Source organism: Oreochromis niloticus, linkage group LG15 (assembly GCF_001858045.2).
Source record: "Oreochromis niloticus isolate F11D_XX linkage group LG15, O_niloticus_UMD_NMBU, whole genome shotgun sequence".
Taxonomy (NCBI): Eukaryota; Metazoa; Chordata; class Actinopteri; order Cichliformes; family Cichlidae; genus Oreochromis; species Oreochromis niloticus.
The window spans coordinates 258,036-402,214 of record NC_031980.2 but is presented as its reverse complement, the minus strand read 5'-3'; the positions used below and the strand labels follow the sequence as shown (position 1 = coordinate 402,214).

The window sequence follows — 144,179 nt, the reverse complement described above, 5'->3', positions numbered from 1 at the left end:
TCCTTTTTCTCCATAGCTGCTTTCTATCTAACATCAACACACAGTCAAACTCTGATGGATGCATTGGAAAGTAACTTGTAGCATCTTGCCCAAGGATATCTGCTTGGCCGTTGAAGCTCCGTTTGTGACACCTGTTCATCACAGTCTCTTATCTTCCTCACATCTGCTGTGGCTGCCAAACTTCCGTCCACTTTTGGAGAAAAACTCAGATTTCCCTGTCCCGTTTCTGGACCTTCCTCATTGCCATTGCCAGCTTTTTATGCTACACTGCTAAGCTCAAAGTTAGTTAGCAGTAAGGGAGTTTTCTGCAAAATGACTCAGATGTTTCTGATGTTTCAGCAGTAGTTGTCCAAAGCTTCAGCAGTCATGCAACAAGTTGAAACTGAATTTTTAAAGCTGGCACTTATCTGGTAGCATGTTCCAACACAAAATAAGTCAACTGTTTGAGACTTACTGGCTCTTGAATGGGGATATTTGCACCTTCAACTTACTCTTTAAAAAAGAATCCATCAGTGGCATGCTTTGATTCATGTACTTTGCATCTGTGTATAGATTTGCATACATGCACCCAGCAAGACCATAAACACACATTCTCATTGATATAGCTTTATTCTCTTGTACATTATATATATATTTATATATATCATACTAAAATAAACACAAGTTAAAAAAATGAACAAAGAAACTGTACAAAAAAATGTATATATACTACATCTTAATTACAGAACAGTCTACTGTCCAAAAAAGGCACTAAATTCTGAAATGGGCAATACAGTAACTTTGAAAGCAACTAGATTTGAGATTGATACAACAGCATTCAGTCCTCTTTTTCTGAGCTATACTGGGATGAAGTGGATGGTGCTGCACTAGGGGACACAGAAGGACACATATGCATGTTGACCCTGACAACCATGAGAGAGGACACCCCGTCAAAGCAAGCACTACCACTGAGTATGCATGACAGCGAGTGGGGAAGTGCCCGTGTCGAGTTGGGTTCCAGTTTTCTTCTGGAGGAAAAAAAAAAAAAAGGAAAAACAGCACAATCTACTTTGTGAGCACCTGAGGGTTCTTCCATCCACCCCATGAACTTTTCTGTCAAGCTTCAATACTAGCGGATTAAAACTTGTACTTGCTAATTGGGCCACGAGATGCCGTGGCCCAATGCATTGGAAAGTAACTAGTCAAAGGCAGTTCATTTAAAAGTGTCTCATAGTGGGAATAATCTCTGAATGCATGCCTTACTTTTCTTCTTCCCACCCACAATCACCCAAGACTAATTTCACCAGTTCTTTGTAGGGGAACATCACACCAAACTCCCCCCCAAAAATCTTTAGAAGGAAAAAAAAAAAAAGTTTTTGTTTCAAGTAGTTTAATTATTTTAAGTAGTTTAATGAGACACGCGCTCAGTTCACGAATGAATGCTTCGATCTGTCCGAGTCAAAAACAGGCACACAGGTTACACGCTTGTGCTCTTGTTCAAATCAGAAACTGGAGATTTTATCAGGGAGTTTGGTGTGGTGTTATTTACCAAAGAGACTGGAACATATTGGGGCTTTAGTTTAGAATGACATGAAGCAGCTCGACTGGAATTTCTCTTCTTTCCCCATCATATACTGGAAATTGGACTTTTGGTTAAAAGTTACATTTCAAGTTTAGTTAACATCAATACTTAGTTAATTTTAGTTAATACTAATTTTCATTAAGGTGCATCATGGTTTATTTTTTATAAAGTAGCTTACTATATCCAATACAAACGGGGAGACTGCTGTTCAGTCAAATAAGGGATGAACAAAACAATCAAATAATAAGAATTAAAAAAAGAGAAAAATAATTAGGAAAAAAGCACGATTCATTTCCAAAACATTATTTGTTTTTGTACAATACCATAAAAAAATGAGTATAAATACATACTGTTTTTAGCTTTGAGCTTTTTCAGGTCCCAGTTGAGAGTCACTGTATTGCAGCTTTGAACTTACTGAAGCAGGACAATTAAATAAAGCTTTACTAGACTACAGCTGAGGACTGGAAGTTAGTGTACAAGCAGGAACCAGACATTAACCGCAGTATTAAACCTGTGAACTTATTTGGTGCATGATCACCAACAGCCAAATCAAACTATCACAAACTTGAGGATTGGCATTAAATTTCTGGGAGACTGTTTTGTTTAATCCCGCTTCGTAGAATATTCTTTTCTTTCTCCAAAACCATCGCTAAGGCAGGGACTAGTCTGACTTCGTGGGAAATGTAATTAAAAATTTTTCGTTATGACTCTATGGAGCTAATGCTAGAAGCTAGCTTAACTTAGCTTAGCAGAAAGTCAGGCTTTTTCCAAAAGGGAAAAAAGGTGCACTTGGTTGACGTTTTGTACTGATTAAACACATAAAACATGGCAAAACCTTTTTTAAAAAAATACAAAAATTCTTCTATGTTTTAAGCTAACAGTCAATGCTAACGCTAGTTTTCAGTTTAGCATCCGACCCCCCCCTTGGGCCTCTGACCCCCTGAATGGGCCACTGAATGACAAAATGAAAGACCCCCTTTTACGACTTACTGAACGACCCATTGACCCACCAACTGAACTGAATTTGGTGGTGAAAAATGTTTCTTATGTTAATTTAAGAGCTGTTAAAACTGACCGGTCAATTTTGACCGGGAACACTAAAGTAAGGGGGTGGGGGGGTCAACACAACCGCAGGGTTAAAAGATCCACAAGTAGCCACAGAGAAAAGCCGCAATAAATGTCACACGTTCAAGAATAAGCTTTAGACATTTGGTCTGTCCCCGTTAGACAACGCTGGCCTTAATGCTTCTGTCCTGTGGCTAAGCTGAGCAAAGCTAGCTTCTAGCGCTACTTCGTGCTAGGACATATCTGGCATACAGAAATAACTTCTTTAAAAAATAATACAGAAAATAAACAGTCGAGTCCCACAGCAATGAACAGGAACAACCCACCTCACAACATAGTGATATTCAATAAGAGATGGTTTTGGAGATCCTTCCATCAGGGCAAAGAAGAAAAATCACCTCTTTAGTAGTCGGTGACTCTGATTCCCTTTGAGATGCAAGTTTTTCTCCGAGGCTACAGAGATGAAAGAAGCCTCAAACATGTTTCTGATATTTGTAACCATTTTCACTGTGGAGTTGATCTAATTTGATCTCTCTGATATTAGAAAAAGCACATTACTATTATAAGGAGGCAGCGTCACAGAAGTAGTAAAAAGCTTCAGGGTTTTTTATCATTGTATGCCTGGCTGCTAATACCTACCTTTACTGACACAGGCCTGCTGTAGTGTCAAGCCTATACTGAGTCAAGAAATAAACCTGCGTAGGCCAAAGGAGTTGGTATAAATAACTTTGGATGGACTTTAACACTGTTTTCAGATCAGTATTAGCTTAGCGTCTCTCTTTTCCTTTGGCATGGATGACGTTTCAAACAAAGCATAACTCGTCTTATTAGATAGCTTACAAAGTTTGCTCGATTATCACATTGACCTTAACTTGATCCTCATAGTCTTTAGTACTTAACAATAGTGTCACAGGGAGCAGAAATGACAAAGTCCAGTTGCTGTTTGACCTAGAACCAGAGGAAGAGCAAGTAAGGAACCTCGAATCACTGCTGCTGCTGCTGGATATAAACCTTGATACCGTTTGCCATTATCAGTGTGTGCAGTGATTCACAGTCCCCATCCCTGTTTTATGAAAACCTGCTTGTACTGCAAAAAACAACGTCTGTCTGCATGAACGTAAGGCTACTACAGAAAGTTCAGATACGTTTCTATCCAACCTAGCAGCTCTACTGCAAGGAAACCAAAAGCCATTTATTCTACTGAGGAATGGACAGAGGACAAAAGTGCCGGCGCAGCTCTGATATCATTTTTGCTGACTTCCTTGTGGCCAGAGAGGCAGAAGAGGAAGATCTCTTCGTCCATTTTTCCCGAGATGTTAGGCCAGAGGTTGCTCTTCTGATGAATTGCACAATGATGAGGTGAATCTGAGGGTCAGGTAAGTAGGTAGATAGGTAGCACACCATGAGGTGAGTGAGACTGAGAACCATAAGAACCATATACATATATATGTATATACATATATATGTATAAAACATGTATATAATATATATACAGTACACATTACTTTTCTGAGGTTGACGTTGAGGTGAGATAGACTGAGGATCGGCTCAGACGACCAGGCTGGAGAGGGAAGTAGAAGGGGAGCAAGGACGAGGTAAGGAAAGAAGAGGTATCCTGTACTGAGGGGGAAGAGAGAGTTCACACTCCCGGACAAGAGCCGCCGTTTAGAGGGGTTTGCGGGAGCCGCCTTTTCTTCTGTGGATCATTTCCACAGAGATCACGGGGCCTACAGTCACCCATTTCTGCCAGCTGTGTCAATATATGGAGTAAGGTGGGGTTGGGGGTAATTACTGTTTACAAGGATTACTCGGAGGAGGGGAGAGGAAGGGGGAGGCCAGGAGAGAAGGAAGAGTTGGTAAGGGGCTGGCTGAGGAGCAGATGCTGAAGCTTTACTAAGTAGCAATACTTTGGTCTCTTTTCAGTCCCCCAACTCCATCTTTTGCACTCCCCCTTCTCTCGTCCCCCCTCCTCCGTCCCAGGTCCTGTGCGGTTCATTCGTCCTCCAGGGACTCCGTCTTGATGTCGTTGGGCCCCCCTCCGGTTCTGGACAGGGCCAGGATGGTGTGGTTGACTGCAGCCATCTCCACAGCCAGAGAGATGGGGTCCTGGTGCTCGCTGTGCGCTGCGCTGTCGTCCTGAGAGAGGGAGGAGCATTTGGGAGGAACATCAAGGACAAAGGTCATGATAGGAAACAGAATGTCTACCTCAGAGGTAAGGAAAGAAAACCTGTGATTTTGACATGTTAAAGGAAGTCATTTAAAAAGACAAATAAAAGTATGTAAGTTAGTAAGTAAAGCATGTAATGTGATACTTCTACCACAAGGTGACAGTAGTGGCTCTCTACGGAAAGCCTGGTGTTTTTGCTTGAGGTGTCTATCCCCAGTTAGGAGGTAATGTTCATCTCTGCAGCCTCAAACTGACTACAGAGAGTCTAGAGTCTCCACACAGTCACACTAACAGCAACACGCTGCACTCACAGCTTTGCTAATTTGAATTAGAGGCAAAGCAAACAGGTGTGCACAAAACTGAACTATGACAGAAACTGCATGCATTTGACCCCATGTCTCCCTTGACACTCCCCCTCAGCAACTACAGCACTAATTCACAGCTCACTAAGCCCCAGCTTTCATTTTAGTGGACAGAAACCCTTCATTTCCTAATAACTGTGACACTTCAGCTTTGTCAGCCACACCCCACCCAGGGACCACCCAGGTCCTGTGCTACCCTTTGCACGTCATCATCACGTGCAGGTGCAGCTGCGTACTGTTAAACCACACCTGCTCTGTGGGCTCCTCTTTCATGCTAGGGCTGTTGCTTCTTTAGCTTGGCCCCTGCTGAGGAGTCGATCCAAGACGAAGAGTTTGTGCATGAGCAAAGTGAAACAGAGCAATACTGCAGCTGCTGTCTGAGCTTCTCATGCTGCTGTTTTAAGCTTTCCCCTTTGTGGTGAACTCGTCCAAGCCCACTGTTCAACCAATCAGCTACTGATGCACAGCGTCGCCCCTGTCGGGCTAAATACGCCGCTTTTGTTTGGAAGGACTTCATGCAATCATGTCTGTGCTGGTACCCATGATTCTTCACTCTCTGAAGCCAAATGCCCGTCCAAATGGACACAAAGCCAGTGCAGTGAACTGTGCTGAACTGAGAGCTGGATTCAAATTCACGGTTTGTTTAATGTGGTTAATCACACGCAGGGGGGATCGTCTACAACACCTCATCCTTCTGTCACTCAGTAACGTGCTGATCCAGAGAAAATCCCCACATTAATATCACCGTCAGCTTCATTCATTTAATGATTCTGCTGTGTGTATTATGTGAAAACAATTAGGCTAAATACAATAATCAATCAATACTAATTGATCCATAATGTCCTCAGTCATTTCAAACTGGCCTTGAAATGTAGTTCATGTTTCTTGGTCTAACCTGTCACTGTGATTTCAGAGTGGTTTGTGATTTGGACCGCGGCTGTTGTACATTAAAGGTTTAACTGTAAAAAATGAATATTTTAAAGCTTCAACAATAAACGTTCATCTTTGGCTTGAGAAGAGCCCGAAAATCAGTGGCATCGAGCATGTCATCAACTTTTCAGTGACATGCAGTCTGATTACTATATTCATCAGAAATGTGAGAGAGCACTGTGGAGATGGAGGGACCTCTCTAACCTCAGTCTGATGCAACTGTGGCTCTGCTTTGGCCTCATTTACAGCTGTGCTGTAGCGCTGTACTGCACACGCACACACGCACGCACACACGCACGCACACACACACGCACGCACACACACACACACACACACACACACACACACGGGAAACTCATGACAAAGTCTGATGATTCGCTCCTCAATCAAAATCCAATCCACTAATCTATGGTAACAAACATGAGCGTCTCAGCATGTTGCTGTGTGTGGGATACCTGTGTGGGCGAGGTGGGCTCCAGGCGATAAAGGCCAAAAGGTCGGCTGAGAGGTCTTTTGTCAAAATAGGGGAGGTCACAGGCCTGGAGGCATTTCAACAAAGAGTTACTGCGTTAGCTAGCAGGTCATCTGAAGTCTGAGAAGCACTGTAAAATCTGCACAATGACTTCTTCTCTTCCACTGTTACAGCGGTGCTTCACAGGAGGAACACATTCACACTACCGGTCAAACGTCTTAGAACTCCCCGACTTTTTCAGCCTTTTATTGTGAAAATCCTGCAGTTTAATGTCTCACTGCACTCTGACAGATAAGCGATTTGAGTTAAAGAAATCATGGAATCAGTTTATAGACCAAAGTGTATTCTAACCTTTGACTCATCAGAGTAGCACCTTTGGCAGGTATAACAGCTGAACACAGCCGTGTCATTCTGTCTACAACAGAAATCAAATATTCTCCCATATCTGTGGCAGAAGTTCCCATAAATGTGGACCTTGTAGGTTGCTTTGCTTTCACTCTTCTGTCCAGTTCAAACCAGCTCTATGGCGTTTAAGTCTGGAGACTGTGCTGGGCACTCCATGTTTCCAAGCTCACCATCTCCTCCTTTTTCCTGAGGTAGTTCTGGCACAGCTTGGACTTATGTGTGGGTCATCATCTAGCTGTTGGATGAACCCCTGACAGACTAGGTCCATGCCAAAGGGTACTGCATGGTGCTGCAGGATGCTGTGGTAGCTGTTTTGGTTCAGGGAGCCTCTCACTCTGTACAAGTCACCGACTCTGGATCAGCAAACAGCCCCAGACCATCACACTTCCTCCATGTTTGACAGTTGATGCCACTCACTGTGGAACCAAGCCTCTTTGTCTTATTCTGACGTCTTACCGATGGCTTTCTTGCTGCAGCTCGTCCTGTCAAACCTGCAGCTCGAAGTCTTCCCCTCACAGCTGAAACTGAGCCTTTCTATTACGCTGTGCCTGAAGCTGTTGTCCTGTGAGCCGCCTATCACACAGGCTGTTAGCTCTCAGACACTTGTCCTCTGACTCAGGTGTGTCTTTGGCTCTGCAGACCTCTTCCTGTCACAGTTAGTTTCTGAGTGACTCACTCACACTGTGACTTTCCTACAGAGAAATGGCAAAGACAGACCTACATTTCTATGATGGTCTGTCTCTTCCATGGTTAATTCCCCTTTTCTGTAGCAACACTCTACTTTCTGCAGTACAACACTGTTCAGCTGATGCTGCCGAGGGTCTGGTACCACGGTGTGCTCCAACACTGCAGACAGAGGGGGCTGGAAGTGATCCAGAAAAGTTGGAGCAGCTGTAGGATGTTTCAGTTCTGGGTAACTTTGTTTTAAACCTCAGGTGTTTCACCATTTACCTTTGTACCATTTCAAGCTGTTCACTGGACTAAATGACTTGAACTGCAATAAATTACTGGAAAAATTGGGCTGTTCCAAAACGCTGGACCACTACTTTATATTTTGAAATGTAACCTTTTTGCTTGAGATTTGCATGTTGAGCAATCATAAGTAAGCTGGTGTGTTCAATCCAGACAAAGCAGACATGTTTCCATTGGTAACAGGACAAAACGAGGGCAAGAACATTTGCTCACTGATGCGTTTCAAGTTTCAATCATGTACAACAGAGAACTTGAAGTGCTTTGTATATTCAGGGTGCACTGCAAGCTGCCTGTTGGGATTATTAACACTAACGAGACAGAGCCCAATTAGACAGTACGGTCAACAGAGCTGAAATGAGCAGCACGTAAAAAAAAAAGAAGATCACAGCTCAGTAACAAGAGCAGCTCGGAGCTTCAAAAATAAAACCAACGTGCTTGTTGTTGACAATAAAATGGATCAATTATGAAAACAAAGCTGGAAGACAGAAAGATGCTCAGCCTTTTCTCAGTACGATCACATGCTCATTCTCGCTCTACCTGCTCCGAGAAGTCGTTCCCGTCGATGTCGTCGCTGTTGGAGTGTCCCCCTGGACTCTGGACGTCTATCCCATGGCTCTCCAGGATTGTGGCTTCTTGGAGAAAGAGGATGGCTCGTTAGACTTATGATGCATCACTGACAACACTACAAAACATGAGAGAGCAGTGACTCCAACCCAGCGATACAATGAGAGGTTGTACAGAAGCCCCGATACATTTGAAAGAAACGATACTCCAAAGTAAAAAAAACCTGTCTGAAAGTAGTAAGTAAATGGTTTCAGGAAGAAACCATCACCAGGCTGCTATAAGGATGCAGTAAACAGCTGGAAGAAGTAATACTGCAAATATTTGGCTGAAACAACTTAATAGTTGAATTATTATTTTGCTAAAAGTATCATGTAAGTGTTTACATGTGTTGAAAGTAGATAACTGAAACAAAACTGAAAGATAAATGATGCATATTGTGTACATATGAAGGCCCAAATACAAAGTTTTAACAGATAACAAGTGGCTGACAAATATAAAAGAGCGACAGATCGAATTCACCGTTACACTGTTGAACAGCTGCCGTCACGCTAAGAAGGAAACACTTCTAAGTCCAAGGTTTTACGTATAAGGTCATAATAAAAATGGTCATTAGAAGATCTTAAACTCAGACAACCACAGAACTACACACTAAGCCCCAAAGCAGAAGCAGCGTGTGAGTCCAGCCTTACTGCCTCCATCGTAATGAGGACGGTAAGAAGCAGCCAGGTGCTGATCAACAGCAGGTGTGAGCCCATCTATAAAAGCACAAGTGTCGGCAGTTTGCAAGTCTGGAGCATTCAGGTGACACAATGCCAATCAGGAAAGAAGCAACTGCTGCTGCCCATCATCAGTCTGACAGCTAAAGCTCGGCCCACACTGGGTCACACAGCGACCCCAGCGACGCCAGCGAATCTAGCCAATGACAGAAGGAGTGAGGAAATAAAGTCAAGCTGCAGTGACCAAAGTCCAGACTTTATTGGAGCAGTGCATAAACCCCAAACAACCGAACAAAAGCAGGTGGCTCACCCAGAGCTTCGCTGAAGAAACCGTACAACTAAAATACTGCATCACTGATTAAAATGCTTCTGACAAAATGTTAAAAAGCTCAAACATCTGAAAGAATAAATAAACGCATTGATAAAAAATGTTTCTACTGCCGGCATATTTAAAGAACCCGAGTTTGGTTGGAGCAGTTTGATCTGAACATCCTCCGAGCCTACAGCTGTCCTCCTTACTGCCGGCCTCCTGCAGAGGTCATGGCAGACACCTGGTGAGCTGGGAGGAACACGGTAACACACATTTCATTAACTAAATTAAACAGAGCTACATTACCAATGTTGGCACGTCTCTTGATCTCTTTGCGACGATTGGCAAACCAGTTGTAAACTTTCAGAGAAGTGACCCTCTCCAGATCAGACAGCTTCTTCCCTGGAGGAAAAACAAACACAGCGTCACCATATCTGAATCCTTTTTTTGGGATAAGGAAGCCGATTCTGACAGAAGAATACTCCAAGTGTGGCCACGTTTGGATATGACTTGTCTTGATGTTGTCATTTTATGCTTTAAGACATTTGTGTCAAACGTTGTCATAATTATCTTATGAATTACGTCTCAAAACGAGCGTCGGGACATCACCCCGTCCTTAAGTCCAAGTGACTGTTTGTGTCAATCTGAGCACAGATTTCACACATGATGCATTTTACAGCCAAGCTGCTTCAATATCTGCACAATGCAGACGCAGCTCTGTAGCCAGCAAACGAAGCCATCACTCATTACAGGTAACAAAATGCGTGTAGCTTTGTACACCTGCTGGTTTACCTGGTTTCTGAATAACAGCATTGCAGGCGTTTGCTATCTCCTCCCTTTTGGCCTCATCTGGATACTGGTTGTCGTTGAAGTAGCTATAAATAGCACAAGAGTCACAGTGATTAAATTAATTTCACAAGGACGATGTCAACAAACTGGAGCGGCTGCTGTTTGCCGTGTACGCGGTGCAGCCGAGTGCGTGCGAGGCTTTGCTGGCTGCACCGTTTCTTTGACTCCTTGAGGAAATAAGAGCGATGTTATGAAGCGCTCCTACCATCTATCATCTCTCCACACTTCCTCTGGACCTCACCTCTCCATCACAGCCAGGCACTCTTTTCTCCAAGTGAAGCGGCTTCCCCGACGCAAGCGGAAGGTTCCGGGGGCGGTGGTGAGGGGGGGCGGGGTTTGCCTCCACTCCATTTCCTCCAGAGGTAATGGAGCTGGTCGCATGTTCAGAGTGGCACCTGCAGCAGGAGGATTACTCAGTTACAACCGACAGCGTGTCAAGTCTGCAGGTGTCGCTGTGGTTTGGAAGCACAAGTGACAGAAAGACAGAACAGCAGCGCAGAGATGGTGATGGCGTGAGGATCGTGGTCGCTCTGGCAGCCAGAGCCCAGAGTCCTTCGTGCAAAACGTGTCTTGTGTTAATCTCACAAGTTATGCTGACACCAAACTCGCGTCACATCAGCTCAGGTAACGACCGCAGCAGAAAGGAAACCGAGTGAGAAAGCTCTCTCGTAAACCTCGCGACACTACACTCAAAGCTCGGACACTTAACAAGGCCGAACCGGATCATCTGGCTGGTGCCAGTTTATCAGAAAGCCGTGAGTGAGGAGTCAATTTTCTCTGCAGCAGCGATGGAGGTGCGTGTGTGGGGGGTGCTGGGCTCGGCCGGGCTCAGTCTGGCCATAAATAGCTTGGAGCAGTTTCCAGAGCTGACGGTGTTGGCGGGGCTCCACCGAGGAACATGCTGCAGAGAACAAGGCGTGGGACGTCTGCTGCCTAGCTATAGGGCGATACAGCAAACGCACGCCTGTACACGCTGGATCTGAAGGAAGCGTCGAGCCTCTCGTTTTGCCTGTTAACCCTTTACGGTGTGGATTCAGGATGACTGTGCACACAGCAGCAAACCAAAAGTTACTTGATAACAACAAATGGGTTTTTTTGTCACAAAGATGACCTCCCTGAAGGTCAAGAGCTCGAGGAAACTGATAAATTTTAAATCTGCAGAAAATTTGGAAACATTCTTGGTGTAGTAGTGTGATGTAGCGGCTCAGACTGTTCCTGGGCTCCTGTTTAGTCTTACTGGCCCACACAAATGTTGATTATTTTAATCATGTATCTTAGGGCTGGGCTATATCATACCGTTCACGGTAATACCGGTATAATGTTGGGCAACGATAGGAAAATGAAATATCGCGATAGAATATGGGTAAAACGCGCATGCGCAGTGCCTTTGTTTACATATGCACATGGCAGCGACGGAGAATGAGAAGAGCGAAAGTGGATCGTTGAATGAAACGGATGAACCAGAATTGGTTTGTAAAAATGCTGCAACCTCAGTGGTGTGGAACTGGTTTAGCTTTCGTCCGTCAGATAGCGGGCCGTCGTTATTACCGTGTTGTTTGGAAAATACGGCGCACTTAAAATCAATCCTTTGATTTTTCTGAAAATCGACAGTGTCCCTTATAATCCCGTGTGCCTTATGTATGAATTCTGGTTGTGTTTACTGACCTCGAAACGATTTTATGTACACCGCGCTTGAAAATCTGTCAAATGTTTTAGTGTGACTTTGCTAAGCTACGAAGCCGCACTGCTTGATGGATTGTCGGAGCATTGTGGCTACCGTAGGCAGGAGCCTCGCGGAGTGATACGTACTGTGCTTCAACATAATATTACTGTACTGTGTGTGTATAAGCTTTTTTTAAGTTTTGTGGACATTATACATGGTTATGCTGAGGATATGTCGGCCAGTTTCCACTGGAAATGCCTTTTGGTTAAACTGTCAGCGAGGAAATTGCACTGTTACATTTTTATATAACTTTAATGCACATAAAAAACAGCTGCTTGTTTAAGTAAATGGCCTGTATTTATATAGCGCTTTACTACTACAACACACACCAGCTGACTGCTCTATATTTTACAAAGGAGTATATCAAAGTCTAATAAAGGTCACTGAAAAAGATCTAGCCTGGATAAAGTGAAGCAAACAGAGCAAACTCACTACAGCTGTGAAAGATAACACATGGCAAACTAAATGTTGAAGACTTCAGTAAATATGTGAAAAATTCAAATAAAGTAAAAAGTTAGAACTTTGCCTCTAAATACATTTCTAGCTTTGTACGCAGGACATGTTGCTACTACCATTATTGTTCTGCTGACAGCCACATTTCTCTAAAATGAACATCACTGGTTCTTACATTTCTTTATCTAACACAATAAAGTCACATCTTTAACTGCTGCTAAGCTCTAAGTGAGCAGATTCCATAATATAGTGATGAAAACACTATAATATGGAAGAACTGACAGATAGTCATCAGTTAGGATGACACAGGAAACCTTCCTGCCTCTCGTACTGCAGTGGTACTTCTATCTTACTTTAACTTCATAATTAAAGGAACTGTGTCGCACAGAGAAGCACTTGAGTGAGATTATTGGGGCAGACGCTGTAACTGATACTACACAGCTACAAATTACTCAAGTTGGACGCAGATTTTTTACTTTCCTGGCTGATCGCCGGGTCACTTCCTGTAGTCCCTTCTTGTTGGAGCTCTTCTTCCAGTTTTCTTAGAGCACCTCCGAGTTCCACATTCAATGGCAAGTTTTCAAACTGTTTTTGTTAACATTTAACATTTCTGCAAATACCACAAGATGTTCGCTACTTTATTATCACAGCAACATTTAACAGTGGAGGCAGTGAGTTTTATTCCTACGGTGCTGCTTTTCTTTGCCTCCACGCTGAGCTCAGTGAGGCAAACTCTGCTGCTATCTTTACATCTTTGCTGTTGGGACCGACTCATGAAATAAGCTTTGAAGAAAACAATTAACTGGGACATATGTTGGGAGACATTTGTGCACATAAATACACATACCTTCTGTCCCCATTAGCACTGGCAACAACTGTGTGGGAACTGAGGCTAATTTGTAGCTTCGCTTAAAGCCACGAGGCCAAATACGAAACAGTTTTTTCAACACTTTAAACGAGGGCTGTCAAACGTAAATGAGCTGAGGGCCACTGCTGGCACTGTCGTCTCATGTGAGGGCCACTCTGGTGTTCACGTAGAAGAAAACAGTGTTTGTGTTTTTAAACTTCAAATATTGTAAAACAAACAAACGTGAACACAGATTTGAACTAACTGAAGCCTTTCACTGAACGACCAAATAAACCCACGTGGCAGCATTTCTACTCCCACTGTGTGCGTATATGCAGACAGAAGTGTACACAGTAGTAAGCCAGTAAGGGTGATGTGGGCCACAAGTGGCCCCCAGGCCGCGAGTTTGAGACCCCTGTTTTCAGTAAAGAGATTTGTTGTTGTTTGATGTGTGGTTTTTAAGTTTTAAGAAGGAAAGGTGCACCTCGAGGCTCTTAGAGATCTCCTACCAAGATTAACGCTATGGCTTCATCATCAACAGAAAAGTTTGGCCCCTCCCACCTTGTCCACCAATCAAAGCCAAATGCAGACCTCAGACTAGAGTGGTGGTGAACCGATCTCCGGTGCAATGACCTCGTCTTCATGAAGAAGTGAAACTATGTTTCTGAACAGCTTGTAACAATGTAGCGATGTCACGTGAAGGCGACGATGGGGCATCCACACTGATGCGGAGCTCACTACGAGGTTTCTTTTTCTTCTTCCATCTTCATTCCGTTTTTCCTCTCTGCTGCCTTCTGAGTGAAGGATGCTCAGGTCAAAACAATTATTTATTCATTTCCTAGTCGGCTGCTCCTCCCCGATTCTCATCAACTTAGGCTGTGTTTGTGCTGACTGTACTCTACTCTGCTCTCCTCATTTTCTTACTTCAGTGGAGGTGAAACAGCCTTTCCGTTTGCTTTGATCCTTCATAACTGCTGCAGAAATGACAAATTAACAAGAGAGTGCGTGCTGCTAAGCAACAGCCGCAGTCAAATGTGCTATTCGTGTACGTGTGCATCGCTAAGACGGCCGTTTTCGAGATTCGGTTGGCGCAAAAGATTCAAAACATGTGAAAAGCAGATCTTATACGGAAGCGAGATAGTCTCCGATTTACTTCCACTGAGCGACACACATGAACTGCAGGGTCACCCCTTCCCCCACTATCACGTACTCTCAACTGCCAACTGTCGAATAAGGGCAAAGCGCCAAAACATATTGTGCCAGTTAATCAAGCCAGATGTACCTGGTGTGGTTTTCTCCAGCGTGTACCAGCGGTAGAAAGCCCTCTTCTTCTGCTCGCTCAGGTCGGAGCCGTGCTGCAGCAGCCAATGGGAGATCCTGCTCTGACTGATGCCTGGAAAGCAGCCAGACATCAAATTACAACACAGTGGTTTTTGCACAGAGCAAAAAGTGTAGACAAGCACTGGAAGAGTTCAACAGACACAGAGGAGAATAGAAAAAGGACCACACAGCGTTTCCTCTCACACAAGTTCAGAATTTCCGTCTTCCTCCATCACTTATCAAACGCTGCTGGACGCTGGATCTGGGAGTTAGAGTTTGAGCTGTATGACTTTTTAAATGCCAGGGTTTCTGGCCTGATTTTGCAGCACCTGTTTGGTTATTGAGTAATGCAGTAATGTTAGTTAAATTCCTTTGTCTGAGTTTAATAAATACCTGCAGAAAAACACAAAAACAACAAACCCACAATGTGTGCAACGGCAGAGGTGTGTTCTTCTACAGGTCAGCTGTAATACAGGAACCACACTAACTCCTCCAAAGGCTCTTGGTGCGGTTCCTAATGAACTTTTTATTTGTGGTGTGAACGTGATACGACCTCGATCTGACCCAACTACAGGCGTACGAAATTTAAGTTACTTCCCGTAGTCGTGTATCCTTTACATTTTGGGATGCCAAAGGGTGCAAAGTTCTGCAGAGGCAGCAGCCATGAAATGAATGTAAAATTCTCCATGTTCTCCACCAGTCCAGAACACCTTCCTCCTATATTCACTTTGTTTCTCAGGTACATCTGGCCAATAAGAGGACTAAACATTCTCACATGTTGATAAGTTCACAAACATTTTCCTGTGTAAGGGGAAACCAAACCATGGGTGTGAAACGGGCCTTAGATATTGAGAATATTTGAGATATTAACCCCCTCACTCTCCTTACAGCTGCAGCTAAACAGCTGTGTGCAGGCTCAGTATCCACGAGCTTCTGATGCTGCGGTCAGACTCCAGCAAGGACTGCTGAACAAGATGCTGGAGACAGAGTTCATGTGGAGGATGAGAGGAAGCGTATCATACTGCTATCAAACTACTTTCAAAGAAGAAACCTACGAACAGACTCACTTCATAATGAATTCCAGGAAGCGTGCACATAACACCCCGCCAATCTGTGAGAAACAGCACGACGTGTAAAAGTGATCTTGTGTTGTTTTGTGTGAGAAGACGCAGACACACAAAAAAGGTCCACTGACAGAGATGTGTGAAATCAGGCGCTTTGTCAGTGTTTAGGGGGCAGCCCAAGTTAACGATAACGCAGCAGGCGGACATGTCTTCAGGGTCAGGACACAAGCTTTTCACAATAACACAAAGCTCCTCAAACGTCAATGTCAAAAGTGAGGAGGAGCGAACGTGGCACGGCAACAGAAAACGGGTGACGTGGCTGAGCGTGTCAGTTTGTCAGTTACTAACCGGTAACTTGCGCCACCACTGCCTGAGAGATCCTCCTGTTCCCCAGGAAGGCTTTGATCTCCTCTTTCACCAGACTGCTGTCCCTCCTGCAAACAGAGCACACAGTGATAGCGCTTCATAACCTGCAGCTCGACACAAGGCAGAAATGCAAAGAAAACAGCTTCATTATTATACATTTGGGAAGCTGGGGCAACGTCTGGCTGCTAGACGGCTATAAAAATATATGAAGTGAATTACAGCTTTCATTGTTGTGCCATTCACGTGGAATTACACAGGCAAGCTGCTGCATAATTACCCAGCTTAAAAGGGGAAATGCATACATGTTTAATGCTTTTGTCACCAATTCTGTGCTCATTTAGAACAAGCCATTCGTCTGGTTTTCTGCACAATAACACATTCATGATGATTCAATCTGTGTTTCTTTATTGCACCTAGTCACGGCCAACCTATGAAACCGCAGCTCCTCTTTGGTCTGGCCCGCACGTCGACAGCACTATCGCTGTACTGTGGCTTTCCCCTCTTCTTCTTTTATGGCTCCCACGTAATCAGCATTGCATTTCAGATGAACATGAAGGCAGTGGCTCTAAGAGCTGAGCTGCAATCCAGTAATCTATGTTTTCAAAATGCATTTAAAAGGGCATGTTTCCGCTATCTGACTTCACAGCAGCGGGAAAATAAATAAATATATATATAAAGCATGCAGAGACTCGCAGGAACGCAGGATGTGTAGTCACACAGTGTACCCACCCTGCTTTCTGGCATCAAGCCCATTCCCCTCCCATACATACATATATACACACAGACACACGGTATGTCTCAGCTTCATTCCCGTCTAGTACAGACTGAACACTTGTCAGATGTCTAAATCTAAAAGTGCATTCAGGTTTTTTTCCCCTTCTCTCTACATGACAGGGTTTCCAGCAGGCTCCCACCCCCACCCCACCCCCACCCAACAAACCATACAATCACAGCAGCATTTGAACCAGCCGCTATCCCAGGCTCACACAGTCAAAATGGTCCTAAGCACTCTGTTTGGCATATTTGTGAAATGAAAATGCGTCACGACTCTTTGACATCCAGCATCAATATCATCCACACCAGCCTCTCACGGCGCGGGCTAAAATTAGAGCCTGAAGAAAAAAAAAATGCTGCTTGTATCGACACCAGTGAATCAATGTAGCACGAGCTGCTGTACAAGCTACAAGACTGAGGATGAGGGGGGAAGAGAGGAGGGGGATGTTTTGGGTGCCAACTCAAAGGCCAAACTCCTGCAGAGAAGCAAGTGTGCACTTTGAAAGTGAGAAAAATGGGGAAGGGCACCATGGGACCGTGGACAGGCTGAGACCTCGTGTCACGCCCCCGCAGCCCTGCCGAGCGAGAAGCTGGAGAGCCCTGCAGCAGATGAGGGCTTTTGAACGCTACTTAACTTCTCGGTCATTCTAAAGAGGACGTGTAATCTAATGCAGAGGCAGCGTGAATGAGCAGCGAGCCGGTCGGTGCGGCGCTGACGATGGGCCTATTCTTACTCGTACAGTTCACACAGGGCAGCTGAAGGCAGCAGGACAGCACAGCAGTAGGAGGAGACAGCTCATGTGTGAAGTGCTTAGAGGAGGAAGAGACGAGGCGGCTAACACGCGCACTTTAATAGATTATGAACACTGTACCTGTCAATGTAACGGGCCTGAAAAACTACCGAGCCTCTGCTCTCAAAAGCTAATCAAACTGAAATGCAGTTTACAGGAGATCAGCTTGAACTAGAGCGGTTTTCTGACGATACCGTCCCGACAAAAATGCCGGCTCGGGTTGCTCTGAAGCCTCACAGGATGCACATCTTTGTGGGCGACGCAGGGAACAAGCCAAAAATCTCATCCATCACGTGCTCTGCTCCTAAGGAGAGACCAGAATGCTGCCGTCTCTTTGGATGTTAATTAATGCCCGCTCAATTGCCAACAAGTCTTATATCTTAAATGACTTGTTCTGTACGGAGAAGCTTGATTTTATGTTTATCTCTGAGACGTGGCAGCGTGAGAATGAAGTCTCACATCTTTTAGAGCTTTGTCCCGCTGACTGTTCATTTCTCTGTGCACCTCGGATATCTGGATGAGGAGGTGGAACCGCTTTAATTTTTAAAAAGACATTTTTATGCCAGATGATCTCCTCGAGCTGTTACAACTCTTTTGAGATGATTATGATAAAAATTGGACGAGAACAGCCCAGATACGGCATTTTAATTTATCGTCCACCTGGGTCTGCTGCATCTTTTCTGTCAGACCTACAAGAATTTTTAACTTCCACGATTAAACTGGGCAAGGTCATCATTGTTGGTGACTTCAACATTCATGCAGAGGACTCATCAAACACTACCACTAAGGAGTTCCTGAGCATTATGGACTCTTTCAATTTTGTTCAGCATGTATCAGGTCCTACTCACACAGCTGGGCATACTCTGGACTTGGTCTTCACCTGTGGTGTTTCCCTTGACCACATGAACTTAAATGAAGTTGCTTTTAGCAACCATAAGTCAGTCTTTTTTAATGTATCTGTCAACTCAGAGTCTCTTCCCCAAAGTTTTATTAGGCGCAGGCGCTTTATTGATGACTCTGTCAATTTAAAGTTTTCTTCTCTTTTTAATTTTAAACCTCCTTCTGATGATGTTGACATCCTTATTAATTCTTTTAATGAACACTGTCTTGCCATTCTTAATCAGGTTGCTCCTTTGAAAACTAGTCATTGCACTGTTAGTTGCTGGACACCATGGTTAAATAATCAAACCCGTGGTCTTCGACGCTCCTGTCGAAAAGCAGAGCGTCTCTGGAAGTCCACTGGGCTGGTTGCCCATCGGGAACGCTTCAAAGAACTTCTTCACTTATATAACGAGTCAGTCAAAGAGGCCAGATCCTCTTACTTCAATAATCTCATAAATCGTCATAAAAATAACCCAAGAATTCTATTTGATACCATCAACAGTATTGTTTCTCCTCCAACTCAGCATGCTGTGTTACTTTCTGATGAAGACTTCAGCACTTTCCTCAATTACTTTGTAAATAAGGTGATGGACTTGAGATCCAAAATCTCCTCAAGTGCCTCCCCTTATGAAGATGCCATTTGTTGTCCCGGGTCATTTACTTCTTTTTCTCCAATCACACTCAATGATTTAATTGCAGTAATAGGTAAAATGAAATCCTCATCATGCTCCTTAGATATATTACCTCCCTCTGTCCTGTCTGGGACTCTCACCAGCATTGGTCCCACACTTCTATCCATCATCAACAATTCACTGAGGCAAGGCTGTGCTCCGTCCTATTTTAAACATGCTGAGGTAACCCCTCTGGTAAAAAAACAGAATCTAGATCTTACCTCCCCTAGTAGTTATCGTCCTATTTCAAGATTGCCATTTATAAGTAAATTACTAGAAAAAACTGTAGAAAATCAGTTCAGGTCCTACTATGCCAATTGCAGATTTTTGACCCTTTTCAGTCTGGCTTTCAAAAGCAGCACTCTACAGAGACCGCTCTCTTAAGGGTCCATAATGATCTACTAATGGCATCTGATGCAGGAAATTGTTCCGTGATCATTTTGCTAGATCTTAGCGCAGCCTTCGATACCATCGACCACAAAATCCTACTCAACAGGCTGAAGGTTCTGGCTGGTATATCTGGCACCGCCTTAGACTGGTTTTCTTCCTACTTATCAGACAGGACCTTTTCTGTTAGGACTGATAGGTTCTCCTCTAACACTGCTGCCCTAACCTGCGGGGTTCCACAGGGTTCAGTTTTGGGTCCATTGTTATTTTCTTTTTATATGCTTCCTTTAGCTGGCATTATTCAGTCTTTTAGTGACCTGTCTTATCATTTCTATGCCGATGACATTCAGCTATATAAGTCCTTTAAGCCTCATCAGCTGGATAGGCTGTCCACCCTAGTCCAGTGTTTAACTCAAATCTCTGATTGGCTTTCCAACAATTACCTTGTTTTAAACATGAACAAGACAGAGACCATGATCATAGCTCCTCCTGATCTATATTCTAAAATCAGTCAGGTTCTTGCCCCTTTCTGTTCTTCTGCTAAGCCAAATATTCGAAATCTTGGAGTAATATTTGACTCTTCTTTGGGCCTTGACTCACACGTAAAGTCTCTGTCTCGTTCCTGTTTCTTTCATTTAAGGAATATTTATACTGCAACATATGGTCTCCTTAGCTGAACTGGAAAAAACTGTCCATGCATTTGTGTCATCGCGTTTAGATTATTGTAATTCCCTGTTTACCAGCTTGGATAAATCATCTCTTTCTCGCCTCCAAGCTATACAAAACGCAGCAGCCAGACTACTAACTCGCTCTAGCGAGCGAGCTCACATCACTCCTATTTTATGTTCTTTACATTGGCTCCCAATAGATTTTAGAATTCGTTTTAAAATTATTGTTTTAACGTACAGAGCACTAAATGGCCAAGCCCCAGATTATTTATCCAAGCTTCTCACAAAATACACTGCTGCTCGCCGTCTCCGCTCACAGACTCAGAGTTTGTTGGTTGCTCCCAGAACACGTCTGAAGACGAAAGGGGGCGGAGCCTTTCAGTCTGTGGCACCAAGGCTGTGGAACAGTCTACCTCTACAACTACGTTTGGTTGACTCTGGAATCCTTTAAAAAGCAGTTAAAAACTTTACTGTTTAAACCAGCTTTCTGTTGACCAATGCTTTTTACATTTTTAATTTACATTTAAACTCTATATTGTGTATATTGTGCATTTCGCTATTTATTGTACTGTTTATTTTAATCTTTGTGTGCAGCGCTTTGTGACTACCCGTCTATGAAAAGCGCTTAATAAATAAACTTTACTTACTTACTTAACTTTATCCGGTATTAAAACCCGATCTCTTTAGTCCGCCATCTTCATAGTAAGAATCTGAGAACAGATCTGCATTTGTGTCGCAGCTGAACTGCAGACGGGCGCGCTGCTGCAGCAAAACATTTCCTCAAGTCAGATGTCAAAGTGACGGGAGCTGGAAAGGCAAGTTTCACGACAGCAGAGCAAATGCCCGAGTCAGGGAGGTCATTTAGACGGGACTAAACTGCAAAGTTTATGTTTTCTTTCACGGTCTGCGTTAACCCCGGCAGGCTAGGCTGCATGAAGACAAGCACAGCACTCTCATATTCAAGCTGGGGAAACAGGTTATATGCACTTGGAATTACAAATGCAGAGATGGGTTGGCTCTTTCTCCCTGGTATCTTTTTTCAAGCTTATAGCAAAAGTAAAAAGTACAAATATGACTGGCTCCTGTTTCCCAGGGAACCCTTTGAAATTCTGGGGATTATCGAGGAGGACGACAACTTTGGTGTATGTGATGCAGCTAAAACATTTCCACTTCCTCTGTGCTGGAACGAACAGCGCTGCCAGATAATGTAGGGCACATGCAGCAGTCGTGATGACGCAGCTGCTGCTGCTTTCACTGTGTGTGTGTGTGTGTGTGTGTGTGTGTGTGTGTGTGTGTGTGTTCGGGTCCCCGAACAGATCTGGAGTACGTCGGCAGGTGGTTGTGCGTCTGTCAGTCTGTCAGTGACAGATTTTGTCAACAGGGCGACGTCACGGATACGTGAAGAGCTCCAGAAATAGAAGAGCCCGCGGTGCCCGGCGCCCGTCACAGCCCCGTCCAACACTCTTCTTAGTACATGTGTAACAGTCTATATGCTGCATCTCTGTGTGACGAGCGTATAGCGTCCAGAATTCGTCCAAGGACTACTGGTCTGCAGTTGTGCTGTTACAGTGGTGCATGCTCATATTGAACATGACTGAATATGAAAACGTAATCCCTGTAAGCAGAACACTCAGCCTTCAGACTAAACCACCTTTGACTCAGTGAGATCAGATACAACAGCTCCGGTGCACGAGACAGATCGTGCAGCATGAAGAATCATTAGAGTGTTACGGATGCTCCCTGCAAACAGAAACGGCTTTTGCATTAAATACGAGAGAACGAGGCCAGCGCAACTTTTTTTTTTTTTTAAATATCACATTTTTGTTTTGTTTTTTTCTCCATTTTCGAGCTCTAATGTCTTTGAGAGCATTTCTCTGGTTTGAGACGTTTCATAGTATTGCTGTGTTACAGATTTCAGCCTCCTTCCCACAGGCCGTCAGGTACGCTGCTGCTGTCTGTACCATCCATTTTTCAGACGATTGTGTCAAACTTTAGCTTCGCTTTTGAAATTCCAGGTTCCTGAAATCATATCAGATATTTGGCCTAAAAACATTTCTAGATAACGCTGCTCGCAAATGCTTCAGACTTCACCATAAAAACATTTTGTATGAACAAACTGTAAAATAAGAGTAGATGTAGATGTAGTAGATGAGATGGATGAGACACATGAACTGCTGTCTTTGCCCTCTCCGCCTCCATTTTTCTAAAATTACCTCCAAGTGAAGGTAAATTTGTGTAACAAGAGATTTTTTTTAAGAACATTTTTAATTCTGGTAACTCATATTTGAAATCTTTGAACATGAATCCTTTTCCTAGAAAGCAAGAAGCACATGGAAACCCATGTGTACAAGGCTTTTCGTGTGTGCAGTTTCCAGTGCGTAGACACAGCCAGACTTGACAGCTTTAACCCTTTAAGGCCTATCGAAGCACGCACGCTCCGTTTTGCACAACTATTTTTAAATGCCAGTACAATTGCAACCACATAAGCTAGCGCGATATTTCTTTTGCATCTGAAACATGAGGAGTTAGTTGCATTCAGCCTGTCCCAGGCCGCGGTTTTTATGGCTTTGCAAAAATTGCGTAAAAAGTGCCGGCAACAACAAAAACATAATATTCCAGAAACGCGCTTTGCCGATCCAATCAGCTGTTCCCGGCACTTTAACGTCAGCGCAAACCATTGCATGTCCACCATGTTTGACTTTTTGCCTTTCTGTATAGTTTCTGGGATTCTTAGAACTTAAACTGCAAATCGTTTATTTTGATGATGTTTTTTTTGCAAATTGTGCACAATAATGTTTACTTTTGTTTTTCCTTGTTCTGTTTCTCCTTGGTGTATCTAAAAATGAAACTATGAAGACGCTCAAAATAAATTTCCTGTGGTTGGAAACTATTTTGTGCAACTTTTTTGCATTTACAGTTTTGAGGGATCTACCTGTGAAATTACTGTAATTGGAAATATGTGTAAAAAACAAAAACGATTTTACATTATTTGGCAGTTTATTGAACTTTTTAGCAATTTATGTAGTTACTGTGAACTTACCTAACCCTAATGCATACATATATTACAATTTGGGATATAACAGTTGTTGATGTAGTTGATGTAAAGCAACTTGACATGGTCCCAGAAATGGCACTACAGCATGTAAAAATATAAAGATAAGCTCTGGCAGACTTGGGTCTATGGTGGGCTTTAAAGGGTTTGTGTTTGACTATATGTAACCCACAGCCTGGGTTTTTATTTTTAACCATAAAGGAGAAAAGGCTCTGCACCTCACTGGCCTTCTATCTTTATCAATAAAAAAATCATTTGATTTATTTCCCTGCTAACATCAGAGCCGAGGCAGAAGAAAAGTCTGTTTATGCGTCAGCGAGATTCCATAAAAACGACCCCGGTGAGGAGCGCAGACCGAGGAGGGAACGATGCAAGGACACAGGGAGCACCGGTCCTGGCAGTGAATGCCTCGTCTCAATATACTTCTACTTTCCTTCACTGTGAAATCCAGCCCGAAGCAACTTTTTTCTCCCTGTCATTTCATCCTTTCAGTGACAGCGAACAGCAATGAGCAACCAACCGACACAGTGTAAAAGAGACGCTTTCACACACATGCGACCTTAAAAAAAGAACGCCATCTTCAACACCTCCAGGTCAGTTATTACTTTAGTAAAGAAGATAAACAGATGATGAACTGACTTGGTCACTGACAAATATAGAGCTCAATACAAAAATAGAGTTGAAGACAAACTAAGAAACACACTAGTGTGCACAATCAGGTGTGTGTGAAAATGACTGCCAAGACCACAAACTCAACTCTCAGACTTTCCTTACCGGCACGAGACTGCCGAAGAGGTTTTTGGAGTCCATGCTTACAGCCGTTTAGTACCTGGGCACCATCCCAGACAAACTCGCGACTTTAGATGAATACCGCCTTAAAGCGCCGCTGGCAGAAAGGCTGCAACACAAACTGGAGAAATTGACCCTGAAAATGACGACATTTGTATGTCACACGTCACTGGATGAGCCCATTACTGTGTAACCGTGCCGTTTTGCCTGTTTTACCCTCTTATTTGTGCCATTACAGACAGCCCTCCCACACCTGTGGGCCAAACGAGGCACAGCTCCCCACTGTGGGAAGTTACCTCCATCTATCTATTTTCTAAGTGAAACCAAGGTTTTTTTAAAGAGTGTATAACGTGTGTTATAGTGGAGTGTGGACACCTCAGAGTAACTGTTATGTTTAGGTGTCTCAGGAATCAACAGCACCTTGCTACCACAAGTTGTTAAAATAAGCTTTTGATTGTGAAATTCAACTTTTTGTTAGCTGTATGTTAGATCCATGCCGTAGAGCCCCCAGATTCCCCTCAAGTGGGCATGATCATCACAATATGATATAAGAGGTACAGAATGTTAAAGGGGAAAAGCCCTCAAGCTTTATGGACAGGACAGTCGTCTCCATGGTGCTTTTGTTGTCTTCCTGACCATTCAAACAGCTTTACACTACAAGCCACAATCACACAGGGCTCTATTCTATACACTTACACACTCTCTCCATCTCAAGTCCACACCTACGGCCAATTTTAGAATTACCAATTAACTCTGGGCTGCAGGAGGAAACCAGAGCAGCCACACATGCACAGGGAGAACATGCAGACTCTCCACAGGAAGGACCCGGGCAGCTTTGAACCCACTGCTTAACTGCTGTGTGTTCACTCAAATGAGCTTTGTACAAATAAACAAGCTAAACAGATTCTTAAAGCTTTGGTCAGCTGTGGATGGCGCCACGCTGGACTGAGAGGTGTGTCGATGATTATTTCAGACTAGCCGTTTGAAGTTTCACCATCTTAGCAGCGACTCACTAGCAGTAAATCCCACAGTATTATTCCCCGTCACCATCTTTCACAGCTTACTGAGCTCAGCAGCCTGGTAATACTACATACGGCCCTCTGGTGACGTTTTTGTGCAGTGCACTAGAACGCATTATTCTTCCCAGTTCTACAAACACACTCGACAAAGTTTCTCTGCTCATACTCACCTCATCAGCTCCTCCACCTTATCATCGATATCCAGATCTTCCTCTGTAGATTCAAACCCGAACGCTCGTGTCGCTGCAGCGCTGTTCACCGGATATCGTGGCGGAGACAGTTTTCCGTTGGGGGTGGCAGCTAGACTGTCGCGGCCGTTCTGTGTCAGGGCCACCAGCGAGACCGGGGACGGCAGGATGGCAGAGGGTGGTGGCGGCCCTGGAGGCGGGGACGTGTCGTAGCTGTTGCTGGGAGACAGCGAGAGTCCCCCGGCGCTGTTGAACTGCGTCTGCGTGGCTGTGGAGATTTTGGAGGTCGTTGAAGAGGTGGCAGCGGTTGCGTGATCGGCGGCTCCGCCCTCACCGCCACTGTTGATGGCGCCACCGTTGCATGACGCTGAAGAGGTGGTGGTTGCCGAGGCAGTGTTGTTATTGTTGAATGATGTGGTAGTAGTAGTATTAGAGGCAGAGTTGTTGGTGCAGCTGTTGGCCCCGCCTACGCCGTAGGAGGACGAGGAGGAGGAGGAGGAAGAGGTGCGGCGGCCAAATTTGTCCCCGTGCTCCCGGTCCAGCCGGTCCAGAGTGTCGAGCGCATGCAGAATCTCCTGCTTGGTCATGCCGGTGCGACGCAGCCGCTGCAGCAGATCTATCTGCTCAATAGTGAAGCGCGGCTCCTCGCTGAACTCAGACATCCTGCTGCTGCTGCTGAGATGAGACACAATACAGACAGGCTGAGAAACACAGAGGAACACAAGGCGAGGAAAGGAAACAGGAAATGCAGACGGGGCAAGTTGAGGAAAGTAGGAAGGAATCCTTAGGAAAGTAAGTGAAGAAGGAAAGGAAGGAGGAGAGGAAAGGAGGAGCAAGTCAGGCAGTGGAGGGGATGGTGAAGTGACAGAGGAAATGGGAGGATTAAGTAGCAAAGAGTGAAAAGGAACGCAGTCGCAGATGGGGAGAAAACATGAGAATGATGGGGAAGGAGGATAAAGGTAGCGGAGGAGAGTTAGAGGGATAAAGTAAGCATAAAACGGGTGGGAAGGGAGGGGAATAAAAAAACTGCAGGAAGAAAATATAAAGAGGCAGCGGAGAAGTAAAGGAAGATAAGCGCGAGAGACAGAAGTGTGAAAGAAAAAGAGGCGAGGGGAGGGGCAGGGCATAAAAATCAGCTATTTTTGGGAAGCAGCAGGCAACACGCGCAGAGTGCCAGAGTCACCTTGACAGCTGATGCTATCTTAACATTCTGTCTGTCGTTCTTTAAGAGCCACAATACATCCCCGGCTCTGCGCACCACCCACGCTGTATGTTTTTCATGAGCAATTTGCTGTGCTCAAAATCAATGCAACTGGAATCAGACTGCGGCAGATTTTCCATCTTCTGTGCCAACCCGACCTGTGCCGATATGATAAACGGTTTAAAAGGGGTCACTGGCATTTTTCTACATCTGTCTTTCTCCAAACTGTGCGGAGGACAGAGGGGAGGGGGGAGGAAACATAAATGACTTCTGACTGCATTTGAAGTTATCATAAAGGACAACTAATGGGGGGAGACTGGCACGTAAACCATTACCAGGATTTCAGACACATGCAGTAAAGGGTCACTTTGAGTCTGAGCACATTATTTCTGAGGCGCTGACAGGTGAACATTAACTAGTCCTTGGTGTTTAGAAGGTGAGCTGCTAATGCTGTAAATCATTACCAAGCAGAGTCAAAATCTGTCACACCCCAGAAAGACGGGCTGCACACAACAGAAGACCGCTGAATTTGGATTAGTGAGTTTAAACATGCAAGTGAAAGCAAAATGTGTGCTGCAAACAAACCAACAAACAAGAACATTTGAATTCATGCCCACTGTGACCAAGTGGGCAAGTTACCCATTCACCCAGAAGCCAGAGTTCACCCTGCACGTAAGTAAAGCAGTTAAAGATGGAGCTGGCTTTTAACGCAAACTTCCCTTTGTCTGCATTCCTATCGGGCTTGGATATCCCCTGATAACAGCCCAGCTAAGTTCACGAACTCAGAGATTGAGTGTTTGTCATGCCAACAGCAAAACTACAGTAAAATAAAAACACAGCCACGGTGTCCGTGCCGTTAAACACGGGTTAGACGCATCAGATGCTCCTAACCAAAGTCTAGTTTGTTTGACAGCGCAGCTTTTTAAACGCTTCCAGTCTTAAAGCGCTTCGCCCCGCAGTTGGCGGTATCTCTTCTCCCTCCATGTGTTTTTGTTTTGCTGGCCCGCAGTGAGAGCACAGATCCGTCGCGCCTTTCAGCGCTGCAGGCGAAGCGCTGTTGATGCCAGCTTTCACGCCCTTTGCCCGAAAGCTAACGTTAGCGAGCGCTCCGTGCGGCACACGGACAAACCGCCCCGATTTAACGTCAAAATTACCCAGCACGGCGAGCCCTCCGTAACACTCGAGGATTGCACTCGTTTTCTTCACTGCCCCCCGAGGCTGAATCCCCACTGACAACAGCCCCCCTGGCATCGCGGAGGGCGATTAGCCATCTGAGGTGGGCTACGCTGGTCGCCGTGGGCTCGTGCGATGATTAGCATACAACGCTAGCCGTGCCAACGCCGATACTAGCTGACGTTAGCCGCCGTCGCTGGCTAGCGAGCGTTTGATATTAATAACATCACTTTCTGTGTCGAGAGAGCCGAGTAACAGGACTTACCTCGGCTTCAAATCGTCCACTTAACCATTTAACTTTGTAACGGAAGCAAAGAGGCGCGGTGTCGTTTACTGCAGCCGAGCAATGAAGCAGCTGGGAACAATGCCCTGTCCGACCCTTTTCCAAGGATTTCTAATCAGAGGCGAATTATTTGCCTCTCTGCTTTGTCTGTCTGACAACAGCCATATTGACAACTAACACCTCCGAGCAGCTCTGAGGGAACTGTAGTTTCACTCCCGCAAAGGGCTCTAACACGCGGCGGCGTTCCCCATGCTAAGGACTACAAATCCCTGAAACGAGGGAGAGGGGGAGCTGATGGCTCGCTGATCTACAGTTGTCACAAAAAAAAAGTGATGCAGTTTTTAATGTGGCCACAACGGCTGCTCTCCCTAACCCCGCAGCAGCTGCACCAGGCGACCCGTGCCACCTCATCGGCCAACCGGGCAGCCACCAGCCGGCTGCACATCTAACCGCATTACCGCTGCGACGCGTTTCCATACACCTCACACAAATTCAATTGCAGTGTGACCATACAGGGGCCCCTACTTGTTACTCTATCAAAGAAAAGGTAAAGGCCACTTAGTCTTTAAATGAAGTGGAAAACCCCCCTAATTAAGTTGGTGCCAGTAATCAGACCCAAGGAGAGGGATTAGAAGAGTAGCCAATTAAACAGCTTTGGTTGGAGCACACATCAGTAGCAATGACCCAGGATGAAGGAAAGCAGGCTCAATAATCAAGATTATATGAAATGTGGAATCCAGTCTTAGAACTGCAAGAATAGAAAAGGACAGGAACAACGCGAGTGGAGCAAAACAGGAATCTGCTTCAAGGATATCAAAATGTTTTTACATCGTAGGACACATAACAGCCTGCGTTGATCTGAAGTGAGGTGGACCAGTGAGACTCTTTCTGTGAGTGCGAAGATGGTCAACCACACATGTAAGCCCTGGGATGTTTTAGAAAAAGAAAAAGATTAAAGCAATACATCTCAGTTTGTTTTTTACATGATAAAGAAATGCTGCCTTGGACTTAAACTGTAAGAAATGCAGATGGGTGCACTGTGGTCATAAAGGGATGGTCCGCAGCAATACCAGGTGACATTTTTATGATGCTCAGCTGGTACTGAGGGGTCCAAAGTGAAAACATCCCCCACACCATCCTGAGCCATTGATACAAAGCCGAATGCTTCCAGCCTTTCAGGTTGTTTATATCATTTTCTGAAAATGCCATCTGAAGGTCACAGTAGAGTCTCATCAATTGGACAATCTTGTCCAATATCAGAGAGCCTGTGTGAACCTCAGTTTCCTGTTCCTGACAGGAGTGGCACGCGGTGTGGTCTTCTGCTGCTGTAGCCCATCAAGTCCAAGGTTCAACATGTGTTGTGTTCAGAGATGCTCTTCTGCATGTCTTTGTTGTAACAACTGATTATTTCAGTTACTGTTGCTTTTCTACTGGCTCAAGGCAGTCTGTCCATTCTTCTCTGACCTTGGACATCAACAATCTCACCCAGAGAACTGCAGCCATTCTCTGTAAACCCCACAGATAACTGTGCAGGAGAATCCCAGTAGAACAATAGTGTCTGAACCGGACCAGCCCGTCTAGGACCATCTACTGTACCATGTTTAAAGTCCCTTAAAGTCACCTTTGTTCCTAATTCTGATACTTGGTCTGAACTTCACCAGATCGTCTTGATCATGTCTACAGCCCCTTAATGCTTTGAGCTGATGCAATGTGATTGGCTGATTCAATATTTGCATGAATGAGGAGTTGAAAAGGTGTGCCTAATAAAGTGGCTGGTGAGTGTAATCTCAAAACTGCATTAAGTATATAGTTTAGAGGTGCTTTTGAATAATTTTCCTCAACAGAATTGGTCCAAAATTGATAAATTACAGAATTTATTCAAACTGAATGTCAACAAGCTGTTCACAGTTAAAGATTAGCCATAAAGGGACATTTAAAGCTGCTTAATTCTGGAGGGGGAATGGATCCAGGTGTTTAACCTGACATGTGCATCACTTAGACACATTGTCTGAAAAACACAGCTCATTTAAGTTAACCATTATGGGGTTTTTCTTCTTCTCAGTGTGCACCTGCCTTGCTTCAGCAGAGTAGATGCACTTACATTTTTCATTCTCTGAGTTTTAATCAGAGAAATTTATTAGACTGTGTCAAACTAAGACGCAGAAGAGCACCATTTGTGTCAGCTAAAGGTCCATATATGATAATCTGCTCACGCACAGTTTGATCCGAGTGGTCACGCTGGGAATGAGACAAACGAGTGCTTCTGTGCAAGACAGTCAAACTTGATCTGCCACAGTGGAGGCGTTAAGTATAGTCTGTGCTGTTTGAAACCTTTGTGCTGCACAATAGAATAGCATGAATACTAATGCAGTTAAAGCGGTTGTCTATGACCTACCATTCATGAATAATGCATAACAGACTCATGTAAGGTGCTTGGCATATTTACAGCAAGCTATATGGGAGCACTACTGCTCAGAGATGGCAGTGTAAATGCTGCTTTGCAGAATCTGAGCAATTTCCTGTACAGTCTGGTAGTCACACTGCCCCCATGTGACAACTACTGTCCAAAAATAGCTTGAGGAAGGAGTCAGTTTGTAGTTGTCATTGTGTGTTGTTTTTGTCTGTATTTTATTTTTAAAATGCATTCAACGTGTCTTATTATAATGAGTGCACTGATGTGAGCTGTAACAAAGTTGAAATACTGCTTTAAGTGAGATCTATGATGCTCCTTTTTTATTGTTGGACTCTAGAGTAGCTTTGCATGATTCAAAAGTTCAAAATAATCCTTATTTATATCATACTGGGCCTTGATGGAGTCCCCCCGCTGTTTGACACAAGCTGTTTAGTTCTCATCAGCCACTTTTAAAGGTCTCAGGGAGCTTATTTGAGTATCTTATTTTGAAGTATATTGAATTCTAATTTTAATGGTTACTGGGACATAAAAACTACATATCTAAAGTCATCATCCATTCTCATTACTGCTTATCCAATTCAGCATTGTGTAGTAGCTGGAGCCCTTGCCAGATGTGATTGAGCGATAGGCAGAGTACATCCTGGGCAGGTCGGCAGTCTATCGCAGGGCTAACCAGAGTCAGACAACCATTCCCTCCCACAGTCACACATATTGTCAGCTTAGAATCACAAATTAGCCTAATATGTATGTTTTTGGACTGTGGAAGGAGGTAGGAGCACACAGAACGGGGACAACATGAAAATGCCACACAGTACAGCCAGCGGGCTTGACCCACCAACACTCTTGCTGTGAGGTTACAGTGCTAGCCACTGCACCACCATGTCACCCTGACAGCTCAGGATTCTTGCAGGAATCCAGTCTGTTTCTCTGAGCGAAAAGGCTTATCCATACTACATATGTACTTATGTATATGTAATACAAGTTCTTTAGTGACTGCTGCAGCTGCGTGAGAGTCACTCTGTCTCACTGTGTGGTGAAAAATAAAAACTGTCTGTCTTTTATAATGTAAATCAAAACTTCCAGAGTCCAAGCTAATGATCTGACCTTATATGACATTGTTATGAGGATGACACTACTCTGAAGCACGGTGTGAACAGGTTTCAGATGATCAAGCAATTCTAGCTGTACTCAAGTTGAAGCATTCAAAGTATATTACGAGGTGACCCTGATGTACAGCAGAAGAAAGCTTGTGTTTATTAAAGGTACTTTGATTTTCGCCAGTTTTCTCCACAGTTAATGATTCTTGGCTTCCACCTGATTCAGTACAGATGGTAAAACTTGTGGGTATGGGCTGAAAGCTTACAAGTGTATCGTTATTGATGTCCTCATTAACTGAGACAGTTCTTTTGGTATTTGTTCCCCAATTTGTTGTTAGTGTCACGGTTTGGCTGTGTGGCAGGCAGGACATAGGACCCAAACGCAGGAATCACAACAGGAGGATTAACTGAAAATGCCAGCTTTATTGCTGGGAAATCCACCATAACATAAACTCTGAAAAAACAAACAAAAACCCTGAACATATGAACTAAGGACTGAAACACTGGAAAACTAGAACTTAGGCTGGACCACACAAAAACAAACCAGCACATGAGGAGAAACACACAGCAGTGAGCATGTACAACACAACAAAGGGTAAAGGAAAACAGGGCTTAAATCACAGGGACTAACAAGGGAGCTGAGGAACAGGTGGGAACACAGCTGGGACAAATCAGACATAACGAGACAAAGGAAGCTAAGCGGAATACACTGACATAAGACACAGACTATCAAAGTAAAACAGGAAGCACACATTCGCAAAGATGCAGACTCAGAGCCACCGGCCTGACACTGAGACATGACTGACTGTAACACAGGGAAGACACAGTGACCGAAACTAGGAGCGAGAACTACAAATATAATACGAACCACCAAGAAAACCAAAGCCATCAATAACAAATAATCAAGTAATATAACTTAAACAAACACAAAACACTGGGTCACAGACCCAGTGCTGTGACGGTTAGGAACTTGGTTGTTATTTATGAAGAGTGAAGAAATAATGAAGAAATGTTCCATATTATTTGTAGAGGGTGAAGGTAACGGTGGTCCCCGTGGTAATCGGAGCACTAGGTGTGGTGACTCCCAAGCTAGGCGAGTGGCTCCAGCACATCCCGGGAACAACATCGGAGATCTCTGTCCAGAAGAGCGCAGTCCTGGGAACAGCTAAGATACTGCGCAGGACCCTCAAGCTCCCAGGCCTCTGGTAGAGGACCCGAGCTTGAAGGATAAAACCATGTGTATATATATATACACATATACATATATATATATACACATATATATATATATATATGTATATACATATATATATATATATATATATAGCAGGCAGGGCATACATGGAACGCCATAACCAAGTGGCCAGCATAGTGTACAGGAACATCTGTGCCGAGTATAACCTGGAAGTCCCGAGGTCAAAATGGGAGATGCCCCCAAGGGTGATGGAGAATGACCGAGCTAAGATCCTGTGGGACTTCCAGATGCAGACGGACAAAATGGTGGTGGCTAACCAACCGGACATAGTGGTGGTAGACAAACAGGAGAAGACGGCTGTAGTGATCGATGTAGCGGTTCCGAATGACAGCAATATCAGGAAGAAGGAACACGAGAAGCTGGAGAAATACCAAGGGCTCAGAGAAGAGCTCGAGAGGATGTGGAGGGTGAAGGTAACGGTGGTCCCCGTGGTAATCGGAGCACTAGGTGCGGTGACTCCCAAGCTAGGCGAGTGGCTCCAGCAGATCCCGGGAACAACATCGGAGATCTCTATCCAGAAGAGTGCAGTCCTGGGAACAGCTAAGATACTGCGCAGGACCCTCAAGCTCCCAGGCCTCTGGTAGAGGACCCGAGCTTGAAGGATAAACCGCCCGCAGGGGCGTGCTGGGTGTTTTATATATATATATATATATATATATATATACACATACATATATATACATATATATATATATACACACACATACATATATACATATATATATACATATATATATATATATATACATATATATATATATATATATATATATATATATATATGTCAATACATGAGTGGGGCACAGAAAGGGATTGGCAAGAATACCAGAGGTGCAAAACACCAGTTACTGGTAGACAGAACAGTCAGCCGAGACTGCAAGACCAGGCTGACCAACCTGTGCACTGCCTGGATTGATTACAAGAAGGCCTATGACTCAATGCCCCACAGCTGGATACTGGAATGCCTAGAATTGTACAAGATCAACAGGACCCTAAGAGCCTTCATCAGGAACTCAATGGGGATGTGGCGTACAACACTAGAGGCCAACTCCAAGCCCATAGCACAAGTCACCATCAAGTGCGGGATCTACCAAGGAGATGCTCTGTCCCCACTGCTGTTCTGCATAGGCCTGAACCCCCTCAGTGAGATCATTAACAAGACTGGCTACGGATACCGACTACGAAACGGAGTGGTTGTCAGCCACCTCCTGTACATGGATGACATCAAGCTGTATGCCAAGAGTGAACGAGACATCGATTCACTGATCCACACTACCAGGCTATACAGCAATGACATCGGGATGTCATTCGGGCTGGAGAAGTGTAGTCGGATGATAACAAAGAGAGGGAAGGTAGTCAGAACTGAGGGGATTGAACTACCAGAAGGCAACATTGCAGACATAGAGGACAGTTACAAGTACCTGGGGATCCCACAGGCGAATGGGAACCATGAAGAGGCCGCTAGGAAAGCTGCAACCACCAAGTACCTGCAGAGGGTCAGGCAAGTCCTGAGGAGTCAGCTGAACGGTAAGAACAAGATCCGGGCTATCAACACCTACGACCTGCCCGTGATCAGGTACCCTGCTGGGGTAATAGGCTGGCCAAAGGAGGAGATAGAAGCCACTGACATAAAGACAAGAAAGCTCCTTACCATGCATGGAGGGTTTCACCCCAAGTCCAGCACCCTGAGGCTGTACGCTAAGCGGAAGGAAGGGGGCCGGGGACTGGTGAGTGTCAGCACCACAGTCCAGGATGAGACAAGAAACATCCACGAATACATCACGAAGATGGCCCCAACTGACAGCGTGCTCAGTGAATACCTCAGGCAGCAGAAACCCAAGAAAGAGGAGGAAGGCGAGGAACCATCATGGAAGGACAGGCCCCTGCACGGTATGTACCACCGGCAGATAGAGGAGGTGGCTGATATCCAGAAATCCTACCAGTGGCTGGACAAAGCTGGACTGAAAGACAGCACGGAGGCACTAATCATGGCAGCACAAGTACAAGCTCTGAGTACAAGATCCATAGAGGCTGGGGTCTATCACACCAGGCAAGACCCCAGGTGCAGGCTGTGTAAAGATGCCCCAGAGACAATCCAGCACATAACAGCAGGGTGCAAGATGCTAGCAGGCAAGGCATACATGGAACGCCATAACCAAGTGGCCGGCATCCTGTACAGGAACATCTGTGCCGAGTATAACCTGGAAGTCCCAAGGTCAAAATGGGAGATGCCCCCAAGGGTGGTGGAGAATGACCGAGCTAAGATCCTGTGGGACTTCCAGATGCAGACGGACAAAATGGTGGTGGCTAACCAACCGGACATAGTGGTGGTAGACAAACAGGAGAAGACGGCTGTAGTGATCGATGTAGCGGTTCCGAATGACAGCAATATCAGGAAGAAGGAACACGAGAAGCTGGAGAAATACCAAGGGCTCAGAGAAGAGCTCGAGAGGATGTGGAGGGTGAAGGTAACGGTGGTCCCCGTGGTAATCGGAGCACTAGGTGCGGTGACTCCCAAGCTAGGCGAGTGGCTCCAGCAGATCCCGGGAACAACATCGGAGATCTCTGTCCAGAAGAGCGCAGTCCTGGGAACAGCTAAGATACTGCGCACGACCCTCAAGCTCCCAGGCCTCTGGTAGAGGACCCGAGCTTGAAGGATAAACCGCCCGCAGGGGCGTGCTGGGTGGGGTTTTTTTCATTCTTTTTTTTTTTTTTTTTTTTACAGTGCAGTAGACTAAGTGTGACATCTCCATTTTGCTGATATCAGGAAACACTTTCCTATTGCTCTTTTCAAGCCTTGAAACTAGGAACCGGATACAACATGAAGCTCATTTGGTAAATCAGGGTTCCCACTAATTTACCAAAAGACAGAAAGGAACATATTTTTTACCATAGGAACAACAATTTACTAGGCAACAGCATACAGTGTCCAGGCAGGCAAGAGCTCAGTGCTCTTGACTTCAAAAGAGTAAGATTTCATTTTATCTAACCCTATAAATGACCTAACGATGGCATCTTCCATATTTTATATACAGCTTATTGATGCTTCTGTAATTTAGCTTTAAATGTTTTGAAAAACTGCACATCCTGATGAATATTTATGCCACCAATTGGTACCATGTGTGCATCTGTTCATGTTAAATAATGTGTTTGTGCATGTAAAACAAAATCAGCCACCAGGCTTCGCAAAAACTAGAATATGATGCAATGCCGCATTCTTGCTTTCTGTTACTTTTCTCATTAAACGTTGTCCCTGCTGAGTCAGCATGCATGGAAGCGTTCTTTGTTTGCGTCCAGAGTGAAGTGAACGCTTCTGTCTGATCGCTTTTATTCGACCCATTTTCTGTTCACTGCTTCTGAACGGTTTTGTTTGAGCTCCCAACAGAAGGACAGACACTAATATCTGAAAAACTACTTTTGCTCAAATAAAATACTCCGAGGAGGCTGAGGTACACAGTCGCCTCCTAGTGCCCTTCCAAGTTTCCTACATTTCCTTCCAGAAACCTCCTGATAGTACAAACAAGAACTCAGTGCGCAGCTGCCCACCCAACATGGTTTGATGCATGGAGATTGGATACATCAGCATCCGCAGGAACTAAAGTAGAAACCCGGGAATACTTCTCCTGTCGGCCGTCAGCACTAGCCCCGTGCCTTGCCTTCACACCGTGCGGGTGCTCGAGTGAGTATGGGGCTGGGAGAGAAACCACGGAGAAGCCGCTGTTGTTTAGCCAGCTGTTTTGGTCAGCGAGGTTAGCTGGCTAGCAGCGTCAGTCAGCTAACGTGAACTTAACTCGCCTACCGAGGGGGCAAACACCGGCGCTGTGCTGTGTTTGTTTCGGGAGAGGTTGTGTGGAGTTCGTAGCTCTCAGGCGTGATGACAGAGCCTGTCTCCAAGCGAGCTGTTCACGCTTTGGGCTTCATTGTGGTTAACGCTAGCTCGCGGGGTCAGCTGTGATTTGACATAAGGCCGAGGCTGTGCTGATAACGTCACATTTGGCTGTTAATGTGCACGCGGACAGGTCCGAGCCCGAGGTGACCATAAAAGCTGTAAAGCCCGCCCCTTTAAATTTGAAACGGGGTGTTAGTTTTAGCTGTTGCTAAGGGAAAGAAGCAGGAGTGAAACGTGTTCAAAGTGTTTGTGTACCTGGTTGTTATTAGTGTGCTGGTCTGTAAAGTCGAGCTGTACAAGCACAGGTGTGTTTTCCATTCCACGGAGGACCGTGGACACTGTCACGGTGTTTGCCGTGTTGTTCCAGGAACTGTGCTGGCAGACTGAAACTGATGATGCTCTCTCTGTCTGACAGACGCTGCTTGAGTTATTTGAACACCTCAACAGAGTAGGAACAATGCCTTTCCTGCATTTATAGACTGTTTATGCCTACCTGCCACTTCATTAGGTACATCTGTTCAAAAGCACATTAAGGCAAATATGTCATCCAATCACATGAGACCAAGTCATTGCATTTAGGGATGTAGGTAGGCATGATCAACACGACCTGATGAAGTTCAGACCGATTCTCAAAGTGAGGAAGAAGCGTGATTTAACTGTCTTTGTTTGTGTCATGTGGGCTGTTGGGAACAGTTTGGACCAGTCGAGCATCGTTTCAAAACCACAGCCTGCCTGAGTTTGTTGCCCATCAAGTGAGACCTGATGTTGTTTCCGGGTCATCATAATTATTGTTGGTCCAGATTCAACATTGCAAGTGACCAATCACATTATAGTGATGTCACAGTTTTGCTAGGTGGAATCACCATCACACCAAAACCTAACCTTAGCCCCTGTGACATGATAACAACGAGATTGATCACTTGCAACTTTGAATCTGGCCCAGCATTGACTATGTTGGTCCTGGAGCAACACCAGCATGGGGATATCGGTCACACCTCCATCCCTTTATGAGCACAATATGCACATCTTTCAGTGGCCGCTTCCAGCAGGATAATGTCTCATGTCACAAACCATCTCACACTTCACTGTACTCAAATTCCACAGTCATCAGATCTCAATCCAGTAGAGAACCTTTAGAACTTTGGTGGAAGACGAGATTCTCGTCACACATGTGCAGCTGACAGATCTGCTGCAATCTGTGTGATGGTGTCAGTGTGGACCAAAACTTCTGATGCTGAATCTTTGCTGCAATGAATTAAGCTTAAAGGTGGGTACTAGCGGTGTGTAATTAATGAAGTGGCCAGTAAGTATGCAGTGTATGGCTGGGAAATGAAGTGCATTTTCTGTGTCATTGCACCTGAGTTTATTTACTTTAAGCTCCTCTGGTTTAAACATTTGATGAAAGATGGAGACACAGATTCTTTGGGAGGATGTGTCAGTACAGCCATGTGGTGTAAAAAAGTCTCCAAATCAAATATGTGGAGCAGCAGCTGCCTGATCCCATCTGAAAAAAGCCATTTTAGCTCCTTTTGATTTGAGCCAGCTTTATGATGCTGGGCTGCTTATTGCAAACTTAAGGTTTGAACAGCAGCTGCCTTATGCCTGTGTGAGTGACCATAGTAGGAATATCTGCTCCCACTGACATCAGACAGAGATAAGAGTTGAAAAAATAGTCTGAAAGTGAGCATAAATTTAGCACAAAATATGAGTGCATCATTTGAAATTTTGGAGATTCTTAATTTGACCAACCACGAGAAACACGAAAGAAAAATATGGAAAAATGTAATAAGTAGACTTTTGAGTGAAATCCATGTTACTGTGTACCTCAGCTTGTTAATTTCCTTTTTTTGTGTAATGCTGCAAATATGAAAAATAGTGAAAAAATGTACAACTTAAAGATTAAGTTTGTAAAGTCTCAGAGATTGTGGCTAATTTATCAATTAATCAGTGACACTCTTTTAAAAGGAAGAAACGTATAAACTCCTTGAACTTGAAGGAAAACAGTACATTTTGTGCCACCTTGAAGAGCTCTCCCTTACCTTTCTAAACCAACGTGGCACGTGGTGCATAACTATGGGGCTTTGAAAGTGCCTGAATTTTGAGATGAGCCAAATATTCTGTCATGAATGTTGATTTCAAGTAGGAAAGACCATCTACATAACAATGACAGTGTGTCAGTGTGATTGTAGATCAATATGATGTGTTGATCTACAATCACATCCTGGGCCATCTGACCTCAGGAATTCACATGACAAGGTGGGGCCAGGTTTCACAATGAGCTCACCCGAAACCCTGGCTGATTAGGTACCACACCCGCTTTCACACCTTGACTCATGTGATTAGAGGATCACCAGGGGGTCCTTTGGCCCTCTTTGGGGGGATACTCCCACTGGGTTTAAATCTGGGACTCTTGGCCATTGACCTTAGAACTGAAGAAGCTTCTCGGATGAGAGGTGAAACGTCTTCAAGCAACTCAAAGAAGTCCAGACGCTTTTCTTTGCAAATTCCTTTGACAATATGATGTGTACATTGAGTTTTAATGTGCGGCTTACCCAATAACTCCTCGCCCGTCTAGGCTTAGTGGCAGAAAACAGAAATATTTGAGATGTTAAGCTATCCCCCCTTTTCCCTTTTTTATTTATGAAAGCAGGTTTTTAATGCTGTGTGTATAAATGCTCTGGTTGTCCAGCTCTCTGTCAACAGTTTGCAGTGAAAGTGTTTTTCTCACGAGCATTAGTGAGCTAATCCTTGTTTTATAGCTTCTCAACGTCATATGAACGTGACCAAGAGCTCTTGAGCCAAATACTTTTTACAAACACAAGAGGGAAGTGAAAGGCAAAGATCTTTTATGTTCGGTTAGGAACCATTGCTCGACCTAAATAGGGGTACAGAGACAGCAGCTGACAGTGTAACATGGGGGATAGACGGGTCAGAGAGAAGCTCAAAGCCCTGGTTACACAGGAACAATGGCTAAATAGTCACTCCTGGTAAACTCCTGTGAAGTCTGCTTGAATTCCATTGCCTGTGGCACAGTCCACGGTCCACGTCCACAGACGGGAACAAACGAAGGAAGAATCAGCAGGTATGCAGACGTCTGCACGGACTGTCTGACGAGGGCACAGAAAGTAAAATGGCAAGACAAGTGGAATATTTCATTTATTTTGTGATGTTTGCCTCTGTGCACCAACACAGCAGTCATATGTGTTTCAGTGGTTTTAAGTAATGCATTAAGAGTTTAGCAGTTGCAGCCTTGTATAATGCATGTTTGCCTTGAGAAAAGCTTGGGTTGCCTTTGCAGGATGCTTTGGCCCATTTGCTCTTTACAGCCCTGTCCAGTCAGTTTTGCAGCATTTTTGCAGACAGTGGATGAACTGATTGGCTGTACAGAGGCCCAGCTTGTAGATTATTATTAATCTACAATAACTTATTTAAACTGTGAGTCGTCAAAGTTACTCTAGGAGAATGTGGAGAGGTATCTTTGAAGTAAAGAGCTGTGGATGCTCTGTACTCTTCTTTTAATCAGGTTGTCAATGCTTCTCCCCGTTAGGTAGCCAGGTGAGCTCGTCTCTTTGTGATCAGGAAAGCAAAGGAAACACACAGAGTGCTCATCCTAGGAGTTTACAGTAAGTACCTACACATACCACTGAACAGTCTAATATGCAAAGAACACACACACAGGCTCTAATGTCAAGGATTCACACATCACGTGACTAACTTGCGTGTATTTGAATTGTCGTCTTGCACAGTGGAGAAAATGCCACCAGGGGTCACTCTTCAGCTTGTCATTCCTCTGTAGGGTTTGTGTGTGATGTCCTGCTGAGATTTAAGGCTGTAAACAATACTTTCTTTGGTTGTGTCTTTGTTGTGTTTCTGTGACACTTACAGAAGATATCTGGATTTGAAGTGGGCGGAGCTTATGGATCATTATGGATCAGTTCTGTTGGATTTCACAAAACAGCTTTCTCTTCTTTCTGCCATTTAAAAAGTCACAGAAGAGTTTTCCGAGTTTTTCCTGCTCCAAAATCTTGCGTCTAGGTGAACACTCTTATCCTTTCTGTTTGACCTTTTTCCACTTTCCTCCTTCCCTGTCAGCCATCAGCATCTCTGCCTGCTCCTTGTATCCCTCCGTCTTTCCTTAATGTCTCTGAATCCCCCCATCCTGGCCTCCCACTCTTAAGAACAACTGGTCAGGACAGCTGGCTGTAACAGCTGCTTGCTGTCTCACTTTGGGCAAGTTTTTCCCCGTAGCTTTTCCATGCCAACCTTTATGTTATTAAATCAGTCTTTGTGCTATCTTTGTGTCACCGTATCAGCATATTATTTTTTGTCCATGTTGGAAACCTTTAACGTGCCTGTTTTCTCGTGTGGTCTTGATTTGAATGTGGAAATCAATAGACTACTTCCTCTTTTGTCTTTTGCCAGTATCAGTTAACAGAATAGCCGTGTTCTGCGTCAGCATGTGTAATGTTATCACTGTTCCTTTGTTTTCTTTTTCTCTGTTCACTGCCCTTACCTTCTGCACACAACGCCAGGATTCATCGTCATTGCCTCAGAATGAATCCCATGTGTCATGTGAGCAGTAACAGGCTGGACTGAATTATCTTTTGTCTGTTTGCTGATGATGTGCTGGAATTTTTCCAGGCATTTAGTTAAGAGGGGAAATGGGAAAGTGAGGTAATGCACAAACAGGCGAAAGAATAAATGGTAGAGCTGCATGAATGCATGGATGGGGGAAAAAATGTAATCCCAAGTAACAAGACTATCTTCACAAAGAGCACTGAAGCCTTTGTGTTCCTTGTAAACTGCTTTATTTCCTTTAGAGCAGGGGTGGGCAATTCATTACCCCAAGGGGCCGCACGAGAAACTAGGACTGATGTAGAGGGACGCTCCGATAAACTGATCTTGGACAAAAACCCCTGAAATGAGTTGCATTTTACTTAATCAGCTGCTAAATTACATTTGTGTAAACTGGCTGTCCTGTCAGCCTGTGGCAGCAGGAACAGGCTTCAGCACAACACGACCCCGAATGTTATAAGCAGAAAAAGGACGGCGTGTATGGACGGCCACCGTTATAGCTCACCCTGTGCATGTGAAGTCTGTGTGGAGGGAAACATGGATACGAGATGGATAAGGGAAGACAGGTGGTTGGAGGTGGGCTCATTTCTGTATCATGACGTTATACAGATAACATGGCCGAGGTTAAACCTGCTCTGCCTTGCCTTGTTCATTCCCTTAGACTGGAGCTGCAGTTGATTGAGCCGTCAAATGTGCCGATGACAAACGCGTGACCTTTAGCGTCGTTGCTGATGTGCAGTTGTTGGCACTGTAATTTATCTTGCCTTGCTGTGGGCCGTATCCTCTGCTTTTCCTCCTCGGCGTGGCACAGGGGTTAATCGGGCTGGGAGCCGGATGCCACTGGAAGCATGACTGCACACTTGCTGCCTATAATTCAAACGCAAGGCGCTGGCTTCTTTGATGTTGAGCTGAATGATGGAGACACTAGTGGATCTCAAGGAACCGTGTGGCACCAGCGTGCCTGATCTCTCGTCTGGCCTTGTAGAGACTTCAGATTGCTGCACAGTATAGATTTGTGTCTCCTGGTGCTGACAGGCAGGCTGGCTCGATCCACTGAAGATATCCAACAGACAGAGTAGTAGTTCTGTTTCTCAGGAGGAAAAGCCTTCTGCTATCTTGGCTGTCAAAGACATGGATCTGGATTTATCTCAGATCAGTATTTTGCTTTTACTGGGGATGAAATCCAAGCCAAAGATCAGATGGACGGGTCTGCACGATTCACCTATGGGCTTTTTTTTTGGCTACACGGGGGCAGCATAAACTATATTTGAAGACGTTCCTGGAAAAACAGCAGCAAAACCTTGAAAACTTAAACTGTGGACCCATTCTACACCCCACCCACCCAAAAAATAACCTACAACACCCCCCACTGCAAAGTTCTGTATTACTGGAAACGGGAACGTTTCTGTCATTTAATTGTTTAACCTCTGATGCACGCTTTCACGTTTCCCAAAGCCATCCAGTGGGCGCCATTGTCTTTGGTCCCCGGGCCTTATGTTTGACACCCCTGATTCTGTGTCATGTTAGTAGGCATTACATCGTTGGTCCAATATTCACGCTCTTTTGGTCTCCACCAACAGTGAAATATCTAAACTGTGTTCAGCAGGTTAGTTTGGTCTGTTTGGTGCTAAGCAGCCACATCTTGCATGTGATTGGATGGCACAGAGGAGCAGCTGAACAGGTGTACCTAACAAAATGGCCTGTGAGTGTATATGATGCACACATCATAGTGCTGTAAAGGTCAGCTGCAAATTCTTCTTAGGTTAAACACTAAATTCACCTTTTGTACGCGCTAATGCTGAGACGCTGTAATATTTTATTACCTTTGGATTTTTATGTCAACACGATTTTACGTAAATCTGAAACCTGCAAACGGTTTATCGTTTACATCGATCTTATAATGTCTGCTGCAGTAAAATTGGATTTCACAAGACACGAGATGTCGGCATGAAATTTAAACAGAATGCATCTGTTCTGTTTAAATTCTTTCCTCTGGTTAAACTGAGGACAGATGTGCCCGAGCTTTTAATGGAGATGCCAAAAGCAGTGAATGATGAAAGTTGTTGCGACGTCCGTGTTTTCAAAGGGTTCATCACCGTGTGTCGTTTGTCTTGAGACGCAGAAGATGGAGAGCGCTGTAGAAAAACGTCTGCGTGGCGTCTGATCAGGTGATTTTGTTTTGTCTCGTACTGTCTGGATACATGACTTTTTTTAAAAACAGCATCCGTCTGATGGCTGCTGCTGATCTGCCAGCCTCCTCCATTGCAGCCTCTCGCTCATGCATTCTTTGTTATTCAGTAATTCAGCGTGCAGGCTCCAGCTGCCTAACCATCCGCCTTTATCTCCTCAGTACATGAATGACTAGGGTTAGAGTCAGAATCTACTTATAAGGGATATTTTAATTTGCACATCATAAAAAAAGTGGAAATGCAAAAGGATTGGTGTAGGTCTTTTTCTTCCCTCTCTCTGGTTGGCTGGGCTGGAAATGTTGGCACATTGCTACAGCTGTTACATAGCAGCGTTTTTTCCTGCCTCAGAACGGGCCTTTGTAATTCTATTGGTCCACATGTAGTTAAGGTTAAAGTCTGCGCAGTTTCCTGTTGTTTCTGCTCATTTGATAAACTAAAGTGTATTTTAATGCTTGAGTGAATGATAGCCCACTTTTAGAAGTTAGTCAATATTGATTTAGCAGCAGTGAATGGAAGTTTTCTCTTTCCTGTTAGGGTTACTCACGCCCCAGCAGACAGAGGCGTGGATCCCATCACTGCCTCTCCCAGACCATCCATCACATCAGCTCCTATCTGCGTGTCTTTATGGAGCTCGTAATTGAAAGCAGGCTGCCTGATGGTCCCTTTTCCTTCTCGTTCCTGGGCTTTAGATTAAAGAGATCGATAGCGCCTGCTGCGCCTCGAAAAGCATATGTGAAATATTACAGGCTCTGGCCACTGCACTCAGCTTTAAGCTATTTGACCCGGAGAGAGCCCTGTGTGGGAAGAAGTGCTCTTGAAAAAGAGAAAAGAGCCTCGTCTCAGTAAGTAAAAGTAAGTAAGTAAAATTTTATTTATACACATTTCTAGATAAAAGATCACAAAGTGCTTCACAAGGTATAAAACAAAAACAGTCAAAAGTTAACAAAATGCAATTCTAAAAAGATGTGTTTTTAGCTGTTTTTTAGATGTAATCACTGAGTCTGCAGATCTTAAGTTCTGAGGAAGACAGTTCCACAGTCTGGCGGCCACAGTGGCAAAAGCTCTGTCTCCCTTGGTTTTCAGCCTAGTATGCTGAATAACAAGTAGGCCCTGATCACAAGACCTCAGGGACCTACTAGGGACATAGGGCTGTAAAAGTTCAATGATGTAGGCTGGTGCTTGTCCTTGAAGAGCTTTAAATGTCAGAACCAGTATCTTAAAATGGACTCTGAATTCAACGGGGAGCCAGTGCAGCTGTATAAGCAATGGTGTTACATGAGAGTATTTAGATCTTTTTGTCAGAAGCCTTGCTGCAGCATTTTGGACAATCTGCAGACGCTCCAGGGAGTTTTTGTTTAGACACGTAAACAGTGAATTACAGTAGTCCAATTACAGTAGTCCAGTCTCGTGCATCAGCCCAGAGCGTCGCCGTATCACTGCCAGCAGCACAGCTGTCACTGTTTTTATATTTGACATACTGAGGGATGGCAACAGGAACAGGTGCTGCACATTTGTGCCACTACTTTATTTGACCCGTTTATGAGCAGGAAAAAAGTCCGACTGTAGCCGATAGAGCTGTCAGAGTGCATCACTGCAGTGGACGGCAGTCTGTCTTCTTCTTTTTAAACTGAGGTTTGCTACAAACAGGAAGGGTACCGACAAGATGGATGAAGTCATGTGGTTCACGTGGAGTGAGCCCCCCCCCGAGCAGCAGCCTTTCCCATCCCGCGCACATTCGTCAGTAAGGTCTGTGTTGAGTTTTCAGGAATATCAACCCCACATGGACATTTGTACAGTATATCGTAGCACTACTCCACAGTCACATGGACCAGTGCCTCTAAATTAATTCAGTAAAGTTTTATTTATACAGCGCCAAATCACAACAAGGTAAGGTAGACCCTACAATATTACATACGAAAGAACAAAGGTATCTTCTTGAAAATGGGTCAGTTAACTTTTCCCTGAGCTCTTTCAGCTCTTCGTCATGTCGTTTTAAGCAGTTAGCTGGCAGTGAAGAGAGAGTTCTCTTCCAAGATGTATATCACATTTAAACTGTTGAAATCTGAGGCCAAGTTTGAACACGACTAGCTCAAAACCCATTAAAGGTAAAAGCCTGAGCTCTCACTGGCCTTTCTTACTATCTTCATGGATTAGGATCTGTGATTTGGGACAGATGCATTAAAAATGTCTGATAATTGGCTAGTTAAAATATAGAGAAAAAAAGCCCCATATTTGAGTGCACATTAATAAAAAAAACTTCACATTTCAAAAGATGGCTAGTGGTCATTTCTCAATGTTGTGTACTTATATTTAACAATCCTGTGAAATAAAGCATGTCGGATACTTTGTAACATGAAATTTGTGGCCACAGAAAGTGTAGTGCAAAAACAGAAACATTAGTATTCTATTCACTCATCCACATAGAACAAAATTCTAGTGTTTTCAAGTGGTACTCTAATGATAACTCACAGAGGGGCTCTCTGACACCTTCGTGTCATGGTCCAAAGATTGCTGTCATAATTTTAGCTTTTATGTCAAATATTTTTAATATGTTTTAGTTTTTTTTGAAGTTTCATCCAGTTTAGAACTTTTTTGTTTTTGCACATTGAAATCTGATTGAAATCTGAGTGTCTCATTATAGATAAAAGCCTGAGAGTCTCATCATCATTATGAATCAGCAGCTGTAATTTGGGACAGATGCATTTAAAAAAACAAAACATCAAACACAAAATATTGTAAAAATTTGCTGATTTGAACCAGAAAGACCAGGTTGCCATTTTATTTTCTGATACAAGGCCAGTGTTCCCAGAATTAGGAATGCAGACCGGGAATCATTCTTTTATTTATAAGGCAAAATCAGGTTTTACCAAAACCTCATGAATATGAAATAAAGTGGAACAAAGTGCATTCAACAACATATTTACTGTCCATCTCCCTAACAAGGTGTTAAATGTCAGGAGGACCACAATAAATAAAACATGTATTTCAGGCTGTGAGAGGAGGAAGAAAGAAGCTACTGAGACTGCAGCCCCTTACTTGGAAGCAAAATAAGACCACTGCAAATAAAAGATATGAATAACAGCACCATTTATTTTTTTCTCTTTGTTTATCCTGGGCCTGTCTAATGTATCATATCACTAATAAATACCAACAGTTATTGTGTCTTTACACATAAAGGAATGATTCCCAGTCACTTCCCCACAGTCAGGGATAATTAATCTGACACTGGTGTGAGATCAGCACAGTCTGATACCTACAGCCACTGTATTGGATCAGAAATGTGAAAAGCTGGACTGGGTCATCCCTGTTTGCTAAAGTTTGCAGTTAAGTGAGAAGCCGTTTGAAAAGCTGCAGGTGTGAAATTCCGACCTCTGAGCTTCTGCTGTTAGCTTTGCAGCTAGCAGCTGGTCTGGTGCTACTGATGCTCAGTAAACACAACTAAATGTTGGCACTGATACCCAGTCCAGCTTTCTAAATCAGAATCAGGGTGATGTCTGATCCGTGTATCGGATTGGTGGATCCCTCACTGTGACCTTAAACAGACACTTTTTATTTGAGTTTATCAAAATTCTTTAAAAAATCTTTCCCAGGTTACAAATTCTTGTCCAACCTGTCGTGGCAGATGGCCCCGCCCCTCCCTGAGCCTGGTTCTGCTGGAGGTTTCTTCCTGTTAAAAGGGAGTTTTTCCTTCCCACTGTCCCTAAGGGCTTGCTTATACGGGGTCATGCGATTGTTGGGTCTTTACCTTGCAATATGAAGGTGACTGTTGTTGTGATTTGGCGCTGTATAAAGAGAATAGAACTGAATTAATACCTTACAGGGGGTACGGCGTCATCTTGTGTTTTCCTGGTGACGTTAAACCACACATGTTGTTTGTGAGTATTTTCATTCTTTTACTGGACCCATTCTTAATCTGTTGCCATTCTTTGGCCTGCACAAAGCCATTTAGCTTACCTCATCAGTCTTTCATTTTGTGAGTGTGCATGTGTAAGAGAGAGATGTTTCTTCACTACATCTTTCCTTGGTTGTGTAGCTCATCAGACAAATCCCCACAGACAGGACTTCAGTTCCCCCACAGAGAGAAGTCTCATTAGGATTTGTTGCACAAACTGGAGAACGTTAACGGCTGAGGGAGCAACCAGGCCTCCTCTCCCGGGGACACGTGTTCCTTGCTGTGGCCTGACCCTGAAGTTCTGGGCCTTGTTGAATCATATTTGGCTCATATGCCTCCCAGTGTTGGGCTTAGTTACCTCTGAACTGGTTTCACTGGGGCCTGAATGGTAAATATGTTGAAAGTGAGAGAAACATGGACAGGTTGTTGAGAAAACACAGCGCCGTGCTCATGTTTCTCTCACGAGGCCTTTTGTTGTGTATCTCGCAGCCTGTGCTCTTACTCATAGGTTGATGGTTTAGTGAATTAAGTTATAATGTGAGGTGTGTGGATTGTGAGTCAGGTGGTCTGTGCTAGGCTAACATGAAAACATGTTGAGGAGAGGATCATGGTGTTTGGGGAGGTCTTTCCTGCCTGTTGCAGATTCCAAGTAGGGCCTCAGAAGCTTTACGTGCTTCGTCTTTGTCTTCTGATCGCGTTCAGACTTTTTACCTGGTTTCAGCCCTTACCCCATCTTCAGTTCAGGATTTCTGTTTTGATTGAACAGCCATGTCCCTGTCACACTGGAGCATTTCATTGAGGTCAAGGTCAGGATTCGAATTGGAAAACTTTTTATTTATTCTGTTTCGATTTTTCATATTTATGCTGAGTAATAAACTTTTTACATTAATTTTATTGGATAAAATAGATATTGCAAAAGTCTCTCTCACTTCAGATATATGTATATGTTTTTTGTTTCTACAAATGATAATTAAATATCGCTATGCTGTATTGATTATTTATGTATTTATTTCCCCCACACCTGATATTGGGTCACTGCATCTTTCATCCTTTCCAGTGCTTCAGCTCCATGGTCTGACATCCTAACCATTCTTTGTCCATTCAGTCATATCGACCTGACATATTTCCTTGATTACTAATAGCTGCCATTGTCTGCCAGTGTTTTAGATTGAAGGTGACCTACTTCCTGATGACAGAATGGTGTCACTTTAGCTGATTACTGAAGCCAGCCAATGTCCAAATGTCTCAAAATGGCTAAAGTAATTCCATTACTTGGCCCATCCACTGCAGTCCTTATAATAGACGTTTCTTTACTCAGCCATCTCCACATCATTCATGTTTGGCGATTAAAAAAGAAGAACAGCTGATGAATTGGAAAATTGTCCAATGTCACCTTAACCTCATAAAGAAAGTTCTATCAGCCAGTGTAAAACAGTGATGGATATGTGGAATTTTTATGGTGTGGAATTTGAGTCTTACCAGTTGTCAACTACGGAAGAGGCAACCGGGGAAAAAAATGTCTCCGGAATTTGGAGAAAAAAGTCATAATTCAAAAAAGTCATTGTTGATTTTTTTTCTGAATCCTGAGACCCAGGAATGACTTCCCCCAGACTTCCTCCATAATGAGATGGTGACATGCAAACCTTTCTTTGTGTCCCACTGCCAAGACTCTAAAAGCTTTGAATTTGGATACTGTGGGTTTTGCGGTTAGGGATATTTCTCACAGTCGATAAGAACTTAACTCCAGAGTTAAGCTGATAAAAGGTTAGCACACAGTTGCCCCTCACACATTGTGCCACCTTATGGAGACCCTGTAAGCCCAAGGACAGCACAAGGCCACATTCCTCCAATGCTTGACTCTCCTTAATCATTACTAACAGGTGACTGTGCCAGTATCAGTATATACAGTTCACCTCCCAACTAACCACAAAGATAGCCACTGCAAGTGGAAAACAGTGTGCGACTAATCCATCAGCCGTTCTGTGTGAACAGCTTTGTTTCCCGATATGCAAAGAAGGATTTGTTTAAAAAATCAGGATGTGAGGGGTGTGGCCTGTAATACTTCAACTCGCACTTTGATGTTTTCCCAAACTGCAAAACTCAAATTGTCATTTTTGTCAGTTCCCAGCTGACCACCTTTATGAAACCTTGGTCATTACTCAACCTCGTCACACAGTATCGACTTTATTTGACTGAACCTTTGGCTGTTCGTGTCAGGGACCCTATAGAGACTCATAATGGAGACCTGTTGTGCCCTGAGGCCAAGCTGAGAAGCAGTGCAAGTGGAAAACTGGACTTAATGATCACAGATGGAGAACTTATTCAGATCCTGACGGACAAACTCTTTCCTCATCTGGCTTTTTCATCACTGCCTTAACATCAGTACATTTGATAGGTTCTTAGCCCCGGACTGTGCTGTTGCCCTGATGGCTGTTTCACGGCACTGCTTTTGCTGGAAAACTGTTGGCTGTCATGATGTGCTATAAAGAAACTGGCACCACAAGCTTCCTGCAACATTCTCCAGAAATGATCATTCTCAGGGGTGAACTTTACCGTTAATGCCCCAAGATGTTCAGAATAGCACAACTCCTTTAGCTTAGCAGTTCTCATTTCAGGCTGGTTTTATATTTAAAAAATAAAGAAAGAAAGAAAAACTCATGGTAACTAGCCTACCATTTTTGGTAGCCCTCACCCTACAGGTGCTACTCCAATTTAAAAAAAAAAACAAAAACAAAAACCTACTGTGTGGTTGGCTCCAGAGAGACTGACTTATACTCTGTGTACCACTTGGACGTGTTTTGGTCAGTGGACACTAATTATTCAAAGAAAAAATGAAGCTGCTTACCCAAGGCCTCAGACACACAAACCTAAACACCGATGACTGTAGAAAACATAGACGACCTAATAGCACTGCAAAAATGAAGGCAAAATGTCTCTACTGCCCCCCTGGTGTCTGGCTGCAGTACATGTCATAAACCCAGATGGGACTGGGGTCAGACGCCCAGCGGGTGTGTGGGCGGGACTGTGATGTCCCCACTCAAGTCCCTACTGCGCACACTCTGGCTGCAAAAGTGCAACACAGCAGCTCCCACAAATGGGAAATTTTGGCTTCATTTTTTGTACCGTGGGAGGAAGTGCAGTCAGGTCGTCCATCTTTAATGCTAAAGGCCAGTAGATGACTTCAGGAAGACATTTTTTGCCCTAACTAGTTGGCAAGTGGTTGCTGGTTGTCGCTGACTGAATCCTGTTGTGATTGCTTTGTTCGCTCGCAGTTGCAGAGAAGATGCCAAGATCTTCAAAGTAAAAGTTGTGTCTTCAGGTCTTTATACAGCAGACATACAGAGTCTGAACAGATACTTTGCGTGTTAAAAATATTTTTCGGACTCGCACTGATTGTGCTTGAGGAACTTGCACCATTTAATTTTTTTCACACCAAGTTTGATTTTTCCGGGGGTTTTCTTTTTTTTAATCCAAATAATTGGATACTGACCAGTCATCAGCCATTTCTCTTTAGTGACCGCTGATTACAAGCAGGTCACTGACCGGTCTCTAGGCCTGTGTGACTGAGGTCTAATTTAATTTCACTAGTCTCACATCAGCTCAGTTTAACAGTGATTATGCTTTCAGTTTATGGTAGTGCGAGCTTCTTCTTTAGCTAATCTTAGTCTGAGTTGCTGAGTCTATGACAGGACTTTATGTCACCATAATTTCCCAACAGCTGACCTCAGTTTGTGGTAAAGCTGAAATGTATCGTAAACATGCAACGATGAGCTGGTGGTGTAGAAAGGCTGCACCGATGAGATATCGGTCCCTTTTATTTTCTCTTTGTCGTGTTTTATATCGTCCCAGAGTTCCATCTGCTTTCTTGCCATAGAACAGCTGAGAGAGACTTCATTAGTGACACAGACCAGAGAGGGTTTCTGATGGTGGGAAGGTGCTCCCAGGGAGAGCAATCCTGGCCTGGGCCCAAGCTTCTAGCCCTGGAGGGTCTGTTGTAGGGATCAGATCACAGAAACGGATGGAAGGGTGGAGAAATTGATGGAAGAGGGCTACAGCAGAGGGTGAGCTCCATCCATTACTTTTGTTTCACATGACAAAGACATTTGCTTGGCTTGACTTCATCCATAAACTGGAATAAAAGGCTGCGTGCAGAGCTCCTGCCAAGCAGGCTGGGTTAACCTGACGCCCTCCTTCTCTTTGTATCTCAGTGCCTCTCTCCTTCCTATATCCATCTGTGCATTTCCTTCTCAGCCACACTCTTTCTTGCTCGTTCCTGAACGCACTCCCGTTTTCTGCTCTTTGTATCATTTCTTTCCTTCTCTTTGTCTGTGCTGCTTTAGAGCTGTTAGGGCTAGCTTTAGATATCGACAGTCATTGTTTTTGCAGACTTTCATTGTTTAAAACCAAAAATCAGAGTTGAATTGTGTTGAACTTAAAGCAAACACAGGCATAAAACATCATGTTTTGCTTATGCAGCCCACTACTGAAGACCCAGATATTTGTCTTTCTCAGCCAGAGAGTTTCCTGTCTTCCATGTGGATGAAAGCTGACGAAAAGCATGTTCATTGCGCTGCATGCCGAGGTGTTATATGGACGCACCTGCATGCGAACAATCACATATGGTGTATACAGTATATGCATGCACACAGGCATGGATGTACATACAGTATGCACACCATACATGTCAGCTTAACTGAACTGCAGGAACATTTGGCTTGCATTTCCTTGTTCCTTGGCAGCTTATTGTGGAGTAGATTGAGGAAGAGTCCATGAGGGTAAAGGTAAGCTTCTGTGTTTTAACTAGTGTTTCACTAAGGCTCATCGTCCTGTGGATGCAGTGGAGCTCTGAGTGGTTCAGCATGCTCCTGGTCGGCTTCAGGTTGGCAGCTGTGGAATCTGAAGGTTTACTAATGCCGCTCACTCGAGTGTTGGCACCTCTTAAGCCCCCACGACTTGAGCTCTGTGGTTTGCACTGCATGATTTGTATTGGGTGGCTGTAGGATGTAAGAGCTGTCTTGCTAACTCTTGTATCTTTTTCTCATATTTTCCAATTCTCCGCATGAATTTCTCCAATCTGTTGTTTTAGAGTAAGGCACTTTTGGTTACTTCTTATTAGGAGGGAGTTTTTCCTCCCCACTGTCACCATAGATACAGGCATATGTGTGCTCTTTGAGAAAAGCTTTTGGGCTTCATACGATTCTCCTCTGCAAGTACAAGCACTTTGTGAGCAGTATCATCGGCCTGCTCTGCAGGAGACGGCAGTCCTTGTTCTGCTTTGAAGCGTCAGTGAAACAGGATCTCCAGAGCAGAAGAAGCTGCAGTTTGAGGTGGATGCGGCTGAATAATGCTGAGGACTGCCAGTAATTAGCAGTGACTTGGATTCTGAACCTTTGAGTGCGGGGATTGTTTATGTCTCGGAAATCGATGACAGACCGCGTTGTTCTCAGACAGATAAAAATAAATAAACAAACAACTAATTTTCTTGGGTGGCCAATGGCCATTAAATACACACGGGCAGCCTGCCCAGGTAATGTTTATTTGTGGGAAAGACTTTGCCTGTTTCAGTTGTTCTGTGAGCTTTTTTTCCTACCACGGTTGTAAGTGTTATTATCCCTGCATCCAAACCTAATGTCTTGGCTCCAGGAAAAACTTAAATTCAGAATAAAATAACATGTAGTTAGCTGAAAGATTATCACAACACTGGTTTTAATCTGCTGTCAGATTTTATGTTAAGTTGAATTAATGTGCTTGAAGTGGACATTGGACATTGGGCAGGTGATGTGAGGTACCCGACAGTGTGTCCTGCAGATTTGAATGGCAGCATTCAAGTTCATTTAGGCTAAATGTTTAATAGAGTTGGGAACTAAAATGCAGAGTTTTTTTGAATAACTGTACTCCAGCTGTTACTGGCACCTCATGTCTCCACCCAGAGTGGGAGCAGTGTGACATTTAGACCCAGAAACCACAACAAAGTGACAGAAACGGCATCATTTTTGGTAGTGCTTAACTCGTTTTCTTTACCCCAGGGTATTCAGTATTTAGCAGTGTGTGTAATTTTTTTTTTCACTGCTGTTGCTGGTTTGCACTGCATTATCTATAAATATCACTTGGCAGTCCAACAGTAGGTCCATTACCGTGTTTTCTGTCGGTGCTACGTTGGAGTTTTTTTTCATTTTTGTTCCCATGCCAGTTACTTGGTCTTCCTATTTTCCCCCAAACAAATTGCTTTTACTGGAAACATAAAATATGTAATTTTCTGCAAACTTAGCAGACATAAATGTTTGGACCAGAACATATCTATAATAAAAGCAACATATGTTGGATTACTCTTTTTATTGTCCCGTGGAAGATGGGGTCACTTGATATGGAAGCAAAAGAAATGATCCTCTAAATATGGATCCATTTTTTCAGATCTTCCTCTTTAGTTAATTAAATCATTCCTTTTCATAGAAAAGGGACCAGTCTGTTTTTTTTTTTTCTGTCATCTTTAGAAGCCAAAGCCTTTCTGCAACATGTGGCTTAAAGCCAGATAGCTGCCTGTGAATGCATCAGAGTATCCCTGTCTCCAAGCGCAGACTCACTCATCTCACCGGATGTCCTCTGCTGTCAAGAGCATTCAACTGCATTGTGTGTGTGAGTGTGTGAGACAATACGTGATTGTCTAGCTGTCCTTGTAGTTTTTGAGCACACTTACAGTTATGTGTTTTTCTAAGTTTGAGTTAGCGGGTTGAGGCTTGTTAACGTCGATCTGGTATTTTGTTCGTTTGTATTGTTTTCAGATCGACGACAAGCCTGCACGACTACTTTCTGAGTGCATGAGCAGCACGCAAGTGTTTCTGAAAGACCACAGAGATCAAGGATTAGATTAAGTCATGGGCCATATAGGACATATTAAAGTGTAGGGTTAGTGGAGGTGAATATCAGGTAATGTAGCGCAGTGCACACACATGCCACCAGAGGGAAATATTGAGTGTTGAACAAGGAGCTGAGGTCAGTGAGCCGTGAAAAACGCTACTGCGAGTAAGAAACTACGTTTTAAGTTTTGAAAGAGGGTAACATTTTTAACTAGGATTCAGTTCAACTCACTGACATGTCAACGTCTGTTACAGCAGCTATTTTTTACAGGTCATCCAGCAATATTGTGTGGAAGAAGACAGCGGTATCCCTAGCCCTTAATGTCCTAAATGTTGAAGAAAATTCTCAGTGTGACTAACATTAGCACTGTAGTGTGGTTTAGCCAGTTTATAGTACAACTATTCCCTTTTTATCAGTTCATCTATAGGCTCATTCATTTTTGCAGAATGTCAGAAAACTGGTAACGTTCATCAGGTGTGATGTTTCAGAATCTGAAACCTAAAGATACTTTGTTTCCAACGTAATAAAAGCAAAAAGATTGCAATTTTAGATACTCTAAGAAATGTAATGAATGAGTTACTTTTCAGTATTAATTCTGACCATTTAATCACTCTGTTACTCTGTTGTCTCAGCTTTAGTTTGACTAGCTTTAGTTTACTCACCGAAGGACTCAAAAACAACACAAACTTCCACAGACCTGAGAACAATATGCTTATTTGCACACTCAGTCACATAGTTACTGGACACAGCTACATAATGCTATATTTGCACATTTTGCATCTTGCACATGTCTTCGTCCTGTCTCGTCTACAATATCCTGACCATGACTTGAACCTGGTATTCAATACCGACTGCACAATCCACTTGGTGTTGTCTCTGTCCTGTCTTTGTGTATTGTACATAGATATAGTTAGTAATAGTACCTTTTTAGCTCTTAATTTTACCCAGATTTAGCAAGTTATTATTTATTTGTAATTTCTAGTTTTATATCTCTTGGAGATATATTTCTTATATTCTTATAATGCACCATGGGGTGGGGTGAAAGGGCATTTCGGTACGCTGTATACTGTGTATATTGTTGACCTTGAATCTTGAATCTAAAGAGTAATGTTACTACAGACTCTGTATTTGTAGTTTGTAATTTGTAGTAAACGTGGTGAAGTGGTGCAGCATGTGGACAGGAAGCGCCCATCAAATTTGAATGCATCTGGATTACTTTCTCTAAAACTGCTGAGTAGGCATCGGCCTTGGCTGTGTCGCCACTTTGAATTTCCTTCTCGTTACGCCTGCATTTGCTGTCATATTGTCACTGATTGACAATAAATATGATAGATGTGCTATTACTCAAGACCTTAAATGCATTTTGTAATCTTTTGGAGCGCATGTTAAAAGACCCTTAAAGGAGCCATGCACCCAAATGGCCAAAAAGTGATCTGCTTTGCTTTCTGTGTTGCCTGGATGCACTAAAACTCCCACTTTAAAAAACTGTGATAAAGACACAGTGAAGTGTTGCACAGACTGTTCTGCCATATCTCTGTCTCCTCATATATACACAGATCTAGGAATTATTGCAAAATATTCTTCACAGGCGTCTGCTGGTCATGTTGTTTTGTTCTTACTGTGCAGAAATGCAGTTTACTCTCTGTCCCACTTGGGTGCACTTGTGTCTGGCCTCTGTCAGCTGTCAGCAGCAGTGATCTGGCCTAAGCTGTGCCATCCCAGCAGGTTTACAGACCTCTGCAGACTTGCCGCTTCACTTGGTGGCCTAATTGTGATTTGTGGACTCGATGTCGTTTGGGTCGAGCACATTCTCGTTTGTTAACCGTTTCAGGTTAATGTTGTGGAATTTTCTGTAACACCCCCATGTTGAGTGTGATTTACAAAGCAAAGCCCCCCCGCCCCATTTAAAACTTGATAATGTGCTGATTTAGTATTCAGACTCCACAGACTATACACTTTCCACACTACCTACATAAACTGGCTGGCTTAGCTCCTGTATTCACATCTGTGTCGTGTTTTGCTGTTCGGCCTTCCCAGAAAGCTGGAGCATAATCGACTGTAGGTTCAGCATTGCTTAATAGCTTAATAACAGGCAGTTATTTCTCCTGAATCAAATAATAGCTTACTATTGTAGCGCTGCTGTCACGTGCACTTCTTCTTCCCATACACCTCCATCACACCCTTCCTCCTCCCATCCTCTCCTGTTAGAGAATCAGTGCTGGCTTTGTTTTTGTAATAATCACTTAGGCCTAAATCACATTTCCAAAGCTAGGAGGTCAGGTTAACCCCCTAGCCCTAACCCTAACCCCACAACTTCCCCTGTGGAGTTTGATTTAAGTGGCCCTTAGCCCGGCTACAGTAGCTAATCACAGGGATTTATAGAGTGCATCACGGAGAGGCCGGACAAACGTAGGAAAATTTCGTGGCACCCTGCTGCAGGTGTTACAAGCCTCTTTTCTCTATTCTAGCTGCTGATGGGAGGCAGCTGCTCGTTCTTCACTTGCTGGGGCTCTGTTGGTGGAACATAATGCTGGCAGAACCATCCTCGTCATCCTGTTGCTGGTCATTCCCGTGTCCGGAAAGTCCTCCACATAAAGCTTTCATAATTACATTGATCTTGAGGGGGCCTTTTATGACCTGCTGACGCATTCAATCACATTTCAGCATGGCTCTTGTTAAGGGCTTTTTTTCCCTTCTTTTTAAAGCATATTCCAAGTTCACGTCCAACCGTTTGCACTTCTCATGTTTCTGATAATTGGGATTTTTCACATGGGCCTGAAGGAGAAGGATAAAGATTAGAGGATGGGAGGAAAGAAGAACAAGAGGGGAGCCCTGTGGATGGACAGGGAGCAGGGTTGTTGCTTAGCTGAGAGGAGGGCTGTTAAAAAAAAGAAAGTGCAGAGGCGTGTAATACAAGATCCAGATGTTGAAACCCTCCAGCAAATAGCCCGCCCCATCGTGTTCATGTCTACTGTACATAATCGTAAGTCTCGATTACATTGCACTGACAGCATCTCAGCACTCTCGGGTATCACTTGTTTTCTCACCATCATCTGTGGTGCTGCTCTGTTTTGCTTCCAGGCTTAACTACAGGAAGTGTTTTTAGGCTCCAAGCCCCCCCCCCGATCACGTCGTCGGTCTGGTTTGAGTGAGCACAACAGCGGGTCAGAGCTAATGAGCTCGCTGGGATCTAAGCGCAATGCCATCTATAGGCATTCACCCCCAGCCTGGTGGGGGGGGGGGCTGTAACAGAAGAAAATCTTAAAAGGGGCTTTTGAGGAGAATTGAAATCACATTGTTGTTGTTGGCCTTAAGAAATGCCAAATAACTCCAGATAAAACTTGGATGAACCGCTCCCAAGAAATCAAGGTGAGGGAATTCTTTCTCCACTTCCTGCCTTTCCTTTTACCCTCCCCCCATTTTTATCCCAATCCCCGTTTTCCGAGAGTAACCTTTGGCATGAGAGGTCAGCACTGTGTTTCCAACAGGATGACCTTCGGTAATGAGAGGGCAGGTTAGAGACTGACCTGGAAGCGCATTGTTCGTCCCTCCTGGGAACACAAACAGTAATACTGCGAAGGCACACAGGAACAGCTGCACGGCTGCAACGTCGCATTGTCTGGCCTGTTCTTTTGCCCATCCATCATTTCACTGCAGAAAAAGAAACATATAAAGCACATCTCCTTTACTCATGTGACACCAGAGGGCTGATTTCTGTCTGCCTGATCCTTGAGCGCATGCTGCTGCTCGTGAGTATATAAGCACTTTCAGGCACAGGATGCGCCAGTTAACCCAGTAAGGAATGCACCTGTAAATCAGAAATGCTAAAATATACTTTTTCTCCCTGTTTCAATGAGCCAGCTCTGTTTTTATGTTTGTTTGTTTTTTTCCTGTAAACATGAAGATGCTACAGGCTAGTTTAACATGAAGCTCGAACCATTCTTACACACAGCGAGCAGCTGAGAGACGGGGCTGATACAGAGATGGTGAACTCAGACGTTTTCCTGGGTTCGCAAAACTGATGAAAAGCCAACAAGGGTCCTTTTATCGGAGCGCTTGTTCGACAAGTTTAAGCATGAGGGAAAGAGCGTCTTCAGCTGCACTCATCTTCAGTGGTTTGTGTCACGTGATGGAGATAAAGTAAAAGCTGTGTTTATGCAGAAACTGTTAGCTTAGTTTGATACGGGCTTTAACCCTGACAGCTGACAGCAGCTCTGCTTTCTGTTGCGGAGACATATCGACTCATTACTCTGTCATTACAGAGAAGACGCTCATTGTAATGACTCAGAGAAGTGGACGAGGTCTCGCAGACTCCGTGGCCCTCAGTACAGCATCCAGCTATAAGAACAAAAATCACCCCTCTCAGCTGTGATGGAGCGTAAACTATCCATAGAGGCAAAGCTAGTTTTTTGTACCGTGCTATAAGTTGTCCATCTTAACACAGGAATCTGTGAGCATTGATGCACCAATCAGTCATAACATTATGGCCACCTGTCTCATGTTGTGTTGGTCTCCTGCCAACGTCACATGTCGAGGCATGGACTCCACTATATCGACCACGAAGAAAACTGATGTTAAAAATATGAAAACATGGCAGGAAATATCAAAAATATGTTCACGTATTATTAAAATCTGACAAATTAACATTTGAAAAACAAATAGATTGCAACTGAAAAGTGTGGTGCATTATGAATGATGCACAAATTTCAGCTTATCCAGGAAAACCCTGAGGTGTTTACAGGCCAGTCAAGAGAGATGATGTCTCCAGTGAGTCCTGGGTCTACCCAGGGGCCTCTTCCTGAACACCTTACCCAGGAGGCTACTACCTCAGCTGGCTCTGTTCAATGTGGAGCCTCTCTTGAATGGCTGAACTCCTCGCCCTGTGCTGGAGAGCCCATCCACCCATCAGAGAAAGCTCATTTCTGCCACTTTTATCTGCAGTCTCGTTCTGTCACCTTTGAAAGAACTAAAAATCCAAAGAGGCAAAGTCCATATAATACACACTAGTGGTCAGAAGTTTTACAACACCCCAATTTTTCCAGTTATTTATTGCAATTCAAGTTGTTCAGACCAATGAATAGCTTGAAAGGGTGCAAAGGTAAAAGTGGTGAACTGCCAGAGGTTAAAAGGTAAAGTTACCCTGAAAAAACATAATACAGGTTACCCATTTAAAGCTCGTCTGCCTGTCAAAGTCACTAAACCCTCACGTTTGCCCATTTTTCCTGCTTCCAACACCTAACCCTAACCCCTAACCCAACACGTCAACAAAACTGTTGACTTGGTCCCAAATATATCCCACCCACTAGTGTTAACTAGTGTTATTTATTTGACCTGTCAGTGCTCAAAATGTTATACCTGATTGGTGTATACGGTGAGCTGAGCGTGACAGTTCCCTCTCACTGATACCGTAATCTGGCACCTTGTGCATAAATGAAAAGTTCAGAAACTGTCATGAAAGTTGTGCAGTATGAAAACAAAGGTATGAACTGGGTAACTTTTACCCAGTTAAAGGAATCTGTTTCTTTGTTACTCTCCTCGAGCACACATTTTTGATAGAAATGGCACTTTTGTGATCTCTGAATCCCAGCTTGCTGTTTATGTGGGCCAGATGTTAGAATAAATGCTCCACCCACACCAAAGTGTGGTGACAGGTGTGTATGTGGGTGGATACGTGCTTGCCTGTACATGTCAGAATCTGAATCAGAAGGCCTTTATTGTTGTTGTACTTTGCAGTACAATACATGTGGGTATTCATCTGTGGCTTTTACCCCTAGCACGTTGGTCAAAGTATTCAGAGCGTGTAAAGGTAGGCTTTTAAACTTAGTGATGGGATTAAAACTAAAGGCTGAATTCGTTCCAGAACGCGTTGGTTCAGACTCATCTGTGAAAATAAAGCGATAGACGAGTTCCTCCAGAACAAGTTCAGTCGAATCGGTAGCCTGAGATTGAGCACCACTCACGAAGATCAGCATTCATCCTTTTTGGGCCCAAAGTGATTGTGAATAAAATTACGGCTAAATGCTTAGAAAGCAGCCTGTGAGTGTGGATCTGTGCTGGGGCCTTTCTTTAAAGCTGATCAATGTGAAATAATTAATTTTCAGTTCAATCCAATTTTATTTACACAGCGCCAAATCACAACAACAGTCGCCTCAAGGTGCTTTATATTGTAAGGTAGACCCTACAATAATACATACAGAGAAAAACCCAACAATCATATGACCCCCTATGAGCAAGCACTTTGGCGACAGTGGGAAGGAAAAACTCCCTTTTAACAGGAAGAAACCTCCAGCAGAACCAGGCTCAGGGAGGGGCGGGGCCATCTGCCACGACAGGTTGGACAAGAATTTGTAACCTGGGAAAGATTTTTTAAAGAATTTTGATAAACTCAAATAAAAAGTGTCTGTTTAAGGTCACAGTGAGGGATCCACCAATCCGATACACGGATCAGACATCACCCTGATTCTGATTTAGAAAGCTGGACTGGGTATCAGTGCCAACATTTAGTTGTGTTTACTGAGCATCAGTAGCACCAGACCAGCTGCTAGCTGCAAAGCTAACAGCAGAAGCTCAGAGGTCGGAATTTCACACCTGCAGCTTTTCAAACGGCTTCTCACTTAACTGCAAACTTTAGCAAACAGGGATGACCCAGTCCAGCTTTTCACATTTCTGATCCAATACAGTGTCTGTAGGTATCAGACTGTGCTGATCTCACACCAGGCTCAGGGAGGGGCGGGGCCATCTGCTGCGACCGGTTGGAGTGAGTGAAGGAAGACAGGATAAAGACATGCTGTGGAAGAGAGACAGAGGTTAATAACAGGTATGATTCAGTGCAGAGAGGTCTGTTAACACATAGTGAGTGAGGAAGAAACACCCAGTGCATCATGGGAATCCCCCAGCAGCCTACACCTATTGCAGCATAACTAAGGGAGGATTCAGGGTCACCTGGTCCAGCCCTAACTATATGCTTTAGCAAAAAGGAAAGTTTGAAGCCTAATCTTGAAAGTAGAGATAGTGTCTGTCTCCCGAATCCAAACTGGAAGCTGGTTCCACAGAAGAGGGGCCTGAAAACTGAAGGCTCTGCCTCCCATTCTACTTTTAAATACTCTAGGAACAACAAGTAGGCCTGCAGTGTGAGAGCGAAGTGCTCTAATAGGGTGTATTAAACCCCAGCTTATATGGTACTACAATGTCATTAAGATAAGATGGGGCCTGATTATTTTTGTCTTATATTCTAAATAAAGTGCATTATAGGGGGAGGGGGCAGTGTACCTGCCAAAGCATCCTTGGGTAACATTTAGCGAGATATCGAATCCTGAGTTGCTCCTGACGCGTTCAGTGGAGTGTGAATGTTGGATAGGGAGCAAAGTGGCATGTATAAAGGGCTTTGAGTTCAGTTTTAGGTGGTGACCAGAATCATTTTCTTTCACTGTAACTGTTCAGTCCTAGTTTGAGCACGTCTGTCTTACACAATGCAGGAACACAAATGTTGACTGTGTCAGTCGGAGACTGGCTGACCCGGAACCAAAGCTGGAATAAAGACTTGAGTGCTGACTTGTCTGTCTGGAGATGGTTTTCAATCAGAGGAAATGAGTCTACGATGCTCACGCATTGCTCAAATTCCTCCCCTTGTGTCATCGCCGCTAAAGCAAATAGCGGCTTAGGGAGAAGGATTCTGCCACTGAATCAACACAGTGTCCTCAGCACTTCAAAGGGAATATTTTCACATTTGTGAAAAGGTAGGAATTTTGGGAGTTGTCCCATTTACTTCCTCTATGTGAAGCTGTGACTCAGTTTTTTTTTATGAATGTTGGAAGGGTGCCTTTTCAAACGCGCCTCTGCCTTTATATTTTGGAGAAACTGCGAGTTACTGGGAGGGAGATTCTTGGATCCCTTGGATTCGAGCGACTTCTGTGGAAATGAAAGTTGACTGTGACTCGAGCCATTGGATTAATTGGTGTATGCATGCTTGACGAAAGCCTAGCAGCGACCTGGGGTTGATGGGAACTGTCTGCGAGATGCATGTCTGCATGTCTGAGCTCTTTCCACACCAACAGGCTGTCACATGATCACAGTAAGCAACAGGGAAAAACGCAACAGCGTAGCGACAAAGGGCAGAATATTTACCAACTCAACCTCGTGATTTTTATTTTTAACATTTGCAGTGAAGCGCCTTCATATCTAATGTATTTAAATGACAAAAACAGGAAGGATATTCTTCATTGAAAAGAAGCGATGCTTTAATTGTCTTTGAGCCTTTCGGAAGCTTTGAGGTAGAAAACAGTTTTCTCTTTAAGACTGCTGCTGCTACCCCTCCACTGTTGGAGTGTGGGGAGAAACTTTAAGCTGTTATGTTAGGATAAATGGGTCTGTCTAACCCGAGGCCATTGCTCTAAACGGACTAAAAGCTTGCTCTCCTCATCCGTCCATATTTAGCCCCCTCTGTGGCGACCACTCTCTTCTCTCTATCGACACACACCTTAGTAACTGCTGATGTGAAACATATGCTGCCTTTGAATGGCCTTCTGTTCTCCTGAGCCCTTGCACATACTCAAGGTTATATCATGACCTTGTTTTTAGGCTACCTGCTAACCTCCCAGGACCGGCGTCACGGGGCAGGATAATGCCTTCCTGTCCTGCTTCCTGCTATCCGGCCTTCTCATCTAAACTTCTCTGTACCTGTTAAATCATCACCTAAAATCTCCGGGGTATGAAGCTGCATTTTTTCTTCTGTCAGTGGGCCTAATCTTCACAGTAAAGTGACCTTTGCAGACCTTATTAACAGACCTGCGAGTGGTGTGACCTCTCAGCTTCGAGTTCGAGGGGAAGGAATAGACTTTTGCCTATTTCGGTCTCTGTGTTTTACTTCTTTTTTTTTTTTTATTGTCTTACACTTAAAACATTTTTTCTTCCATGGGTTCCTTGACAAGCTTATTTCCAGCAGTGATTTTCAAGGAAAACTGGCACCAGTGGTCTTTCCTATTTAAGGCATAGATGGATCGTACTTGCTGCTCTGCTGATCTTTAACTCAGTGGAGTCGTTTCTTTCCAAAGGGAGCCAATGTTGTCAATGTTGTCTGTGTGTCCACAGATTGACTGGTATCTCTGAGGGCTTTGAGAGTGTGACCGCATGAACAAATGCAGAGCACGGTGCATTGTCATCCTGCAGGTAAGGCATGTAGCACTGCCTTTAACTGTAAATTGTGTATTTACTGTGCAAAGCTGCACACCATAAAGTTCACATCAAACTGTAGTTCTGACGGACGTCCTGTTGTACATTTCCTTCATTCAGTGTTCATTCAGTAACTGAGTGTGGTTTAAACCCAAAATGACTGTGACGATCAGTCTGCACAGTGCTCCCTTTGCCAAATGTTGCTTTATTAACTCGGCTAATGTGATGTTCATTATCGTCTGTATTTTAATATTTCCCACCAAGAAGCAGAGGTATGAGCTAAGGCTGGCAGGCTAAACTAAGCTGTGTGGGTGCATCACACATATGACCTGTAATAAGTTTTATCCATCAGTTTGTGTTTTTTCTTTAACATGTTTTGCTAAGATTCAAGATTCAAAGATTCAAAGTGTTTATTGTCATGTGTCACAAGAGAAAAAGGCGTTTCTCTGTGCAATGAAATTCTTTCTTTGCTGCCCACCCACAGATGCTGATTAATATATACAATAGAAATAGAACTGAAGATAGAAAATGGAGGTGTGAAACAGAGATGTGTGCAAAAAAGCTATAGCTTAAGAAGACGGGAACAGGCGTGACGCTATAGTGAATGTAGATACATATGAGGAAAAAACCTGAGCTTGGAAGTCAATATTTGGTACGATCATCTGTGATCTTTAACACAGCCTGAACTCTCTGCTTCTCATGTGTGAAGTCATCTTCAGGAATAGTTGTCTTCTCCTCTGCGAGGACATTCAACGCTCGTTTTTGTTTGGCTGCTTTTGTTCAGTTCTCTGTCAGGATGATCCTGCTCTGCTTCAGTAATGTAAAGGTCCGGGCTCCGGGGAGGCCAATCCATGGCTGATGGTGTTGCACGGTGTGCTTGTTTTCTATCCAGGCGTGCTTTACTGCACGCAGAGTGTTTGGGGTCATTGTTATGTCAAAAAATGAAGCCACGGGTCAATCAGATACTTTCTAGATGATTTGTAGTGTCAAAATCTGATGGTACATTCATAATGACATCAGTGTTTTTGAACTCGCCAACACCTCTGACTGAAACGCCTCCACCGTGTTTTACAGACTGCTGTAGAGCTCAGTCTGTGCTGACGTTCCTCCTTTTTAATCGCTCCAACAAACCTGTTTGTTGCAGCCTCCCTTCTACCTTTCATAGATTAAACTGAAGAATCTACAGTGTTGTGTTTAGACATGAGTTAGATGTAGTTTTTATGTCTGGATGATTCTTAGGTCTGTGTTAAATGCCTAAACCAACAAAAAGAAAACCCCACATTCCTCTGAAAACGGTCTGGACTGGACCATAAATGAGTGAAAAAGCTGCCGGTTTCCAAAGAAAATCCTGCAGAACTGTTGCTCGGGATCACTTTAAAAATGAGAAAAGGGTATGGCACCCAAAATGTAATAATAATAATAATAATAATAATAATAATGATGATAATAATACATTTTATTTATAGGCGCCTTTCAGACCCTCAAGGTCACCTTACAGTAGCACGTAAACAATACCATAAAAAACATTAAAAAAAAATAAAAATGTATATATAGCAAACATGGTAGATAACATTTAGACATAAACAGTCATAAAAGTATAAAAGCAAATATAAAAACTGAGCAAGGTAAAAATGGCCTAAGACAGATCAGGTGTATGCAATTCTAAACAGATGGGTTTTGAGTAGTGATTTAAAAGAGGTGAGACAGTGTGTGGTCCGTAGAGCAAGTGGAAGTGCATCCAAAGTCTCGGGGCAGAACAACTAAAGGCTCTGAGTCCCATGGTAGTCAGGCGAGCAGGTGGAACAGACAGAAGGGAAGCTGAAGAAGAGCGGAGTGTACGAAGGGGTGAGTATGTATGGAGAAGATCGGATAGATATGGAGGAGCGAGGTTATGAAGTGCTTTGAAAGTGAGAAGCAGGATCTTGAAATTGACACGGAGGTGAATTGGGAGCCAATGGAGCTGTTTAAGAACAGGTGTTATATGTTCAGTGGATCTAAGCAATAAGGGCTGTCTCAAGACTTCTGCACACTGTACACTGAAACAGTTCAAATAACCACAATAGTAATTAGTAATATTTGTTCTGTAGTTCCATTAAAATGCTTCAGAGTGAATCAGCATTGAAATGATGAGATTGGGAGTAACTCAAAGTACGCTGGTAGACTGAGGCTGGGTAATTATGGAAAAATGTCATCACAATAACTTTATTAGAAGTTGAACATGATAAATATACTCTTGAACATATAATAGAACTTTATCATTAATGAATAACACGCACACACGGATATTATAACAATATATTTAATTATATTACAACCACATGATTGGTTCAGCACTATTCTCACAGGTGTTAATGTTAAACCATGGATACAGTTCTACAGACTTTGTGTCTTTGTATATTACAAGTTGTTTTCCTGTTGTTTTATCGGCCGTGTACAGCTGATGAAGAAGCTGATGAAGAGGGAAGTTAGTGATATAAACCAAACTGTTATTTGTAACTGCCTATAAACATGTTCAGTTTTTTAACAGTGTCCACAACAAAACTGTAAGCTGGTGTTTAATCAGGGCTTTTTTCCAATTCAAGTGCAGTATTTTTTTTTTTAAGAAGGCATACTCATAAGGTCCTAATTTCAGCTTTACTACATGACGTCATCATGTCAGCAACCATTTAAAAGCATTTCTCCTTATCCCAGGATAAAATCCCTCCACCTCTAACTAACCAACAATCATAATGGGAAAAGTCGGGACCCTTTCATCAGTGTCCTGTAATCACGAGCAGTCTAATAAGGAAAACATGCACGGAGTGAAGAACTGCTCTGTAACGCAGCTATTGCTGGACCTCTTCCTTTTCCCCCTGCCTGTGTATGGCGAGTTCTGACAAGCCTCTAGTTAAAGGTGAGGATGTTTGTTCTTCACCTCGCTACAACTGGGTCAGTGAGCTGTTTATCCATGGCTCACAGCTCACAGTGCCCCCATACACCCCTACGATGGATTCATGGTTTCTCTTGGGAAAAACATGTCTCTCATTTTTTGATATTTTTAAAATTACTTTCTGGCTATGCTGATGTGCAAATGAAACTTAATTTTCATTTCAAAACATTTGCAATGATTTGTGGTCATAGCACTGTGTGGTGGGGTATGACCGTTCACAAAGGATCCCCACCGAGAAAAATGGTATAGACAGTGGATCAACTCTATCTATACTTACTGTCCAATGTATGATTTCATGTTGACATGTAAATCTAAGCTCAGGGAGCAGTGATGAGGGATTTCTGAAGGGTTTGCTATTACAGCATACCTATGGTGCAGATTTAATGCAGAAGTATAAATCCCACTTAATGTGGCCAACTCTGGTAGTAATACATGTCACAAGAATAAAATGTCTTTGAAACAAAATGTAATAGACTGCCATTGTAGCTCAGTCATTCTGCTAATGCAACAGATGATATTCTGTCTTTGTAGATGTATGTGCATGTGCTCTCTCATTTGTTATTTTTAAAAAATTAAAGTTTAAGTTAAAAGTTAATGAGCTATTATTCAAGATTTATTACCAAGATAAGCAGCTCAGTTTTACCTCAAGGCAGTGCAATACTACGGAGCCCCGCAGGGGACATGGGAGAAAAAAAAAATTACGATGAACTTTTGCGAGATCTCGCAAAACAAACTCGGGATCTCGCAAAAGTTGAATTCCAACAATGGCGGCAGCTACTTAGTTGTAATATTACTCTTTCTGGGTCACAAAATAAACTTTTAAGATATTTTGAGGCTTGAATGTAGCTGTGTAAATGTCAAATATCTGCTCGGTTTACAAGACATCACATATTTGCAAAAGTGCTCCGACGTTTTCGGAGATCTGACACCCACCATCTCGAAGCTAACGGGAGGTCGAGACCTACTACAGCCGGGAGGAACACCGCTCTCCCGGCACATCGTGCCTCGACCTCCCGGTCGGCTTCGAGCTGGTGGCCTCCGAAGAATGCGGCTAAAAGTTTTGCGAGATCTCGCAAAAGTCCGTCTTATTTTTTTTTTTTCTTCCATGTCCCCTGCGGGGCTCCGTACAATACAGACACAAACTGCAAACAACGGTGTTGCTAACTTTGGCAGGGAATTAAAATGATATTACAAATGATGATTTGCAGACAGGTATTACTGTCCTTTGGAAGCTGCCTTTGGCTGTTTTGCACTGTGAAAGCTTTGAAATGTGTTTTGATGTGTCTTGTGAAACATAATGACATTTTGTGAACTTTGGCGTTAACCATTTCCTTTGTAGCTTTGTAACATAGTATTTGTCACAATGTCATCTGCCATTCACCAGCAACCCCCACACTATAATCTGTACTTTATTATTTATTTTTCTGACAACTTCTTATTTACACAAATTTCTGTACTTTCTGCTGTTTTTAATAGAAGGCTTGTTACTTTTCGTTCAGCGTTATCACTTAAAGTGAAAACAAACATTTTTGAATTCATATTGAAAGAACTTTGTATTCTCTTGGACTGATATTATTTTATTGTCGTCCTTCAAGGAGCTACTTTTTTTATCCGATACCGGTGCCAAACCGGTACTTTTGAAACGGTGCCGGTGCTTAAACGGTGCTCGAACCGGTGCTTAAAGAATAGAGAACACAAACTTTGTCCAAAAACCTCTTATGTTTTTATTTTTAGCGGTCTCTTTTTTTCTGCAAAATGATAACCAAGTTAGCCTTTTCTGTTGATACAACATACCTCCTTTGGTTGGAACCGGTGCTTAAACAATGGAAAACACAACCTTTGTCCTAAAACTTCTCATGTTTAGCTGTTTTTTTTTTTTTTGTAAAAAGATAACAATGTTAGCCTTTTCTGCAGCTATAGGGCATATATGGTATCACTCTATCAAACAAGAAGACAGCCGCATGTAACTACAACGGTGTTTGCTAGTTCACCTTACATGCATTGATTTAATAACGTGGTTAACCTACTCAACGTAAATTACACACAAACAACATTAAGCTACTCGCCCAGAGAAGAACGGCTGCTGCTGCCATCATCATCCGTCATCATTTCTGCTACGCTGACAGGGCTAGGGGCCAGGACTCTCCTCTTCGGGTTTTTTGGGGGATGTTGCTAACTCCGGTTCCGATAACAGGCACCACACCCCCAGTAGATGTGCTCGCTGTGAGGTCTTGCAGCAAGCTATCAAACACGGTGCATTTCTCAGCTTTTAAAAGAAATGCTATGCGTCGCCAGGTGTTTCATCAGATTCGAGGTGTTACCTCCTTTGCACAGTATCACCTTAAAGCACTTGTTGCAGGCTGCTTTTCGGTCTGGTTACTACCGTTTATGTCAGAACTATGGCACCGGATACGAGTACCCATCCCTAGTTGGAGTAGAGCCTGTACTGTTTACATTTTGACTTGTGGAAAGAAATTGATTGTGATTTTACTGGAGTATATTTAACAACATTATCTCCATCTTGCTTTCTTAAATGAAATACTTTTGCACCGCTGAAAGCAGTGTGTTAAAGCCGGCCCAATAATGTAAGTCAGTTAGGCGTGTTTTTATTGATTTGTATGTTTACACTGTGATGTGTGGGTAATAATTGATGACGGTAGCTAATCCTTTAGCTTAGCCTGTAACCCAACCAAATGGTCTCAACATGGCATACATGTCTCTGATGGTTCATTTGGTTACTGCTATTTTTATTTTTAATGTGAGCGGTCTTTTGGGGATGGTTGCCATCCAGCCTTAAAAACTAGCAAGAAAACCTGGACCTTTAACTCTCATGCAAACTTAATCACCAAAACAATGATTCCATTCATCACCACTTTCCACTGGTTTTGTCTGAATGCCAAACACTAGACACACACAACCCAAAGAAAGGTGTCTAGAGATGACGTTAAAATCCTTTCGTGCTTTGGACTAATGTTTCTTAGCTTGCTCACTCAGTCTTCCAGTAACCAGCGACAGATCCACCCTCCCCACTCTGCACGAGCAGCTGTGTTGACTGTCTTGTGCATGGGAACCCTTGATTACTAGGCTGACTGTACGTTTGGGCTGAGCCTGGCAGCCAACTCATTGTGTCTCCCTCGGCCAACACACAAAACAGAGCTTTCTTAACTTTGATCGTGGAGAGTTGTAAACGACTGCTGCTCCGTCATCCGAGGCCTCTGGTGATCCACCGGGGTTCATTAGCCTAATGAATGGTTTGGGGATGTTTGTCTGTGCTACAATGCGCCTGCCTCTGGCAGCCAGATCATGCCCGATGGCCTCACGTTGGCAGCCAGTCGCTCGCTGTCGGCTTCATTAGAGGCTTCAGCTGCGATTGCTCGGGATGATGTCTTCGTTAAACTTTATGATTTGTTGATTTTAATAATCTGTTGTGTTTCTTGATGTGATTGTTAGGGACACGTTAGAAAAACAACAATTGTTGCGATAACAAGATGCAGGTGTAGTAAAATGACATCAGTGCATAAGCTCAGCTGGAGGCAGCTCTCCAGCCAGAATATGATTTTTCCTGAAATATGCTGAGTTTGATTAATGATTAACCTTTCTCTGTGTAATGAAGCCACATCTGAGAGGAAAATAGATGTGTGTGAGAAACTGCTAATATTGAAACATGTTGTCTTCTATTCCTGTTACGATCAGACAAATAAATCCTTAGAATATGTGTGTTTATCAGATTTAACATCAGATGTTACACATACATTCACTTCTGAAAAGGATCATGATGAAATCCTAATTATGTTACTGTATTACTCTCATATCTGAGCATTTCCTGCAGTAATATGAAAAATGTGAGGCATGACCTATCTGGGCTTATCTTATGAGGTTATTAAAGGAAAAACATACAATATATTTACTGGATGGGAATTTAATGATGCAAATGAAATCAGCAGTACAGATGGAGTCATACCAGATGTTGGATCCTGCCAAATGTCTGCATAGAGAGTAATGGATGTGTAGTACACATTTAATACATGCTTACAGATGTACTTGTCCCAATGAGGTGTGACAGCATCTTCAAGCTGTCCATCTAGTGTCCAGCTTCAGAGGCGAAACATACTGAAGAACATAGACTTGGATCTGTATATTGATGGATGTTTCTTGATATTTGTGTTCCCAAAAATCCCAAATGCTTCAGGTTCAGGACGGATATATAGGCATTTTAGTTGTGCTGCCTCTGGTATAAAAGATGGATGTAGTCACTGTGACGTCACCTGAAGTAACGTTTTGAAGCTTCGCATTTCACTGCCACCATCTTGGTGAAAGACGAGCAACATCTGGCTCTTATTGGCAAACCCCAATCCTACCTACTTGTGATGTGTGAAATGTTGTTGGCCACTGAGCATAGCTTGGATAATCTTTCTAACTTTTAATAGACTTGATGTTTTACTCAGGATGGCCTAAAATGAGTGAGTGCACAAACATATAGGCCACACGGAGTCTCCTCATTAAAAACAAATCTGAGTTACTTCAGCACGGACTTTTCCAACCTGTCTGTGGTGATACTTTTATGGTTTGTACAACTATTAAGTGGACTTAAGTTTAACATAAAACTATTTTAAAATCTATACAAACTCGGTTTAAATGGAGCAACTAAATTCAAAAGTTTTACTTTGAAGGGGAATGCTCTCCATTTCCAGTGTCTGTTGGACATTTAATAGTTTCACTACCGCTTGTCGAGTAGTTTGCTACGCCGCTGTGACCTTAAAATCATCAGGCCTAAATTTAACTTGGGCTACATTCACTTAGTGTAATCGCTGTTTTCCTTCTGTTAGCAGTTAATCCCCTACACTCACACCTTGTTGCTGTGTTTTGAATCGCAAATTTCAGTTAAATTAAATTAAATTCATATAGCTCAAAATCACCAAAACAGTGGGCTCAAGGTGCTTTATATTGGAAAAGACCCCGCAGTATGAGAGCGAGAAGCCGCATCACCTCTGTTTTTCTGACGTTGATCAGTTCATTAATTATACCTCAAAATTTGAAACTGTTCAAAGTGTTATTTCGAGCATGTGGACAGCTCACCGGGTTTGATTTGAAGCACCACTGCGATAAATGCAGGTCGCTGGTGTATCAGTGAAAGCCTGTAAAGTGAGACTCACTCAGTCTCTTTGTGGTTTTTGTTTCTTTCATCCTAGTTTGAGCAGTCTCATGTTTAATTCAGTCCAACAAGTGTTGCTGTAAATTCACAAACTCTGTTGGTTTCCGACATCTTCTATCCTGGGCACGGGAGAGGAAATGATAAATGGCGTGAAGCACAGTGAGCGCTTCAGATCAGTGCAAATCTCAGCTCTGTTTATTGTTTCAGGCACTGAGGGGGTTTTTGCTTTGTAGCAGGCAACTCAACCTATAGCTCTGTGTTTGACACCTGGCTGACCTGTATGTGAACATATGTGGTGTACAGGACACAGCCCATATATGCAGTTGTACAGCAGTTAGATAGACATAGTACAGCTGTATACCTACAGATATAGATATATATGGACATAGATGATCCAAATATGAACAGGTGTAGGGGTTTGACCTTTCTGTGGATTTCCCACAGACCAGCAGCCGTTCCTGTTGCCTGTTTGGTTCGTACTGTAACTGCACCTACATTGTAACTGCTCTGACAGAGACAGTTTAAGTTGGGCTGCTAAGCCTTCTTTGTTTGTTTCGGCTTGGAAAGATGGTTCCTTTTGTTGAGTAGTGGGTAATCGATCGTGGCTCAAGAGTTGGCAGTTCGTCTTGTAATTGGAAGGTTGCCGGTTCGAGCCCCGGCTCCGACAGTCTCGGTCGTTGTGTCCTTGGGCAAGACACTTCACCCGTTGCCTACTGGTGATGGTCAGAGGGCCCGGTGGCGCCAGTGTCCGGCAGCCTCACCTCTGTCAGTGCGCCCCAGGGCAGCTGTGGCTACAATGTAGCTAGCCGTCACCAGTGTGTGAATGGGTGGATGACTGAACGTGTAAAGCGCTTTGGGGTCCTTAGGGACTAAATAAAGCGCTATACAAATACAGGCCGTAAGTGTGGCGATGAAGCCTGGAGGGATATGTGCATTAATAACATCAGTGCTTCTTTTCTTTCACTCTGCATTGTGTCCTGTTGTGGATCCTCTTTGCTGTATTGTCCTGCGAGTTCCTCTGGATTCCTCCTGAATCTTGAACTGTATCGTCCTGGCTTGGACGAGGTCGCCGGTCTCGAAAGCTGAAACGGTTTTCAAAGGAGACCCTTGTCTTCTGTCTTATTCCTCCGGGCCTTTTGCTCTTTCTCTGTTTCTGTGCTCACTTTCTTTACTGTCCCCCCCCCCTTCTTTTCTCCATCACACATCCACAGACATCCGCAGCACAATCGATTAGTGGCAGTGGATCTGTCCCGCCTCACAGCTCAGTGTATTGAGATTGTAGGTGCCAGTAGGGAAGGAAGGATCCCACTGTCTTGTCAGCTTCTCTGACCCCTCTGCCACAATGGGACCCTCTCTCCTCCCACTCATTTCCCTGCCAAGCTGGGAAGAGTAAATATTTATCAGCCCCCACAACAATGGCCAGCTCAGAGGAGAAAGAAGCTCTGAGCTGAGCTCACGCAAGGCCGACAGATCGGCTGATGTCAGTCGAGGCTTAAAGATGGTCTTCAGGAAGCACAAGACTCTGACTGGTTTGCCAATAAACACTCTGCAAGTTGTTCTATCACAGGAACGTCCGGCTGTGCTGAACTAACTGTCAGACTCAAATCTTTGAAAACTGGAGTTTGTCTAAGAACTCCATCAACTAATCTCAACTTATCTTCAGTTTTGACATAAAGGATGTTTTCAGTGCTTCACAGTTGTCTTTAGTGAAGGCCTTACTCAAACTACTCTTGTTCTGTTTTGTCTTTCTGTACTAACCATTAGTTAATAATAGAGATTGGTATAGAGCTCCTCTCTGTTTCTCCATTTTGTTACCGAGAAGTGTCGAACTGAAGACAAAAGGGAGCAAATAATATTCGTTATGAGCCAAACACTCGCATCAAATACAGCTGTGTTCTTCCCTAAAAGCTCAAATATGCTCACAGTGTATTTCAGCTGAAGCCCAGATAAATAAAGTCAGCAAAAGCTGTAAAAGGTTTCAGTGCATAAATCTGTAACTGTTACAGCTGCGTGTCTCTGGATCACCAGTGTGGCTCCAAAGCCGCAGTTAGAGACCAGATTATCTGGACTGTGTGCATCGAGCTCGTGATGCTGTTGCCATTTGAAATGGTTGCTTCAAGATTGGGACCAGGTCTGCAACCTCGCAGCTGGCTGTCGTTTTCAAATCAACTTTGGTGCACTTTGCTCTTGTATGCAGTCTGTTTATTGCACACTCAGCTTTTTGGTGACCAGCTTGTTGTTGTAAAAAATGTAATACAATCACTGAGCAGCTCAGTGATTGAGCAACCACCAGTTTTTCTGTTCTAGTCACAACAAAGTGTCCGTCCTGTTCTGAGCTGTAAGTGGCTGTAAGTCTCTTCCTGCTGTGGATGCTGACGATGGGCTCTTGCAACATGGTCAAAAACACCCACTCTGCCTTTCCGTCATATTCATGCAGCCAAAGTTAACTGCTTATTTTTCATGTCTGAGTTAAATTTACCTCAACTTTGACAGGAGAAGCTGAAGCAGTGGGAATAGAGAAAACCGTTAATTGCCAACGATGCAGTAAATATACAAGAGGGTTACCTGCTACACGTGAGGAGTTAATGACTATGTCCAACCATTGGCTGGAAAAGTGATGCACAGCATCCTATATGTGGGAGGGTGTTTTTACTTAATTCTTCTCAATGTGTTTCTTACCAAGACTGAAAGCCTGACGCTGAGGCCGCACCGCCAGGTTTTAGGCTTAATGCCAACTTGTTCAGCTGATGGTGCCACTGTACACAAACAGTTATTTAATGTGTTGTTAAAAAGATTTGAAGTATTTGTCTTTTTCTCCTGAGCCTCATGTTGTTTCCATCTCTGCTCATTAAGATTAAACTCCAGGAGACTACATTACAATTAATAGCTACATGTTGGGGGGAGGTGTGAGAAAACAAGATGGTGCTGAAGGCGGTCTCTGTTCCCGTGCACCATCAGTCTCCGAGCGACGTAAACGGCCTGAAGCTGGTGACACAGATAGCCGATAGTTTGGCTGTGCGGTGTAGTTTCAGGAAGTAAGACGGAGCAAAATGTAGAGGAGGGGAAAAAGAGCAGTAAGAAAAGAACAGACGGCTGAAGGGACACGTCATGTTGCAAGTAGAACTTGATGTGCATTTACAAAGCAGTGTTCAAGGAGCATGCATGCAGCTGCACTGAAATATTCTGGACAGCCGTGTCACGTAATATATGATTAAGGAAACACCTGCTTAAGTGAGTAATAGAGTGGATTGCGAGCAGGTGCTTCCCCACTCGTTCAATACGAGCAGTAATGAAGGCAGTTAAACATTCCTCGCAGCTCTGTATAGGGTTGCTGGATGTGCTTGGTTGCTACATTATGTTAATGTGTAAAAAGGAAAAAAAAAAACTTGGATGTTGCAGTTGGACACGTTGGACTTTTGAGTGCTTTATGGTGGAGTTTGAGTATATAGGGGGAGGATATCTGCGGTGAGCACTGTCAAAATGCTCCTTCACATGTGGAAGCTTGCTGAAGAGTTTTGCTGAGTGATGCTTTCTGACATTTCTGGCACGTGCTGATGTGATGCTGCGTGACAGAAAACTCATCAAACTGGTGAATCAGCACATTTCACAAAGGCAACGAGTAAATCAAATCATCAACTCTGCTCGCCTGCCTGCACGCCACGGCTCTCTGTAGGCTTGTTAATTGGCCCAGTAAGATTTTTCTTGGCAGATGTCCATAATGAAACACTAACATGTCAGATATGGTGTGAAATGGCCGAGTATGAATGGTTGGCAAAGATCAGGCTGGTGCCTGCCAGAGAGCTGCAAGTTTATGAGACACTTTGTTTTTAAGGCTTTTCTTGGTGCTAATCTTGACTTGATGTTTTGTATGTTTTATAAATCTGTGGATTGTTGGACTACAGTATATTCTACATTGGACCAATTAGCTGTAAAGATGCAGGATATTAGGTCCATCAACAAACTGTTTCATTTTCAACAGCGATAATTACTTTAATGATTGTGCTTCTGCAGTTATGAGCACAAAGACTTGATGAATATAAATTTTCAAATCATTCATTTGGAAACGCTTCAGTGGTAACTGACCCTCTGTTGTGAACGTGTGATGCGGTTTCCAGTGTTGACACAAAGCTAATTCTAGGAATGATGATTATAGATGACTAAAATAAAATAAAAGTTAGAATTTGTGAAAGACAAGAGGTACCTGATAAAATTCCAGGTGCTTACAGAACCAAGAAAACAAATGAGAGAATAGAAAACCTTAATTGTTCTTGGACTCCTGCAGACGTCGATCTCATTCAGAACACAACGTTGTTTAAAAACTTGATGTAACTCTGCAGGACTCGGATCAATCGTGACGATAGCAGATTATTTCAAAGTTTAGAAAATACGACAAACTCGTGTGTTTGTGATGGAGAGCGCAGTCAGCTGAAGGAATCGTGTTCATTTACTGTACTTTACACATTCATGGTAATCAGCATGACAACCAAACAGCTGACAGTAGTGTACTGTAACGTGATACAGCAGTTTTATATTTTTACAGTAAGAGACTCGTTCACTTCAGTCAGCACTGTAAACACTCTACAGTGAAGCTTCCAATAAACTGAAATAAAATCAATGCTTTTGCTAGGGAGGATAGTATAGAATAAGAACCCCTAAATAAATGTGTTCGGCCTTAGTTGACTTATTACAACTTTAAGTTCAGTCCCTTTAACAATTATCCTTAGAGTCAGTAAGAAAACACATTATTGCCTACAATGGGGAAAAAAGAATAAATACGACCACAATAAAGATACATGTTAGTCCCAATATGGGGTCCCAGTCCAGCAGTGATTCCTGTGATCGTTGATGCTTTGTCTGTAGTACTGTAGGGTTTTACATGTTGTTTCTTTATATTATTGTGCCTTTGTGTTGTGAACTGGCACAAAATTAGGAAAAAATGAAACAATTTTGAAACCACAGTATTATTAATATTTGTTTTTCCCAAAGTGGAGACACAGTCCACTGGGTATATTATACCAACTGGAAGAGTGGCCACACTGTCACAGCTACATCCTAATACAGGACATTTCCCTGTTGTAAACTTGCTGTATTGCCTGTCTGCTGTTTTGAACCAAACAAAAAAAGCCCTCATTCCAGTTTGACTATACATTCAACTCGAGCGCTCACAGAGCTAGAGGCTCCAGGTATCATTGGTGTACCTCTCCTCCCATTATTATGCCTTTGGGGAGCCCCACTGACCCTGAAGCATGATGTAATTCCATAAGCCCGTCACTAATGATTTCCCCCTCACTGTTAATGACTCTAAGATTAATGTCGGGGCAAAACTGGGCCCCCATTTTCAGGGCCCCACCTTGTCTGCTTTTATAGCAATTTTACACTGTTTATAAATATTTATGGACACATACAGACAGCTAATAAAGTCGGCGTTGGCAAAAAGAAACTGGACAACTTTCCACTTATTTTCATTTTTTGAGCATTACTGTTCCTCTGTGCTGCCCCGCTTCCCTGTGCCAAAAAGCTGTACCCACCATTTGAGTCATAATAATAACAACTTGTTTTCTCACATTGAAAAGGGGAGGGGGCGTGTAAAAATTGCAAACAGGCCCTCGGTCCAATGAGTATGCGCCTACATGCCCAGCAAAGATAAACATACCCTCATGTGTCCCACGGCTCGTGTCTGCTGTGGGAGCAGGATGGGGCTGAGGGGTATCAGACAGATACACACCTGCGCGCACACACACACACCTGTAGCCTTTCTTCACCATTTGGTACTGTATCAGTTTTCCTTTTGATGTCGAGCTTGTTTTTGCCCGTCGAGGCTGAGCGGCTGCAGAGCGGCTGTCGTGAGCGGAATCAGGGTACCGTTATTGTTTCAGTGCACGTTTGTCTTTAACATAACTCTGTGATCACAAGCATCTCGTACAGTAAGGCATGGACGCTTTTCTTTTTCTTTTTTAAATCATGCACTCTTGCAGCATTGCAGTCACTGTGTTACACTGCACATGAAAGAAGCAGTAGTGCATGTATGGGATTAAGGTCCATTTGTCAAAGCTCTCATTTATCATGGAGCCCACTGGTGTCAGACCTGCTGCTTTCCCAGCCCGTCTCTATTACGCTCTGCTGGTACTCACTTGGACACTCAACACCTGACCTGACGCACACACACACGCGGACACACACACACACACACACACACACACACACACACACACACGTGCACACTCTCCCGTATGTGAGAGGCTGACAAACAGAGGAGAGACGAATGACCCTGAGAGAGAGACAGTTCCCAGTCCAACCATGAAAGAATTCCTGCCTTTCTTTTTCCCCGTGTCTTCTTTCCCATGTTTCACTATGGCTGGATGCATAGGAGCTCTTCTAAGCACTAAATTCAATGTGGGATAGTTTGTATTCAGTCCCTGCAGTGAGAAACTGGGTTCCACTCTCCGCTACTATCCTTCCAGCGTTTTACCTAGGCCGAAAGTCCTGGGTGGGGAACGCAGTCAGCCTTGATGGGGGTGATAGCTCACACACTGGGAATGGCCTTAAAAGATAGATGTAGCAACCATAAAATCACAGATTCATATTTTTGGACTGTACTGTGGCTTTTTGGACATATTTTTGGATCCACAGGTGAACCAGAGTAATGAGTAAAGTTCATCAGTAACAGACTGAGCCTGATCTGAAGTTTGGATGTTCTGGTCAGAAGATTTATTTCTCAGATAATGAGGGAGTGACATCACGGGCGTGCTTGAGAGGTGAAACTGACAACAGTGTGGCCACGCCCCTTACTCTAAGCTTTAATCCATTTTTGTGAGTTATTAGGCAAAATTATGGCAGAATTAGTTTTTCTTTTTTTCCCGTCAGGCTTTGCCTTTGGAAACTTTAACATGGGTGTCACTTTTAGTGTCAGCCTTAAGTGACTGTTGGAGAACACCCTGCAACCCAGGGTGTGTGTTGTGGCCAACAACACACAACCAAAAATCTTTCTTTGTCTTTAGTGTATGAGCATCATCTTTAAAGCACTTTACTTTGTACATTTGTGTTGTGTGCAGTGTATCTGTGCAGGTTCTTAGTTTTTACATTAATGGCTCCTGGAGTGTTGGGTTTGCCAAATTCATATTAAAGACAAGAATCAGTAACATCAATGTAAACGCTTGCACTGAGATTTAAAACAAACTATGACAAAATAACCCCCCGCTTCCCACCCTCAGTGATACAGTCCAGTGAAGTGAAAACAGTCAGTCATGAAAACACCACAACAGACTAGAGTGCTTAAAAAATACACTCACACTATTAAATACTTTTGAATATTAAGTTAGATCAGCTAAATCAAGATTTACTGAAATGTCATTTGAGAAAGAGAAATGTAAAATTCATCAAATCATTAATCAGCTGTCTTACAGCTGCTTCACACACGGCGTCTTTGTTTGGTCCTGTTCACTCAGGTCATGGAAAAAGAAGCTGTGAGACAAATGAAGAGACAGGTAATGAGAGAGATGTGAAGAGGACAACATGAGAGCGTGCGTGAGAATGCATGCCCCTTAATTGCCCCTTGGCGATAAATAAAGTCTTCTGATTCTGATTCTGCACATACAGCACACCAGCTATCTGAGCCAGGACTCTGTGTCCACTTCAGCTCCCTCCTACCCAGCTCTGCACAGCCCTCAAACCTCAGAGGGCCCTCCAAGCGCTCCCTTGTCCTTCAGTAAGATGACACAGGATGAAGTCACTCCGCTTGCTTTGGCACCAGGATCTTTGTTTCAGGCACTGCGGTGATGTGCCAAGGGCTGTGTTCTGCCCGCTGCTGTACGAAAGGGACAAGGCCATAAAAACTAAAGTGTCCTCTGTGTAGCTCAACAAATTGCAGTGTGGGACACACTGTGCCAAAGCCGAGCACGGCAGGAAACAGTTTTTGTTTGTTGCTCACAGCATGTTGCACAGTACAGTGGCGTTGCTTTCTTACTAGCCGACTGTGTTTGAACAGTTGGTTGTTTTAAATGTTCCCTCACTTTTTCATTGACAGTTTTTTTTCTCTTTTTCAATTTATAGTTTATAAGAAAATCTGAACTCCGACTTTATAAAGACGACTTTTTTCTGATTGGCCGTCACTTCCATGAAACGACCTGTTATGTGTGAGCGTCGATGGTTACCATTGTGGAGGGTCTGAAAACAAATACTAAACCTGCTGAAAATTAGAGTTCAGCTTCTGCCTGTTACCGTTTCTGATCGATCCACTAATTCCTGCTTAAAGCCAAGCTAATGTCGCCTCAGCATTAACTGCTTTTACACAAAAAATAGCTTACCACAATTAGCAGGACTATAAAGAGAATCTTATAAATATTTATTAGCATCAGATTTATTAAATACTTTTAAAAAATGTATTTGTGGTTCTGACTCCTCCGCTTGCGGTCTATGGTTGGAAAGTGATGCACATTAAACAAGCTAAAGAGGATGGAGAAGGTAACATAGCAGTGACAGAGGGATGAAAAATAAACATGTTTACGAAAATCGAAAGAATTGCAATTAATAATGAACATTTTTCAGAAACATGTTCATAATTGCTGTGTGCAAAGTTTCGTACACGGATATACACGTACATCTTTGAATGGTATTGTTTTAAAAAAAAAAAGTCCATATTTAGCGTCAGCGTGTGCTTTCTTCTTTGGGAAAGTCATCAACATGTAACTTTTCTTCACAACTGTAAACACTTACAGGATACTTGAAGTGAAAATATTTCGGACATAAACCTGGGGGCAGTCCTGCTGCTTCTTTTTGCAAACAGTGGAGTCGCCCCCTAGGGCCCATTAGCAAGAATGCAGAATGAAAACAGTCTTTTTTTCTTTTTTTTTTAGACCTACTATAGCCATCTTTTATATACAGTTTGTGGAAGGTGGTCTGTGGTGCGGCCTGTGATCACCTTTTAAAGAAATGCTTATCCAGGCATAAAAGCAGAAAACAGATTTAATTTGAGCATCCATCATTGTGTAAGCACATACTACAGAAAATGATGAAAGGCTCAGTAAACTAGCAGTGAAGCTAGATGGTTGATAGGGCTCCCTAATATATGTGATATATATGAAGTTATGCCTGTCAGCGTATAAGTTAACCTGGAAATGGCTCAAAGTGGACCGATACCCCTTTTCAGGCAGGCTTGTGTAGCAGACTGAGCTCTTGCAATGACACATTTCAGAAGTCTGCATATTTGCGGCGGTTGCATCTTGGGCGAGTAACATACCAACAGCAGGAAAACAGACTGTTGCTACCAGAAATATGTTCTGTGGCAGTCCTGGGTGGATAGGCTTCCAGTCAGACGCAAACAAAACTACAAACTGGAGCAGGGAAGATGTGAACACTTGATGGAAACCAGTGTGGGAGAAACACGGGCGTGTTATAGATGTTCTGTGGAGAGTAGCTCGTATATTAAGCTCAGCTGTTTGAGATGAGGAGGGCGGCATGAAGCTTCTCAGAGCACAGGATAGCCGTCGATGTCATCAAGAAGTTTCCGGGCCGTCTCCGTCTGCCTTTCGGCCGCGACCGGCGGTGACACTTCGGTGACACTGCGTCTCTTTCTTCCACTTCTCCCACTGAAGCATTTCCACCCTCCTTTCTCACAGCTTGTTTCATTCTTCACGTCCCCACACCTTCACCTCTGCCAAAAGGTTTATAACAGCAGGATGTGATCTCACACCACCTCCTGCTTTTGCAACAGTACAAAAAATTGTCAGGGGTTTTTTTTGTCCTCTCTTTTTCCTCTGCAAGGCCGTCCAATGTCCTGCCCTCCGAGGCCCCTGGAGAAATTTGACACATGGATGTGATCACACAGTTTGATCGCAGTTTCTGTCTTTGTCTTTACACAGTCAATAGTTCAAGACATTAACATCAGTCACATGAGCTTTTAATTGTAAGGAATGAAGATGAAATGATAATGGAGTTACTGTAGTCGTCTATTTTCTGTTTAGGTTTTAGAATTGATTTCCTTCTGTCACTGTAGTTTTTATTCTTTATTTTTTGTAACTGTTAGTTTGAACCTTTAGCTGTTGTTCTATGGAGAGTATATGTCTCTGTTACAGTCTTGCTGTAGTCTTGGATTAAGATCCTGAGAGAAGCTGACATGAAGGCCCGCCACAAACTGCTGCTACAGCTACTCAAACATCACCCTGAGACTTCAGAGCTGTGATTGGTCGGCCTCTCCTGTGTTTTTCTATAAACTCTCTAATATTACTGGAAGTTTTCAAATGGAGAGACTCCGTAATCGTCTCTCTTTCAGAAGGCTGATCTTGGAAAGCCGCCTCCATTGCAGACGGCATCGTGAAGGCTGCTCTCTGTTGCAGTGATGAAGACGATCAGTAGTGACCGATTTATTCAGCCGTGACGTCGCTGGTGCCGCAGAAATATGTGAAAGAATTAAACGGTTTCAATACTGATGGGGAAGACACACACACACACATGTACGCACGCACGCACACACACGTATGTTTCTGCCTCTTTCCTAGCCGTGCTCCGACTTTCCCTTTTTCTTTATTGCTGTATTTGTTTCTGAGATCAGACGATGGTTCTGTCCTCTCAAACAAAGCCCTCTTTGCTTCCTCTGTGCTGTGTTTTGCAGACGCTCCTAATTTGCCAGGTTCTTGTTCCTCTGCTGCTGCTTCTTTCTCCTTCATAAAAACCTGTTTGCATGCTTTCCCTTCTTTACTCTGTCCCAGCTATCCCGGCTCTTCGCCCTCTGATCGACAACAGAGAGGAGTTTGGACTAAAGTGTCTCTTTTCCCAGGCTGGGACGTTTCTCAGGGACTTTATTGACAGTTTATTGACAGAGTGGTGGAAAGGAGCATTAAAAGAAAAAAGCCAGGGGAGGACAAAGGCTGCTCCAGAGCTCCTCAGAAAAATCAGAGAAAGAGAAATAATTGGCCTGTTTCTAACTAAATCTGTTTAATAAACTTTTGGTCCTTTTTAATCAGATCTTTTCTTTACTGCTGGGCGACACCTCCCAAAGGCTGGGTTTGGTTTTTGGTCCGGCCCTGAGGCTGTGTCCATGCCAAGCAGTCTTTAAATGGTGAACTGATCGATGGGATGATTTCTTTTCTCAAATAGTTTTTTAAAATTATACCACAATCAGCAGCTTTTCCTGCCTTTCAGTTTCACACCGAACAATCAGTACAGCTCAAACATGGACGTGATGTCATTCACACCAGAGTTACCGGTTGGCACCTCGGGGAGTAATGTGGACGTTACAGTGCTCTGCCAAACTCTTTCTTCAGTTTTTCACTCTTGTGTGTTTTATTTTCTTTTAACCGTGCGCTGTACATCAAAGAAAATGATAAATGCGTTATAACTAGCACTGCTAGCTAAGTAGCTTCAGTCCTTTTCCCACCCCCTGTTCCTCTTTGAATTTAGTTCTCAGGATGTTTAAAATCCATGTGCTCCATGTTAGTCCAGCCAGAAGCTCAAAGATTTGAAACAAAAATTCAGAAATTCCTCCACAAATAGTCACGCAGTTGCTGCAGGGCAGACGTTTGCCTGCAAAATGAGAGAGCCAATCAGCAACCTTGCTTTTTTATAGCAATGCAGCAACGAGGAGTACAACCAGCTGAGTCGAATCTCCTCCTGCAGAGAGATGCGTTGCAGACGAGTTGCGCTCACGGGCACAGACTGACCAGATTAGGCGGTGGTTATTAGCAGACCCGTGTCATCTCCTTGTGATTGAAGGTGGTCGCCTATTTGCAATCAGTCTCCAGTCGCCATTAAACCACCAATTTTTCCAGTTTCCATCCTATTTTAACCGTAGTGTGACTGAGCCATCAGGCAGCTAACTTTGCATATACACATAAAGCTGCAGTGGCGCCTTTATTTGGAAACATTACAAAGAAAATGTACAGCAATTTGCCAAAGGCCGTGTCCTTGCAACAAGCCCAGTGCACATGTGTGCGACATGTGGCTCGTCACGAGCGCACAGTCGAGGTTTGTTTTGTAAAATGTGGAGCCGTGGATAGCAGAGAAGAAAGGCTCTTGTCTCTAAATGTGAAGGCGTCAGCTGGAGTACAGCGAATCAGGGCTCACTGGACCCTCGCTGTACATTGGGTGGGAGATGTCCATCCACACAGCCGGGGTGTTGGAGGGATTGGGTTTCTGGGTCCTTCAGACTTTATGCCCCAACCCCCCATCTTAGGTGTCCAGTCAGTCACTCTTTTTAGTTTCTTTTTCTTCATTCTGTTATCGTCACTCCAGTACTTCTTAATATTTCTTTCATCGTCTCTCATCCTCTCCCCCATCAGCCAGACATTGTCACCACTGTAGGTAGCTGCAGTGAGCTTCTAGGATTACCTGCCACCTCCTGCGTGTATGACAAACCTCATTATGACCAGCATGCTCTGCTGTTAGATCGCTCCTAATGTTCTTTTAAATAACACGGGTGCGAGTTGGATCATGTTTAAACTTACGGGACAAAGCCTGCACAGAGGCTTTTTTTTCTTCTTCCCTCGTTTTTTTTCTGTATTGCAGCTGTTTGAGGTTTTTGGGGAGAGACAACAAGCTTGCTGTTCGGGCTGCTCCTTGTCGTACTTGCTTTCAGATCCACAACAGGAGGGAAATGATGGTCATTCTGATCCCCACGTTTATAATTAGTGCTTGGGAAACAGTGAATTTAAATCTTGTCACATCACAGCCGTAAATGGTTTGGAAACATTGCGTCTTTCTCTTTCTCACCCACCCCCTTTTTCCCCTCCCGTCCTCTAAACCTGTTGTCCTCAGTGAGTTGTGTGCAGTGTTCTCAGGGGCCACACCGGGGCCTCCGTCCTTCCTGGTGCAAAGCAGGCTTTGATGTCGTTCCGTCTTTAGCTCCATGTGGGCAGACGAGGCTTCGGCGTCGGCTGGGAAAGAAACCCCAAACTGGGACTTTAACATGTTTCTACTCCACATTTTTATTAATGTTGGTCTTAGTAGAATCTGAACCGAGTGTCAGTGCTTAAATGGATCGGTGCTGTCTTCTGCTTAAATCATTTTGGACTCGATCAGGCAACAGTGAGGTTCGTTTTCACAAAAGATAGGGTGCAGTACATGACAGTGAACAATGAACTAGTACACAGTTGTTATTAGATGATGACTCCAAAGCCCTGAAGGCTTAGGCCCTGTCTGGCCCCAGGGCTGGCTGTGAGCCAGCACATCACTACTGCACATGATTACAGCTCAGTATATGAACTGTGGCCTAATCCTGTCGGACAGCTGAAATTAAAGCCAGGTACGACCCTCTGCCTTGCCAGCATCCCCTGCGATAATCTGCTTGCAGGCAGCTGAGAAGAATCAGCTGCCTGCAAGCAAACATGAAAGCATTTCCAGAACTTTCTCCATATCTTGATCACAAAGCATCTTCTCAGACTGGAGACCACAAATAGAAAGTGAAGATGGTGCTGACCATTGTGTTTAATCTCTGAACAAACCTGGGTTTTAAATAAAAAGCGTCCTCGTATGGAGCATGTTTCCTGATTATTTTGTTCTTTTTTTGCTGTATACGACTAAACTACACGTCTTATTTCAACATGCCAGCAAGAGCAACAGAATGTACAACAATGTTATGACCTGTACGGACAGAAATGAGTCCTGTAACATGTAAAATCATGCTTTTTGGTTTGCAGATTGAACTAATTCTTTTTCAGAGTGACTCACGAGATCCCTCATGTGCACGTGGTAGCTGTTGTATATTCTCAAACTGTCATGAAGTAGTAGATTTGGTAAGCCCAGAGGTTTTGTAGCGTGGATGTGGAGGAGGGAGAGATCTTTAAAGTAGATACTTTGGTAAAGCCAGAAGAGCCGCTAGCACATCAGAACAGTAATGTATAATTTACGTAATCTGATGCGTTAAGAATGGGTGCAGCCTTATTAAGGAATTATGTGGTAGAATTTCAGATAATTAAAGGCTGTTTACTGTCTGTGTAAGGGCGGCTGACGACAGCCTCCTTTGGCCATTTGATATCACACTTTCACACAGATCTTGACTCATCTTGATGAATAAACTCTTCAGTTGAATAAAGCACTTGAGAGTATGACCATCCTAATGAGGACTCTGGTTCAAGGAGTTCAAGGTAAATTAGGACTTTTTAAAAAAATGGCCACACAGCTGTGTGTAGGCAAAAGACGCTTAAAGTGCCGAGTAGGCTTGGTGCAGTCTGTTTTGGTAATGAACAGCGGTGTGTGCTGGGGGTGATTTGCGAGCTGACTTAGTGACTTACAGGTAAGTTAACCAAAACGTTTTTTTGTCCACTTATACAGGCTGTCAGGCTGTCATGGAGGGAAAGGTTGGGTACACCCCTGGACAGGTTGCCAGGCTACTGCAGGGCTAAGGTGTACTGACAGACGAGCATTCATACCTGTGGCCAGTTTAGGAGCAAACAGCCCTCATAGCATGCGTGTCTTTTGACTGTGGGAGGAAGCCAGACAATGAACTGGCGCACACACACACACACACACACACACACACACACACACACACACACACACACACACACACACACAGGGAGAACATGTGGGCAGCAGATTGATCTAAATACTGATAGTATTGGTATCAATACTAGGATGATGTTTCTATTGTCTTAAACTTTGTGAATAGCCCACTAAATTGTGTTAACCTCCTAAGACCCGAACTCTTCCACAACATGCATTTTTAATTTCTCTTTGATATTTGGGCATATTGTGGCCCGATGAATGTAAAAACAAAGAATTTCCAGATTTTTTTTTTTTTACCTTATTTTTGTTTTTAAGAAAAATGAGAGCCACAAATGAGGATATTCATTTAAAATATTGATAGAACAGTAGCAGTATAATGTCCTCGTAAGTGGATATAAGGCCCATGTAGAGCAAAATTAAGTATTTTGGTCAAAATAACCAAAAATGTGATGTCCACATATGTGGACGGCAGGTCCTAGGAGGTTAAATGTATTATTTTTTAGAAATGAAATTATATACCTCAGATATGCACTATGACCATTTCCAGGTCTCCAAAAAAACCCAGTTTAGGAAACACATGAAAAGGTGTGAGTTAGTGATTGTAGACTTTGCTAATTTATAGTGATTGATCTCATCAATAATGATACACAGCTCTCTGCTACACAAGCTGCCTTTATAAGTATCGGCCCTTTATTTACTTGGTTTCATGCTCTACCAGAGGCCTGGGAGCTTGAGGGTCCTGCGCAGTATCTTAGCTGTTCCCAGGACTGCGCTCTTCTGGATAGAGATCTCCAATGTTGTTCCTGGGATGTGCTGGAGCCACTCGCCTAGCTTGGGAGTCACCGCACCTAGTGCTCCGATTACCACGGGGACCACCGTTACCTTCACCCTCCACATCCTCTCAAGCTCTTCTCTGAGCCCTTGGTACTTCTCGAGCTTCTCGTGTTCCTTCTTTCTGATGTTGCTGTCATTGGGAACCGCTACGTCTATCACTACGGCCGTCTTCTCCTGTTTGTCTACCACCACTATGTCCGGTTGGTTAGCCACCACCATTTTGTCCATCTGTATCTGGAAGTCCCACAGGATCTTAGCTCGGTCATTCTCCACCACCTTTGGGGGCGTCTCCCATTTTGACCTCGGGACTTCCAGGTTATACTCGGCACAGATGTTCCTGTACACTGTGCCAGCCACTCGGTTATGGCGTTCCATGTATGCCTTGCCTGCTAGCATCTTGCACCCTGCTGTTATGTGCTGGATTGTCTCAGGGGCATCTTTACACAGCCTGCACCTGGGGTCTTGCCTGGTGTGATAGACCCCAGCCTCTATGGATCTTGTGCTCAGAGCTTGTTCCTGTGCTGCCATGATTAGTGCCTCCGTGCTGTCTTTCAGTCCAGCTTTGTCCAGCCACTGGTAGGATTTCTGGATATCAGCCACCTCTGCTATCTGCCGGTGGTACATACCGTGCAGGGGCCTGTCCTTCCATGATGGTTCCTCGTCTCCCTCCTCTTTCTTGGGTTTCTGCTGCCTGAGGTATTCACTGAGCACGCTGTCAGTTGGGGCCACCTTACTGATGTCTTCGTAGATGTTCGTTGTCTCATCCTGGACTGTGGTGCTGACACTCACCAGTCCGCCGCCTCCTTCCTTCTGCTTAGCGTACAGCCTCAGGGTGCTGGACTTGGGGTGAAACCTTCCATGCATGGTAAGGAGCTTTCTTGTCTTGATGTCAGTGGCTTCTGTCTCCTCCTTTGGCCAGCTTATTATCCCAGCAGGGTACCTGATCACGGGCAGGGCGTAGGTGTTGATGGCCCGGATCTTGTTCTTACTGTTCAGATGACATATATATGTATGTGTGTGTATATGTATATATATGTATATATATGTATATGTATATATATATATATGTATATATATGTATATATATGTATATATATGTGTGTATATATAATATGGTGGTGGCTAACCAACCGGACATAGTGGTGGTAGACAAACAGAAGAAGACGGCTGTAGTGATCGATGTAGCGGTTCCGAATGACAGCAATATCAGGAAGAAGGAACACGAGAAGCTGGAGAAATACCAAGGGCTCAGAGAAGAGCTCGAGAGGATGTGGAGGGTGAAGGTAACGGTGGTCCCCGTGGTAATCGGAGCACTAGGTGCGGTGACTCCCAAGCTAGGCGAGTGGCTCCAGCAGATCCCGGGAACAACATCGGAGATCTCTGTCCAGAAGAGCGCAGTCCTGGGAACAGCTAAGATACTGCGCAGGACCCTCAAGCTCCCAGGCCTCTGGTAGAGGACCCGAGCTTGAAGGATAAACCGCCCGCAGGGGCGTGCTGGGTGTTTTATATATATATATATATATATGTGTATATATATGTATATATGTGTATATATGTATACGTATATATGTGTATATATGTACATATATACGTATACATGTGTATGTATGTGTGTGTGTATATGTGTGTGTGTGTATATATATGGGTCTTTTCGTTTGCAACCACCATCTTTCAGTTTTCTCAAACCGTGCACGCGCGTGCCACCGGTGTGGCAGTGAGCGGGTTAAAGCGGACGGTGTGACCATCCTATCAGTGCTGCCCGGTGCAGTCCCAGCCCACCGACCTCCTGCCTCTGGAGAGCAGATTTCTGGAGCTCGCGTGTGTGTGTTTGTCATTCTGGCAGGACACACTCCCACGATAAACACTCCGCTGTCCTCTAGACTTGTTGCTGCTTTAGTTTTTTTTTTCCCTCCCCGGTTGTACGGTTTGTTTCCGGGCTCTTGTGGATATTCTAACTTTACCGGAGCGGGTTCGTTTGTATTTTATTGCCATTATTATTTTTGCCTCTGTTTGGGGTTACGCTGCGTCGCGTGCTGAGGATTCCACCGGCGATAACAAGCGAAAGCACCGGGAGACACCGAGCACGGTAGGTAGGTACCACGGGGTTGGCCGCCCTGCACACAGTTGTTGACTGCAGCCCTGTTCACGCAGTTTCACCGGACTTCCGAGACCTTTCTGAGGAGAAAGTGTGCGAGTGTGAGCCGCGGTGCGTGTAAGGGAGCTGCGTGCTGTTCGGGTCCACGAGAGTCAGTGTGTCTATCCAAGTGGTTTGGCTGGAAGCGCAGTTAGACGAAACGCAAAATCACTTCCCCCCTTCTCTGTGCACAGCTCACGGCGCTCCACTTTGGGGGAATCGATCTGCCGTGTTGTTTGTAAATGGACGGATCCGTCTCCTCTGGCCAGCAGCGTGCATTTCAGTTTTGGCCCTCAAAAGGTGATATATAGCGCTGGCGCGAGCTTGTTGCCCCCCCCCCCCGTTTTCATTATTGTCCCACTCATGTAACTTCAGTTTGATCTACTTACCGTGTATAAGCTTAATATCGTCAAGATTTACGCGAGCCCATAAAGAGCAGCCGCACTGAATCTAAGTGCGTTTACCGTTCACTTACATTTGGACGGAGACTCCATTCATTACTCTGTATCTGATTTAGCCTGGATTACACTCATGTGAGCACCGTAAACATGCACATTTAAACTGTATTAGTAACCGTAGCTGTACAGACTGATAATAACGGGGATCTGGGGCAGATTTGGAGCGTTTCATGTAAACACATTTTTTAAAGGGCAACATAATGCCATATTTGTAGTGAGCATATAAATTGTAATGAAAGCATAAACATGACATAGACATGACATGGCGAGCTACCCCAGTCTAGTTGTTTTTCTTTTAAAGCCCAGCTGTACGGGGGGGGGGGGAGACATGTGTGAAAAACCTCTCTACCAACCACAAGCATGTGTCCTGAAGCAGTGCCAGGCATGTGTGCACCTAGCACAAACTGAATGCCTGCTGTTGATGTTGTAATTATTATTAGAGGCAGTGTTGGTATTAACCGTCTCTTGACTGATTCCTGGTAATTGCTGCCTATTAGCTTTAATTAAAGGGATGCAGGATACCTTGCCTAGTGGAGCTGTTAGCTGCCTGTCGCCTTAGGTTTCTTCTTCTCTCACACCCCGTAATCAAACCTGACATGAAAGACAGCAGCAGAAGAAGACGAGGAAGCACCTCGTCATCACTTGCGTGACTCCAAGCTGCTTGCGCTGTGAATGTCTTTTTTTTTTTCTTTTGTCTTTTTTTTTTTTTTTTTTAAGGTTAAAGGGACTGAGAGATTTTTCTTACTGAAGCCTTTTGGGCTTTGAGGAGAACGGAGCATAGCTTTATCCCTGCTGGCACAAGTAATCCGTTAAAGCTGCAGCTTTTTATAGGAGAATGAAGGGAAATGGCACTTCATCACGTTCACAGAGTCTAGACAGAGTTTGACATGTCAGATTAAGTAGGAGTGATGGTTTAGGAATCGGGGTCACTGTATTTCACACTTCCTTCTCATAGACATTCAGAGCCTGTCAGCTATTTCCACCCAAGCCGGAGGGTAGTGCAAGAAATCTGGGAAATTGGAGCCACGTATTGCCGTGTGCTTTCAGCCATATAGAAGAAATCAGATTGCACTTCAGCTTCACGGGCCTTGAGGGTTGCTCGTCTGCTGCTGACTCGGTTGGTTTGTTGGTGTTCTTGTGTCATGTTGGAGGTTTGAGGGAGCTGGTTTGAATCAGATTAGCATATTAAAATTCAAGTGTCTCAAACAGTGAAACAGCAACCCCGGTTTTCTCACAGCTGCTGTTGTCATTGTCAGTGTTGAACAGAGTGGGCTTGTTCTTAGCCAGTTGTTTCCCCAAATCTGCAAACGTGCTCGTCTGTGCGCTCGTGCAGGTTTAACACAAGGTCAACATGTACATTCAAAGTTGCAGTTGGACGAGCTCTGACCGAGCACCAGCAGCTCTTTGACTAAACAGAGGAGAGTTTCTGTAAAAACAAAAACTTTACGTAATGAAAAACCAGACTGTAACTATGTAAGCAATATTATCAGCATTTTATTTATTTATTTTTCTCCATGAAATCAAATCAAGTGCTGCCTCGTCCTTTTTTGTTATTCTGCTGAAATCCTTCTTGGTACATTTGATAAACAGCAGCAGACGTTCCTACATGAATAGGTGGAGTGAGAGGAGTTGTAGTTGTTCGAGGTGTTGCTTGGTCCGGCTGTCAGCTTTTATTTTGAAGAGCGATGCGAGGCCCAGCTTGTGTCTCCAGTTTGAGCAAAAGCTCATTGACTTTCAAGCACTCTGGAAACGTCCTTCAAACCCTGCTGCTCCCAGTCCGGCCCTTTCTCAGCCGTTCCAGGCTCTTTGACAGCTGTGGGAGTCAGACTAATGACTTCATCTGGGCTTCCCTCAGCTCTCTTCTCTCCTTGCTCATGTTTCGCCACTTGCTCATGTTGAGATGTCTCTCTCTCTCTCTCTCTCTCTCTCTCTCTCTCTCTCTCTCTCACTCACACACACACACACACACACACACACACACACACACACACACACACACACTCTCTCTCTCTGCACGTCTCGGATGGGAAAAACAGGCTACTGTGATGGATGACTTGTTGCTCAGATGTGAGGACGTCCATGAAAGGTTCAGGTTGAGGTAAAACTCAAGGTGCACAGATTCAACGTCATTGGTATTTTCAAAGCAGTAAAGTCACAGTGACTTTAAGTGGCATTATAATCAGTACAAAGGAGTCGTATTTCACAGGATGCGGGAGCATTTGAAGCACTACAGTAATCAGTTTGGGTCTGAAGCATCTGAAATGTTTTCCACGTCAACAGCCTCCTCTTCGTGCTTTATCTCTCCGCTACATCGCAGATAAGTGTTCACGCATCGAGAGCCTCACTCACGGTCCGCCCTGAAGCAAACTTAAACAAAGGCTTTAAAGTTGAAATCCATTTTACAAATACACTTAGTGTAACAGTTGTCACTGTTGTCAAGTTCAAGCTTCCCTTAACCCTTAATATTCACTCAGTTCTTGTCCTTTTACACCAACAACATGAAGGTAACAACTGCCTCCTCACAATCCACCAATCAGTAACATCCTAACAGAAAGGGTCATGGCAGACTGGGTAATTGTTTCCGATAAGATCGTCAGTCCCAAAGCCATCATTCCGTCCACGGGGTGCTGGCATCCCTTTTCAAATGAACTCAGGTACACAGGTTTAAAACTGTGCCTGCTGTTTAGTCCGTTCCACTGCCTCCAGTAGCCAATGAGCGTTTGAGTTAAGCACATTTATTAATTCAGTGAAAAAGCTGTGAGCAGTTTTCCTGATCACGAGCCTTTCATGCTAAACTGCCAGATGAAAAGTAACGTTTTTCTTTAGTGGTGAACTTCAGGGATACCCACTCATAAAGATAATGACATGCTACTCGTGCTGCTGCTTCCATGTGTAAAAAGTGTGGAAGGTGAGGAAACAGTACATTTCAGTACATTAGTACTGACTTTAGTACACAGTAAACATGTGATGCACAGTGGATTTGTTTTTAGTGGAGCTGCACTGGTATTGACCGAGCATTTATTGAACCATGAACGGAGTGTGTATTGAACCTTCTGATCAGAAAAAGAAATTCAGTATTAATTTTTGGGGTTTTTTTTGCTGAATCCTTTTTTCCCCTAAATCTCCCAATTCAGACTCTGTTTCTAAAAACTCAAACTGACAGCGAAACACAACTTACACAGGTGACAGGATCATCTCACGCTGAAACAATTCAAACTGTTCTTACCAAGCACACACGCACACACACATATACATATTAGGGCTACCACGATTAGTCGACTAGTCACGATTACGTCGACTATCAAAATCGTCGACGCCTAATTTAATAGTCGACGCGTCGTTTAAATGCCGTAAAATCCTGAAAGGTGCAGGAATAACAGTAGGATTTAAGAGTGTAATAACAGACTGAAACAGAAGATGGCGGCAGATGGCAATGCATCTACAAGGATACCGTTAAACGCCAAAGACGAAGAAGAAGAAGCAGCAGTCTCCGTTATCATGGCTACTCGGCAACGGAACTCGAAAGTCTGGGAGCATTTTGACAAAAGAAAAGAAAAGAAGGTCCAATGCAAAATCTGCAAAATGGAACTTGCAGATTTTGCATTGGTAACGGGGATTTGCCGCGTTAACGTCGTATTGACGAGATTAACGCCGAGAGCACTACTTATTATTGCTTATAGCTGTAAACATTACATTACAGGACTGCTAAAAAAATACGTTCGTCTTCAATGGACGACTTTGTCACCAAGCCAACAACATGTACACCTCGGCAAGCAGATGTCCTGACTGAATCAATCTTGAACATGTTGGTGATGGACATGAGACCCCTGTCTATGGTTGATGATCAAGGTTTCAAAGAGATGATCAAGCAGTTCAACTCAGATTACCATGATAACTACCTACCAGGCCGATCCCACTTCACCAAATTGATGGAAAAGAAATATGATGCTACCTTTGAGAAGGTTGGTTTCTCTTTCTCTCCACTCTCTCACACCACAAACACAAAATAGCAATTTGTATTAGAATTTAATACATTTCATGATGAAATAATATTAAGAGCTTGCTGACTGAGCAACCAATAAATTAATCTTGGTTAAAGCATGTAATGGAAAGTTGTTGTTTTTTGTTTTTTACTGATATGTTGAATGTTTATTGTTTAACATACGTAACTGTATTTGATGTAACTGAATTATTCAATTGGTAAATTTAAATCTTGATGCATAAACTGACAAGCATTATTAATAATGAAAAAATATACTGTAATATATTTCCTTAATGCTTACTATTGTTCCAAATCATCTCATATGGTAAATGGTAAATGGCCTGTATTTGTGTAGCGCTTTTACTAGCCCCGCCTAAGGACCCCAAAGCGCTTTACATACCCAGTCATCCACCCATTCACACACTGGTGGAGGCAAGCTACAGTTGTAGCCACAGCTGCCCTGGGGCAGACTGACAGAAGCGAGGCTGCCATATCGCGCCATCGGCCCTTCTGGCCAACACCAGTAGGCGGTAGGTGAAGTGTCTTGCCCAAGGACACAACGACCGAGACTGTCCGAGCCGGGGCTCGAACCGGCAACACCGATTACAAGGCGGACTCCAAACTCTTGAGCCACGATCGCCCACACACATATCTTTAGGTAAAGCACACCCTTGGTGGTGTCAAAGGTTTCTTCACCCTGACTGCTGATGTCTGGACCAGTCGTGCAACAGAGGCCTACCTGGGTGTGTCTTGCCATTTCCTGAGTGAAGATTGGAAGATGAAGAGCTTCATCCTTGATACCATGCCTCTTGAGGAGAGGCATACTGGTGCCAATATAGTGACATGGATGGAAGAGGTGCTAACAAAGTTTGACATCTTGCCTGCCAAAATAAAAGCAGTAGTACATGACAGTGGTTCCAATATGGTGGCAGCAATGCGACTGCTTGAAGAAAAACATGGATGGGCCTCTATCCGCTGTGCTGGACACACACTCCAGCTCATAGTCAATACTGCTCTCAAAGAAACCACCATCAGCAGAGCACTAGGTGCTGCTAGGCAGCTAGTGGAGCACTTTAAGAGAAGCGAGCTGGCTAGTACAAGACTAAAAATGAAACAGGAGCAAATGAATGTGAAGAAAAATACACTGATCCAAGATGTCAGTACAAGACGGAATAATACATTCCACATGATAGAGAGACTCCTCGAACAGCGCTGGCCTCTCACTGCCACTCTTTCAGATCCCGAGGTAACGCCAAGGGGGAAACACTACCTCGACTTGAAGCCAGAGCAGTGGGTGCTGCTTGAAGAACTGAAGCAAGGTTTGGCACCTTTTGAGACTGCTACTGTTTACCTTAGTGGACAGCAGTACACAACTGTTTCAGGTCTTCCACAGGTGGTCAAAGGGCTGACACGGGCTGTACACCAAAGCCAACTGGAGACGAGCTCAGGAAAATCTTTCAATGCCAGTGCAGAAAAAGGCATAACACAGAAATGGGGGAGTATATGCACTTTCTCAGCAGACAAAGAAAACCCTGTTATTCTCGCAGCTGCTTTGGACCCCAGATACAGAAAGTTGAAGTTTTTGGCTCCTGAAGATGTCATCAGAGTGCAGGGGACTGTTGAAGTGCTTGCTGTCAAAGAAGCAAATGCTGGGACACATGAACATGCAAAAGTGCAGACGGCCAATGGTTCAGGTAGAATTGAAAAGACTGCTCTGGACAACCTCCTTGAGTCTGACACAGACAGTCAGGGTGACAATGAGAAAGCAGCATCTAAGGAGGACCAAGATGTCCAAGTTGTGAGAAGTGAAGTTCAGCTGTACTTTAAAGAAGCCACAGTTTCTAAAAAGGATGATCCTCTTAAATGGTGGAGCGAAAATGAGGGACGTTTCCCTACACTATCAAAGCTAGCTAAATCTGTTCTGTGCATTCCTGCAACCTCCACCCCATCGGAGCGGATCTTCTCCACAGCAGGGAATATCTGCTCTCAAAAGAGAGCAAGCCTTTCTGCAGAACATGTAGAAAAGCTAACTTTCCTGGCTATGAACAATAATGTTGTGTAGATTGCTATACTGACTATATAGTCCCAAAGTTCAATATAGTTGTGAGGACTGAGCACAAAATGCTATTTTGTTATATTTGTTTTCGGTTTGTTCCTTCAAACTAGAAATTTCATTAGAAGTTTAATAAACTATCATCTTGTCTTTATTTTTAGTTCCACATACCTTAAACCAGGGGTCGGCAACCTGCGGCTCCGGCGCCGCATGCGGGTCTTTAGTCCTTTTAGTGCCGCTCCGCGTGGTTTGGGAAAATAAATTAGTTTTTTTACGTAATTAGCTGAAATGTATTTTATTTAGGTTAGTTCTTTTTTTAACTTGTAGTTCTAAATTGGAAGATTATTGTGATATTGAAATATAAATATAAAATTATATTCTATTATTTTTTGATCGCTCAAAATAAGAGTCACACTTGCGGAAGCCGGTATACCCGCTGAAACGCCGTGCATTTATCGAGACTTTCAACCCCAGGTAAGCCAATTATGGATCTTCGGATCCACATTATGTCAGCAGCTGTTCTCCACCGTGAACTATGTTAAAAACAAACACCGCTCCCGCCTGACAGACGACAGCTTACAGTCCTGCGTAAAGATGAAAGTGACTTCGTACAGCCCCGATTTCCAGACGCTGTGCGCAGAGGTTCAGGAGCAGAAGTCCCAATGTAAACATACCACGGCAGACCCGACGATGTTTCCATGAACATGATTGCGGGTGCCGCTCAGGTGCGTCCGCCTCCCCACACATTAACCAGGTAAAATACATATTTAAGAAGAATTTTGCAAATATCTATTTTTCATTTTTCAGCAGCATAGTGCTTTTTTTCCAATTACTTTTTTAAAAGTCAGGTCAAGGCTCCAAAAGCCCAAAGGGGATATAAGGGTGGCGGCTCATTTTAGTTCAGCTGGGTGTCTTTGCTTTTGTTATATTTCTTTAAGAGTTCAAAATGTGTTAATTACGTAAATAAAATGTAATTTTCTCTGTAGCACTTCATGGATTTCATAAGCAACACACCTTAGTTGTTCACACAAAGCATAATTAAAAAACAATATATACAGTGTTATCTTCATTTTAGATGTCAAAAAGTATTTGCGGCTCCCAGAGTTTTCTTTTGCGTGGAAATCGCGTCCAAGTGGCTCTTTGGGTGTTAAAGGTTGCAGACCCCTGCCTTAAACACTTAAAGCTGTAAGCTAATGATAGTTATATAAGAGCAGATGCATGTTGGTGCAATAAGCTGTACGTTTTACATCCAATGGATGCATGATCTGATTAGTCGACTAGTCGCAAAAATAATCGGTGACTAGTCGACTATCAAAATAATCGTTTGTGGCAGCCCTAATATATATGTGTGTGTGTGTGTGTATATACACACACACACACACACACACACACACACACACACACACACACACACACACACACACAGAGAGAGAGAGTGTGGTCTCCTGTATGTATTTTTGTAATTGGGGCTGAAACTGTAGCACAAACCTCCTGTTTTTCCTCACTTGTTGGAAGCTTTTTTTTCCTCATACTTTTTGTAATCCATAAAATCTCTGCCCGTTCATGCTCCATAAATCATATTGATCTGAAACGGCCCATTTTATGACTGTTGTGACTGCAATGAGAAGACAGGAAAATGAGTTTAGTCAAATATTTCACAGGTGAAGTTTTCAGAGAAAAACCATCTGTCTTTAAGTTTACTGCACAGGTGTGTGTTCTTCTAGTTCTCTTAGATCTGCATGACTGCCTCCACGGGAGCTCTTTTTATTTACTTTATGAAATAAGATGAAAGAGTATACTTTCTCATGATTTGTGGATTTAAGTGTATTAAAATACAGAACATACTCTCACAGGGGTCGTCCTTAGTGAAAAGTGTCCTAAAACTAGAACCTGGAGCGAGTAACCTACGAGCATCTTTACTGGGAAACTAAAAAATAATTTAAAAAAAAGTGACAATGGTCCAAAAATAGAAGCATGTGGGACAGAAACCCTCAGACATCTTTGGTTGCTTGATTTATGACTCAGACACTTTCCTGATGAGTTTACAGCCACAGTCGTTCCTACAATCTCACAATGACGAGCTGCAAGATTTACTGAACGCAACATTATGCTCACTCTGTAACGTATGACGCCCACGTGCAGTGATCCTCCTTCCACCCTGAGCTTGTCAAACACTGCACTTGTGAGCGTGCTCTGTGTGTTGTCATGGTGGGACTTGAATTTGTAATATTTCCATAGACCGTCTTAAATAGTTGCATATAGCTTCTGACTGAACGCCGAGGCCATCGGGGAGCGACTTGTCATTGGTTATGAGGAAAATGACCCTAAAGATCCTTTACATGCTAGTTACACATCCTCTTGACTGCCGAATGATGCTGTTCTGCTACCTTGTGATTGATAACTTGCATATGAGAGCAGACTAAGAAGAGTTAGACTGATGACTGATTGCAAAGTAAAGACCTTTAGTTAAGGTACCAGCTTGTGCCAGTGGTAGGTGAACTTTAAGGCAGTGCTAAAGGGTGAGGTCTTTGCATAGCTGCATCATTGGGAAAACATCTGCATTGGCTTCAATCAAATATAAGCCCGTTCTGGCTGTGAAGATGTTATGGTTATCCTGAGGAGTGCCATGGATATCTCACTACCTGTGAGGAGTGGTTAAAAAGACTTAAAATGTCACTTTATTTGTGCCCGTATCATCAAAGTACCAGTAACAGTGGTGTTAGTCATATATACTGAAGGAGAGAGGGGCAAGGTGCTACATGCCAGAGCCTGGGGAAAGAGGAGAAGAGACAATTTAATCCCAAATGATCTCCTGTGGAAGTAAACCACAGTAAAACCCGATGCAGTTTATGACATAAAGGCTTTGAAAAATGATCCCTTTAATGAAAGAAAGAGTGAGTTGTGCCGTGAAGGTACTCAAACATGTAAAGCTGAACTTGTAGATCTGTATAAAGGCAGAACGGCGTCTGTTTTTTCTTCCTTCGGTCTTATCCAGAGTGTGTGACGTGCTTGCAGGGAGCTCGGTCGGTTCACATTCCTGCAAAATCACGCTTTTCCTTAAGTGTGCCAAAGTGGACACTGCACAACAAATGTTGTATGTGTTGACCAATCACAGTTGAAATGGCTAATTCAGAAAAGTTGAAAAGTCTGCATGTTTTAAATCTAAATGTCTTTGCATGTGTAATGTCATTAGCGTGTTATTTTTGTTGAGTGTACCGTTTTTCTTCGGCCCTCTCTGGGGCCCCTCGCTGTGAATGGAAAAAGATTTTCTGCTTAGTTTCTCAGGACTGGTAGTTTGGAGTTTTTAGGAGACTCTGATGAATAAATAAATAAACAAACAAGGCTTTTGTTTTAGTCTAGATGAACAGATGACCCTAACAGAATTTGACTTTGAAATGACAAGATCAGGATAAACGTGTCTGTCAGACTGCAGATGGACACAATCAGAAATGGGAGAAGATCCTGGCTCCATCCAAAGACTGAGAAAAGAAGCAGACGGTGCCTCCAGCAGCTCATTTACGTGTTTATTCTCATTTATTATCTGTCCAAACATCCAAGTGTAAGAATGAGTCCGTGCTTTGTGTTTGTGGATTATTTACAGACAAGGATCGGTGACTTTGTGGAGCCGCTCGTCTCTGCTTGGACTCACTGTGAGGACAAGACTACAAAAATTCACTGTTGCTCGCCAAGAAATAATCAGTCACATAACTCCAACTTGTCTTGTTTACACTTCGGTTTTCTCTGGATTACACACAAGAAGAAGAAGAAGAAGAAGAAGCATTTTTGTTTGTTTTTGTTTTTTCCCGCTCTCCCCAACTTTGGGACGAACCTGCCTCAAGTTTCTAATAGAGGCTGGAAGCAGCAGCACGACACGGACATGCAGATGTTAAAATATAACTTCAGTTATATCGTTGAAAGCCTTATCCCAGTCAGAGCCGTCGGGGGATTAACGGAGCACGCTCAAGTCAAAATTGGGACAGTTGTGTGGTGTAGGTGCAGTTTTAGTTGGTGTGCAGCTCTTTGCTTCGATTTGTTTATGTAGCGTCAGTTTGCACTAATTTGCCTTAAGGTGATTTATTTAGCAAAGTAAAGGTTGGCCCATATGGGATGAACTGCCTTGTAACAGGAAGAAACCTCCAGTAGAACGAGGTTCGGGGAAGGGCAGCCATTGGACTAAAGGTGAGGGAAAAGAGATTAAAAAGAAACAGCAGAGAGAGGGAGACGGGACAAGGTGCAGCCCAGCAGCACAATGCGGTGACATCAGCTGAGCAGCTGAAGGTTCAGTCAGTATTTGCTGGCAACCAGCTGGTGAGTGCATTCCCACCTCATTCAGGGAAAAAGGGGAAAACATGTGTTTGAAGAAATGAAATGCTCAGACGAATCTGAATTTGTGAAAAAGCTCGCCACCACTTCACAAAAATATTGCTGTTTGACCTGAGTGTATCAGTAACCTATCACGATACCTTATCAGCCTTTTGCCCCACCCCAGCTCTTCGTGGAAAAGCAGCTGTTCCTTGTATCTTCATATTTAGTAGACTGATAAGACAATGATAAAGAGAAACATTAAAGGACTCCTCCTACATGGTGATGATCATCAGTGTGTATGCTGCTGCAGTGACACCGACAGTTGTAACAACTGCACCACATTCTGAATGTACATTGCAATGCTAGAATCGAAATGAGAAAAACTAATAGTAAATTGTGGTAAATGAGAGAATGACCACTAAAATGTATCATCTCCCTCTGCAGAGGAGTGACTGTGTCCGTGACCCGCCGGCTGGGAGAGGACGATGGCCCTGAGCGATGGAATCGGCGACCCTCTAGCCCTCAGCAACGCTGGGCAGCATCCTCTCAGCGCCAGTGGACATGCACCTTCAAACATCAGGACAGCAGTCAGCAGTGGCCAGGACCCTCTCACATGCAACCCTGCTAGCGACTGTCTGACAGCAGGAAGAGATGAAGATGCAGCATCAAAGATGCAGCAGCAGCCGCACATTACTGAGCGAGTGAACAGAGCGAGCCAGAACGGTGGCGTGCTCAAACAGAATGGTTCCCTGAGGAGACTTCCCCCAGCATCAGCCGCCTCTTCTTCTCCTGCTGTCTCCGCCAGAAGCCACCTTCCCTCCGCTGTGCCCCCGTCCTCTTCCTCTGCTGCACTCTGCTGCCAGCACTGTCACTTCCCCTCCGCTGTGTGCTGCCCCTGTGGCCGGCAGGAGTGCCCGCTCTTCCAGAATCCAGGCACAGGTCCGGGGCCCGGCTCCGTTCCCCACCCAGGGACCGGTTCATCTTGCCCGTGCTGCCTCTCTGCCTGCACGTACTCTCACCCTCATCCTCTTCACCCATCTCTCCACCACCACCATCAGCAGCGCTGGCAGGAACACCTTCAGAGCCAGACACATGCACCAGGGATCAGGTAGTTTTTCTTCTTTTCCCCCTCATTTTTCCAACACTTTAGTCAGGCCCCTTTTTTGTTTTCTGGTTTGCGGGACTCTTCAGGTTGTACGTATCAAAATGTTTAAACCAAAGATAAGACTGGAAGTTCTCAGGTTTTTCCTTAACCCGCCGTGGACCCCGCTGTGCTGGGAGTCCACATGTGGGGACCATGCCTTCTCCATTTGAAGCAGGATTTTTACATTTGTTGGCAGCTCTTTCCTCAGCTGATCCATATTTAGCGACTTGGCTCTTTCCCTTTTACTCCCAGACCGCAGGCCTATCCCGCATGTGAAACTGGAACCATTCAATGCCTCATGTGCTCATTTGCATAATCCTATATTTACCACCCCGGCAGACCAGGGCGGGCAAGAGGTGAATTTTTGCCGAAGTAATTATTTACTCATGTCAGCTCCCTTTCCATGGTTGCAGGTCGCTGCAGGGATTCCGATTTTTCATGAGACTTCTCCTTACATCTCAACATGGAATTTTCCTCACTCAAATAAAGTCACATCCCCCGCTCATGAGTTTCATTAAAAAAAGAGAGACGTTGTGGGTGGCGTTGAAAGATGAGGTTTGTGTAGCCTCAGTGGGTACACACACTAAACCCTGGGTGGGCAGAGGGAAGCTAAACACGGATTGTGTTGCAGGCATTTAGATGCATCTGCTGGCCTCTGTGGTTTTCTCCTCCGTGCTTTCTGTTACTTTCATTTTTCCTCCTCCTCAGTTTTTCTCTCACTTCATTAACACCCCCCCCCCCCATAATTCCACATGAGAATGGAGAGCAGATGTGGCGTGGGAGCTGTGCATCTGTAATGTTGAACCTCTCTTATTTACCAAACAGGTCCCTGTTCTTCAGCAATGACAGGTTTGAATTACAGACCCTGGGTTTGTTCCAAAAAGTTCACCCCCCAACTCCCCTGTTTCCTGTACTGTGTGTATCTCTGTGTGTGTGTTAGATGGTGAGATTACACACAGGAAATGATATACCTGTCTCAGTTGTGCCGTTTTGTCCTGAACCCAGACGCTAACTACAACCTTAAGCATTTGTCTCCTTGTTCTCTGGCCTTCTCCCAATACGTTTGTTAATTTGGAGGCACGTAGTCAAACGAGATGGCGTCAGATATCGTTTTGATCTGCCAGATTAGCCGAGGGGATTGCCTCTGAGATCACAGCACACTCGCGTCTAAAACTCTTTCACTCTCACACTAAGTTGTAACGTCAGCGCTTCGGGGAACCTTTTTACGTCTGTTCCACAACGGGCCCCTGTTCACGGCTTCACAAAACATGAATCCATGTTGCGAGATTAGCCCCTGCTTGCTTTTCTAATGTTTCTATTTTGAGGACGATCAAAAGCCTTCGGTGTCTTTGTCCGTGCTTGGATTCAACCAAATCTTTGGAGAGGTCCAAGCACAGCTCTGCAGCAGTTTGGGTCTGTTAGAAGCATTAGGAGCATGTTTGTGTCTGCGCTGTAAGATTAGCTATGTAGCCACTTTGTGTGTTTCATTTAAGTCGAGCAGTAGCACGGGGTCCTTGGGAATGGCTTTCCCAGTCAGGACCAGACCTGCTGACAGGTTTAAAGGACTTCAGGTGGAATTCTGTAAGATACAGCAGGCGGGAAGTGGTTTAGCTCCAAAAGCCTGAATTAAAAATGAAATCAAATCAATTTCAAATCAATTTTATTTATAAAGCACTTTGGTCCGCAGTTGTTGTTTTTAAAAGTACTGTACAATAAAATAACCAGACTCTGAATTAAAAGCCAAAGAGTAAAAATGGGTCTTTAACCCTCATAATGTCCTCCTGATTTCCTTACACCTGTGGTCCTCAGGGGACAAAAATGTCCTCACTTAATTTGAGTGTTTTTTAAAGTATAAAGTATAAATTGTCAATAAATTCAGTGTTACACCTTAGTTTTACTTAAGAATAACATATTACCACAAAATGTACCTTTTATTTTACATTTTAGGGCCACCAGACCTTGTTTACATAAAGTATTCTCTGTTTTTGAGTGAAAATAAAACGAGACAATAAAATATTTAATTGTTTAGATAATTTTGACTATTTGACAGTTGAGTGCTGTATGTTGAATTTTAGTAAAAATGTTTTTTTTAATCATTTACAAATTTTAAGTGGCAGCACATAATCACACCTGTTGTCCTCAGGGGACAAAAATGTCCCCATCTGGTTTGATTGACACTATTTCTTTATTCCATTTCAAATTTATGTCTGATAAAACCACCTCATTTATACGAAATGTTTTTGTTTTCGGGTAAAAAATAAAATAAATCATCAGTTATTGTGATTATTGTTTCACAACCAGAGTCGGTTGCTTTAACAGATGATCACAGACGGGTTTATGTCAAAGTTAATTTAGGAAGCTGTTTTTAAACAACTTCAAGTTTTTTACTGGCAGCAAATAATCACATCTGTTGTCCTCTGGGCTCAAAAATGACCCTGTCTGGTTTGACTATTTATAAAGCAAGAAGTATTTTATTATTATTTATTTTAGTTTATTCCACAGTTTCGGAGCAGTCACAGCAAAAGCTCCTCTGTGTTTTAACCTGGACCTACGGACAACTAGAAGCATTTGGTCCGCAGACCTCAAAGATCTCGCCGGAGTATACCAATTTAATAGATCAGAAAGATATATATAGGAGCTAGTCCATGCAATGTTTTAAAAACAAGTGTCAAGATCTTAAAATCAATTTGAAAACTAACAGGCAGCCAGTGTAGCGAGGCGAGTATAGGGGACATGTGCTCTCGCTCCTGCTTGCTAGTCAGAAGCCTTGCCACAGCATTTTGAACCAGCTGCAGTCGGCCAATAGATGACGAAGTAACACCAGAGTAGAGGCTGTTGCAGAAGTCGAGGTGAGATTAAATAAAGGCGTGGATCGCTTTCTCAAAGTCTCTGAAGCAGAGAAATGGCTTCACCTTTGCAAGTAAGCAGAGGTGAAAGAAGCTGATCTTGATCACATTATTTATCTGTTTATCGAATGTTAAATTACTATCAAAAATCTGAGGAACCTAATACTTGTGCATCTCAAAAAACTAGAATATCATAAAGGTTAATTATTTTTGGTCATTTAAAATGTAAACTTAATATATTCTGTGATTGTAAAGTTTTCTTATTTTTTATGTATTTAAAAAAAATCATTTTTATAACTCAAAATCAGGAATCCAGCATTTCAAATTATTAGAGGTGGAAATCACCAAACAGCCCATTCAATTCAATTCAGTTTTATTTATATAGAGCCAAATCACAGCAGTCACTGCAGGGTGCTTTTTATTGTAACGTAAAGACGCTACGATAGGACAGCGAGAACAATCATGTGACCCCCTTTGAACAGGCACCGGGCGACAGTGGGAAGGAAAAAATCCCTTTTAACAGGAAGAGACCTCTGAATATATTATCACATTACGTCACTCATTACACAATATTATTGATTTTTAACACTGTCCTTGTTCAGTGTGTGATTGAACGGGTCAAACTGTCAGTTACACGCTGCTTCTGATAACAAACTGTGATAAATGATCAAAAATCACAAATCTGTTACCGTCTACACAGAAATTCAAATTTAAAAGAAAATCTTATTTAAAATTTACATTTCTGCTCAGCAGCCGTCCTACTCTACAGGACTATGAGTGACCAGAATCCAACCAGCTGCTCCAGTTTTCTGAAAGTCTCCATAGGTACATGTAGGAGGAGGCTGCAGCTGGTGCAGCTTCTCTGAGCTCGGCGCAGTCACACCAGCATTGCAGCTGCAGCACGTTCTGCTGGCCCTTCAGAGCAGAACAGCTACCAATCACCTTTGAGGTAATAACTGCTGCCAATCAAAGCTGGGACACTTGGGCCAACGCTACGGTGCAGTGCTGTTCTCGCTCTGCAGTGAGAGCCGTCATCACGAGGGAGAACGGTTGTGTCGCTTCAGGGCACCTGAGGTTCAGCTAAGCTGCTTCTGCATCCATGACCCAACAACAGCAACCGAAACAGCTCGCTGACACTCAAGCATCCAGGGTCACTCTGAATATTTCACCTCTCTCCTCTTGCGCTCCAAGTGCCGCTCCCTTCTTTACCGACTCCTTTCGCAACCACTCCTGTTGTTTACGGCAACCACAGATTTGGCTGAGCTCCGCGCTTGGTAGGATTGCAAAAATTCCCGTGTCTGTCTCTCGCGCTCTCTCGCTCTCTCTCCGACGCCGTCTCAGAAAAGGTCAGCTTTTATAATCTGGAGCGAGTTTGAATTTTGTGGTATTTGTATGCTGCAGGTGGTTTGGTTGCTATGACACATGAGAAAACTCCATGAAAACATGACCTCTTCAAAGTGCAGACCAGTTCATCGGGTGTCATTTTGGAGCTTTATCAGCTGATTTATCAGTTATCTTCAGTGGAACAAACGTCTCTGTCCAGCTTTTATTTCTTTGCAGTATTTGCAATTTATCAGTCTCCACATTTTTTGTGTTGTCCTTCTTTTTACCTCCTCCTGTGTTTTTCTGTCAGACAGCTGCAAGCCTCAACCAGCAACGGTCTGTTTGAAAGTGATCCATTTGCTTGGTATTTCAGGGTGTCAGCTTGATGAGGATTAGCACATTATCAAGAAGAACAAGTGTTTGTAAGGCCTTTGTGGTGGCCTGTTCCCGAGCTTTGTCAGCTGCCTCACCAAATAAGGCGCGTTTGTGGGGATGTATCCTGTTTTCCTTTGTGTTTGAACACTGTGCGTCAGCCTTTTTATTCACAGTCTTCACATGAGCCTTTTACCCTCAACCTTAATGTGCAAGAACTAAGAAGCTGGATCGTGCAGTTGTAACTATTTTGGTTGTTTTTGGCTTTGTTTTATTCACTCAATATTAAGTTAGTAGCCCATGGTACATGTTACACCCATTTCAAATGAGACGATTGCTTGGCTGTATGCATGTGTGTATATTTAGTGGCTCCTGGGGCGTTTCTGAAAGCTCTGTGATGGATGGGGGAGATTTCCGGGCATCCTGCGTGTCTAATCCTCTCTGTGCTGCAGGGGAGCTACAAGGTTATCCCAGGACACGTTTGACATATCATGACTGTACACGGTAAACCTCAGTGTTAGTATAATGACAGCAAAGGTGACTGGTAACCAATAGACAGAATGGATATATGCTGCTTAGCCGAGCTGCTACCATAAAAAGCAACGCATTTTCTTTGTACTGTTGATTTGTTTTTAATAATGTTTGACCTTCGTGTCGTGGCTGACACTAGTGGTAACTTGGTGTACTAGCCAACTAACATTGGTTGTTTTTCTAGCAGTAAGGCTAGCTAGCAAACCTAAAGTTAGCCAGCTAGCTAATAAAATAATGTGGAAGAGCCGAGGTCGTGTACAGTGTGTTTGGGCTCATCCTCTCAAGACAATATTTTCCCGTGTTGGGTCACTTGCAGCAGTTCTTTCATTTTCTCATTTTTCATCCATGAAATCAAAAGTCCCTGTAAGAATCAGATGTTCTGTTGATGCTGTCCTCTAACTCACATCATTGACATCTGGGGAATGTCTTGACTTTTAAGTAATGTTGCCATTTGCACACTGACACTTGAAAAGCTGCACAGTGCATGTTTGAGCTGCAGATTTGAGACTGACCTCCTGACCTTTCTCCTCGTTTGGCTACATCTCACAGTTTCGTGTTTGTGGTACGTGACAAGACTTTAGCTGCACTTCAGTAATCGCAGCTTCAGGGTAATTATTTAGGTCTGTGTCTTTTTGCCTTTGCTAACTTTCATTGTGTGGACCAGTGCTGTATCAGTTATCATCAGTGCTGATAAACCTGGATCATTGTTATGAAATCTCTGTTTTGATATATATTGTGGACCAAGTCATAAAAGCAAAGCTGCAAAGTGTTAGGAATAAGCACTGTAGCTTTAATTTTGTTGGTCTGCACATTAAGGCTGTTCAGGGTAGGCCGTATGAAATCGGGTACAGAAACATACTTTGATCAAATGTTTTTGCCTGTTGTAATTTTTTTTTTTTCCTGCCCTTTTTATCTGACTGCTCAGTGGGTGTTTCCAACCCTCTTTCACCTTTAGCTGCTTTGTTTTCCACAGCTTTTTCTGTTTTTACATCTCCTTCCTTCTGATTCCTGTCTGCTCCCCGTGTCCTCCTCAGTATGAAACAAAGCCCATAAAGAGGGTTAGGGTTACTGCGATCAAAGGCTCTGGCTGGTCCATGAATCAGGATCAAAGCTGATGTGAACATGACGTCGTCATAAACTGGTTGAGCAGCTGGCTAAACCACAGCTGGATTAGGGTGGCTGGTTAAGCTTATCATAGCCTGTCAGCCTGGTTTAATGCTGAAGGTGAGACACGGAGAAATTTTGTCTTTCTTTTAACATCCTGTACCACTGCAGCACAGCATTTGATCACTTGCTAGCTTGAGCTAGCCTGCTGTAATACCTGGACATAACTGAACAGATAAGTTGAATGGGGACGGGAATTACACACACACACACACACACACACACAAAGATAGATGCTGTTATAGTAGGACCATAAAGTTTTAGCTCTTGATCCGGGGGGGGGGGGTCATAAATGCAAACCTACTTTAACTGACTGCTAAACTTGAGGGACAGTCTTACCTTGCCTAAAGGAAAGCATAACTGACCTTCCCGCTAGAAGGTAGAGGCCATCTTTCCAGGTGAAATATTAAATATATTTGCGACAGCCTGAATGATCTTTTCTGGCACTCATGTCTGTCGTGTCCAAATATGACAATGTGTGAGGTTACTAATTATATATGAATAATTTCTATTATTTCAAACAATATCAATGCTAGGATCAAGAGCTAGGATTACACTTTAGACCCTGCACGTAGCTAATCACACAGGGGTCCAATTTCATTGCATGTAACGTGGTTGTGTGACATTGTATGTGACGAATAAAGGGGCTGACTGAGGTCTTTCCATGTCAAATATTAGACTACTTTAGGGCAGCACAAATCAAAACCTTGGTGGACATATGTAACCAGGTCTGCACAGCACAATGGAAGTAGCTGGAATACCAAATATCAGCTCATATTCACCTACAGGCAATAATAAGAACCACACAGCTTCATGAATCCAAGCCCTGGACTGGACCGCTACAAACATCTCTTAGGGTTCAATGTGGTCAGAGAAAACCTAACCAGGGAAAGACTGATACGGTGGAGATCGTACCACCCTGAATTCATCGCAAATAAAACTGATAGTCGATTTGAGAAATGGGAAGATGCAGGTTTGATTAAATAGTTTATTTACTTGATGGGACTGCTTTAAAACGCTTTGAAGATTTGAATGAACAAAGACTGACAAATGAAGACAAATTGGACATCATATGGATCTTTAAAAAGAAAGATCTGTTCCTGGTGTTTTAAATGTTTTCCCATTGGCATATAAATCAGTTCCTGGAATTAGATACCTTTCTAAAATATACAAAGGGTTGAAAGGGAAAAATACACAGTGTGTATAAAGGAAAAACTGGGAAAAGGAAGGAAATTTCAAAATGGAACTGGAAACGTGGGAAAACATATCCAAGTACTTCCTCTCTGTCCTGGAAAGTTTGGATGGAAGAACCTGGTTTTTCAGAACTCCAGTGCAGTGTGAGTTTATCCACAGGGAACTAACTTGCTGGAGATCCTGTGTTGGGGGGGGGGGGAATGCAAACCATTTCCACATTTTCGGTCGTGCCCACGGATCCTCCGGCACCGGACAGACGCACGCATGACATTAGAAAAAGCAAATCCATTATCATTCAAAACCTTAAATTTAGGTCTTTGTCTTCAGGCTCTACCAGAGTCCTGGGAGCAGGACAGACATCTTCATTCCAGAGCCAGTCTCCCAGTTCGGGGGTCATAACCTCAGGTGTTCCTGTTACCACGGCAACCACTGTTGCCTTCACCATATCGTCTCTCAGCTCTTGATATTTCTTAAGCTTCTTGTTTTCCTTCTTCCTGATGTTGCTGTTGCTCACAAACCCACACAAATATCTATGTATACATTTACAGAGAAAAGAGAGAACACTGTGTACTAGTATACATACCAGATGTGTTGATTTAGACTCTTGTTTTTTCCTTCATAATAAAGTGTGTTTGAAACAGCCAGGCAACACCCATGTGGAGATGAACAGCCCGTTTCTTGCTTCTGTTTCCTCTCCTGCATTTTTGAACTTTTGCTTGGAATTTTCCAGACTCCCTCTCTGCGTCGCAACACTCTCCTAATGTGAATGCACACTCGCACACATACAGTGTCTCTGTGTGTGAGGGAGCTCAAGGAACAGAGTTAATACGTTTCCAAGAATCACCTTTGGCCAGTGTAAAATAGAGCTAACGAACACGACTAGAGCACTTGTTTGCCACATTGCACGTCCCTGTGTTTCCCAACAACACGAGATATTGCAGCAAAGCTCCAGAAGAGCAAAACCCCCCCAAACCCTACCAGACAACGGTTGGGATATGATGAAGCGAGAAGAGTGATTGATGGAGACAGGAATGCTTGAGAGGAGGCACTCAAACAAATGGCGACCCTGGAGCTATCGTGTCCTCAGACGGCCTGGGACACAAAAGGATGGCGACAAAAGCACAGGGGAAACTAGACTGATGGTGCGGTGAGGTAATGATGGAAGAGGGAGAGCAGTGCAGAGTGAAAAATGAACCTCCAGAAAAAAAGAATCTTGACATCGCCCTTTTTTCTTTCACTACCTTGTCTGCTAATGAATGAGATCAAAGAAGGTCAAAGCAAAGCTGCAGGCGGTGTCTGAGGCAGCACAAGATCACATCTCGGGGGCGGTGGAGGAATTGGCGTAGGTAAGATTCAATGTCAGAGCGATTCACATGGGTCATTAAGGTGGGCCTGTTTCTCCAACCTCCAGCTCTGCATCATTCTGAATGATCTTACTCTGAGCCGTGGTTCTCCTCCTCACTTCGCTTTGTTTTCAGTCTGTTTTGTTCTTACTGGCTGCAGCTGATGGATCCAAACGTAGAGCATGAGACGTTCTTGGATTACTTTTACATTTATCTCATTATTTTAAATGTTGGCATCTTAAAAAGTGTGCACATAACAAGAAATAAGGAAAACCATAATCGGTCCCTTGTAATGTGTGTTTCTAATTACTTAATATAATATACTTGGAAAACCAGTGTAGTAAACTAGCCGTGCTGCCAGGTATCGATGCCGCGGTCAGATTTGAGTCTTTACATCAGCAGCCATAGTATAATGAGATGCTGAACTGCATTGCCTTTGCTTAGACCTACACCCCTGTCGTCTCTTTCCTGTTAAGGTTCTTGGTTTAAACTAGTCTTTCTATTAAACGACGGCAGATTAATGACTCGTGTTTGCTTTAAAAATCCTCTCCTCACTGTGGAGGAGAGGCTTCGGGATTTTCTTTGGAATGACTAGTTCTGTAGTTTATCTAGCTTGTGCTTGCACAGCGACCAAGTGTTTTGATAAAGATTCGTTATAATTTTCATTTCTCATGTTTGCACCCCCCCACGGCCTACTCTTTGAGTAAGAAGCTGGAGGATCAGCAGTTTCTGGTGGGAAGCATTGGTTCCACCTCTGGAGGTCTAATAGGAAAACCTGCTGCTCTCACTGACCACACAGACCCTCTCAGCTGCTTACAACTGAGCGGTGTAAAGTTTGGCAGGTTGGGAAGGATTTGTGGATTCAAACTGTCAGATTCCTGCTGGCACTGCCCTCCAGCTATTGACAGGTTTTGCTTTTTATTAGAAAGAATACGAATGACAATAATGATGTAGTATATGAAGCTCTGTGCAACAGACAGGCCTGTGTGCATCTCCGGGTGTGAGGTTAAAGTGATAAGAACGAGGCGAGGAGCAGCCACAATAAAGACGTCGCACTGACTGACAGCTTAACTACAGCCACAGTGCTTAAATCCCACATGTATGCTTGGAAGTTTTGTGCACCGTATTTCACCTCCAGGAATTCAAGGGAATGGCAGGTGCAGCCAGAAAAGGCCACGCTCACCAGTGGAAGCAGTCATCCTGCATCCACACATCCAGATGTGAACACGGACGTCTGCTTAAAGTCCTCAAGATCAGAAGCAATAAGAGGGCAACAATTAAACCCACTACCCACACCACCAGAAACCATTTAACTGAAAAAAACCATCAAAACTTATGTAGATGTTTTGAAAGTGTAACATTCAGAAATGTCTGGCACTAACTACTCCACCAGGGCTGTTGGGACCACGACCGCTGCCATCTACTCACCGCTAACAGTGTTATGCTCCTGGAGCCCAGGCGCCTGCAGTAGCTGTTGGTAAAAAGGTCACCTGCTCAACCAGGTGAACTACAGCAGCACCCAGTCTGTTCATATTTTGAGTACCAAGTGAATACTGCATATTTGGCTTTTTACAATTCTGAAGCCAAAATGACGATGCAAACTGGTTCCATCGAGCTATTTCAGCGTGTTAGCCGCGTCGCCTGTTATGTGTCACATCAGTTTTTTCTCTGGATAAATATTCAGAGCCTCTGTGCTAAAACAACAACTTTATCTCAAAAACATTTGAACATTTCCCTGACACAAACGTATGAATGTGTAAGTTAAGATTAAAATGCATTTTTTCATTTATTTACTTGACTAGATAATTTTTGCTCAAATTCCCAGTGTGATTATTAGTTGGCTTATATACGCAAAACCTCTTACTGGGACTATTTCATTCCGTGCAGGAATACACACTGTGTTGGGGAAAAGAGGGAATTACAGTCTGATGTGTCAGTGTTGAAATTATTGTCTGGAAAATGAAGAATGGAAAATGTGCTGCAAAATCCTGCTGCCTGCAAACCGAACGCATCAATAAAATGTTATATTTTCAACTGTATCATCACAAATATTATTTCAAATTTCTTGGAATATCGCAGTGTGATTTCTAGGCTGTATCGCCCACCCCTATTGGCTCATACATCTGTTTTGTTCTGTTATTGTTTCAGGCACTCAAAACATAAACAGATTTCCCAAACATTTATGTAAATATTTACCTACTCGTTTATGCTTTGTGTAACTCTGTTATGCTCAGCTGGCTGTTGTGGATGTGCCAAGTCCACAGCAATGTTTCCAGACATGTGTTGCCAACGGGCCACGGGTATCGTAGAGTGTCCTCTGGTGGATAAAACCCTCACAACATGGTTGAAGGATGTTTCTTCCGTCTCTCTTTTTTGTTTACTGACCATCATTACTGACCCCAGAGTGGTGGCTGCCCACTGCTTCACTCAGTGAATTGGTTAGATGCAGAGAGGAATTCCCCACGGGGATCAATAAAGTATGGTAAATGGTAAAATGGTAAATGGCCTGTATTTGTATAGCGCTTTACTTAGTCCCTATGGACCCCAAAGCGCTTTACACTACATACAAAGTATACATTATTATTATTATTATTATTATCATTATTATTATTATTATTATCATCATCATGAGATGTAAGTGCGTCCATAACGGCACTTGTACTGTGGTTGCTGCACTTTTTCCTCCCATCATGTCTGGTTGCATTTCCACCATGCGATGATGAGACGAGGGTGTCCCCGACTGACCTCAGTCTAAACTTTGTTTAAACAGCCCAGGTCTGTTTCTGTGTTTATTGGAGGCCTGTTAGAAACACGATGCCCAATGAATCACAGTGTGTTACCACTGACGCTAACTGATGCCTTTTTTTCTCCTTGCTTTCTTATCTGTCTGTCTGCCTATCTTTGCAGACGTAAAAGCAATGTGTCCACTTTATAGCACACAGTTGGCTGCTCTTGTTTGGTATTTCTTTAATGTACGTGAGTAATAGCTTTACAAGTGTTTACAGTCTTGGACTTTATTATCTGTTTACTGCAACACTGCTGGGCTAATTTCCACACTCGCTCATTTCTGAGCTTTCTAAAAGCTGGACTTTAGTGTTTGCATATAAATACAGGCTGACTTAAAGCGCTGATTTCCACTCATTACAATTATTTATCTGTCACAAAGTTTCCATTCCTTACGCCCTTTGAGCTTCGTATCCCTTTACAGTTGTGTTAATGTAATCCAAGGCTTGACACAGTATTCTTCTTTAGGCTGAGTTATCGGGCACAGTGTGGTATTTTTCTGCCCAGCTAGTCTCATGATGTCATTCGAGTGGGAGCGCTGGTAGCCGGGGCCTATTTCACGGCTAGGTCGAGCCTCTAATTGAGTGCAGCGTTTCAGCGAGGCACTAATCAGCGCTGGGCGGGCCCAGCAGCCTGATGGCTGACACTAATTGTTCCTGTGCCGACTTGAAGGCCTTGTTTGTGAAATATTTAGCTGCCCGTCTGCCTCTGAACTCTTAACCCCTGCAGCTTTACTTATTATTTTGCTAGTTCCTGTCCAGTTGTAAAATGCAGCAAGCTTGAGCACAAATGTCAACAACAGCAGTGCACAAACATGGCCCTTAGAGCTTAAAACCAGCAATCGCCTCACATCTGTTACAGTGCGCTCCAAGATCTCCATTTTGGATGAATCCCAAAAGATTTTGCTCCTCCTCGCACGATTGTCTGCTTCCGTCTGGGATGAGCCAGAGCCGTGGTGTGTAGAAAGCCGACCCTCGGTCCCCAGCTGCTTCTCTGTTCCTCTGTCAGCGCTGCGCTGAGTGAGCGGCGGGCCGTCTGTGTTTACCTTATTAATTAGCCCAGTGATCCAGAAACACTCTCCCTCTGGTAAATAGAATAACAGTGAAAGGTTACACGGGCGGAGGACAGGGAAAAGGAAAATGAGAGAGCAGGCAGCAAGCAAAGGAAGAAAGGGAAGGCGGTGTGGTCAGGAGGGACCAGAGAGTCTTGAAGGAAACCTGATGTCGCAGGTCAAAGGATTTAGGGTGGTGTTTGTTCATTTTACAGATTGCAGTTCTCGAGATCATGTTGACTGCAGCTTGCTAGTTTCAGTTTTATAACAATGGCATAAATTATTGCTGTGAACTGCATAGATCAAGAATCCATCATCTCTTGTCTTCTTTAAAAGCATCCAGGTATGCTGTGCAGCTTTCCAATTGGCTGAAATTGCGGGCCAAAATTCAAAACAGACCATTAAGTAGACAAATAGACAGCCTGACAGCGCTTTTATGAATCTGCTCCAAGTGTTTCCGATAGCTCGACTCCTCCATTTTGGGCCATATCTGTGTCCTGGGGTCTGCAGTTCAAGGCCATACATGGAAAGCCAAGAGACGGCGCTCAGTGAAATGAATTACATTAGCAATACAGAGTTTTCCCTTGGCTGCGCGTTCAAAGAAGGGCTGGGGAAACGTGGCTTTCATTAGGCACTGCTGGTTTAAACCAGGTTAGAGGTCACTTTGAAAGCTGAAGGGGAAAAAGTCTAAACGGTGACTAATAATACGAGAGCGAAGAGCAAAGGGAGGAAAACGCATTTTAATTTGATCAATTAAAATGAACTCATTTAAAGCCATTGCTTCAAATGGCTTAATGCCATGAAAACACTCAGGTCCATCTGTGTAACTTTTTCCTGGTTAACACTATTGTGACACAGGCAGTAGATCCGGTGAGGCCTTGCTGGATTGGACCTCTTCCAACTCATCCGTGCTCGATCCGTTTGGGATTTGAGGAGTTTAGAGGCCGGCTCGATGCCGTGGGCTCTGTGTGGTGCTGTTTGCAGCGAGCCCGGAGCATTGGAGCACAACACTGCATTGTAACATTTCTTTCCCCAGAGGAGCGTGAGTGATGGCCTGTTTGCGTCTGTGCATACCTGTGTTGGCAAACTGTGCTCTCAACTTGTGCCATTTGGCTGTCATATAAAAAGGCCCGGCGGGACTTTAAAGGGGATTTACAACCTCCTTACAACCCTGTGGAGTAAAATTCCTCGCTGGTCCCTCTAGTTCATTTGTGCTTCCCATTATGACTTATCTGACTTTGATTGGGGGGGGGCAGACACCCTGCTTCGCCCATGTGGCTGTGTTGCTAAAATCAGAGTGCTGTCAACCTGATTAGCTGCACAAGAAGGTGACCTCAGAACTCACTTCCTGTTTCTTTGTACCATTAGAGAAGTAAAGTAGGGCCACTTAGCTTCCAGTAAAGATGTGAGTCTATGATGCACTAAAAATGTATTTACAATCCTTTAAGCTTAAGGCTGTTAAAGCCCTGCATTGATCTTTCCAGAGACTTTTCTGGCAGAAGGGGTAACCCAGTCCTTCTGGCCTCCAATAAGGACTCTGCTCATTGATGTAGTCACAGTCCTGACACTCTCCTCTTGACTTGTCCTCATTTTAACTTGTGGCTGAATGTGCCTTCATTTGGCATCAGTGTGCAATCAACAGCTCTTTTAAAACGACTGATTAACGTGTTTTTGGGTAATATCGGTATTGGCCTTCTTATCGAATATCGACGTCTGCAAGTGTCAGCCATGTTGAATATCTGCTGAAACCAGCTCTAATAAGGCGTTTACCTGTATCAGTTTACTTGTTTATGTCATGTGATTCATTTATTTATTGAGTGTTCAGAAATGCAGACTTTCTGTTCTGTTTGACAGTTTTTAGTCACTCAGCTGTGTATGTTCATCCAAAAAAACCAAAACTCTGCATCGACCTTTTTTAACTGCAAAGCTTCAGTTTAGTTTTTTTGGGAAGCTAAAATCTCCAACTCTGGGCGTTCCGTGTGTTTTCTCCACACAGACACGTGTCTGTCTCCCGTGAACCCCTTTAGCCTTGATCATTAATCTCCTGTAGCCCCACTGTGATCAGGTGGTCGTATCTGATTCTGCCACTTCCTCTTCCCTTCCACGCGGCGCGTTTGCTGCTTCTCCGGCATACCGGACGCTCCCCCCACCGCTCCCAGGAGGAGCTGACGAAAATTCCAGATAGATCCCGAGCAGCTGAAGGCCTCGAATGTGTCTGTGGGTGTGTTTGGGTCAGCCACCAACAGGAAGCCTGATTTCACAATGTGATAACATGTCTTTGTGTGCAAGTGCAAGTTGTAATCCGAGACTTCCCGCTGTATCGGCGAGGGCCTGGTGTGTGTGTTGGAGCGCTTATTTATCGAGCACATGGCACACTAGGCTTCACTTGGCTTCAATGAAATTTAAAAAATGCTGTTTAGCAGTTATCAGGAACATTTGAGGCTTTATTAGCTTCATGCTGACATCCGTTTGTTTCAGGATCAGTCAGAAATCCTTCAGGATCATTTTGAGCCCAGCACGAATTTTCAGGCTGGCGTCGGCCTGCAGTTTAGGCGCTGGTACCTCGCTCGAGTCGTTAGATGCCGGCGTGTGGCTCGTGTATATTAGAAAGCAAAGCCCTGTAAGCTTGTCTGTCAAATCAGAACAAAGTTTAAAAAAGGAGCAGAGAATTATGAGACGTTCAGCACAAAGTGGTTTGGACAGCCATGTCAGCTTTAATGTCTTCAGCGGTCCAATATCCACGCTGCGCGCTCCTGCTGGAAAAAGAAAAGCAGCAGATGATGAAGAAAAGATGTCCACTCTTTCTCAACTCTCCTCAAATATGTTTTTGATTGGTTATTGCTTTGACTTCAAAATATAAACCTGATATATCTCCCTCTCTTTGATTTTCAGCCCTTCGAGGCCTTTTCGATTTCCCAGAAGGTAAGACCTGCCAGAAACGCTCAAACTTCTCCTCCTTTCTTTATTTCTGTCATGCATCCATCACAGCTCTACTGGAGCCATCATTCCTTTGTAGTGAGTCACGACTTATTGATGGGAGCTTCATTTATCCTGTAGTAACTAGAAACTTGGATGTCCTCATTTATCCATTAACCTACAGTAAAATCTGACTCTTAAAGAGAAGACATGTTTTCGTTTTCGCCGTTTGTTCTCTGAGTGACTAATTTGATGCTTTTTCTTGTTTCTCCTTCTCTGTATGTAATCAGAAGCACATGCTGTTTGAAGTCAACTGTCACAGGAAGTCTTGTCATCAACTTTTGTGTTTGTGTCTTTTTCACAGCTATGCTGAGCTAATAGCTGATTGGCCAGTGGTGGTGCTGGGTGTGTGCACGGTGCTTATTGTGATCTGTGCCCTGGTGGGCATACTGGTGCCTGACCTGCCGGATTTCTCTGACCCACTGCTCGTGAGTACACTACTCATTGATCTCCTTTGTAGATGAGGGTAGTCGTCCTCTTTTCAGTGTGTAGTACTGTATTTCCCGCACTATAAGGCACACTTAAAATCCTTTAATTTTCTCAAAAATCGACAGTGAGCCTTATAATCGGGTGTGTATGAATTCTGGTTGTGCTTACAGAGCTCCAACCGATTTTATGTGGTACACGGCGCTCAAAAATCTGTCCAAAAATGCTTCAGTATGACTTTGGTAAGCTACAAAGCCTCACCGCTTGATGGATTGTTGGAGCATTACGGCTGCCGTAGTCAGGAGGCTCGCGGAGTAATCTGGGTCCTAAACTCCGTCTCCTTCAGGTCCCAAAGGCAAACGAACACTGCAGCATCACTGAGAGTTACAAACTGTCTAAATTGTTTCATCTTTAATAAAATGATCAGCGTTGCTGCTTTACCAGGTGTAACAATTAAGTTTAACATCCATGAAAACAGGATTTATGAAGTTTAACAGAGTTAGAAGTTAGCAGGAAGTTAGCTCGCTAGCTTCCACCTAAACATGATATAGCATGTTGTGGCTGAGAGATTTCTGACAAAATTAAAACATACAGCTCTGCTATCACTTCCAACATAAATGAAGACAGAAAACTAAACAGCAGTGACGTTTGTAGGGTTACTGAAGTTGGGCTAGCTGCTATATAATGATGTGCTACCTGATCGCTAGCAACGCAGCTATGTTTGCATAACATGAACACAGTGAAGCTGGAGGATGAACGCTAACTTTTTTACACTGGATAAAAGTTAACGTGAGGGTTCCTGATGGTTAGGGACAAATGCAATCGCATGGCAGGATGCTGTAAATGGACCAAACTTCAGTCAGGAAAACAACTGAGATAATCCATCCACAATATGAGGTTAGTCATTAATATACTGCAACAACATGGGAACAGAGCAGCTGCCAGAGAAGTCAACATTAATGAATCAATGGTACAGAAGTGGAGGAAGCACTTCAAATCACTAAAAATGTGTGTCTGGCTTAAACGATGAGAACTGTGTAATAATAAAATGACCAGTTTGCCTTAATACAATACATTTCTATAAGCATAATCAAGTCAATTCCTGCTGTTTTATTTTTGATGTCTTTTTTTCTTACAAGGGCTTCGAGCCACGGGGAACAGCCATTGGCCAGCGACTAGTCACATGGAACAATATGGTGAAGAACACGGGCTATAAAGCCACACTGGCCAACTATCCATTCAAATATGCAGATGAGCAGGCCAAAATGTGAGTTTATGCTCATCTTTCATCCTGAGATGCTTTCTGAAGCTCTGTGCAGGAACATGTGAGAGCTAGTTTGTGACCAGGAGATTTAGGTGTTGTGTTAAGCTAATCTGTCTATTAGCAGCTTCTTTTTTTTCAAAGTCTGTAGAGTTTCTTTCTGTCTGCTCATCAAGCCGTCTGAAAGGCGATTGGCATTAAAGCTCTCATCGGTGGTTTCATCTGCAGATGTTTGCTTTAGTAGAAGAAAACAAAGATTTGTTGAACAAGTGTCGCTGCAGGAAGGCAAATCTCACATTCACATGTTAAATAATTGTCGTAACCCTTAGTCCACGCTAAAATGTGCAGTCTGCCAATTGATTACATGGCTGCAATGGGCAGCAAACTCTGAAAAACACACAACAGTATTTTGTTCACTTGTCTGTGTAAAATCACCTTCGAACACCTACAAGTTTTATCACAATGCAACTGCGAGTCTTCTCACTGAGTCTTCAGCACTCTCATTGTCACATCGTTGCGTCCCATTGACTTCAGTGTTTACTTTAAGATTATGGTTTGGACTTTTCAAGCCCTGCATGGACGAGCAGCAGCGTACCTCAGTAAACTTTGACAGCAGGTCCCTGCTGCATCATACAAGCTTTTCTGGCTTCCTCCTCAGACCTTGGACCATTAGTTATAGTTTTCCAGTCAGACCTTTTACTTCTTTTTGCCTCAGCAGTGCAGGATTCTGTCCACTTCACCTTCAGGTTAACAGATTTCCTTATAAAGGGAAATAGGAGTGTGAAGGTATGCAGATTGCAGGGAGCGATTTAGAATGAGTCTGATTTACAAACGTGGCGTTTGGCTGGTGCATAAATCTGATGTTATGTGCAGGTTAAGATGGTTTCCACGTGCACATTAAATGAGGGCCATTAACTGCAAGCATTTGCGTCAGAGTATTAAATCATTCTTACTTTAGATTTATAAATGGATATACATTAGTTAATAATCTGTTCAACTCTTAGAGGACCCTTAAAATTCTTGATGCATTTTACCCTAATGACAAAAAAGTCACCTTCCCAAAAATGTTTTCCACTTTAAATGACTCAGTCTTTTAATTCTACTTCAGTCTGAAACATACATATCAAAAATGAGTTCAATTGAATTGTATGTTTTGGATTTTAAACCTTCCAGTTCAGGTGGACACACTGTGGTCTTCGCATGTAATCTTCCCACATGTGCAATAGCTGCACTGCCCTGCAGCAGCACCCTGCACATCTAAGTTTTCTGTGTCCACATTTTGCCATTGAGGGTCTCTTTGTCACGTTTGCCACGGCCACAATTAGCTGCAGGATTTCCTCCATAGCGTGTAGGTCGAGGGATCAGACCTCTGGCTGCTGGAACATAGCAGAGCATTGCAGACCACATTCTGGTCTTTGTAGGAGACCAGAATATGGAAATGGAAAAGTCCATCCTGCTGCTCCTTTATCCCTCTGAAAAGGGTGCAGAGAGAGCTGAGGGGACTGATAAGGAATGGGAAGGACAGCTACAGGCAGAAGATGGAGAACCAGCTTCAGCAAAATAATGTTGGTGAAGTCTGGAGAGGCCTCAGAACCATCTCAGGCCACAAACATCAGAACTCTCTGCCTGGGAGGGATGTGAGGTGGGCAAATGAACTGAATCATTTCTTCAACAGATTTGATTCAGCCATGAGGCAGTCTCCAACATCGGCTGCAGACTCACCCACCCCCACTGCTGCTGTTCCACCTCTGACACCTCAGACACTTCACACCTCCTCTATTCACCCTGCTCACCCTCCCCACCCCCAACAACAGCATCCAATACACACTCAACACAAGGCTCCAGCCTGTCTCTCTCAACCACCCAGGTTAGGAGGAAACTGAGGAGGATTAGTGGCAAGAAGGCAACGGGTCCAGATGGCATCAGCTTGAGGGTCATCAGGTCCTGCACGGACCAACTGTGTGGGGTGATGGAGCACCTCTTCAACCTGAGCCTGAGGCTGGGACGAGTCCCACAGCTCTGGAAAACCTCCTGTGTTGTACCAGTGCCAAAGACTTCACGCCCCAAGGACCTCAACAGCTACAGGCCGGTGGCTCTGACATCCCACCTGATGAAGACCCTGGAGCGGTTGGTCCTGGCTCATCTTCGGCACCTGGTGAGCTCATCACTGGACCCACTTCAGTTTGCCTACCAGCCTGGCATTGGAGCGGATGATGCCGTCATTCACCTCCTACATCGCTCCCTCTCTCACCTGGAGACCGCTGGGAGCACTGTGAGAATCATGTTCTTTGATTTCTCCAGTGCCTTCAACACCATTCTTCCCTCGGTTCTGAAGGACAAGCTGGAGAACTCAGGAGTGGACCATCACCTCACCACCTGGATTTTGGACTACCTCACCGACCAACCACAGTATGTGAGGACTCAGGGCTGTGTGTCGGACAGGGTCGTCTGCAGTACGGGGGCCCCACAGGGAATGGTTCTGGCTCCGTTCCTCTTCACCATCTACACTGCAGACTTCTCCCACAACTCCACCCAGTGCTTCCTGCAGAAGTTCTCTGATGACTCTGCAATAGTCGGCCTCATCACTGATGGGGACGACAAGGAGTACAGAGGACTGACTCAAGACTTTGTGGACTGGTGCCAGCTGAACTACCTCCAGATCAACGCCAGTAAAACCAAGGAGCTGGTGGTAGACTTCCGCAGGCACAAACATCCTCCACTGCAACCACTGAACATCCAAGGTATGGACATTGAGGCTGTGGACAGCTACAGGTACCTTGGTGTTCATCTGAACAACAAACTGGACTGGACTCATAACTCAGACGCCCTCTACAGGAAAGGGCAGAGCAGGCTGTACCTGCTGCGGAGACTCAGGTCGTTTGGAGTGGAGGGCCCACTCCTGAAGAGCTTCTATGACTCTGTGGTGGCCTCAGCCATCTTTTATGGTGTGGTCTGCTGGGGCGGCAACATCTCTGCTGGGGACAGGAAGAGACTGAACAGGCTGATCCGAAGGGCCAGCTCTGTTCTAGGATGCCCTCTGGACCCAGTGGAGGTGGTGAGTGACAGGAGAATGGTGGCTAAGCTGTCATCCCTGTTGGACAACATCTCCCACCCCATGCATGAGACTGTGACAGCACTGAGCAGCTCCTTCAGTGGCTGCGGCACCCACGGTGTGGGACAGAGAGATTTCGCAGGTCTTTCCTCCCCACTGCTGTCAGACTCCACAACAAAGACTTCAAATGATCAAACACACACATCCACAAATGTGCAATAACACTAATGTGCAATAATCTTTTCTGGCATCGTTGTATTTTTACTCAGTTGTATACAGCATTTATATTCTATTTTTATCTTATTGTATATTTTATTCTATTTTATTCTACTGTATATAGTATTTTATTTTATTCTGTTCTGTACAGTTGTGTACTGTATTTATTCTTATTTTATTTTATTCTAATTTTTGCTTCATAACTTTTGCACTGTCCACTTCCTGCTGTGACAAAACAAATTTCCCACATGTGGGACTAATAAAGGTTATCTTATCTTATCTTATCTCCCCTCCACTCTCATCTTCAGATGGGTCAGAGTTGGAGACCAGCCGCTCTGTTTCTACCTCCTTTTTCCCCCTAAAAGATCACTCCCAGAGCCTCCTGTGTGCTGTAAAGTGTCGCCCTCTTCAAAATAATTGCTCCAGCGCTGCTGCTCATACTTCTAACTATAAACTACCTGAGCCAGAACCAAAGAGCCCTATTTTGTTTTCAATGTCTTTGAAGCACTGAAAGGCTATCGGTGTTTAATATCACGGCCTTAGTTTAAACACAAGAGTGTGCCTTTCTAAGAGAGAAGACTTGAAACTGAAACAGACAGACAGACCGACAGACACACACACACACCATTGTCTGAAATTCAATTCAATTCAATTCAATTCAATTTTATTTATATAGCGCCAAATCACAACAAAAGTCGCCTCAAGGCGCTTTATATTGTACAGTAGATAGCACAATAATAAATACAGAGAAAAACCCAACAATCATATGACCCCCTATGAGCAAGCACTTTGGCGACAGTGGGAAGGAAAAACTCCCTTTTAACAGGAAGAAACCTCCGGCAGAACCAGGCTCAGGGAGGGGCGGGGCCATCTGCTGCGACCGGTTGGGGTGAAAGAAGGAAAACAGGATGAAAGACATGCTGTGGAAGAGAGACAGAGATTAATAACAGATATGATTCGATGCAGAGAGGTCTATTAGCACATAGTGAGTGAGAAAGGTGACTGGAAGGGAAAAACTCAATGCATCATGGGAATCCCCGGCAGCCTACGTCTATTGAAATCAATCATCAATAGCGAGACCCACTTATCGTGTGAGTAACTAGGCAGGAAAAGGTAAAAAGTGTAAAATGTTGCTTTCAGTGGTAAAAAATTAGCACCACCTGGTGGACACTATATAAAAGGAACATTTTAAAGCAAGTGGTCCAAAATAAAAATCTTTAAATCAAATTTACATAATTGTCTTAGACATTAAATTTTTAATTACTTTTGAGCCTGTAAAACTGAAGTGACAGTGTAGAGAACATTATTAAACTGTTACTGGTTGAACAAATCTTTGTTTGGCACTCATGCCTGTGGCTTCCACTATCAGCCAAAAACAGAGGTCACAGGGGAGCCAAGGCGTGGGGGGTCAGAGGTAGGGGTGAAGGATACTGTTGACAGACCTGTCTGAATTTCTTGAAAGAAGAGAGGGATAGTCGAGGTTTGTCCATCCACGAGGTCAGCCTCTGCCTCCCGTCAGCCAGAGTCTGCTCACTAATCAAGAGCAAGTCTTTGCATGCATGTCTGTCTCTATCAGGTCTTCATGCACACATCAGACTGCAGATATCTGGTTTCTTAAAATTTTACTGTTGCTTGGTTTTGCTTATTTGATGGATATCACCATATTCACAGTCATGTCACTTTGCATGATTAAAAATCAGTAAGACTGAACAGTCTTTGAATCAGATTTTATTTTTGTTTAATTTTTTATGAGCAGATGTTGTGTAGATCCATGTAGCTAGGATTAGAGCTTCTAAAAACTGCAGCTCTCTTCTGCTGATTAGATAAAGTCTGTTCTCTCGTCTCCCTCTGTAGACGCCTTTGTCTCGCGCCGCGTGTCTGTCTTCATGTAATTGTGTGCTTGTGTTGTATCAGAAAGTGGCTCCTGCTTCTGTCAGCGAGCTCCCCTGGCTTATCCCCTCCGTCTGTTACTCTCTCTCTGACATCCGCCCGATTACCCTGACTTCCTCTTTTCCTCCTAAAAATGTGGCTCATTTAAAAAAAAAAAACAAAAAAACAACTGATCTGCACGTCTCCCCCCGGGCGCCCTGCTCAATCAGAGCTACCATTATGATTATTAGAATAATGACAGCAGTATCTCGCTGTACTGCAGAAAGTCATTTATCTGATTTCTTGTAGGGAGCTGCGATGACTGCTGCCTTTTCAGACACAGCAGCATCTGTTTGAGTCATGAAGTCATGAATAAGAATTCTTTCTGGATCGTTTTCACCTTGCTGCCGACTGATTATTATATTTGCAGCACATTTGTGCTACAAATATTTTTAGCGCTTTTCCTCATTTTCTGTCAGTCATTGAACACATTTAAGTGCCAAATGACACATTTTTGCTCTCATTGTGCAGAAGGAGCTATCTGCTCTGACAGAACTTAACGGAAATGGTGTTTCCAATAGTTCAACTGTAACGTTAGCTAGCCTTGTTATTATATATTCACTGGTCATTTTGTTAGGTACATTTTGCTAGTACCAGATTGGGGCCACGTTTAGCTTCAGAAATGCCATATTTGTTCTGGCTGTTGCTCACTAAGTGGCCCAAAGTGTGCCGAAAGACTATGAGACCATGAGCTATGAATCAAGCAAAGCTTCATAGATTACACAGAATAGTCTAGCACTTCCCAGTGAAATCAATGTATTTTGTGTAAAATTCACATCCTGTTCAGCACCTTACTTCAGTGCTTCAAATATTTGCTTATTCTTCTTCTCCTGTTTTCCAGTCACCAAGAGCCCAGGTGGCCCAAAGACCACTTTGACAGAGACAAACGGCAAGCCGAGTGGGACTTCAGTAAAGAGTTCTTCTGTGATGTGCCTGGTAAGATTCAGGACGATGGAGAACAGGAAGAATTTTGAGATCATACTAGTCCACAATCCACACAACTCCCAAAAAGATTTGTGGCTTTATATAATGATGAGCAGACAGACCGAGGAATAGTTGTGCTTTTTACTGTGGCACGCCGATGGAAATGAACGGGATCTTTGTCAGATGGTCAAATCATTTTTTTGTCTTGTGTCTTGGGAAAGATGTTTTCCTACTTGAGTATGCTATCCTTTCTGCAGGTGACAGCTATTCTAGACTGGTGTTCTCGTCAGCTGAAGGGAAGAACCTGTGGAGTATTCAGGCCATCAAATCCATGTGCAATCTGGACAACGCAAGAGTATGCTGGCATCATTCAAGTCGTGTGAATCTGTTTTTCTGTTACACTTCTGTTTGTTTTCGCGTATTTATTCATTCTTTCCATCCTTAGGTGCGTTCCCACCGGGACTACTGGAATCTTTGTCAGCGCACCAATGCTGATTCCTGCTGCCCCAGCTGGACACTAGGTAACTACATTGCTGTCCTCAACAACAGGTCATCCTGCCAGAAGATTACGGAACGAGACGTATCGCACACACTCAAGATCCTGCGCTCGTGCGCCAAATACTATCATAACGGCACACTGGGACCCGACTGCTGGGACATGACCCTGCGGCGGAAAGACCAGCTAAAGTGTGCCAGTGTGCCCCGCAAGTGTACAAAATACAACGCCATCTACCAGATCTTTCACTTTCTGGTAGACAAAGACTTCCTGAGTCCCAAGAGCCTGGAGTACCCTCCGCCTGTGCTCAAGTACAGCATGCTCTTTTCCCCCACGGAGAAAGGCGAGTCTATGATGAACATTTACCTGGACAATTTCGAGAACTGGAACGCCTCAGACGGCATCACCACGGTCACAGGGATCGAGTTTGGCATTAAACACGACCTCTTTCAGGACTACCTCCTCACAGACACGGTGTATCCTGCCATAGCCATAGTGATTGTCCTGCTGGTCATGTGCGTTTACACGCGGTCAGTTTTCATCACACTTATGACAATAATAGCTATCATCAGCTCGCTGATTGTGTCCTACTTTCTCTACCGGATGGTTTTCAACTTTGAGTTCTTCCCCTTCATGAACCTCACAGCCCTCATCATCCTAGTAGGCATCGGTGCAGATGACGCCTTTGTGCTTTGTGACGTGTGGAACTACACTAAGTTCGATAAGCCTCATGCTGAGCTGGCAGAGACGGTTGGCGTGACCCTTCAACATGCGGCCCTCTCTATGTTTGTCACCAGCTTCACCACTGCTGCTGCTTTTTATGCCAACTACGTCAGTAACATCACTGCCATTCGCTGCTTCGGAGTCTACGCTGGCACTGCCATATTGGTCAACTATATTTTAATGGTGACGTGGCTGCCCGCCGTGGTGGTGCTACATGAACGCTACCTGCCCAACATGTTCCTCTGCGCCAAGCCTCAGCACCAGCAGACAGGTTGTTGCACGCAGATGCTCTGGGCCGGTCTTTGCCAAAAGGCCAACAAATGCCTCTTTACAGTTTCGGAGGCGTCGAGGATCTTCTTTGAGAAGGTGCTGCCCTGCATCGTCATCAAGCTCCGCTACCTCTGGCTCTTCTGGTTTCTTGCCATGACCGTGGGCGGGGCCTATGTGGTTTGTGTAAACCCAAAGATGAAGCTCCCCTCCTTGGAGCTGGCAGAGTTTCAGGTCTTCAGATCTTCTCACCCATTTGAACGCTATGATGCGGAGTACAAAAAGCTTTTCATGTTTGAGAGAGTCCATCATGGTGAGGACCTCCACATGCCCATTACCATCATCTGGGGGGTGACCCCTGTGGATAATGGAGATCCCCTGAACCCCAAAAACAAAGGAAAGCTGATGCTGGATAGCAGTTTCAACATTGCCAGTCCAGCATCTCAGGTCTGGATCCTCAACTTCTGCCAGAAAATGAGAAACCAGAGCTTCGTCTTTCAGTCCGAAGAGCAGGACTTCACCAGCTGCTTCATCGAGACGTTCAAACAGGTCAGTACTGCATGTGTACTAGTGATATACGGAGCAAACTCCAACCTCAAGGACTATTAAACCACAATTGATCTCCAAAACAAAAACGATTCCTCTAAGAGATGAACACATTTCTGATGTCGGTGTTCTCCTGCCGTTTGTTAAATTCTCACTTGGACTGATTGACTTCATCAGATTAAACTTTCTTACAGTTGGCTAGCATTAGCTTATCCACTATATAGAAAAATTAGTTGTTATCCGGTCTTTAAGTGATGACGTATCAACCCTGCTTTCCAGGTCCAAACTACTCTGCGTTTATTAAGGCTGTTGTGTTTTTAACATGCTTTAATGCTTTGTATCCTGAACAAGTCCCTAAAAACAGTCAGTGATCACTGTCGGCCTCTCTCAGTTTTTATTACCACCGTTCATTTTAAAACTCAGTGTTTAAACCCTTAGATGTAACCCCAGCCCATGCAGCAGTATATTAATGACTAACCTCGTATTGTTGATGGATTATCTCAGTTGTTCTCCTGACTGAAGTTTGGTCCATTTACAGCATCCTGCCATGCGATTGCATTTGTCCCTAACCATCAGGAACCCTCATGTTAACTTTTATCGAGTGGAAAAAAGTTAGCGTTCATCCTCCAGCTTCACTGTGTTTATGTTACGCTAACATAGCTGTGTCGCTAGCGATCACGTAGCACATCATTATATAGCAGCTAGCCCAACTTCAGTAACCCTGCAAACGTCACTGCTGTTTAGTTTTCTGTCTTCATTTATGTTGGAAGTGATAGCAGAGCTGTACGTTTGAATGTGTCAGAAATCTCTCAGTCAGAACATGCTATATCATGTTTAGGTGGAAATGTTAAACTAATTGTTACACTTGGTAAAGCAGCAATGCTGATCATTTGATTACAGATGAAAGAATTTAGACAGTTTTTAACTCTAAGTGATGCCGCAGTGTTCAATTGACTTTGGGACCTGAAGCGGACAGAGTTTTGGACCGGAAACGGATAATGACATCAAACTTAAAGACCGGATTCCATGTAGCCCTGAGTAGCAGTCCGCTTGGCTCTGTGCTTGCTAATGTTGTCACTGAAACAGTGTTTTACCCACATGTTGTTCATTTGTAAGGTAACTGTTAGCACTGTTTATGATGAGCACAGAGAAAAGTTCTGGTGAGGAGTGAGCATACAGGTCTCATTCTTCAGTGCTTCACTTAGAAATCGTTACACAGGCTATTTCAAGACATCCATGTGGATGGAAGTTTTTCATTTTTCCATTGCAGTCCTTTTACCTCTTCTGTTTTTAACAGTGGATGGAGAACCAGGACTGCGACGAGGCCTCTGTCTACCCTTGCTGCAGTCAGTCCACCTTCCCATACAAACAGGATGTCTTTGAGTTGTGTATCAAAAGAGCCATCATGGAGCTAGATCGGAGTACTAACTACCACCTTGACAGCAAGACCCCCGGACCTCGATTTGACATCAACGACACCATCAGAGCCATTGTTTTAGAGTTCCAGAGCACCTACCTCTTCACGTTGGCCTATGAGAAGATGTACCAGTTCTACCGCGAGGTATGCAAACCCCCAGCATCACCTGGATACATCTTCACTGGTGAAACAAGATATTTAATAATGTTAGCAATGTCTTTCTGTTTTAGGTGGATGCCTGGATCGAGGAGGAGCTTCGCTATGCCCCAGCAGGCCTTAGCTATGGCTGGTTTGTGAGCAACCTGGAGTTCTACGACCTTCAGGACAGCCTGTCAGATGGGACTCTGATTGCTATGGCGCTGTCAGTGGCAGTTGCTTTCAGCGTCATGCTCCTGACCACCTGGAATTTCATCATCAGCCTGTATGCCATCCTGTCCATTGCAGGGACCATATTTGTCACAGTGGGCTCTCTGGTGCTTCTGGGCTGGGAGCTCAATGTCTTGGAGTCTGTGACCATTTCAGTGGCGGTCGGACTGTCAGTGGACTTTGCTGTCCACTACGGCGTGGCCTACCGACTTGCCTCAGAGCCGGACCGTGAGGGGAAGGTGATATTTTCCCTCAGTCGGATGGGTTCTGCTATTGCAATGGCAGCACTAACCACCTTTGTTGCTGGCGCAATGATGATGCCGTCAACTGTCCTGGCCTACACGCAGCTGGGCATGTTCATGATGCTGATCATGTGCATCAGCTGGGCCTTTGCCACCTTCTTTTTTCAGTGCATGTGCCGCTGCCTGGGGCCCCAGGGCACCTGTGGCCAGATAAGGCTGCCCAAAAAACTGCAGTGTCAGGCCTTCACCGAGACCACATCCAGCAGCCCCTCACCCCAGGGGAAGAGTTCTGGTCTGGTGAAATACCAGCTGGACAGCAAGGGTGGTGAGGTGGAGCATTATGAGCTGGAGCCTTTAGCATCCAGTCAAAAAACTGAGGATAAACCGCACGACGAGCGTGATTCCAGCACTCAGCTTTATAACGGAATTCCTCCTCACCACCACACTGCTCCTTATTCAAACATTCATTACTCGAACACCGAAGCCGGCAAAAGAGGACCCGAGAATGGGCACGTGGCCACGCTTAGCACACCGTCCAGGTGCCAGTACTCGCAAAAAACCAACTGCACATGTGGGGATCCTCCTCATCTGCTTCAGCAGTGGAACCCAAATTCCTGTGCGCAGGATTCTCGCTCCTGCACGCCCACCTCTCAGCTCTTCCCCCTCTCAGGAAGCCCCCTCAGCAAACAAAACGCGACCCTTTTACCGACAAACCTGGACCCAGCCTACACACGCGTGGACTGCTGTATGCACTACTTCCACTGTCCGTTCACTCATTTCCACCACTGCTCACAGGGGAGAGTCGTGACCCCCAGGCAAGGAGCTGCCCACACCTGTCACCTCAGGAAGCACTGTATCCATACTGCGGCCCTGCAGGCTGCCTCAGTAGGAGACCAGAGATCCACGAGCCCAAAGCAGGACGCTGGCCCGGATCCAGGACCAGGACCAGGACCTGGCTCTGACTCTGAGACTGCTGGAGAAGTCATAGTTCATAGGCATGAAATGTCAGTACCTGACAGTAGCCAAAATATCAGCAACACAGCACAGCCTCAAAGCCCCTGCCCCTGCCCCTCCCCCTCTGCAGGCTCATTACACAAAAGCTGCCATGAATGTGCAACGGACACCAGCCGTTGTCGTGGTGATAACCACACACCCACCACAAGAACTGAAATGGCAATGCACATGGATGCTTGTAAAGTCCCTGGCAACCAGGACAAGCCTGACAGTATTCCCGTCACACGGGAAGAGATCATCAAGACATGCAAGCGGAACTCAAAAAGAGAGCGGACGGCCTCTGCCTCTCCAAAGAAACTCAACTGTTTTAACAGGACGTTGAAAGTGAAATGCAATTCAGCATCAGATGTGCCAAAAAGCGAAGCCAGCGTGCCTCCTATTGCAATAAGCACTACTAATCTCTCTTCTGAAAGCTTATGCTGACAATAAGTGAAGTCAGTATCACAAACCAAAAGTCCAAGAAATGTTGTGCAATCGTACAAGGTGTGGGATGTGTTGACCAAGTGCCTCAGTGTGTTTCATAAAGCACGGACTCACTACATGTTTTCAGTTTACAGTTTTCTTTTTGTCATCATCAGCGTTTCACGTCCCAGATGTGGTTGTTGTTTTTCAACAGTGAAACAAACACTATTGATGAAGCTGCATCATCACTGTGGGAAGCGAATGGTCTGTTTTTTGTTTTTTTTCAAACCGACGTCGTCAACAAATGTTTTTAAATCGAGTGTTAAATACGCAGCAGCCATTTGCACCAACATGAAATCGCGCCGCGTCTGTTGTTTTGTGTCGCCTGTGGTCAGTGCCACGTCTTACAAGCTTGTTGCTCTCTATCACTTTTTTGTATGTGCTGGAGTCAGTGTTAACTTCCCAGTGTACTCTTGCTGCCTCAGATAAGCTGTACTGTATGATCAAAGTGTCTTTTAAAAAAAACAAACAAAAAAAACATAGTCTTGCCGTTGTGTGTATGTGTACACACACACGCACACACACACACAGACACACGGTGGTGGGCTTGTAATTACAGGAGAGATCACTTTGGCACACAAACACCCAGAAAGGAGCTCCCATCAGCAGTGGTTTCACTCATCTCATATATTTGGAGTTGCTCTTTTGTAATGTGTCCAGGACACCCAGGTTTTGTTGTTTTCATGTTGAAACGACACTGAGAACACGCATTAGCAAACCTAACAGTATAGCTTTTGTATTACCAAAGAATAAATGAATTGTGGTGAGTAAGCCGAAGAGGGGAAGGATAGTAATACACTTTGCACATTCACTCACATGATACAAAGGCAAAAATAGAAAAAAAACTTCCACACATGACTTTTACATACAGTACTGTGGAAAAGTCTCAAACCACCCCTCGTGGTCTTTATGTCTTGGTAGGAAAATGAGAAATGGGTGCAGCGATTTACTGAAGCAAGCTACAGTGGCTTGCAAAAGTATTCGGCCCCCTTGAACTTTCCCACATTTTGTCACATTACAGCCACAAACATGAATCAATGTTATTGGAATTCCAGGTCAAAGACCAATACAAAGTGGTGCACACGTGAGAAGTGGAACGAAAATCATACATGATTCCAAACATTTTTTACAAATAAATAACTGCAAAGTGGGGTGTGCGTAATTATTCAGCCCCCCCGAGTCAATACTTTGTAGAACCACCTTTTGCTGCGATTCCAGCTGCCAGTCTTTTAGGGTATGTCTCTACCAGCTTTGCACATCTACAGACTGAAATCCTTGCCCATTCTTCTTTGCAAAACAGCTCCAGCTCAGTCAGATTAGATGGACAGCGTTTGTGAACAGCAGTTTTCAGATCTTGCCACAGATTCTCGATTGGATTTAGATCTGGACTTTGACTGGGCCATTCTAACACATGGATATGTTTTGTTTTAAACCATTCCATTGTTGCCCTGGCTTTATGTTTAGGGTCGTTGTCCTGCTGGGAGGTGAACCTCCGCCCCAGTCTCAAGTCTTTTGCAGACTCCAAGAGGTTTTCTTCCAAGATTGCCCTGTATTTGGCTCCATCCATCTTCCCATCAACTCTGACCAGCTTCCCTGTCCCTGCTGAAGAGAAGCACCCCCAGAGCATGATGCTGCCACCACCATATTTGACAGTGGGGATGGTGTGTTCAGAGTGATGTGCAGTGTTAGTTTTCCGCCACACATAGCGTTTTGCATTTTGGCCAAAAAGTTCCATTTTGGTCTCATCTGACCAGAGCACCTTCTTCCACATGTTTGCTGTGTCCCCCACATGGCTTGTGGCAAACTGCAAACGGGACTTCTTATGGTTTTCTGTTAACAATGGCTTTCTTCTTGCCACTCTTCCATAAAGGCCAACTTTGTGCAGTGCACGACTAATAGTTGTCCTATGGACAGATTCCCCCACCTGAGCTGTAGATCTCTGCAGCTCGTCCAGAGTCACCATGGGCCTCTTGGCTGCATTTCTGATCAGCGCTCTCCTTGTTCGGCCTGTGAGTTTAGGTGGACGGCCTTGTCTTGGTAGGTTTACAGTTGTGCCATACTCCTTCCATTTCTGAATGATGGCTTGAACAGTGCTCCGTGGGATGTTCAAGGCTTGGGAAATCTTTTTGTAGCCTAAGCCTGCTTTAAATTTCTCAGTAACTTTATCCCTGACCTGTCTGGTGTGTTCTTTGGACTTCATGGTGTTGTTGCTCCCAATATTCTCTTAGACAACCTCTGAGGCCGTCACAGAGCAGCTGTATTTGTACTGACATTAGATTACACACAGGTGCACTCTGTTTAGTCATTAGCACTCATCAGGCAATGTCTATGGGCAACTGACTGCACTCAGACCAAAGGGGGCTGAATAATTACGCACACCCCACTTTGCAGTTATTTATTTGTAAAAAATGTTTGGAATCATGTATGATTTTCGTTCCACTTCTCACGTGTACACCACTTTGTATTGGTCTGTCACCTGGAATTCCAATAAAATTGATTCATGTTTGTGGCTGTAATGTGACAAAATGTGGAAAAGTTCAATGGGGCCAAATACTTTTGCAAGCCACTGTATATGGAGCGAAAACAAAGTTTGAACAATTCTACTGGGCTTGAAAGTCAATATTTGTTATGACCGCCGTTATTATTCAAAAGAGCCAAAAACGCTTGGGAAGGAGGTTTCTCCAGGAGTTCTTCAGGCTTCCAAAGCTCTTGTTTGGATATTGGCAGCCTCTTCTTTCATTCATGATAATCCTACAATTCTACAATCATGTTGAGGTGCAGCTTCTGGGGAGGCCAATCCATGATGGATCCCATTTCGTTTTTTGTGATTTGAATACAATAATGCTTTTAGTGTCTTTGCAACCATTACCGTGCATTACCAATCAGTCACTTTTGATTGCTCGGTGGATAAAATCTGAAGATACTTTTCTGTGTTCATAATTTCATCAATTTCAACGAGCTGCCACCAACTGAAATTCATCCCAAACCATGACAGAGCCTCCACCGTGTTTTACAGATGGCTCAGGGGTGTACCTCCTGCCACCTTATTGACGGCCACCCTTCCACAGTAGCTGGATCAAGGGGCCAGATCCACCTCTCAGGTCCTGCATCAGGTCTTTGCATGTGACTTTAACATTTTCAGCTTATTTATTTGACTTCAGCTCCTTTGCTTTATCGTTTTGATTGTCACAGCAACAGTTTGAGCTACAGCAAGAAAAAGCTGAAGAAATCATTACATAGGCCAAGACCTTAGAGCAGAATGAATATATGACCTGTGTTCATCGGGAGCGCTGAAAGCCGACCCTGATCCAACGCTAGGAATTTTACCCTTGCTCGAAGTTTGCCAGTTTTCAAACAAACAATGCTGAGCCAATTTCCAAGCGAGCTAGCTGTCTGCACAGCTGACAGATGTTACAGACATAATATCCCTCCTCCATCCCACGCTGCTCGTTTTTTTTGTTCTGCTCAAGCTTTTCGGACCAAGAGCAGAAAACACCTGTTTCCTCAGGGGTCAAACTAGGGGGAGAAAGCAGCCACCTTGACTTTCTGCTCCCTGTCTTCCCTCCAGTAAGGAATGTAGTAAGATATTCATCTTTGACTACATTTGATAGAGGCGCAAATATCGACAGCACAGTGCTGGTATTATAATCTGATTGATAACAGCGACATAGGATTGATACTTTGTTTCTATCCTCCAAGTTCATGTATGAATTGCATTAAATAAATAATTATTTTTGGAAATGAAAAAAATAGACCTCAAACACACTCTGTAAATAATGTCTGAACCCTTTTGTGTTGACTGTCACAGCTGGCATAGTGCACAGCTTTTCTTTTCATGTGGAATCACCCCACTGGCCTCTAGAGCTACTTCAACATGTCAAATTTATTGCTTTATTTTGAGTCTCAGACACATTTTTCCCCCACTTTGGGCCAAGACTGTAGTTTCCACCACAGTCTTGGCTCATTAACAAAGCTGCAAACTGTGACGTTGATGCCCAAATCCTCCTCCTAATTCAAAAACGCGTCCCTCCACCAACCACACTCTGCAGCGTCATGGTGGGCAGGAAAAGTACCGCCATGCTTTTGCTTCTTTTTTCCTCTCATCCCTGAAACAAGCTCGCACATACAAACAAGCCCTCTAAAGTGCATTACACAAGTAAACCACCCACAGCTTCTGTGTGATGCTTCTGTGTTGGTGGAAAGATCCTATTTTGGCACGTACAGCTCAGCTCGTGTTCCTTCAGGCGTCTGATCCCCACGGCTGCGGTTCCTCTCCTTCACAGCTCAGTCCCTGCAGTGAGCCCACATCCCTCTGAGGCTTGCTCCTCAGGCTTGTGTGAGCATCCCTGTAATTCTGTTTGTTTAAATGCAGGTCAAATATTAGCTAAGGCTGTGGAGAGGGGTTTATTACATTCCCCCTTCTAGGCAGAATCTTCTAAGTGTAATCTGCAGGCCAGGAATAACTGTGACGAAGCTGCAGAGCTTGTTTACAACGTAAACATTTGCTTCCACTTTTCAAATTAGATTCTGGAGGAGCCTCTGGACTCCTCTACGTTTATGGAAATGAAGCAGCTTTGGCTTCTTATTACTGCTTTTTTTAAACTGCTCTTTTCTCACATGGGATCCATGAATTTCCTGTCAAAGTACACAGCATTTTCATTAATTCAGGATGATATTTCAGCTCTGACATTTCTGTCCAGACCTCTGTAATCAGTATCAAGGCTGACATCTACGCGAGCCATCCTCACACAAAAGGAAAAACATCAGCACTTCTGAGGGAAGTATGCCCATCCCAGCATTCACAGAGTCAGTGGACTGAAGTGGCTGTAAATAGTACTGAACATCCCTGTAACGGTCACCTTGTAGAATCTTTGCAGACTTTTGTGATATGTCAAGGTCTCACACAATTATCAGCGAATAAAAATTAGTGAGCAAAGAGTTGATGCCTTTGTGGATTACCTAGCTTTCCACAGTGCCACCATGAGGCTGAAACAAAGTGACAGGCTGTGACTGAACCAGGGTTATTACACTAAAACGACTAAACGACTAAAACTAAATGTGAAAAAGCATTTTAATTTGATTAATCAATAAAAAGTAAAAACTGGACCTGTGGGGGAAAAAAAAAATTAAACTGAAAATGGTAAAAATCTATCAGAACTTGCCGTGAGGCTACGATGGATGTATTTGAGACTGAATCACTGGCTTTTAAAGGGTTCTGTGTTTTATTACAAAAGCATGCACTGGTTTCCTCAATCCTGCCTTCGACAAATGTCCATACAATAATAATTAATAAAGACATTTCCAATAATCATTTCTTAACTGAAATGAACAAAGTCACTCTGGAGATTGAAACTAAATTGAATTTAAAGCAAAATAAAAACAAAACAAAAATGAAATCAAAATAGTGAATAACTGAAAAATACAACCATCTGAGGTGTCAACAAACACTGAAGTGCTTCTTGAAAGCATGATCACATTTCAGTAAGTAATAACAGTAAGCCGTTAGCATGCTAACATCTTAAGCTAAGCTGCTAAAATGAGACTCAGCAGGAAAAGGAGAAGTGAAACTAAATTTCGTCTTTGTGGCTGAGCGCTATCCAGACTGACAGTGAGCCTTAATTAGTTACACCCTGCTAGTATCAGGTTGGACCCTTTTTGACTTCAGAATGATCAGAATCAGAATACTTTATTGATCCCTAGGGGAAATTATTTTGGTTACAGTGCTCCAGCACAAACAGTAACAAAGACAGACAATACACTAAGTAAGAGTCCTGATGCGGCCCATCTGAGTCATTTAAATCACCTTTCATCCCCATGTGCTCAGTTTTGAACTTCAACTGGTTGCTTAGACCATGTCTAAACAATGTGATTTACTAATTAGATGGGGGTTTTTTTATGAGTAGCTAAACAACTATACCTAATAAAGTGTACCTAAAAATTATTTCAAGTCCATACCTGCTTCATGCCCTGGGGAACGGAGCTATGGCTCCCCACACTCCCTAGCACATCGTTACATGGAGAAACCTTTAGAACAGCGGTCCCCAACCTTTTTTGCGCCACGGACCGGTTTATGCCCGACAATATTTTCACGGACCGGCCTTTAAGGTGTCGCGGATAAATACAACAAAATAAAACTAATACCGGTACCGAAAAAAAGAAGATTTATTCATAACACACGTGAAAAGACCCAGGAAAACCAAGTTAACGATAAAAACGATAACAAAATAACGCTGAAAACCGATAAAAACCCTGAAAACAATACATTTCACACCCGAGCCTCAACTCTCGTGGCCCGGTACCAAACGACTCACGGACCGGTAACGGTCCGAGGCCCGGGGCTTGGGGACCGCTGCTTTAGAATACAAGCGTGCCGATCCACACAGGTGTACACACGGGTGCTCACTGACACAAACTTCACCTTTCTTGGCTGCTACCTCAAAGCACATTGCGTGCTGCACAGTAACATTTAATATTTAGTATCTACTGTTATTTACTGTTAGCTAGTTTATTGTGATGGTGTTGTATTTATTATGTTGCTCTTTTTTGTTTATTTTAATTTCTGTTTTCTTTCTTCTCTCGACAGGTGATCCAGGTGTTTTTTCTTTTTGTTTGTTTGGTTTTTTCTCACCCCCTTCTCACTATCTCTTCTCCCCTCTGTTTTTTTTTCTCTCCCTCTCTTTCATTCATTCTTTCTGTCTCCCTGTCCTGTCCCCCAGTCATGTCTGTCCCGTCTGTAACAAGTGAAAATAAAATGAAATAAATACATAATTATAATAAAGGTCAATCAACTGGACTAATATGGCAAGGCCATGATGATCCACTTGTTCTGCTAGGCATCTTTCTTAGCCTTCAGACAACAATTCTGATGGCTAAAGATCCAAACTCCCCATGGAAGAGAAAGATCTCTTCCTTCTCTCTCTTTAAGTCCCAACTCAAAACTCATTTGTTCAAAATAGCTTATCCCACATAACCTCTCCACTCTACTATTTTAAATTTGTTTCATGTCTCATGCTTTTATGATTGTGTAAAATGCTTCCTTTTATGTTGCTTTTATTATTCCGCTGTGTACAGTGTCCTTGAGTGTTCTGAAAGGCGCTTTCAAATAAAATGTATTATTATTATTATTATTATTATTATTGTTATTAAACGGGACAGGCAAAAAAAAAAAAAAAGCCAAGTGAGCATTAGCAGGTAGCTACATATCTTATTATATGTTATGTTGTATTATATGTTGAACAGATGAAAAATCAGCTGTTCTCACTGAGGCTCAAGAGTCATTTTAACAACCAGTGGTGCCCAAAGGCTTTGTGCTGACATGCAGTGTGTCCGTTTGCATAAACTTTGACTCCAAGTCATGGATGAACTGTTCACATTCTACAAATGATGTCAAAATGTTCAAAATGATTTTTTTTTTAACTAAATAAAATAAACAGTCTTTGGTTCCCTCGTCTTTCAAATTAACTTCTTTTGGGGCACAAAACAGAAACATCATTGTTGCCCCCAAAAAGAACATTTACAAAGAATATCAGGAAATAAAAAGAGCTCCATGATGAACAAATGTTAATGCTGCACTGTGTTCAGATTAATGGACTGTTCACAGTGTATAAGCAGCAGGAGCCAGCAGACTGGCCCTAATGTCCAGAACAGCTGGCTCATAAAAGCTGGGAGGATGCAGGCGGCCGGGGCGGAAACTTTCCTCTGCCCAGTAGCTTCCTGTTTTCAGGCACATGGCCCAAATGAAAGGAAACTGGCTGACCGCTTGAGATCGGCTCCGAACTTACTGTCCAACAAAGCCCGAGTGCTTAGAGATGATCTGTAGTCACTGCTGAACCTAAACAGCCTTTCTATGGGACACATCCATTGAAAGATGGGTTGGTGTGGTGACAGCTCAACACCCACGGTGCTAATAACTGCTGGTCACTCAATACAGGCATGAGAAAGGCAAAAGAAGAGATGGCTCGCCATCTAGTGGTTGGAGTTGACGTCACGCCGCAATGCATTGTGGGAGCGCGGCGCCATCTTGGGCCACGAATCAAAACAAACACTCTGTTGGAAGGACGGTTGCTAGAAACATGCTCAAAAGCAGTTTAAAAGAAAAAGGACGGTACAGAGACAGATTGCGTCTGGATGCAAAGAGACGGTACTTGCAGAAAATAGCGTGCATTGGAAATGTGGACCCGTATGAAATACGGCCGTGGAGTAGAAACCCTGAAGACCAACCGCTATTGACGTAGCCTGATATATTTTCGTACCTTGTCTGTGGAGTCAGCGCGTACAAGGTGAACCAGTTTTGCAGTTATAAATCTCTGGAGGGACACATCCAATTCACCAAGGATGGGTACAAGATTTGTGATTACGTCGTCATTCAAACAAAGGTAAGTCAGCTTGAGTACTGCGAGTAAAGTGCGTTTGATTTTCCCCAGTAGTGCAAGGATAAATTCATTCATGAGGGGAAATTACAGTGAGAACATGTGGAGGCTGTTAGAGGGACAACATAGTGAGTTCAGTGCATTGATGTCATATTGTCCTGAAGGATTTAGTTATTCTTTATGTTTAAAGAAATTGCAATGATTTATTCATATTTGTTAGAAATAATAATAATTATACATCTTGCTTCCGTGTTTGTATCCTGTGTCACTAAAAATATATTTTATTTTAGTTTTATACATTGATTAATGACCTGCAGAATCTCCTTGTCATATTAGGTGTACATAATTGTCACGTAAAGTCGAACTTTATGCTTTCTCCATCTCTAAAGTGATGACATCCTTGCATTACATCCTTTAGGTTCATTTTCTGCAGGCAGGTTTCTGAGAGAGAGCAGGCAGATTTAGAATATAACATGCAGCGTTTTATAGATGGATGCATAAAAAAAATGAAAAATTACATGTATGTGCTAACTTTCTAAACACTTTGTTACATTTATGATAAAGTAGATAAAACACATTTGTGTCGGCCTTGGCTCATAGTTCTTGTCTTTAAATGAACTTTGTGTGTGTTTCAGGTGCTGCACTCTCAGAGACTGAATGAACCAGCATTGCAGCCATGGGTCACTGTGAGCATCACAGGGAAGGTTGAAGCCGCCCACTGCACCTGTATGGCCGGAGTCGCGGAGACCTGCATCCATGTCGCTGCTCTTCTGTTTAATGTAGAAGCAACTGTGCGGATCTGTGGCACAAGGACTGTTACAGATGAACCTGCATACTGGGTTTTGCCTGGTAATATGACCAAGATACAGCCAGAGGTTGGCCATAAGATAGACTTCTCCTCTTCAGCTGCCCAAAAAAAGGCTCTTGATCAAAACATAAACAGACCATCTGTATTGAAAGGTAAAAGGAGCCGTCCTCAAAAAAGAAAAATCCCACCTGCTACTGTGGAGGAGTTGTCACTGCTATTGGATACTTTGCTGGAACACAGTAAAGCTGTGGGTCGTGGGAATGACACATAATGTTTTATTTAGGGGTCTAGATTTATGCCTGTAGTGCACTGCCATGTAAATAATTTGCATTTACTGAATATGTACTGACTGAGTACCACTGTTCAAAAGTTGAATAAAGAAACAAACTAATTTTTGCCTCTTTTTTTATTTTTTTTTAATTAAAACCATTTTATAGAACATCACATCAGTTACAATGTAGAATCCATGACATTTATAGTTTACAAATGACAAAATGTTTACACAAAATCATGACAGTGTTTACATGATATCACCCACTACTAACATTACTTTATTTACTTTATCTTCTGAAAAATTACCCCTATTTAAACAGCACAAGACTTAAGAATATTTAACAGGAGCAAGTTTCATTTTTCCCTCGTTTTACTATCACACTGTTCACCAAACGCAGCAAACCTTCACCATCTTATCCAGAAGGGTCACCTCTTCAGCCTCACATGGAAGAAGTAATCTGATTGGCATGGTGGTATGTTTGAAGCAGGTCCCTTGTGTAGCGCTGGAACCCAGTCACGATGTGTTTCATCCATTTCATAGGCTGGTTTGCCTGCAATAATGCCAACTCTATAAATAGAAGGTAGTTCTGCAAAATCATCAATTAGGATGTTTGTTCTAATTTGCTATGACCTCAGAGTGCATTGAAAATAAAACTAATAGGCTATAAAGAGTGATATGAACATATTTAGAACTTACCGGAATGAAAATGTCTGGAGCACCAACAGATATTTGGAGATGGAAGAGAGCTGGATATCAGCTCCTCTCACAGCTGCTATCCAGGCTAGACGTCTTCGTTTGGTAACATCGATACACGAGCTGCCTCATGTTGCTTCCAGGTGGGGAAAGAATAAAAACATAAACTATTCTCAAGCTTATTCCCTTGCCAGTCGTGCGATCAAACATTACAGCCGACCACACAGCAAGTACGAACCATGGCTGATGTGTGTGCTTTCACTCCTCTTTTGCTTGAGCTTTGTTTGGCCCAGGAAGATGGCGCCTCAACCAAAAATCCTGGCCACACCCCTCTCATGACATCACGCTCCAAAGCCCTATATTAGCCTATTATACATATAACTGTTAAGTGTGTTTACACACGCACACATACACACACATCGTCCCCAGATCTGCCTCTGATTCATCTGCTCTTCGTTTACTGGCCAAATGTCAGAATGTGAACAGGTTTAAAGCAATGAAGACATCCTGCGCTGCAGTTGAATTTAATCTCCAAAAGTTGATTCTGTTCATCTGGACGTAGCGTTTTGTGGGAGAAACGTTTCGTCACTCATCCAAGTGACTTCTTCAGTCTCAGCTGACTGCAGGTTTCCCCAAACCTTATAAACAGTACATTTGCATAATGACTGAAACCAGCCCACTGAAGGAACAATGGGCTGTGAGGTCAGTTCCTTAATCATAATTATGCAAATTCCCATGACCATTGATCAACAATCACTGACCAAAACCCACTGATCAAAGAACACTGATCAATGGCCATGAGTCCCATTCACAGAGAGTTGGGGAATGGCTGCAATCACAGCATTGTAAGATGGTGACAGATGTACCCTTAGGCCCCCTCCTCCATTCAGAGATGGTCTTTCCCTTTTCACGTAAATGGCCTCCTTGACTCCGCGCTCAAACCAGCGTTCCTCCCTGTCCAGGATGTGTACATCCTCATCATTGAAAGAGTGTCCACTGGCCTGTAGGTGTAAATAAACTGCAGAGTCCTGGCCTGATGAGGTTGCTCTTCTGTGTTGTGCCATCCACTTCGCCAGAGGTTGTTTGGTTTCCCCGATGTATAAATCCTGGCAATCCTCCTGGCACTTAACAGCGTACACTATGTTACTCTGTTTGTGTCGGGGGACCCGATCCTTGGGGTGGACCAGTTTTTGGCGCAGCGTATTTTGGGGTTTAAAAGCCACAGAGACGCGGTGTTTAGAAAAAATGCGTCTCAACTGTTCCGATACTCCTGACACATATGGGATCACTACAGGTTTTCGCCTGGGCAGCGGTTGTCCTTCTCTCCTGGGTCGGCTGGAGCTTTCTTTAGGCGCCTTCCCAGCTTTGACAAAAGTCCAGCTGGGATAACCACATTTACTCAGGGCCTTCTTGATGTGCTGTTCTTCTGCCTCCCTGGCTGCTGTGTCAGTGGGGATGGTGTTCGCTCTGTGTTGTAGCGTCCTGATGACACCCAGTTTGTGCTCCAGTGGATGATGAGAGTCAAACCTTAAATACTGATCTGTATGCGTAGGATTACGGTACACGTCAGCTTTTAGATGTCCCCCATTACTGATGGAAATCTCACAGTCTAAGAAGGCCAACCTGCCACTTTTCATATCCTCCCTGGTGAATTTGATGTGTTGGTCCACCGAGCTAATGTGATCCGTGAAATGTAGTACATCCTGAGATTTGATTTTCACCCAGGTGTCATCCACATATCTGAACCAATGGCTTGGTGGTGTTCCAGGGTAGGATAGCAACGCCCTCTTTTCCACTTCTTCCATGTACAAATTGGCCACGATGGGTGAAACTGGGGAGCCCATGGCACACCCATGTTTCTGCCTGTAGAACTGACCCTTGTATGTGAAGTAGGTGGAATGAAGACACAGTTCAGACACACTTGGTCGATGCTGAGGGTGGTCCTGTTGCTGAGGTTGGTGTCATCCTGTAATCTCTTACGAACTACCTCCAACGCTTCCGTGACTGGGATGCAAGTGAAGAGAGATGTAACGTCGTACGAGACCATGGTTTCATCTGCCTCCATAATGACATCTCTCACCTTCTCAACAACATCCAGGGTGTTCTGGATGTGGTGTTCAGAGCTGCCCACCAGCGGGTTGAGGATCGAAGCCAGAAACTTGGAGATGTTATAGGTGACCGAGTTGATCATGCAGACAATTGGTCTTAAAGGTGCACCCTGCTTATGTATTTTCGGTAAACCATACAGACTTGGTGTAGACTCCCTGGTGTAGACTTGGTGTAGTTGAATTTAATCTTTATTATTTTTACTGCTGTTTAAACAAAACTGATTTATATGCCACAAATCACCACAGTCAGGGTTATTAAAACTCTCAAATGTTCAGCAGGGCTGATTTACACCATTTCTATCTCAAGTACATCAGGGTTATTTATTTATTCCCCTCCCACATTTAACCCCTTAAAAACCAAAACAACAAAAACCAAAACAACAGTACAGCAGGGCGAACACTGGTACGGGCAGACTCATTGGGTTACTGTGGTCAAAGCAAACTGAAAGTCTTTATTTTTTCTTGTACATGTTTGGATTGGATTGCGGATGAAGATGGATGGATGGATGGATGGATGTTTGGATTGTTGGTCCTGTTTGAAACCGTACTAAAACAAAAGCTTCTATAGCCACTTGCTGAATAACAATATTCAGCAGTAGAATAGTCGGTAGATTTTGTGGAACAGTTAAATTCACAATGATACTTATTTTCCGGTGTAAATAACTTCTTTGGGGCAGTTGGCGTGATTCCGTATCACGCTTTCTCCTACTGCAAGTTTTCATCAATCTTCCCTGTAAATCTCATTCAGCTCCAAAATGTTTGAGCCATTCTTTGCACGTTTGTTAAGAATTGTTATTCTGCTGAATCAGGTTGAACCAATGAGTTCCCGAAGCAACAAGGGAGACCAAACCAGGACATTTCCACCACCATGCTTCACACCTGGTAGGTTCTTCTTTAACCCTTGTGTTGTCCTTGGGTCATTTTTGTCCTCTACAGAAATCTTTTGCTATCAAAAATGTGTTTTTTTTATTCATCAAATTGTCTGAAAATAACAGAAGTTATTCATTACTATACCATGCATGATTGGAATAAGTTTTAAGTAATTTGATTTATTTATGGGGTTTTTATTGGATTTTATAACACCTGTGGTCCTCGTGGACAAAAATGACCCCAAAGTACAAAGTGTTACAAAAGGCCATATTTTCACAACATACTGCTTTCAAACATCTTTGATCTTGGATCACTGATGTGTGGGGTCAAGCACTGGTCATAACAACCACAACAACAACAACAACAGGCAGCACAATGAGGAGGCAGGTGCTCTATATTCAATGAAATTTTATTTATACAGCGCCAAATCAAAACAACAGTCGCATCAAAGTGCTTCGTATTGTAAGGTAGACCCTACAATAATACATACACAGAAAGTATGCTCACAAGCCTCCATTGCACTAGAGATTTGCATACTTTGATGAGCATACTTTTTTTTACCATGTTGTACAAAGCAATGACCAGTAGGACAAAGCACATATTGTCCTCTAGTATAATGAGGAGGAAGAATCAATGTTCAGGAAGATCCAGGGTTAGAAGATATAGAAAATATTGTCAATATTTAGATCACATGCTACCCTAGCTCTGAAAAAGCACATCACCCACCTGCAGAAGTGGAAGAAAGCTATGAAGTGAAGAAAAGTGATGAAGAATCTGAACTATGTTCAAGTAGGTTCTCGGGCATCCAGGACATGGTAGTCTGAGGAACTTGGAAAGAAAGTGACTGGGCTTCTTGAAGTTTCTTGAATTTTCAGAATGTGAAACTGAAATAGAAGATGTGTCAGAGGACTGCACATCTTCCATTTCAATTATGATGAAGACAAAGAATCAAGCAAGAAAGAGGAGTCAGCTGAGACAGAGGCATATTTGCAGTAATGTGAGGAAACATTGATCTGGTCTTCTATCTTTCCCAATGACAGACGATGCCTGACTCTCTCATGTGCCACAGAGAAAGACAATCTACCATGGTCCAAGCACATATGCCAGGTCCCATACTCCTTCAGTTGCTTTTCTACTCGAGTACAGAAAGCATTATACACAGTGTATTATGCTTGTATTCTGCTTTTTAACGTTCACATGCCAATAGATGCATCAGAGACCAAGTTGGGGTTCAGTAACTTGCCCAAGGACACCTTGGTAAGAACTCCAGACTAGAGCACACAGAGATTGAGTTGGCTGTAGAGCAGGTCATCTACTAATTGGATGGTTGTTGGTTCAATGACAAAAA

General features: G+C 43.7%; 3 protein-coding genes across 19 annotated transcripts; 2 read left to right on the top strand and 1 right to left on the bottom strand.

Moving 5' to 3' along the window:
- Positions 1-590: 590 nt before the first annotated feature.
- On the bottom strand, positions 591-28,451 carry hmbox1b (homeobox containing 1 b). 9 transcript variants are annotated; one of them, XR_265915.4, is made up of 11 exons: positions 28,007-28,444; positions 25,350-26,042; positions 16,129-16,214; positions 14,679-14,789; positions 10,615-10,768; positions 10,317-10,399; positions 9,831-9,926; positions 8,472-8,566; positions 6,541-6,624; positions 4,132-4,762; positions 591-3,991 (listed from the first exon to the last, which is right to left on the bottom strand). XR_265915.4 is itself a non-coding variant. In XM_005449885.4 (10 exons), exons 2-10 carry the CDS (start codon positions 26,027-26,029, stop codon positions 4,619-4,621), a joined length of 1,533 nt encoding a protein of 510 aa, XP_005449942.1. In that variant the 5' UTR covers positions 26,030-26,039; positions 28,007-28,445; the 3' UTR covers positions 591-4,618. The 9 variants fall into 9 exon arrangements, 8 of the variants coding, with proteins under 8 accessions (XP_005449942.1, XP_013124304.1, XP_005449944.1 ...); XM_005449885.4 differs by having other exon boundaries at positions 591-4,762; positions 25,350-26,039; positions 28,007-28,445; XM_013268850.3 differs by having other exon boundaries at positions 591-4,762.
- Positions 28,452-36,099: 7,648 nt separating this feature from the next.
- On the top strand, positions 36,100-130,467 carry disp1 (dispatched homolog 1 (Drosophila)). 9 transcript variants are annotated; one of them, XM_005449883.4, is made up of 11 exons: positions 36,100-36,468; positions 63,277-63,354; positions 100,085-100,748; positions 116,285-116,314; positions 116,673-116,796; positions 117,934-118,061; positions 124,094-124,188; positions 124,434-124,531; positions 124,622-126,211; positions 127,506-127,769; positions 127,856-130,467. In XM_005449883.4, exons 3-11 carry the CDS (start codon positions 100,126-100,128, stop codon positions 129,668-129,670), a joined length of 4,767 nt encoding a protein of 1,588 aa, XP_005449940.1. In that variant the 5' UTR covers positions 36,100-36,468; positions 63,277-63,354; positions 100,085-100,125; the 3' UTR covers positions 129,671-130,467. The 9 variants fall into 9 exon arrangements, with proteins under 9 accessions (XP_005449940.1, XP_003440891.1, XP_025754619.1 ...); XM_019353528.2 differs by lacking the exon at positions 36,100-36,468 and adding an exon at positions 40,226-40,301; XM_003440843.5 differs by lacking the exon at positions 63,277-63,354.
- On the top strand, positions 93,104-95,344 carry LOC109194475 (zinc finger BED domain-containing protein 1). Its single transcript, XM_019353490.1, has 2 exons — positions 93,104-93,262; positions 93,941-95,344. Exons 1-2 carry the CDS (start codon positions 93,104-93,106, stop codon positions 95,342-95,344), a joined length of 1,563 nt encoding a protein of 520 aa, XP_019209035.1.
- Positions 130,468-144,179: the final 13,712 nt, after the last annotated feature.

What these genes read in the sequence shown, in the direction of transcription:
- hmbox1b (XM_005449885.4), bottom strand. Translation starts at nt 26,029, where the DNA reads ATGTCTGAGTTCAGCGAGGAGCCGCGCTTCACTATTGAGCAGATAGAT. An exon ending in AGTGGTGGCGCAAGTTACCG is followed by an intron (nt 14,790 to 16,128) that starts GTTAGTAACTGA and finishes GCTGCTTTCCAG; the next exon opens with GCATCAGTCAGAGCAGGATC. An exon ending in GCTGGAGAAAACCACACCAG is followed by an intron (nt 10,769 to 14,678) that starts GTACATCTGGCT and finishes CTCCTGCTGCAG; the next exon opens with GTGCCACTCTGAACATGCGA.
- LOC109194475 (XM_019353490.1), top strand. Translation starts at nt 93,104, where the DNA reads ATGTTGGTGATGGACATGAGACCCCTGTCTATGGTTGATGATCAAGGT. An exon ending in ATGATGCTACCTTTGAGAAG is followed by an intron (nt 93,263 to 93,940) that starts GTTGGTTTCTCT and finishes ACATATCTTTAG; the next exon opens with GTAAAGCACACCCTTGGTGG.
- disp1 (XM_003440843.5), top strand. Translation starts at nt 100,126, where the DNA reads ATGGCCCTGAGCGATGGAATCGGCGACCCTCTAGCCCTCAGCAACGCT. An exon ending in GCAGATGAGCAGGCCAAAAT is followed by an intron (nt 118,062 to 124,093) that starts GTGAGTTTATGC and finishes CCTGTTTTCCAG; the next exon opens with TCACCAAGAGCCCAGGTGGC. An exon ending in GTTCTTCTGTGATGTGCCTG is followed by an intron (nt 124,189 to 124,433) that starts GTAAGATTCAGG and finishes TCCTTTCTGCAG; the next exon opens with GTGACAGCTATTCTAGACTG.